This window comes from Lissotriton vulgaris, chromosome 5 (assembly GCF_964263255.1).
Source record: "Lissotriton vulgaris chromosome 5, aLisVul1.2, whole genome shotgun sequence".
Classification (NCBI taxonomy): domain Eukaryota; kingdom Metazoa; phylum Chordata; class Amphibia; order Caudata; family Salamandridae; genus Lissotriton; species Lissotriton vulgaris.
Genome location: NC_141693.1, coordinates 1,797,249,374 through 1,797,393,552, shown reverse-complemented (window position 1 = coordinate 1,797,393,552; position 144,179 = coordinate 1,797,249,374). Strand labels below are relative to the sequence as shown.

The 144,179-nt window shown below is 46.1% G+C and overlaps 1 protein-coding gene across 1 annotated transcript; it reads left to right on the top strand.

Moving 5' to 3' along the window:
* Positions 1-30,676: 30,676 nt before the first annotated feature.
* Positions 30,677-140,360, top strand: ODAD4 (outer dynein arm docking complex subunit 4). Its single transcript, XM_086920493.1, has 12 exons — positions 30,677-30,889; positions 35,238-35,369; positions 41,084-41,237; positions 43,751-43,812; positions 66,758-66,935; positions 67,952-68,176; positions 79,043-79,250; positions 100,426-100,512; positions 101,785-101,981; positions 103,070-103,170; positions 123,584-123,677; positions 140,061-140,360. The coding sequence occupies exons 1-12, from the start codon at positions 30,767-30,769 to the stop codon at positions 140,192-140,194; spliced, it is 1,695 nt and encodes a 564-aa protein (XP_086776619.1). The 5' UTR covers positions 30,677-30,766; the 3' UTR covers positions 140,195-140,360.
* The last annotated feature ends 3,819 nt before the right edge of the window (positions 140,361-144,179 follow it).

The following is a 144,179-nucleotide window of genomic DNA, read 5'->3' as shown; positions in this document are numbered from 1 at the left end:
ACAGTCCGCCTTACTTCCCCACGCCATCCACCCAGCTGAGCCGACACAGTGCCTTCTGGGAGTTAAAGTCCCACATCAAAACGGACACCGACAGGATGGGCTGACCGCATGAGGGGGAGGAGCGCCATGTGCTGGAGCGATTTAAAGCAGGAAGGAACATTAGTGGACAAGGACATGCTGCAATGACTGGGCGCTGAGGAAGGCGAGAGTTGCCGAAATGCATTCGCCGCCATTGCTGTAGCAAGAATAAAGCGTGCCTACCTGACCTGTATTCCCCTTGGCTTTCCGCGTTCTTCTTTCTGGAGGGATGTTTGTGCGATGTTTCCTGTGCCTGCCAGCGACACAGTACGGAAAGCCCCACTGCACCAAGAGCTTCGGAGAAAAAACTGGCAAACAGCTGCTTGCAGCTTTAAACTGTATCGAGGGATCGATATTCTCCTGGAGCCGCCAGAGGACCTGGATGTTGTTTTGTTGGGACAAACGAAGTATTTCACTTCGAGGGACGCTACAGTCCGGATTGACTGCCCGGACCCAACTAATTGTCTTTGGTACACTGGTAGCGGAGGTTGTAAGGGGACACAGGACAGCGGCCGAGGACATTCCTGCTTCCCGAGGCATGTTACCATTCACTGCCTGCCTGTGACCAGCAAGACCCACAGTCCGCCTTACTTCCCCACGCCATCCACCCAGCTGAGCCGACACAGTGCCTTCTGGGAGTTAAAGTCCCACATCAAAACGGACACCGACAGGATGGGCTGACCGCATGAGGGGGAGGAGCGCCATGTGCTGGAGCGATTTAAAGCAGGAAGGAACATTAGTGGACAAGGACATGCTGCAATGACTGGGCGCTGAGGAAGGCGAGAGTTGCCGAAATGCATTCGCCGCCATTGCTGTAGCAAGAATAAAGCGTGCCTACCTGACCTGTATTCCCCTTGGCTTTCCGCGTTCTTCTTTCTGGAGGGATGTTTGTGCGATGTTTCCTGTACCTGCCAGCGACACAGTACGGAAAGCCCCACTGCACCAAGAGCTTCGGAGAAAAAACTGGCAAACAGCTGCTTGCAGCTTTAAACTGTATCGAGGGATCGATATTCTCCTGGAGCCGCCAGAGGACCTGGATGTTGTTTTGTTGGGACAAACGAAGTATTTCACTTCGAGGGACGCTACAGTCCGGATTGACTGCCCGGACCCAACTAATTGTCTTTGGTACACTGGTAGCGGAGGTTGTAAGGGGACACAGGACAGCGGCCGTGGACATTCCTGCTTCCCGAGGCATGTTACCATTCACTGCCTGCCTGTGACCAGCAAGACCCACAGTCCGCCTTACTTCCCCACGCCATCCACCCAGCTGAGCCGACACAGTGCCTTCTGGGAGTTAAAGTCCCACATCAAAACGGACACCAACAGGATGGGCTGACCGCATGAGGGGGAGGAGCGCCATGTGCTGGAGCGATTTAAAGCAGGAAGGAACATTAGTGGACAAGGACATGCTGCAATGACTGGGCGCTGAGGAAGGCGAGAGTTGCCGAAATGCATTCGCCGCCATTGCTGTAGCAAGAATAAAGCGTGCCTACCTGACCTGTATTCCCCTTGGCTTTCCGCGTTCTTCTTTCTGGAGGGATGTTTGTGCGATGTTTCCTGTGCCTGCCAGCGACACAGTACGGAAAGCCCCACTGCACCAAGAGCTTCGGAGAAAAAACTGGCAAACAGCTGCTTGCAGCTTTAAACTGTATCGAGGGATCGATATTCTCCTGGAGCCGCCAGAGGACCTGGATGTTGTTTTGTTGGGACAAACGAAGTATTTCACTTCGAGGGACGCTACAGTCCGGATTGACTGCCCGGACCCAACTAATTGTCTTTGGTACACTGGTAGCGGAGGTTGTAAGGGGACACAGGACAGCGGCCGTGGACATTCCTGCTTCCCGAGGCATGTTACCATTCACTGCCTGCCTGTGACCAGCAAGACCCACAGTCCGCCTTACTTCCCCACGCCATCCACCCAGCTGAGCCGACACAGTGCCTTCTGGGAGTTAAAGTCCCACATCAAAACGGACACCGACAGGATGGGCTGACCGCATGAGGGGGAGGAGCGCCATGTGCTGGAGCGATTTAAAGCAGGAAGGAACATTAGTGGACAAGGACATGCTGCAATGACTGGGCGCTGAGGAAGGCGAGAGTTGCCGAAATGCATTCGCCGCCATTGCTGTAGCAAGAATAAAGCGTGCCTACCTGACCTGTATTCCCCTTGGCTTTCCGCGTTCTTCTTTCTGGAGGGATGTTTGTGCGATGTTTCCTGTGCCTGCCAGCGACACAGTACGGAAAGCCCCACTGCACCAAGAGCTTCGGAGAAAAAACTGGCAAACAGCTGCTTGCAGCTTTAAACTGTATCGAGGGATCGATATTCTCCTGGAGCCGCCAGAGGACCTGGATGTTGTTTTGTTGGGACAAACGAAGTATTTCACTTCGAGGGACGCTACAGTCCGGATTGACTGCCCGGACCCAACTAATTGTCTTTGGTACACTGGTAGCGGAGGTTGTAAGGGGACACAGGACAGCGGCCGTGGACATTCCTGCTTCCCGAGGCATGTTACCATTCACTGCCTGCCTGTGACCAGCAAGACCCACAGTCCGCCTTACTTCCCCACGCCATCCACCCAGCTGAGCCGACACAGTGCCTTCTGGGAGTTAAAGTCCCACATCAAAACGGACACCGACAGGATGGGCTGACCGCATGAGGGGGAGGAGCGCCATGTGCTGGAGCGATTTAAAGCAGGAAGGAACATTAGTGGACAAGGACATGCTGCAATGACTGGGCGCTGAGGAAGGCGAGAGTTGCCGAAATGCATTCGCCGCCATTGCTGTAGCAAGAATAAAGCGTGCCTACCTGACCTGTATTCCCCTTGGCTTTCCGCGTTCTTCTTTCTGGAGGGATGTTTGTGCGATATATATATATATATATATTTATTTTGTACATATATATATCTATATATATATATATATGCACACACAAAAATAAAGTAGAATACTAATATTTTAAGTAGCGGTTGCGTCTTCAACACCAAAAAAGCTACATATTTCTAATGGCCCATAGAAAGTTACACAAGTGGTCAGATAGCTAAACTGCTGACTTTTAAAGCGCCCGTTCTAATCCCGGCTCTGGAACTTGAATGTAAATCGTGTGATTCTTAGAAAAACATTCAAGATCCCTCTGCCTGACATTGGAGATATATGTGAATGTGATGAAATGGTAAATATGTGAAATGTAAAACACAATTAATATAAGGGGCTCCAACTGTCTATACATTGTTATTCCATACTCCTCCTAGGATGGCTTGATTTCGTTTTTATTTAGGCTTCTCCATAAGGTGTAACATACATTTTCCTTGATGTATCTTTTAACCAACCATTGATTTTCTTGACATGTCAGACCAAGAAACGTGACACGCACACATCACCAGCCTCCTCTCAATGCTTAAACACCATAACCATACACCCACAGCTCAACTTAAGCAGGAATGTGACCAGAACACAAGATCCAAAACAAGCTTTTCAGGCCATGCAGAAAGCCTTACACACCCAGCAAAGTGCAGATAACTCCCTGTAGGTCAGCTATTATGGCTCCCCAACAGAGCTCGCCTGCTCCACCCAACAATACTCAGTGTACAGCATTCTTCAGAAACACAATTACAATGTACCTTTCTCAGACAGAACTTGATAGACAGGCCACTTGACCTCCTTGTGGTCAAAACATGACACCCAAGTCATAGAGGTGGCAAAGCACTGCTTACTCCAGCACACACCCACCACACTGACGTACACCTTATAACAACTCAAAGTAAACATCAGTGTACCACACTCTCAAGTGCAAAACATTGCATCATAATTATGCACCTGGATTGTCAGCACAGACAGAGACCACTCCTAAGAAGAAAAAAATCACAAATGTCCTTTTGCCTCATGGACCTATGCCCATAAGACGGAGACCACCCAAAAAGGAATGTAACATATGTTTTGGCTGCTCTCCACAATCACTTCCCAACTAAACATTAAATAAACTGTCTACAAACCTCATACAACCAAATACCATCAAAGAGCAGACATAATCGATTAATGACCTTCTCACCTCTGAACGACAAAGCACCCAGATAGAGAAAATGATACAATAGCGTGATAATGGTAGTGCTAGTACTACATAAAATAAGGAATTTATGTGGCATTTATCAACAGGTACACTTTCTACGTTATGTGAAGGCTCTGCTGAGTTGCACTTCAAACTTTGTTTAATGTTACTTTTGAACTGAACAGCCCTATCCACTTCATCTTCATTTCGTATAATTGCTCTTTATCTTGGCCATTTTTCCTTGTAATTGTGTATAATATGTATGCCTAAAGGTCAAATTACTATCAAAATTTGGAAAAGTAAAAAAAAATGTAAATGAACAATCTGAAGAGCCAACCTGGAGCATTGCTTTGGTTGAATCTTGCTGTATTTTTTCAGTTCCAGCTAGGAGTTTAAAAACTTTTTTTGAAGGCTGAAGTTAATTGAAAGCCTCATTTTTGAATTAACAAATGATTTAAATACATCGACTCTATAAAATGTGAGGTGAAAATTGTTTGCTATGGGTTCATCTGAATGTTTTTTAATTGTGCAGTTTTTAAAATAACGGTGCACATTTGAGGTACATGATAATGAAGGTGCACCACGTAGCATTTTATTAACTTGGTTAAGAAAATATTTTTGATAATTACTTGCATGACTGGGGCGAAGTCATTTGTAATTTTAGAGTCACTGGGATGGCTGTGTAAGCTAATTTTATGAGACACTTTAATACTCTGCTCAATAAACATGAGTGAAGTTGACACTAAATATATATATATATATATATATATATATATATATATATATATATATATATATAACCTACTGGCGGTCGCCAGTAGGTAGTTATAGGAAGAATTTTTTTCAATGCAAAATCTCAAAATTCTATTTGGAATAACTTTGGCGCCGGTTAACAAATCTGCCTGAAAATGTCCTCAAATTTGCCTCGCGGAGCTCCGGTCCTTCCTTGAATGTTTGGGGGGGATTGGTCAAGCGGGGGCTGAGATAAAAGGGTGGTCCCAAAACGTGTTTTCCCCATGTTAATTTCCATAGGGCGGTCGACCTCACTTTTAGCCCGAACGGCTGAATGGATTTCCACCAAACTTGGCAAAATTGTAGGGACTGGTAGCCCGATGTGCCTTTGCTATGTCTCAAGATATGTGCTCAAGTGGTTTTTGAGTAATTTAGGTTACAAAAAATATATATATCTATGGCAGCGCCCCGGTACGCGCACCGGGGAGCGCACCGGGCGCGCCACGCGACTTGCGCACGGAAAGCTGATTGGCTCTCGGGTGTCTGTAAACATTCCAAACAGTCCGGAGCGGCCGCCATCTTGTGTCTCGGTAAAATCGAGACACAAGAGGTGGCAAAAACAAAAGGGGGAAATTACCATAAGGGGGCAGAGTAGACCCCCCCTGACTCCCTAGGTTTGATGTGGGGGCTATGAAAGGGCCCCGCTGGGCAAAACAATTTTTTTTTTTCGATTTTCGCGGGGGAGCGCCCGGTACGCGCACCAGGGAGCGTACCAAGGGAAAAAAGAATGACATACTTTAAAAAAAATGAAGCCTTTTTTTATAAATTGGAGGTAGTTATAAAAAGAACTGTTTTTTTTATTCTTTTTGTTGTTTTATATTTTTTTATTGTTTTTTTGAACATTTTTTATTTTTTTGGCTTTTATGAACAGTTTTATATATTTTTGTATTTTTTTATAGGGAAAAACAAACAACAGGGATTTGGAAACGACTCAACTGGACCAAAAAAAAAAACAGGAAAAAATTAAGGTTTCTTTGTGCATTTGTGGTTATCACCAGCAAGCATGTTGAGTGTAATGCTCTGCTCACCATAAGTGATTACTTTCCCACAATGTACACAAACAATTTTGTATCCCCCAAACTTTGGTTGGATACTTGAAATCAACTGACTTGCTTCTGGACCCGATGGAGTGGGTTCTTTGGTTGTTGAGGTTGTACCAGATGTTTGGGGTAGGTTTTTGCAGAGTTCTCTCATCTCTGCTGCTGAAAAGTTAATAGGGTGCAAACGCTGCATAAGCCAAATCATTGTATGATTGCCAAAGGAATATTTTTTTGTAGGGTTCCCCCTGGATAGCACAGCACCACAGATGAGACAGGTCACCTTTGCAGCGTTTACCAGTTGGGATTTTAAAAAACTCCCATATGAAGTGCTCCTTAGGTAGTATGGTGGAGTGTTTTCTTGCAGGAACTGCCTTGCCCCTTCCTCCTCTTCCTCCTCCTCCTCCTCTCCCTCTTGACCACCAATGAGATGTTCTGGTGGTGCTTGTGGTGGTGGTGGTGGTGGGGCAGATGATCCAGCTGCTGCTGCTACTGTAGCCATTTCTGAGTAGAAATAGGTAGTAATAGCTCTTGAAACAGGTCTTCCTCACTCAAAGTACAAAGTGGGAATGAGGAAAAAAGGTGGGGGCTTCCATCATTTGGAGAAAAAAAACTGTTCTGAACCAATGAAAAGTGTTATTTTCAGGTTACAAGACCAGGGGTTTCATCATTATGAAACCAAAACTGTTATGAACCAGTGAAAAGTGTTATTTTCAGGTCACATGACCCGACGCGCTTACGTAGCGCGTTCGTATGCGCGCGGGTGCTTCCGGGCACGCTTACGCCGTGCGTATCACGCGGACGCAGCTACGCGATACGTCATGATGATGTTTTCGTTCGCGCCAATAGCGCTAACGGGACGCTCACCGGTACGCGCCCCGGGCGCGCGGCAAAATTGCGCTGACCGGGGCGCTCCCCGGTACGCGCCCCGGGAGCGCACCAGGGCAAAAAAAATAAACAAAAATAATAAAATAGTATTATATAAATATACAATAAAGGATTCATTATAAAACATATTACATTTCATAGGTTTGAGGTCCTATATATAGTTAGGAATTAGCATTTAAAAAACCTATGAAATTCACTGAAAAAACCATAGGTTTCACACCAGTTATAGTTAGGAATTAGCATTTAAAAAAACCTATGAAATTCACTAAAAAAACCATAGGTTTCACACCAGTTATAGTTAGCTGGAAATTTTACTGACATAAAACCATTGAAATTCCCACGTTATAGTTAGTTGGACTCACTATAACTTGCGCGCCTGCAATGCACTGCTGATGACGTCACATATTACATCACTTATGACATGGTCAGTGACATATATATATATAAAATCTCTCTCGCACCAACTAACCTAGGGCATACTACCGCTAAACTTAAATGCCACCGTGGAGTTAATCGAGAAAATGCTATGAGCTGCTTGAAAAGATAAGTTGCCAGCCAACAGAGAGCAAAGTCAAGTCATTTATTTCTGCACAACACTTGCATCCATGTTAACAGAATCAAGGCGTTTATTGTCATTAAATAGGAAAAGGCTGAGATTGCTCTTCTAGCGTTCATCTTGATTATTATTTCTGGGTACTGTGTAAAGAGGTATCCTTGTTTTTCTGATGCACAGCGCACTGGCACCTCCTGGTTGAGTTTTGCTTTATAAAAATTAGAAATTAAAAGTAATCATTTACCTATGCTGTAGGCATAGAGACGGGTGGCTCTGTGTTCTTCAACATTGTGATGCTTTGTTGCATCCTTGTGCATTGTTATTTGCATATTTAGGCAGCATTTTATTGCCATGGTGTTAAAAAAGTGAGGCCATCTATGGAAACCCATTTTCCTCCATCGGTACAGACAGATTTTCGTTTGTAGGCATGGTAAGACCTCTAGTGGTCAATCCTGAATTTACACCGTGTAACAGTTAATCAGAAATTTCATGAGACATGATAGGCCCCATTCTAAGGAAGTGCTTGATTGTCCATTGTATGACTCAAATGATTGCAAAGTTCAGTTTACATACCACTTTACTGTTACCTTAGTAACTGTGTACACAGTAAGAGGTTACCATGAATGAGAATGTGCGGCGTACCGTGCACGTTAATGATTGGATTACTTACTGGCATCTTCCTCATCCCACTCCTTATTATCCGAGTTAAGTGCTCCTCCATGGCAGGCATTTCTTGGTCTAGTTTCAAATTTTCGAGAGTTACAGTTTAGTGACCTAATTATAACTTGTGCCCCTGTTATGCAGTGCACGACCTCACGTATTCCATGGACGTCATTTGGAGGTAGTCAGGGGTCGCAGGTCGCAAAGGAAGTGCCAGGAGTAGCAGGGAGCAAACTAGAGGTCACAGATGCGACCCCTGACTACCTTGAAACGACGTTGCTGCATATTACATCACTTATGTTAAATATCATTGGTGACATTACTGATGACTTATCAAATTATCGATGACACCACTTATGATGTCCCTGATAACACCCTAGTCACATCCACAGAGAGCGATTTTCACTTCATTTTGTTGTTTTTTTAAACATTTGATCTTATCTCATTTTAACATCTGACTATAACGTCACTTTAGCATTTGACTTTTCAGTGTATGTCTGCCATGCACTGCTTATGACCATTAATCTTTATTTTTTCCAGTAAATATAAATATATATATATATTACCTACTGGCGGTTGCCAGTAGGTAGTTATAGTTAGGACCTAGTTTCCATAGGAAATCTACACCATTCTATTTGGAATAACTTTGGCGTAGGTGGACGAATCTTCGCAAATTTCTCCAAGAAATTAGCCTGCTCAGTTCCGCTCCTTCCCTGAAAGTTTGGGGGTGATTCATCAAGCGGGGACCGAGAAAAAAAGGGGGTCCCAAAACAAGTTTTCCCCATGCAATTTTCCATAGGGACCTTTAGCCAGGGCAACAGCCCAAACGGCTGAACGGAATTACACGAAATTTGGCAGAGAGGTAGAGTTTTGTTCCCAGATTGTTCCCAGATTGTGCTTTTTGTTTAATGGTGTAAATCCGTTCAGTAGTTTTTGAGAAAATTGCAAGTAAAATCATAGCAATATCTAGAGTCGGAGTTCAGTACGCCTACCGAAATCTGTTCAATTACGAGCGCGAGCTGCATAACTTGTACGCGGCGGAAAAGGTGAAAAAAAAGTAGAAGTCCGTTTTATTCATTAGGTCCCGGGGGGCGGGGGGTAAATTACGGGGGCAATTTGTCTGCATAATGGGGGCTTGTAAGGTGCCCCGAGCACTGGGGAACGGCCCTCCTCTGGTTTTATTTTGAAGTATGCGGGGGGGTTAGAGTCCTACTTCCCGCAGTCTCGGGGAGCGGCACCCCTTGGGTCTTTAAAAAAAAAAAAATGTGAGCTCTCTCTCTCTGTACCCGTACATGTCGCGGGGAACGCCACAATTCTGGGGCAGTGATATGTAAAATGACCTTCTAGCTCCGGGTATCTGCATTGTCTGGAGTTTTTTATTAATGTTGGGAGGGTGGGCTTGATAATACGTCCTTGTTAAGTCCCATAGAAGCCTATGTTCTGGTGCTGTCATGGGGTTCTATGGGAAATAACAAGGCCGTATTATAAAGCTCATTATCGCTGTTTTATCAGCAGTTTCTTGCCAATAAAACAGCAATAATTTTAACACCGGTCCTTGATAATATGCACCTAAGTTTACTGGTCAAAAAAAAAAAAGCAATGGTCCATGTTATCAACAAAAGGCAATGCATTATCATTGCATTTATTGGCACGAAACTGCTGATAAAGCGGAGATAATGGGCTTGATAATATGTACTTGTGAATACCCATAGCAGCCTAGGTTAGGATCAGAAACTGGGCTGCTATGGGAAGTTACAAGGGCCTATTATCAAGCACATTATCGCCACTTTATCAGCAGTTTCCTGTCGATAAAAGCGGCGATAATGTATCGCCTTTTGTATGTAAAGCTTTCCTTTTCTTTGGTGTAGCAGTTGTACAACTTTATGGATAGCACTGGCGCAAACTATGCGAGAGTGACTCCCAGGGCACTGGTCTGTAACTGCTGAAATCTTCAGCTCAATTTCTCAATAAAGTTTGTCAATAAAGTTTTCTTTAACAACAGTTTCAATTATAGACAAAACATTTTTCCTTTGGTTTTTCCTTCAAGGTATTTTATTCATACTTTGAAATTTCATCACTGTTTTTGTGAATTACTGTAGAAGTAATTTTTCAATGTCATATGTTCTCTTCATTTTTCAATCATGAAATAACGTTAACATTCCGTGAGTATTCCAATGCATTTCGCCCATCGGGCTTCATCAGGGAAATCTACAACATGAAAATATATCTATCACCAATAGGTAATCAATAGCATATTCAGTAACATAACTCAAGGGTATTTAAAATATAATACAATGAATTCTGTTAAATAGTAAGTGCATTGTGATATTTTATACTATGATTCAAACTAAGTATCAACCCTTTGTATCTGAAGGTTAAATATCAAACCGTTCTTATATCTGACATATATTCTTAATGAAAAACACTTACAAGCAATTTTAGTGCTAACGGTTATCTAACCACACGTGGCGTGCTTTCATGCATGTCGTAATCATACTTCAGATAAATGTATACGGCGTCAAGGGTGCCATCTCGATTAGCGGTATAGCCCAATGTTCATGCACATCTTGTGTTAAACTTTTGTGCACTCGGTAATACCATTAGATAATCCCATTTTCCTATGTAAATCGTTATGGGCTCCAATAGGGCTGCCAAGTAACTGCTCTATGCTCTAATTTAGTATAACGAGGCAAGCCGCTTACGCGCATATTATCGACAAAGAATATTACAAACGACTGAAGTACGGGGGTCGCGGTTCTTACCCGGAGTGTTCATAAATTCGCGCATATTCTCCCTTGTGTCTCTATGGCGTGCTCCGTGTTTTCTAAAGCTGGCGGCGTGTGATGCACTAACCGGAAGTTTGTGTGTTAGCGAACTTTCACATATTTAAAGGGACCTGTACGTTGTTCTATAGTCTGAAACATAGTAGCACTTGGTAGAAATACATCGGGTTCTGATGTGAATTATGTGAATACATAAACACGTCTACATCTAATGTCTGTAACAATAATGAAACACAAAACATTTCAAAAGTTACATTACAAACATAGAGAATGTTAATAATGGTGGCATGACTCAGCACAAGTCCTTCAATTAAAAGTAGCAGCTGTATTCAACCCTTTCATTGATTCCATGTGGGGTTAAACTCTGTAGGAAAAAAATCCAGTGGTTTTCACGCATAAGTAAAGTTTTTTTATTGTCTTTGTCCTCTTTTTTCTCGACAATTTAAAGAATGTAAGCTTTTATTTGATTTATCAGCCCAAGACCGGCGGGAATGGCGGCAAGCGTGGGGTTTGTTGGGGCTTCAATCGAGGCAACTGTAACAGACCCCAAGGAACATGTAGGTTCAATCATGCGTGTGCGGGCTGTGGGAACTCCTCACACCCGGAGAGTACCTGTAGATCTAAAAACAGCGGGACGGGAGGTAAAGGGGGGTCTAAGCAGGAGTGAGGTAGGACTTTGAAACCGATTGCCTACACCTGTTGATATCATGGCTCTGACTCCTTGGTTGAACAAATACCCTGATCATGTATCCGCTTGGGTGTTGAGGAAGGGATTCTTACATGGCTTCCACATCCCGGCGGGGGATTTTCTGGGGGACTCCTTTTGTAAAAACTAGTTATCTGTCCAGCACAACCCAAGCATTGCAGCAAAGAAAATTGAAAAAGAAGTCAGCTTGGGGCGGGTGGCAGGGCCTTTTCATCGCCCGCCGGTGGCGGAGTTCATCTGTTCCCCATTAAGGGTTGTCCCGAAGAAAGACCCTGGGGAGTTTAGACTTATTCATAACCTGTCTGCTCCAAGGGGTTCCTCGGTGAACGAAGCCATTGACCCAGAAGTTTGTTCAGTGCGGTACGCATCGTTCGATGATGCCGTGGCCATGTTAAATCGCCTGGACTCCGGGGCGCTGATGGCGAAATCAGATATCGAATCGGCGTTCCGGTTGCTCCCGGTACACCCACAGGATCATCGCTTGCTAGGTTTTGCATTTCAAGGGAGTTATTATATGGATAAATGCATGCCGATGGGTTGCTCTATTTCTTGTGCTTATTTCGAAATGTTCAGCTGTTTTCTACAGTGGGTATTCACTGAGGCCACAGGCCATAAGCATGTGATGCACTATTTAGATGACTTCCTGTTTTTGGGGGCAGCCGGCGATACGAGTTGTGCGCAGGCGCTACGGGACTTCTGCATTCTCATGCGGGAGTTCGGAGTCCCACTGGCACCAGGTAAGACGGTCGGACCATCCACTTCACTCGAGTTTCTCGGAATTGAGCTCGATTCCGTGGAAGGATGTTTCCGTTTACCGACGGAAAAGGTAGCCAAATTCAGGGCTTCCCTGATACAATGCCTGGGCAAGGAGAAAGTGACCCTGCACCAGTTACAGCAAACAGTGGGTCAGCTTAACTTTGCCTTGAGGGTAATGCCAATGGCCCGCCCCTTCTCACGCTCTATTGCACAAGCTATGGTGGGTCTCAAGGAGAGACACCACCGTACTGTCGGCGGAGGTTCGCCAGGATATGCGCATTTGGTTGGCATTTCTGGCGGGCTTCAAGGGTCGAGTTGTGTGGAACAAGCCACCAGCGTCTTCAGACGAACTTGGTCTGTGGACTGACTCAGCTGGGATCGTGGGATTTGGCGCCATCTTTGGTAACCGATGGTCGGAGCAAGTATGGCCGACGTGGTGGCACTCCAGCGGTCTCACAGGTAACATTGGGTTCTTGGAGTTATTCCCCATTTGGGCTGCTCTGATGGCATGGCCAGACGACTTCAGGGACCGCTCGGTGGTGTTTTGGTCTGATAATATGACTGTTGTCGAGTGCATTAACCAACAGGCAGCACGCTGCAAATGGATCTTGAGATTGTTGAAAGAAATTGTACTGCTTTGCATGAGATTGAATGTACAGTTCAGGACGAAACATGTGCCAGGCGTACTGAATCATGCAGCTGATGCACTCTCTCGTTCACATATGAAGGCGTTCAGGGGCTATCTACCTACAGCGGACCTAGTGGCGGCACCGTTCCCCGAAGCGCTATGGCTAATCGGTGCCCCGGATTACAAGACCTTGTGGCAGCAAGCTTAGCCCCCAGGACTAGGAAGGCTTACGAAGGAGCGTTTCATTCCTACTGCACATTTTTGGGTCCGACAGGGAGACAGAGCTGGGGTCAGGAGGAATCCTTCCTGGGGTTCCTGGTAGTGCTGCACAGAGAAGGCCGATCAGCGGCAACGGCTAGTAGGCATAGGGCGGCCATTTCATTCATGGCGCAGGTGCATGGCATAAAAGACCCGACGGGTTCCTTTTTGGTTAAGAAGGCCCTTCGTGGCTGGCAGCGCCTCGAGGGTCGCAAGCAAGATGAGAGGCGCCCGATTGGCTTAGACAGGTTATCTCTACTCGTAGCAAAGCTGGACGAGACGTGCTCCTCCCATTTCGAAGCAGTTCTATTCCGGGCAGCTTTCGCATTGGCATTCCATGGGGCTATGCGAGTGAGCGAACTTGTCGCAAGGAACAAGAAAGATGTTGCGGGAGGCTTGTGCAGGGATCACGCCCAAATTAGGGGTGATTCAATGGTGATCTCGATAGCCAGGTCCAAAACTGACCAGGGAGCTATGGGAAATAGTGTTGTTGTGCAGCGCGCGCGAGGGTCCCCCACGTGCCCGATAAAGTGTATAGAGGAATTCTTGGCACTAAGGGCGGCTACATGGGGGGGGAGTTTGCTGAGGCACAAGGATGGCACCCCACTGACGAGATTTCATTTCCAGAGGGTGCTAGCACTGACAATCGCTGCTGCGGGCATGGACCCGTGCGATTTTGGGACCCACTCCTTTAGGATAGGGGCTGCTACTGAGACTACAGCCAGGGGTCAGAGTGCGGAGGAAATAAAACAGTTGGGACGTTGGTCCTCGAATTGCTTCAAAAGGTATGTGCGATTGCACATGTTGTAAAGATCAATTGACATGCACTCACGCTTCTTGTCTTTTGTTTGAATTACAGTTTCGCGAGCCTGTCACGCGGGGCGGAATTTGCAGTCGACCCAGCACCAGGAGACCAGCGGTCAAGGATCACCGACTGGAGAGGGAGTGGTATGGGTCGTGGGCCACTCATATGTGAGGCGCGCCGGGGACGTATTCAAGGCAGGTGACGCGACTCACGCAGCTGGGGAATACGGGTACAGAGTGGCCTTCCATGGGAAGGGCGGGCTCTGTTTTGACCAATTCGAATCATTTTTTGAGGGTCTCTTAGGGCGGCAAAGGTCACCGCCATCTGTAGTCATAGTACACCTGGGGGGCAATGACTTGGTGACACTGGGTAGACGAGTGTTATTGGAACCCATTTTGTCGGCTGTTAGCTGGTTGGCTAAAAGAGTCCCGGGGTGCACGATTGCCTGGTCCCACATGATCCCCAGGAAGGTATGGCGGGGGGGGGCCTTTCGGTGTCAGCACTGAACCATTCGGTGAAAAGGGTTAACAATAAAATTGGTAAATTGTTTCGCTCTTCGCAGTTGCATAGCATTCCTCACGGGTGTATTCGGGGTGATCACATGTATCTGAATGATGGGGTTCATCTGTCCAGGGAGGGGAATGACTTACTCATAGGAGACTTCATAGCTTGGCTAAGGGGTTTGAGGAAACATGACCTTTAGGAGGAGTAGGGGGGGGCCGGATAGTCGGTCAACTATCCGGCCTGTGGCGGTAAGGTCATGATCGGTGAGCAGTAATTTCAAGGTCCCTAGAGTGGGGCGCCACCCAGAATGGATGGGAGCGCCCGGGGGGAGGCGGCCATTGGCCCCTTCCACGGGGAGGCGGCACCCACTAAGGATGGGTCGCCTAGGGGGAGACGGCCATAGGCCCCTCCCAGGGGGGAGGCGGCTAGATGCCCCTCCTACTACCGCGACGGCGGATAGAGAGTGTGGGGATGGGGGGGAGTCCACGCTGTCCTTCCTACAGATACCTCACACGGGAACTCGGACGACCTTTAAGATGGCGTCGAGTGGAAAGGGGGCCCCCACCACGACAAGGGAAGTTACAGTTGGCAATGAGGGTAGAGTCCTCTGCGCATGCGCCACTCACACCGTGAGGGCGAGTTTTGGTAGTAGGGATCTGACACCGGTTAAGACCTTGCCGTTGGCCCTTAATGCTAGGATGTACAATTTTAATTTAGAATGTATGCATTTTCAGGATGTTAGACTCGGCTAGGAAACCTTTGTATTAGAGATCTGTTAAGGTTAGCCAAAGAACATGTCTTCATCGAAATGTAATAAATGTAAAATTGTACATAATGATGAAACTTTTATTTAATGTTTTAAATTTTGTTTCATATTTTAATAAATACGGCCGGGAGGGTAACTCCCTCCCGCCTTCCAAAAGTTCAAACCTGTGTCCGACTCTCCCATCCTTGGGGATTGGTGTTAGGAGGGGGTGGCGGGCATCCCGGCCATATGGTATTACCGAGTGCACAAAAGTTTAACACAAGATGTGCATGAACATTGGGCTATACCGCTAATCGAGATGGCATCCTTGACGCCGTATACATTTATCTGAAGTATGATTACGACATACATGAAAGTACGCCACGTGTAGTTAGATAACCGTTAGCACTAAAATTGCTTGTAAGTGTTTTTCATTAAGAATATATGTCAGATATAAGAACGGTTTGATATTTAACCTTCAGATACAAAGGGTTGATACTTAGTTTGAATCATAGTATAAAATATCACAATGCACTTACTATTTAACAGAATTCATTGTATTATATTTTAAATACCCTTGAGTTATGTTACTGAATATGCTATTGATTACTGATTGGTGATAGATATATTTTCATGTTGTAGATTTCCCTGATGAAGCCCGATGGGCGAAATGCATTGGAATACTCACGGAATGTTAACGTTATTTCATGATTGAAAAATGAAGAGAACATATGACATTGAAAAATTACTTCTACAGTAATTCACAAAAACAGTGATGAAATTTCAAAGTATGAATAAAATACCTTGAAGGAAAAACCAAAGGAAAAATGTTTTGTCTATAATTGAAACTGTTGTTAAAGAAAACTTTATTGAGAAATTGAGCTGAAGATTTCAGCAGTTACAGATCAGTGCCCTGGGCGTCACTCTCGCATAGTTTGTGCCAGTGCTATCCATAAAGTCTATATGGAAGTGCCTACTGCGTTACTGACGCCCTCTATGGCGACTTATTTCTAATGCATTGCTATGCAGGCTTTGTAGATCTAGGCTGCTGTGCTTACCTGGTATAAAGAGTGCGGTCACCGGAGTTCACCCCTCCACTTGAACTCTGCTTCTATACGTCAAAGTATATTCAATAAATTGCAGAGAATTCCATTGCTGTTGCTCGATAGGCCGTAGTTGCTTCTGAACGATGTTTGGTGAAGGAAACAAAAGGAGATTTTGATTAGTCATTGAAACTGAGTTGCGTAACTACTATCAAAAGTGAATTTTAATGTGAATGGTAGGAGGGCAGTTTAGCGCTGTGACAACCTTGATCCATTCTTGAACGTCTGGATTGTTTTGGTTGGGGAGATAAGAAGAAATTCTGTTTTCTTTGCGTTCAGTTTGAGCTGGTTAGAGGTGAGCCAGTGCACAGTCGGCTTCAAGGCCTCATTCAGGGAGCAAATGTCCTCAGGAGAAGAGATTTTAATATAGATCTATGTGGCGTCGGCATACATGTGGTAGGCAATGTTGGCGGTGCATAGCACCTCTGAGAGTGGTTCAAGGTCAAGATTGAAGAGGGTGGGGACAGGGTTGATCCTTGGGGGACTACAACCATGATCGGAGAGGGAGCTGATAAGTTCCCTTTGTTTAGGATTCTCTATGAGTGATTCTGGAGGAAGGACCTAAACCATTCAAGAACGATGCCATCCAGTCCCATCATGCATTTGAGACGTTCAAGCAGAGTTTTGTGGTTGACCGTATCGAAGGCCGAGGATAGGTCTAGGAAGATTAGGAGACCGGTTTTGCCTTGGTCAAGGGCTTGGAGTGCATCATCCACGGTGTGGAGGAGGGTGCTTTCCGTGCTGTGTCCAGGTCTGAACCCTGATTGGTAGTAATTGAATAGGTGGTAGTTAGTGATGTGTTGGCTCAACAGCTTTACACACATTTCTCCATAACTTTCGCTAGAAGTGGGATGTTAGATATCGGTCTATACTTGTCGGGGGAAGCGGGGTCCAGCGTAGGCTTTTTAAGATGAGGACAACTTGGCCAGCTTTAAGAGAGTCTGGTATCGATCCCTGTAATAGGGATGCGTTGATTATTGCAGTCCAAGAGGGGATGATCGCCTGAGAGATGGCGGCGAGGCAGTTAGAGGGGAGAGGATCGTTGTAGTGATTATTTGGGTTTAAGGAGGATCGAATTTTCGAGACAGAGGGTTCATCATAGACTATAAAGTTGGACCAGTGCGCTAGGTTTTTGAGTGAAGACTGGGAGGGCAGAGTGGAGAGAAGAGGTAGGACCGGCGTAGTTTGGGAGTGCGTTACGGAATTAAGTTTGTTTCCTAGAGCAGGGATTTTGTCACAGAAGGAGGAAAATTCCTCACATGATATTAGAGATTTAGGGGTTTCTTTGGAAGTTTTAGCCAGTTTGTTAGATTGGTGTTCTGAAAGGACAGCTCCGGGGACAGGAGATGCAAAAAATCCCGGACCCCACAGCTGTGCCCCACTAGCCCTTGCAGGCCCTGTGGCTCCCTGAACTGATTCTGACGAGTGATCTTATTCACCTATTCCCTCAGGCACACAAAGCATGTCTTTATTAGCTTACACCTCCCCTTTCTGATCGTTGCCTCCCCATTACCTACACTCATGGGCATTTATGGAGGAGGGCTTTGAGGAAAAGTCAGCCGAGGAATAAAATAACACCAGCACCTTTCTACATTGGGAAGAGTGCCCGGCCCTCTCACCAGTGCCAATGTCTGATAGTCAGTCAGGAGCCGGGGGCAGTACTGCCACTGCTAGGCTGGAACCCTGTATCACCGCTAATCCCCCAAGGTTATTTGAAGATTGTGCCAGGTATGAGCTTGTGCCCATAGTATCACCAATGTCATTGCCTGGGGTAATTCGAGTTATTTGACAGTTGCTACCATTGCCTCTTTGTCCTTTGTCAGACTGTTCCATACTTTGCAATGCATGCACATTGAGTTCTAAGAGGGGCTCGTAATCCTATTTGCCACTGTAGTTAGCACTGTTGTTGCCAGTATAACTTCCTGGTCAGCAGGTCCACTAAGGTTAATATCACTGCTCTTATCAAACCAGGCAACAGCATACCAAACCCCTTATTCACGCCAGACTCCCTTCCAGTCTCAGCCTCTGTCTACAGTAGTTTGTGAGGAACACAGCTTGTGCGCCAGCAGAGGTTCCAACTCATCATTAGCCCCAGCCACAGTCTCCTCTGGTGCACTCTGGGTGCTGCTATCGTGTAGTTTCCACCCCGTGATAGAAACTGTGCATTTGTGGATGGCACAACGTTTGGACGGTGCAGACTGATTCTATGCACCTCCTCAGGATATGTTGTCCTACAGACCAGTTATCTCACAGTGCCACCATGAGTACCCCTAAACCCAGGCGGGTAACAAATTGTTCTGGCAAACATTGAACATGAACGTGAAAACAGATCTAGAACCCTTTTGCTCAGTCACTCGTGCTCTCAGAGAAATATACAAGGAATACACAGTGGGACGTTTTTAATGTTTATTGAACCAGCATGATTCTTGTATAGAATATATGTGCTGCAATGATCAATAGACAGCAGCATATGAAAGTTATTTGAGGACCAGGACAGTGAACAGAATAGAAAGTATAATGAAAAGCACCCTTGTGAGTCCTCGGCAAGCCAGCACTGTTATGGTCTGTAGATAGCCTTGTCACCTTGTGGATGAAGAATAGAATGACAATTGCACAACGCATGTCGTGGCCTTGCACATGGTGTTCATAGATGTCGTCATAATGGTCTAGCGGAGTTGAATCTGTCAAGGAAGCAGTTTCAGAGAAAGCAATCCAGCATTGTCACGCAAGCAAATGTGTGTAAAAGGTTATTGTGCGAAAGGGAAAGGCAATGTAAAAAACGTGAACATGGTGAAAAATGACATTGTTTCTAAGTGGGCCTAACTAAGACATGACACTGCTGAAGCGGAGATGCACTGCTGCAGCTTTTGGACTGAACCACTCAGTTATGAAGGCCATATCAAAGATGCCAACAGAAGTGGTGCTCTTGGAGCCTGAAGGGAATGACTCCTCTGCGTCCAATTGCTGCAGAGGATCCTCAGCTTTCAGTGCGGCTCTTAACTCAAGCCTCCAAAACTTCACATCTAGGGCCTGACCGGCTGCTGCCACTCCGTTTGCCTCCACCACCCTGAATTTTTGCAGCTGCTATGGCTCAGCTAAATGGGAGTCCGCAACAAGCAGCATCCATTTGTCCTTTTTCATTTGCTCTGGCTCCAGCCACTCCTTCCATCATCCTGTTTGGTTTTGCTTTGTTCGCCCTAAGTTGGCAGGGTATCACCAGACGTGGGTCCCTTGCTCAATTTGCCACTGGATTCAAGCTAGCCTAGCTGATGACGGCTGATTGGCCAGAAACCGGTCCCAGGATGCTTGTTTCCGGTCCAGGGAAGACATGGCTTGGCAATTCGGGCTAGACTGATCCCGTGAGGCGCAGGGTCAGACTGATTTGCATACGGCCATGTCTGAACTGGGGTGGCGGAGTGAGCTAAAGAATGATGATGGATTAAACCCAGATCAGTTGACTGGGTATGAGTACTTGCAATGTTCAACACTCTGTCCATCATCCCCTTTGGTTTTGCTTTGTTCGCCCTAAGTTGGCAGGGTATGCCCAGAAGTGGGTCCCTTGCTCATTTTGCCACTGGATTCAAGCTAGCCTGACTGATGACAGCTGATTAGCCAGAAACCGGCCCCAGGATGCTTGTTTCCGGTCCAGGGAAGACATGGCTTGGCAGTACAGGCTGGACTGTTCCCATGAGGTGCAGGGTCAGACTAATTTGCATATGGCCATGTCTGAACTGGGGTGGCAGAGTGAGCTAAAGAATGATGATCAGTTGACTGGGGGTGAGTGCTTGCAATGTTCAACACTCCGTCCATCATCCCCTTTGGTTTTGCTGGCTCCAGCCAGAGCAAGACTGGTAAGCTGCTTCATGATCCTGCTTCTGCTCTTCGCACCAATGCAGTAGGATGCCAAACTCTCCACATATGCAGAAGGAACGGATTTCTTCTCCCCAGTTATTTGCAATCCGCACAAGAGAAACTCTAGACCCCGACACCCACTCATAATGTAAATCATGGCCAGCTCATCAGCATTAAGGGGTGGGGGGCCGGTAGACTTAAAGACTTTATACCTGGGGCAGCTGTCACAGGCAGTATACAGCCTGCTCTAGCAGGCTTGCATCTTTCGCTCATTTTAAACTTGGTCCACTGTCTGTTGCAGTCCATGTCAATTACTGTGTGACCTCTTGCTTGGTCTTCGCTTGGTCTTCTGATCAGGTAAGAGAAAAACTGTTGTTGTTGCACTCAGGTTTTTTGGAATCTTACTCATCAGTATTGCTGTCAGTCTCGGTCCACCTTGCACTAAGTAAAACAGTCTCTAACAGCAGGCCCAAAATGTGGTTTCCTGTAGAACTGTTGTTAAGAGCAATCAGCTTGTGTCAGTCCAAAGGGCGTTCCCTAAGCTACTGAAAGACCGCATGTCATATACCATTGCATTCCTTACTTTGATCAAACCTTGTTCTTGTCCGTTTCCCATCTCTCTCCTTGTCCCTGTGTTCAGCCATCTCTTATCCTCATTAGTTCTCTGACCACAGTTATACTTTGCTAAGCGTTACCTCAGAAATCACCCATCCCTGTCTTCGCTCCCTGACAAAACGAAAAATGTCCCCAAGAGCTGGGTCACCATTCCAATTTACATTTTTAGCAAACAAGTCCAAAGCAGATTGACAGGCCATCCGTTATGCAGATTTCTCACCATTCTCTGACTCAGACCTTAGGGAAGACAGACCAACAATGTATTTTATGCATAGTCAAATCAAGAATACAGCAACATTTCAGAAATCTGCAATTTTAAAAATCACAGAAAAATTCAAGTACTACTTTGAAGAGGTGTTTATGATCTAAAAGAGCTGAAGTAAATTTAAATGCCCCTTTGTTCCTCACCTGTTGTCAGCATATACCATTGTACAGTGGTGGTATTGCATCACAATATTGAGTTTTTGATGTCCTCCTACCGTAATATGTTAGCCACTACAGCATTATGAAGCTAAATACATACATAAAGGTATACATCCATCACTTTAAACTCCACATCATTGCACCTATGGATCTTCATGGTATATAGATGTGGCGTTGAGAAAAACAAACCTACACCCACTCATACATAATTAGTTTCAATGATACAGTGGCTTGACACTCTGGACACAATATTATGACAGGGCAAAATATTGTTAGTCTATATAGTTACATACAATCCATATCAAGCCTCTAAATATTCAGTCACAGTCTTCGTTTGCATTGAGGGCCTGATTTAGAGTTTGGTGGATGGGATGCTCCATCACAAACGTGATAATTATCCCATTCGCCGAACTACATGTACCATGGGATATAATGCACTTGGAATTTGTTGCTTGTGATGGAGTTTATCTTCTGTAAAACTCCAAATTAGGCCCTGAGTGTCAAAAGTGCAACATCATTCACCACATCTTCTGATATGGAGACTGAGGATCTAGGCCATTTCCATCTTTCTTCTACTCCCTCCTCTTTTGAACATCCATCTCATTGCTCAATGTTGATGACAGGTTCTCCACAGGCACATCTATAAAAGATTGATCCAAAACTGGGAGATTTGGCACGTTTTGAAACCTCAGTGAATGGAGAATGTGTCTTGTTTGGGGATGATTTCATAACAAAAATTGGGCGCTATATTCAAAGTTTTTCCTTTCTGGATATGATGCATTCTTCCCTAACAAGAGTATATGGATGGTTTCTCCAAGTGCCAGTGGAATTAGGGCTTTCTTTACTGGCCGCCAATCCCCCTTCAGACTCTACTACAACCGCCAGTTCAAGAACACAAAGCCGGTGTTCTACCCATAGAGGAGAATGGCGGTCTCTTTGGCTTTGGATATGCTGACAGTCAAATAAGGGATCCCAAAGAATCTGTCAGCAATATTTTTCTGATACGAAACAGGAACAAACACTGAGGGATGTGATATACCTGAGGGAGTTGAATTAGTTTGAACTCTACCGCCATTTGAAAATGGAATTAGTAACCTGTTTGAGATATTTAGATTGCAGGAGATTGGATGGTGCACTTGGATTTGAAGGGTGCTTACCTAACCGTTCCCATCTTTCACAGTCACATGAAGTATCTCCGATTCTTTTGGCAAGGTCAGTTCATTTAAAACACTTCCCTTTGGTATTTCACCAGCCTGCTGAAACCAGTGGCTGCATTTCTTAGATTCCATGGACTGAGGATGATAGTGTATCTTAACAACAAGATCTTCCTCAGTCATTAGATGGGTTGTTTGTTTAGGTTGTGGTGGAGCTCATTCAAAGATTGGGGTTCATAATAAATGTGGAAAATTCGGACTCATTCTGAAAAGGAATTTTTTTAGGGGGGGGAGGGGTAGTTTTTAGTAGACTCCGAAAAATCTATGCTAATGTTGCCGGAGGAAAAACTAAAGGTGGTCAGGAAGAGATTGCGAGGAGTGCTGAAAGAGACCCATATGTCTTTGAGACATTTTGGCAAGGGGTGCTATCACTATCACCCAAACACGGGATAACTTGATCCCAAACCTTCCTCTCATCTCAACCACTAACTTTCGCCAAGCGACGCATTACTCCACGTCACATTACTCTGCCGTTTGTATCCCTTGACCATTCTCAAAACAAAACCTCTTTCACTACACACCTCTCCAGTAGCCACTCATCTGTCATTTTGCAGCTCAGTCGCCACACCGCTCCTCAGAAGTGCCACTCACCTTCAGCTACATGCATCATTCATTCTCGGCTAGTCAGAAATGCCTGTCATTCACATTACCCACCAGCAACACCAGCCACAGTCACATGCTTCGCTAACAAAAGCAATGAGCTACATCCACTTACGCAATGTCTAACTTACTCACGTCGGTGTGTATCACTTACAACGCAACTTTTACGTCGTAATGCTGTTACAACGCAGCTATTACAACGCAGGATCCATTACATCGGATGCCATTACAACGCATGGCATTACATAGCAGATGGTATTACAACGCATACCATTACATCGTAAGTATTGGTAAGTATATAATTTTATTTTATTTTATTTAATATTATTTAATTGATTTAATTATTATTAATTATAAATAAAAATATTTATTTATGTTTTTAAATATTATAAATTAAATATATTAATTTAAGTAATTTTTTAAATAAGTATGAGTATAGGAGTATATGTTTTGGGGTACTGAGGTATATGTTTTGGGGTGTTTGGGTATTTTTAGGTTTTAGGGCAGGGTTTGCGTTTTGGGGTACAGGGGTGTTTTTAGGTTTTAGGACAGGGTTTTGGGTTTTGGGGTACAGGGGTGTTTTTAGGTTTTAGGGCAGGGTTTTGGGTTTCGGGGTACAGGGGTGTTTTTAGGTTTTAGGGCAGGGTTTTGGGTTTTGGGGTACAGGGGTATTTTTAGGTTTTAGGGCAGGGTTTGGGTTTTGGGGTACATGGGTGTTTTTAGGTTTTAGGGCAGGGTTTGGGTTTTGGGGTACAGGGGTGTTTTTAGGTTTTAGGGCAGGGTTTGGGTTTTGGGGTACAGGGGTGTTTTTAGGTTTTAGGGCAGTGTTTGGGTTTTGGGGTACAGGGGTGTTTTTAGGTTTTAGGGCAAGGTTTGGGTTTTGGGGTACAGGGGTGTTTTAGGTTTTAGGGCAGGGTTTGGGTTTTGGGGTACAGGGGTGTTTTTAGGTTTTAGGGCAGGGTTTGGGTTTTGGGGTACAGGGGTGTTTTTAGGTTTTAGGGCAGGGTTTGGGTTTTGGGGTACAGGGGTGTTTTTAGGTTTTAGGGCAGGGTTTGGGTTTTGGGGTACAGGGGTGTTTTTAGGTTTTAGGGCAGGGTTTGGGTTTTGGGGTACAGGGGTTTGTGTTTTGGGTTAATTAAATTATATTTACCATGTTTAAATTAATTAAAATATATTTAATAAATTAAATAAATTTTATTTCATTAATTACATTTTTAAATTAAATTAATTAAATTAAATAAATTATTTCAATTAATTTAATTTAATATCAATTATAAAAATATGTACATTAAGTTACTTTTATTATTTTAATTAAATTAAATTATTCCCATTTTTTTTAAATTCCATTTATTAAATAGATATTATTTCATTAAATTAAATTAATGGCTATTTTAAAATGTATTTTATTTAAATTAATTAAATTAAATTAATTAAATTAACTTAATAACATTTTTAAAAAAAGGTATACTTACCTATACTTACGATGTAATGCCATGCGTTTTAATACCATCTGCTATGTAATGCCATGCGTTGTAATGGCATCCGTTGTAATGGATCCTGCGTTGTAAAAATTCCGTTGTAACGGAATGCGACGTAAAATTCTGCGTTGTACTGACACCAATCCACTCACGTCATATAGCTGCATCTCTCCCACATCTCTGTGTAACGCTGTTTGCCTAACACAGCATTATCAAACCACTCACAACTTTTCTTTCACATCACAACCTGAAGTCACTCACAACTCAGCAACTTACAACACTCATGCACTTCTTCACATCAATTGCAGCCCACATCACTAATTAATTACCCAAGTCCTTCATTACACAACTCATAACTAACCCCCCAGCAATGTTATTCAGTCAGTTGCAATATCCCTGGCAACATTCCTGCCGCCATTCACAGTACTCAAAACCCTCTACACGCACGCTCACTGCACTATTAAACCACACTCCTAAAAACATCAAGTTGCACTAGTTACTTGCAGTCACTCACAGCACCCACTCATAACATCACTGACTGTCGAAAAATCGTTCACCTCCACCCATATATATCATATAATCATTCTAAGCCTGTTTCACACAACCAGGATCTCTTTAGGTATCAGAACTCCTTGGCACTACATACCAAAGTACTCAAAATGCCCCTGAACCGCACAAAGCAGATTCCATGGCCACTTGCATCATTTGATCAAACCAGGCACAGTCAACAACTTCTACAGCTCTTAACCACAAGACCAACTCCCACCTTCAATAAACTGCAGTGCCCCCTTGACCACTCACAAACCCACTTAGAGGCTTACTTAAAAACACTCAATCACAATATCTTCAACAGTCTCATGCATACACAGTGACTCACTCAACACCACTGCTGCACTAATGGGTGACAACCCCTACACTTTGACTATTGTACATATTCCATCAATAAAATTCTTGATTGAAGTGACAAAAATTGAAATAGAATAATTGAGGTGAGGGGAGGTGGGATTAAAAGCAGTGCCATAATATTATTGCTGCTCTGTGTAATAACTTAACACACCGGTAGTATTAAGTTGATCACAGAACACGTATATGGTAGTAATTGTGAAATTGCCCTGGAGTAACCCAACCATATCCTGAAGCCCTCACAGGTAAGGCTGGGTAAATTTTCTGCGGTAACCTGGATTGAATTGCAAGACAAGTTCGCTTTTCCTGTTTCTTGTTGTCTGTGCATACAACACAGTGAACAGCTAAATGTTTGCCATGGTGATCCTTGAACTGCTGAGAGAAAACCTGTCCATCCCTCCGATAAAAGTCTGTGACTGACAAGCAAGGAAGGTGCTGATGTGAATGTCTACTACAAGCCAATCAGGAGAGGATAACTACAGCCTTTTCTTAAATTATGAGCTGCTGCCTTCAGGCAATCAAAATAGTTATCTATAGCTAGACCCTTCTGATAAGATGGTAGGCACCCTTTAAGAGTAACAATGGGCAGCGCATGCCTCCATTGAATAGTTTGTGAGTGGCTTTCTTCTTTTCGGACTATGAATCCACTTTTCTTTTGGGGACAGTCCATGAAGCAGTGGTTTGTGGGGTTTTTAAGCAATGTTCTGCTCTGCAGACAACATGTAAAAAAAAAGTGGAATTCTTAACTTCCACAGTATGTCAACCAATGTTTAGAGTATTACATTCTTGTCTTGAAATCCTCATGGAGTAATACAGCCAGATACCATCTTGAGGTAGTACATCCCCACTATGAAGTCATTATCGACGAATACAGCCCTATTCTAAAATTATCCAGGGATCATCCTTAAGTAACACAGCCACATTTTGATGTAATCACAAAATCATACTGTAATAATACAGCTCCATCCCTAAATACTCCTAGGATCATCCTGGAGTAATCCATCGTAATCCTGGGATCATCCTGCAGTAGTAAATGATCATCACATGTTTTCCACTGAAGTAATCAGGAACCCATCCAACCTAATCCTAAATTCATCCCAGGATCATCCGGCAATAGTAAATCAGCACCACGTTTTCCACTGAAGTAATCAGGGAACCCATCCTGCAGTAATCCAGCCTAATCCTGAAATCATCCAAGAATCATCCTGCAGTAGTAAATGATCATCACATGTTTCCCACTGAAGTCATCAGAAACTAATCCTGGAGTAGTTTCCCTGATGACTCTAGAATCATCTCATTGAAATATTTTGCCCTATAGGTATACTTGACCCTGCTCCAGGCAGGTCACTCCCCACGCCCCACAGCTCCACCTGTCTGTGCCCGTGTCCCTGCTCCCTGACCTCGCTCCTGCCGCGAGTTCAAGGCCGCCTCCATCTGTTTTCCACTGTGGAATTGATTTTTTCTGGTATTCTGCTGCTGTATTACTTGTGCCCTCCGTTGTATTCCTTTTTGTATTCTTTGCTTTCTGCCTGTATTCCTTGTGTCGTATTACTTGTGCCCACTGTTGTATTCCTTTCTTGTATTCTGTGTTTTCCTCAGTTTTTTTTTTCTTGCGCTGTAGCTCTCCAGCAGTCCAGCCTTTTCGCTGCTGTGACCCCTGCGGCCCGCTCGCCCATTCGTTCCGCTCCCGCCTCCCAGCTGCTCCTCCCTCCCACCTCCCCTTCTTATGGCAGCCGCACAGCGGACACGTGCAGCGGGCGCGCCAAAGGCAAGCCCGTCTGTGCCCGTCCACACCTGGACCGCGCCCAGTGCCAGATCCCTGCGAACGCCACGCCGCCCGCCGCCACTATGACGCCAGCACCCTCCTGCACTCAACACCAGCCTGAGAGGAAGCCTAGTCTACAGACCCCACGGACCCCGGCCACAATTCAGCGACTCCATCGCCAACTTCATCAGCACACATGCTCAACTACATCCTCCTCAGAGACCTGAACTTCCACCTCGAGAACACCAACGACAGCAACTCCACCACCCTGATCGCCAACCTCGGACTCAAACAATTTGTCTCTGCTCCCACCCACTCTGCAGGACACACGATCAACCCCATCTTCTCCGCCAGCAACCGCATCATCTTCAGCCACACCACCGAACTCCACTGGACCGACCACCGCTGCATCCACTTCACCTTCAAGAAACCCACCACGCGCCACCAGAACAACGTGGACCCGTCCCAATCCGGATTCCACAGCAACCACAGCACCGAAAAAGCCCTCATCGCCGCCACCAATGGAGAAGCGTGGCTCAGTGGTTAGAGGCGGCAGACCCGGAAGCTGAGATCGACCGTGAACCAGGGTTCGATTCCCGCCTCGGCGGGTCTCGGGCTCAAAATTCCACGGACTCGACAATTCTCGCTCTGGTGCCTACTCAACTCACGGGGTCACACTCTGTAACTCTGGGCAATAGCTTGCTTAATCTCCACTACGACCCCTCGCGGCGGGATGCCTGGCTTTCACCTTGTGGACACCCTGCCGTGGTTTCTCACAGGGGAATACCAGGACGGGTTCCCTAAGCAAGCGCCGGGACGCTTACGGGCAGCTGTGGGCTTTACAAGTCCAGCACATTTACATTTACATTTACAATGACATCAGGACGCTGCTGGACAACGGAGAAACCGCAGCCCTCATCTTCCTGGATCTTTCGGCCGCATTCGACACCGTCTGCCACCACACCCTACGCACACACCTCCACAAAGCAGGGATCCCTGAGAAAGCCCTGGACTGGACCACCTCCTTCCTCACCAGCAGAACCCAGAGTGTCTGCCTCCCTCCATACTGATCTAAAGACACCCAGATCACCTGTGGCGTACCACACGGATTGTACCTCAGTCCGACACTCTTCAACGTCTACATGGCACTGCTCGCCAACATCGTCCAAGCGCACGACCTCAACATCATCTCATACGCCGTCGACACCCAGCTGATCCCCTCCCTCAACAAGGCCCCCACCACCCCCAAAACCAACCTCCATGAAGAAATGAAGGCCATCGCCGAATGAATGAAGAACAGCCGCCTGAAACTGAACTCGGACAAGACAGAAGTCCTCATCCTCGGCGCCACCCCCTCCGCCTGGGACGACTCCTGGTGGGCAGCCGCACTGGCAGCTGTACCAACACCCACCGACCACGCACTATATCTGGGGTTCATCCTTGACTCCTCGCTGTCAATGACCCAGCAAGTCAACACCGTCTCCTCCTCCTGCTTCAACACCCTCCGCATGATCTACAGATGGATCCCCACCGGAACTAGAACGACGGTCACCCAGGCCCCCGTCAACAGCAGACTTGACTACAGCAATGCCCTCTATGCGGGAACCTCGGCCAAACTCCAGAAATGACTACAACGCATACAGAACACCTCTGCACAACTCATTCTCGACATCCCCCGCAACAGCCACATCACACCCCACGTGAAAGACCTGCACTGGCTACCCATCAACAAGAGGATCACCTTCAAGCTCCTCACCCACGCTCACAAAGCACTCCACAACACTCCAGCATACCTCAAAGAATGACACACCCTCTACACCCCGAACCGCAAGCTTCGCTCCACTGACCTCACCTTAGCTACCGTCCCCTGCATCCATCGAGCAACTGCCGGCGACAGGTCTTTCGCCCACCTCGCCGCCAAGACAAGGAACGCCCTCCCCATCCACCTGCAGCATACCCAGGACCTGCTGACCTTCAGGCGACTTCTCAAGACCTGGCTGTTTGAGCAGTAGCAGCACCTCCCCCCTCTCTTCCTCCCCCCCCCCCCCCCCCCCATCGCCTTGAGACCCTCACGGGTGAGTAGCGCACTTTACAAATGATTGATTGATTGACTTCAGGATGGCTTGGGGTGACTTCCCCATATAATTGCAGGAATAGCCTGGCTGAAGTCATCGGATGACTTCAGAATGACTCCAGGATGATCTTTCTTTTTGCCTTTGTTTTTTATGTAGATATAAAGATCCAAAGCAAAGGGTGTTTTTCAATTTCTTTATTCCAAAAGTTCATATAAAAAACTTCTCAGCTCACAACGCCGACACGTGTTCGTCTCAATCTTGAGACTTTTTCAAGGTTGAAAACAAATACAGTAGTGAGTAATCCATCAAAAATCTAAGTGAAAACCCACCATCTTAGGTCACAATAAAAACAAACAGATTAGACAAATCATTATGACACAAACACAGTACAAATCATTGTGTACACTTTAAAAACACATTATTTACACATCTGTAGAAGTTCGTTCTTATCTGTATCCCACGTGGGCAGGGATTTTGCGGTATCTAAACATGAACAATATTATCAATTACAGGGAGAAAAAGGTAGCACTTATTAGTCCCCATTATACTAAAAGTGTATAGTCATCAGGGAACTTGATGTTTATTCAGGTATCTCAGTATTCATCTAAAGTCTCACATCTTTAGAATAAATCAATCGACAGGGGTTGCGGACCCAATGCCCTAGCGATAAGCAAACCCTGTTTTCAGGCTATTCCTCTACATAGTTGTCCAAAACCGTCTATGTTCAAAGTTAAACCCATCTAATACCATAGAACGTACTAGATATTGTAAAGGAATCCTTCCGTTCGTATTTCTGTGCCTAACTCCCCCACAACAGAAAGTGTCACTCATAGTCGTTGAAATGTCACTCATAATTTCACTCAAATTTTTAAAATGTCACACATGGCAATCTGAAACCTTGGCAACTATGCTAAAAATGTGTTGTGTCTGATTATTTCTCTGAAGTATTGCTGTGGGAGGGACGGGGAGACTGTTGCCGATATTGGCACTATATGTTCCTGTGTTGATGAGAGCTGTCATTCTATGACATCCGTTGTTGTAAAATTGCGGTCCTTCTTCTATTTTTGCAAAATTTCCCGGTTTTTGGTTCTCAAGATCGGGTCACCCGAGGTCGAAATCATTTATAGACACTCGTTAATATAACAATGCTAAGCTAACAAGCGCTCGTTTAATTAATAACCAAGCATACCAAAAATATCTTTGTTTCGTCCCTGTTGCGTTTCTAGTGTTCAATCGTGGAAGCACAGCATGTGCATCGGAAACAGATGGATCCTTCAGCTGTGCAAAAGTGCGGCGGCCATATTGGAATGGGCTCACCCTGACGAACTCCTTCGTCTTTCTCGGGTAGTTTCCCGTTCTCCTTCCATGCTTCGAAGTTACGCCGGAAGTGCTTCTGTTGTTACTCTGGTTGCTAGGTTACAGACCATGCTTGCAACAAACCAAGTTGAAGCTTGCGATTGTATAGCGATATAGAAACCCCCTTGTCTGCGGGGAGTAGAGGCAGCTATGGCCGACGACGAGGCAGTGATAGAGGCACCCCCTAATAGTTCATTCATCACCTATGTGGCCGAAGGGGAACAGCTATATCAGAAGGCGGAGTACTTGAAAGCGATAGAATGCTATAACACTGTGAGTAAATGTCTAGAGTACAGAAACTGACCTGCATCCCTGCGAGTATAGGAGCTAGGCACCGGGAGTGCAGCAATATGTGAACTTTGACGCTGTGAGTCAGTCAGCTAGCCGCTGCAAATAGACTGAATGCGAACTTAACTACAGCAGTGTGAGTCCGGTTATTAGGGTTCGAAAGCAATGTGAGTGCTGGAGTTAGAACACTGTCAGTACACATTGAGTATAGAAAGGGGGTTGGAGCACTGCAAGTGAAAGCCAGAATAATATGACAGCCGTTGCAACGCGAATACAGCCACTGAGGGCTTTAGTAGTGTTTATACAACCGTAGTAACATAGAAATGTGAGGACAAGACACTCTGAGTGCATGGGCTGGAGCTAGGACCCCGTGAATGCAATCATGTAGGTAGGGTATAGTAGTATAGAACATTAGGATCATAGCAATGTGAATACAAGATGTGAGTACAAGATCAGAGCAAGAGCTAGAATCAAGTGAGTACAGCCGTAGGGATAGTGAATACAGCTATAAGCAGGGCTTTAAGTGGGATGAAAAAACTGGGGGGAGGTGAGGTCTCTCAAAGGGGCGTGGCCAATGTAATTAAGGGCGTGGCTTAAAAACACAAAAACTAAAAATCTGTGCTTAGCATAGAGTACCGCCCGACTTGTATTTTGCTGTTTCTGTCATTGCATCCAGATATATGATACAACAAGCAACATCATACCTACAAGAAAGGACTATTGCCTTTGTCAACGGCTGTTAGGTTAGGGCGTCCAGGCGTCAGGCGGGCAACTAGATCCAAATTTCGGGGTGGGGGGTGGGGGGGGCTGAAAAATATTTCGGGGGGGGGGCTAATTCTAACAACCATAGACAGAGTGGCTGTAAGAAGGGGTGAAAACATAACAAAAGCCTAATTTACAAGTAAATGGTCTTTTAAAGACCTGTTAACTACTCGGGTACGGCTGCAATCAGACAGTCGCCAGCCCACAAAGCTGTGTCACCCAGGGCTGACACACACGGCAAGGGGGGGGCTGAAGCCCCGCGAGCCCAATGGGTGTTATGCGCCTGCCAGGCGTCCAGGATTTGCCCAAACGGTCCCGGTTTTACACCAGCTGTCCTGACAGATTTCAGGAAATTTAGCTCATGACCCGGTTTTTAAAGAGGGGCGACTGAAAACGGTGAGAGGTGCTTTTTAAGTTTTACAAAGCAGGGTTAGTTAGAAATTGTTTAAGAAAGCAATTTAATTAACAGGCAAGCTACTGGGTTTAAAAATTGCACTTTATGTATGTTCTGACTGTCTGTTCTGTAATTCTCTGCTGAGGAGCTGTCATTCTGTGCACTCTCTTGAAGTAAAAGTGTAGTCCTTCTTCTAATTTTGTGAAATGTTTTTGGCTTTAAAATGCTGGTCACCCTATGTTAGTTGCATAAGATAAATAAGCAGAAACTATGGCTTGTTGTATATACTATTGAAAAAGCTTTCACTTAACGCCCTGGTGACACCACAACGATGTTGCTGCTCCTGCGTTTCAAAAAGAGAACAGAGAAGCAGAGAGAGAATGACTCTCTTTAAGGTATTTCCCTTCTCCTATAACGCTCACCTGGCATGACGTCATGCCGTAATTCTCCACTAGTGAGAATGAGCACGCGCACATCGATGTGCACCTATACCAGGGCACAAAACAGAGCCCGATAGGGACCTGTTTTGAGGCCCCCTTAAATAAACTGCCGGTGTTCAGCACTGCAACCCCACGACCTCCTAGAGAGCCTCCACAACATCAGCCTCATCCAGCTTGTACAAAGCCTGACTGGACACACACTCGACCCAAAACTTACATCCAGAAATCAGATCACCTTCAGCCACATCTCCCTGCTTACATGGACAGACCACTCCATCGTGCACTTCTACATCAGCACACCCCTCACAACGAACCTAAAAAAATCTTCAAACTTGGCGGCAACTGGAGCAACATCACAGAATCAGACTGAACCCACGCCCTCACATCCAACCAACCCTCATAGGATACCTGTAGAAAGACCTACCCACCTTCGACAGCTGGATCTCAGACTGCGGCAACAACCTGGCCCGCCATGGAAAATATCAGACACACAAGAACTCATGCTCAGGCATGCTGGACTAAGGACCTCAGTGAGTTGAAGCGCTATTGCAAGTAGCTGGAAAGAAGATGAAGGATCAACCGAGACAACACCCCCAGAGACACCTACAAATCTGCTCTCAGAAGGTACCACACACAGATCAAAAAAGCCAGGAAAGCATCCCTCATAAGACTTGAATCCTGCTCCAGCAATCAAAAAGGAACTGTTCAGCATCGTCAAGGATTTCACCAACCCAACAGCCGCCACCAACACCATCATCCCCTAGTTAATCCTCTGTGACAACCTTTCAGACTTCTTTCACAAAATCCTCAAGATTTACTCCAGCTTCTCACCCAAACCCACCATAGAAGAACTTCATCGCGTAATCTCCCACTACCACCAGGAGCACCACCCTCCTGACAAACCGAGGACCTCTCACCACATATGACACAACCAGAATCATGCACACCATCCATGAGGGGTCTCCTTCAGACCCCTGCCCTCTCCACATTTACTAACTAGGAATCACACAAATCAGTGCCAACCTCACCACCATCATCAACTCCTCCATCCTCAGTGGATACTTCTGAACAGCTGGAAACACGCTGAGGTCACTCCTCTGCTAAAGAAACCCTTAGCTAATCATAAGACTATCAGCCACTACAGGCCCATCTTGTTCCTACCCTTCTCAGCCAAAGTCCTGGAGAAAGAGATCAGCCAGCAGCTCTCTGCCCATCTTGAGCAGCCCTCCTGGTAGCAACTGACGACATTTGCTAATTCATGGACAGAGGAGAGACAGCTACAATTTATCCTTCTCAGCCTCTTGGCTGAGTTGAACACCTTCTCCCCCGGCATTCTTATTGCCAGATTTCAGGAAACAGGAGTCAAAGGACTTGTCGTAAGTTGGATCGCCTCCTTCCTCTACAACAGGACACAACGGGTCAGTTTCTCCACTTTCACTTCCGCATTCAAGCAGCTAGTCTGTGGAGTTCTCCAGGGCTCCTTCTTCAGCCCACCTTTTTCAACATTTACATGGCACCTCTTACCCACATCAAAAGAACACACAACATCAACATTGTCGCCTACGCCAATGACGCTCTGCTCATCCTGTCCCTTACTGACACAAATAACACCACCAGGAACAACGTCACCACCTGCCTGTCTGACATAGCAAACTGGAATGCGAGAGAACTGACTCAAACTCAAAACAGATAAAATAGAGATCCTGTTCACCTCCTGGTGGCTACCTGACCTGAGTCCTATGTCCACCCCCACTGAACATGTCAGGAACTATTTGATAGCATCTTGCTGCCACATCCTCAGAATGCTTAGCAAAATCTTCAAATGGCTCCCCATGCACACTAGACTCACGGTAACCCAGGCCCTCATCACAAATAGACTCGAATACGGCAGTGCACTGTACGTCAGCATTTTCACCCAATTCATACAATGACTCCAAACTGTCCGAACACCACTGCCAGACTCATCCTCGACATCTCCAGTAGTGCACACATCATGCTCTACCTTGCACACTGCATAGACTTTCCACCCTGAATCACTGCAAATTCACACTTCCAATCTATGCCCTCAAAGCCCTCCACAATGCAGGACCAGCCTGCCTCAACAATCTTCCCCATTTCTGCCAACCCTCCAGACATCTACGATCCACTTCTCTCTCTCCCTCTCACAAACCCCATCATCCACAGAACCAAGGTGGGAGGGTGCACCTTCTCCTTCATCGCAATAGGATTACCACTCCACTCCTCGACTTCCGCAAGAAGCTGAAGAGCTGAATGTTCAACTAAGAGCACCTCCAGACCTGATCCAGTGTCTTGATTACCGCACGGGTGATAAACAGCACCATACAAATCTAAATAACATAACAGTAGAGGTTCAGTTGTACTTTACTACTTAGATTGCATGAAAAATGAAAGATTCAGATCTTGAACATCCCCCAAGAAGTAACCCTATCTGTAAGAAATGGATTAAATACATTCCAAGTGTTAATACGGTTTCAAGGCCAGGTGAGGTAAGCAGCTGTGGCTTTCATTGCATTCCTTTCTTTCCTAAAATTGTTTACATGTTTTGGCTGTGCATTGTCATGTGGTGTGCGAAAGATATGAATGATAAAGGAGCTGCAGGGAATAGTATTATCTAGCACCGATGCACCAACCAAGGGCCATCCTTGTCTCATTGTGCATCGAGCACCGAGGACTACACTGCAATGACTCACTGAACATTCTTTTTTTTGTATTTCAGGCCCTCGTCCTTCAGCCATCTGACAAGAACTGTCTGGTCGCACGAGCCAAGTGTTACCTAAAGCTTGGTGATGCTCCATCTGCCCTGAGTGATGCAGAAGCAGCTCTAAAGCAGGACAAAAGCTTCTTCAGGGTAACATCCATGTAACTATTCAATAAATAACTCTTAAATGTCGTATTGTATGTAAGGATGGCATGTTGAATTTGCAGGATTTGCAATATCTGTGCAAGCTTCGGAGCAACCATTAGTACTAAGCCTGGGAAGAAGAGTAGACAATGTTCCTTTATGTGGAAGAAAGAAGAAAGTAACCACATACCATATATGCGTAGGCCGAGTCCAAAGTTTCAAATTTAGCTTGCAGGGAGTTGACTGCATGTGTACCTGTTAATGAGTGCCTGAAATACATGTGTTCGTCCTGGAAAATTGCAGAGGAGAGACAGTTCAGTTGTCTGCGCAGAGTGGGACACTGCTATTAGGTTGTCCCTGGGGAAGGTCTATTGTGCTTCAGCCCTGCTGCACAGCATGGGGCTAAAGGGATTAATATCTCACTTTAAGTGACTCCTTATCCTGGCCAGGACCGCTCTTAGAGGGTAGATTGGACCCTAGTGGACCCTACAGCTTGATGTTCTGGCACAAGACCAGTCCAACCCTTTGGTGGGCAGGCTCACTGGGGCCATCATGGTCACCAGCCCTTCTTCACAAGGTGCTTGAGACGTAGAGGTTTCCGAGGAACCTGAATTGGACGATTCTTTGTTGAATGCTTCTTTACATGCTGCGGGCCACCACTGATAGCAGTACCAACTCGATGTTTGAGATTTAGTGGGTAGGACTTAGAACTCTAGGCTTCGAGAGAGGCTTCGTCGCAATTCAGTCAGCTAAATACATGCTAATTTCCCCCACATATCCTGGAACCATGTTGGTGCTTGAGGAATTCAGGAGGACTGACCTCTCAAACCTGATTCACCTTGCTAACTGTCTACTGACTCTTTAATCTTTCATCCTCTTGGTTACTGTTTGGGAGGATGTAGATGAAGAGCTTCCTACATACCTATTACTTTGTGAGGCGAATATGCCACTAGTGCAAGAATAAGTGTTAATGTATGCTATTTGTCTCCCGAATAAGTAAGCAGCCTTTATGCTGACCCAGCTGTTCTGATTTTGTTTCTTTTTTATCACTTGTGTGTGTGTGTGTGTGTTGGTCTCTTTCATGGGCCCTCCCTATGCAAGTTTCCATTGCCTACATGCCTTGTGCCAGGGATCCTTTCTGGACCTTTGCGTGAAGGATCACTTCATTCAAAGGCATTTTTTAGGTTAGGTTGCCATGATTTTCCAAAGGCCTTGGCGTCCGCTAGGTTTGATGTCTGTATTGTGGTCACAGACGATTTTGGCTATGCTGCTAGAAAGTGTCACTGCTCAGCGCAAACACCAAGGGATGAAGAGTGAACTTCTGCAGCGAAGCTTTGCAAACATCAGGCCACTGGTGAGCTCCTCCCTGCACCACAGGGGGAAGCAGCTATGGGTTCCATCCTTTCAGAAACGACTACAGCAACCTTCTTTATCTTCTACCATGCTCACAGAACCAAGAACCAGTGCCCATGTGGTACCCTAACCCTTTGCTTTCGATATCTGCCAACATCTCCTCTAGCTTCTACTTCACCTAGGATCTATCAACCATGTGTATTTGATCCAGGCACCTGAACCCCCACCCCACCTCCGTATCTGAACAAAGTGCATTTTACAGAAACAGATTCAAGCTGCCTTTTGGGACTAGCTCCTCAAATATTTTTTGTTTGTTTTAAATGAGACAAAGGATGTATTTTTCAAATTTGTCTTATTCCGTTTATTTTCACACAAATGTTGTTGGGCGAAATGTGCCTGTGTGGTTTTTAAAGCTGTATAAGCTCAGTCATCATTTCTTGCAGCAGCTTTAAAGAGTCCGACGTCTGCCACTTTTTCAACAGTTTCCTTACACTGACACGCAGGGATCATGCTTTACAGATGGCAGGAGAAGTAGTGCATCCACGTCGCTGTCTAAGGAACTGCTCTGGATTATGTATGTTCTTTGCTGCATAATATCACCCTCCACCATTCCAGTCTTTATCGTGCAGCATAGTAGGAGATGTTCCCTTGGACTCAGCTATCGCACCACTATTGGAGCCCCCCCCATCCCGAGACATCAAAACTTTCATCCTCTCTAAATATGCTGATGACACCCAAATAACCCGAAGCTGAAAACTCCTAGAAACATGCATCTTGCTGTTGGCCGCTGCCATCTTACAATTGAGAATTGTTAATTATCTGAAACTCTCTGCATCAGGAACATAACTCCTACGTTGTGGGAAATTACCTACCACCCATCTACGTGCCAGATGTAGGTAGCCAATTTGCGATCACAAATTAGCAGTGTGCAATGTAGCACACAAAAACCCCCTTGCAAAATAAGAAATCACAAAATGTGCGATTCCTTATTTTGCGATTGCATTTAAGGAATGGCAAATTGCGATTCCTTAAATGCAATGTAAGAAGCACAAAAGAAAGTGGGATTTGTCCTTAAGGAATCTCAAATTACCAACAACTTCAAGTTGGTGGTAATTTGCGAATTCCTTTAAAAAAAACACTTTTTTGCTTTTTTAAAAGTGCCACGTGGCACACATTCATGCCCTTACTATTGGGTACACACAAATTGCGTGCGCAAATTCCCATTCATTCATATGGGCCTCTAGGCCCATAGGAATGAATGGGAAGGTATTCCTTGATTGCAAATCTCAATTAAGGAATATTAAGGAATCACAAAAAATATTGCGATTCCTACCTACATGGCATTTTGTGAGTCCTTAATAGCGATTCCCTAAAAATCGCTATTAAGGACTCGCAAAACTGCATTTACCTACATCTGGCCCAAAGCGTCCTTTCGAACAAGGAGCATAGGGCTTCTCACATGGTTGCCAGCTAGGCAAAGAACCTCAGAATCATCATGGGCATGGAGCTTTTGGTAACACCTCAGGGAAATCAAATGATGAAACCTTCTTTTAACAAACACAGGACCTTGATGCACGTTTTACCTTTTTTTGGTTTTCCCCAAACAGTCCAGCACGCTATTTTACTTGTTCTATCCAGGCTAAACTACACCAGTGGTATTTGTCTAGGTGCTCCTGCCTTCCTCTAATGAGGCACCAGTACATCTAGAACATTGCTTCCAGACTCTTAATGCACCTACAAATATAGGACTACACAACTCTGGCCCTAGAACCCTTCCCAAGCTCTCCTTGGCCATACGCATCTTCTTCAGGCCCTCTATATCCATGATGTAGATATGATCTTCCTGAGATATTAGCATAAAAAAAAAGATGTGACTTAGCACCACTCTCCTCTGACTTTCGGCTAGGTTTGCTCTATAGAAATGCTACATACATACATAAACTAGAGGAATAACTTTTTTGTACAGAACTCTATTTTCTCAAACACCTCCCCCGAACTGAATAAAATAGATCGCAGCCCATATCCAAGTATGATCAGGAATGAATGCTGTTCTACACTCCTGTAAGAACCACATCCATCATGCTGTTGTTCATAAATAGGCACTTTTCTAATAAAATAGAAGGTTTGAAGAAGATTCTCAGCCTTGTAAAAGCCCCGACTTGGTCAGTATGAAGAGCATGCATGAGTAAGTTCTAATTCCTATGGAGTGATCTGATGGAGGTATCTATTAATGCACAATTCTGTCAATCACCCTTAAGCTCCTCTGCAATATATAATTATCTTTGTGCCGCACCAAGCAGGGCCGGACTGGCTACTGGGCGTTTTGGTGTGCTGCCAAGCTGAGGGCTGATTTAGTTTATGGGGACCTGCGTGTGCTTAAAACCATTAGTTTTGCTTTGTTTATTTCGAAGCACACTCAGGTTCCCATCAAAGAAATCAGCCCCCACCGCAGTGAAATCAGCCCCCAGCTTGGCAGCACACCAACATGCCTGGTAGCCAGTACGGCCCTGGCACCAAGTACAGAGCAACAAACGTTGAGCACCCTCAGGTCCTCAAACACATCACCAATGCTTCAGAAATATTTCAGACAATAACCGTACTCTTTATCAAACACGCATGCTGGCCCTGTATATAAACAAATCAGTAAAGAATTGCACAATGCATCAGGGTTATACAGGATTTAGCAACTCGACATACAAATGCTCAATAAACACTTTCACACTCTGGAAATATCCCTTTTATTGAAGCACTTTGTTAAAACAGAAATGTTCCTTGCATGGTATACAGGATGGTCCTTGTCCTGAAGCCAACTGTGTGTATATCTGGTTTCCTGACTTTTATTTTGCTGATTGGTGTCACACTAATCTAAGCATGTGCTCAGAGGCATGTCCATGATTATGTGAGTTCCTGAACCTATTCTGTTACATGGAGGGTGCCCTGAGGGTGCCCTCAGGTCTCACAGTTGGCTACTATATGTGTCTTTGTCACTCAGACGATGCTTGTTGAATCTCTGAGACTGCATCTGAATTTGGGTGGTCTGGTCTTCTCAGGCTTGGCCTGCCGGAGGTAAGGGCAATGCCTTCCAGTAGCCATGGTGACACTGACACAGAAAGTGCCTAGCAGTTACTGCATTCTGAATCAGCCCCAAGGAGGAAAAGCCAGCAATCCAAAAAACCTCCTATAGCCTGGTGAAGAAAGCTCCGGAGGGGTTGGCTTGACAAAGGTGAAGACCAGCAGGGGTCCTATCTTGGATAGGAGTAGATGCTAGACTCCCTAGCTTCTGGGAAGAGTCAGCAAGCTGATGGTAGAGGGGATGCTGATAAGTCAGGAGGAGGGCTAAAGAAGTACAGAAAAGGAGCTGGAAAATAAGTGGCACAAATACTGGAGAAAAACACGAAGAATAAGCCAGGAATGAGAAACCCAACACCCACTCCAAAGTATTGCAGCACAAAGAGTAGTAAAGTTTCTTTTATAGGTCTTTGACTGAAAGTTGATATTGACCATGTGGTTCCTCCATAAAGGCTTAGGAAAGGTCAGTAGAAACAAATGGTGGTGGTCATTTTTAATTGGGAACCTGCATAGCCTTCCCAGAATTTCTCACAGTAGGACTCTGGGAAGGAGCCACGAATGGGTCCATGGTTAAGTGTCACTTGCTTTAAGGAGGAGAGCACCGAAGAGGATCACCCCAACGCGTCAACCACTGTGGGGTAAGTCTAATTAGGGAATGTGGTTGAATTCATGTTAAATAATTTATATGGTACCATTGTAGAATGGAAAGAGGGTGTATACTGTAATGTGTTTGTCTTATCTGTTTTTGCTAACAATATTCTCACATTGTTTAAAAAAAAAATCCACACATATATTTAACTAGAAGTCAAGAAACCTTTATCGCGGGTTGGGAGATATCTTCATGTGAACAAATGAAGCCAGAATCTACAGTGTTACCCAAATAGTTCTCATCAGAGAAGAGTTTCCTAAAGACACTTCTGACCCCTTGAAAGGACCATCTTGTTGCCACCTTTGTGAAACGATAGCCTATGGCATCAGTTGACCTGTTTGTTTGCATGTTCAAGCCTAGATCCTATCTCAGGGACGTAGCTTATTCGCTGCACATGGCTCATTGTAACCTGAAGACCAGAGACCCAGAACAAACCAGGCCCACTCAAACTTTCAACCTTTTGGAGTTACTAAAATGAACACCAATGGGTTGGGTAACTAAACATCATGTTCTTTCATAGCAGCATTGGTTGTGAACCAGCACTTGATGAAACAGAATGTTATGTTATCTGTATAAGCAGGCTTGAAAACATATTCTGTGATTCCTTTGTTGTTGCCTTGTTCTCTAAGATTGAATGTTGTCTTTCCAGGGACTGTACCAAAAAGCAGAGGCGCTGTACTTAATGGGAGACTTTGAGTTTGCACTTGTGTACTACCATCGAGGAAACAAAATCCGCCCAGAGCTGCATCAGTTCAGACTGGGGATTCAAAAGGCTCGGGAGGCCATCATCAACTCTGTAGGAAGTGAGTAGTACAACACTTCATCAGTGACTGGACAGAAGAGGAAGCTTGCATAACGTCACTGTTTGTCTGCATCTGTAACCCTAACATTAGCAGCTATGCAGGGTCTGACTTTCCTTTAGTCAAGTCATTATTGCTTCTGGCAATAGGTATTTTGCGAACAGATTGCATTGGATGTTTGCAGCACAGCAGGTCTGACATTACTGGGGGACAGGGGAAGTCCTGGTACAATAAATTGCATAACTTTCCCAATTTACCCAACCATATTTAGGTAAGCATCTAGAGAAGAGGTTGATGGCCAGCTTAAATGCAGGACTGCTTGATCCATGACAGATTTTCAGGATAGCCACATAAGGTAAATTTAAATGCAATAAATTTAAATGTAGACCATCTATGTACTGCTTATCCTAATAATCCGCCATGGATCTGTCTTTCCTGTATGTACATTGAACTATCTCTGGAGCTCAAAGTTATTTTTCATTCACACTTGCCGCTAGGGGTCTGTAGATAGGAGAGCGAAACATGGGAGAAAAAAACAGTGGAAGAATGACAAGATTTGCGTAGACATGGCTACAATTTTCCAGTGGTTAACATATTTTTCCACAATAATTAACATCAAGAGGCACACGCAATAAGTATCAAACAGATTCAATACAGTGTTCAATGTAAGAAACAGAGAAGACTAATTTTCTTGACTTGTGGGTATTAATACGTGTGGCTTTTTCTTGTGTGACCCCCTTTGAACTTTAGCCAACACGTGTTTCATCATTTGGGGGAAGTATCCCTATGACTTCATCAAGGCTATCAGATTCAGAAATGCTTTGGAGTCAATCCTCAATTCCGGTGTAATCACCACTGTATTATTATAGATCACACAGGAGCGTCCTTCCATAAAGGAGTAACAGAGTCGCTGGTCCGTTCTATGTAATTATCTGAGCGAGTCAGCTTCTAGTTATCTCTTTCAAAAATGCAATAAAATACATGATTATCAACATGCTTTGGGCAGCCTGGTCTTGCTAAAGTGTACATTTTTTTACAGTGTGATGTTGTTTTATTGGAAATGGAGGAGAGGCACTCTGTAACATTTTTGCAGCCCCCTCCCCCTTTCACACCTACTCCCAGCCAGGACATGAGTGACAAAAGGTGTTACTGATTGCCCATTAGTGAGTGATTCACGGCCTCTCTTTTTTTCACACAAAAAACCACAATTATCTGTTTTCAGCATTATGCTCCTCTTGGCCAGCACCTGACCCTCCTGAAGTCAATTCATGCCCCCAAAGGTGCCCGCGCCCCAGTTTGAAGATGTCTGCTTTAGTCGCTCACATACAAGAGAAAGTAGTTTTGCTTGAAAGAAGCTCTTCATATCAGCAGCAACCATAGTATTGATTCCTTTTGTGGCACATTGCTGCTTATGCCACACATCTCTACAGATCAAAAAATAATTTATTTATCATTTCAAGACGACGGGAAGAGGAGATTTACATTCCAGTTATTTTTACTAGGAATATTGTTATTAATTTGATAGGAATTTCAACCGAACACACTGTAGCTCCTCCTAACAAGGAATCACCTTGAGGTAATATAGTGCACAGAGCTGTGCAATGTACAAGTCTCATTCACTCCTTCATTTCACAGTCTTCATATTGATCATTGTAATTGCATTTATATAGCGCTTACTACCCCTGACGAGGCGTCAAAGTGCTTTTTCGGCGAGTAGCACGGTATTCTGGAACCCAAAAGGATTAGTGGTGAATTAGTATAGTGAAATATGGAATTGATTTCAGTGGTGGATATGCTAGTCTGTTATTTTGCCCGTTTGGGAGCTGCAAACCAATGTGATCAAAACAAGCAGAGCACGGACAGCAAATGTGTAGACCCCCCCACACTGGCCTGTCTCTGTCCCCACTTGCTCTTGATAACTATAGTAGGCGGACATTTTAGATGTCAATAGTGTTGGTTGTCTGGCTGTGTTCAGAATATCTGACTATGGAGGAAGAGGACAAGGACATCAGTACTTTGCAACTATGCCTCTTGGAAGTCATAAGCTGGGGTCATGTGGCTGATACTTTGGGTTGTTTTGTACCCAGAACTCTAAGGTCAAAGGCAGAGACCAACCACAGGCCAAACGCTTATGCTGCCCAATCCCTTCACCATTTCGCCTTTCTTACATTCCTCAGGACTTCTGTATACTACTTGTTAGGCACCAGATAGATCTAAAAAATGTAGGCACAGATTGAACATCTGGTCAGAGACCTCACAAAATTAGATGCACTGGGATGGGAAGAAAACCAAAATAATAAAAACATGTTCAAGAGATGGCATAAAATGAAAGAAATAACCTTTAATATGGGCACTAAAAGAATTATATTCCAAATGAAGACACTATGAGTTGCTAAAATACCCCAACGATGTATTTTTTAAAGGTGAAGGAATCTCCTTTGTGCTGTTAGTGTCATAAATTCTTGATTTTACTTTCATATAATGAAAAACAACTGTTTGTTTGCTTCTGTCGACAGGCCCACAGTCTGTGACACTGCAGAGCACAGGCAATCTCCATTTCGTAAGCAAGCAAGAAGAGGTAAGACTTTTCTCCACATGCAGTGTTCCAAACTGTTCACTTTTTATTATATGTTAAATATATTTATCACACATTCTGACCTTTGTGTGTGGATAATCTTTCTGTTTAGTGGATTAATGAATGCACCCGCTACACATATCTGTATGTAACTTGGAGGTCACCAGCCCAAATGCTAATGATGTTGTATTGGTCTTTGCTACATCTAAGGTTGATAAAATAAGTGCCAATGAGTTGGGTGGTAGTAACACCTATTACTTACAGCACTGGTAAACTTCAAGACTGGTGACAAGCTAGTTCTTCACCGTAGTGCTATAAAACCTTACACGCATCCCTTCTTCCCACTTCCCTGCATGGTACACATGCCCTGTCCTTCACATCACACCAGCTGTAAACAGTCATTGGTAATGCCAGTAGGTGTAGTCCTGACAAACCTGCATATTCCTTGCAAAAGGTAGTGCCATAGGCATTAAAGGGGTAATAGTAACAAAAAGTAAAAAGGCTGTTGTCTAGAAGTGGGATACATATCTTTGCAAAAAAAGTAAAACATTTCATATGACAAAACTAATTCAAGAACGAGATGAAAACAGAAATAAAAGCAGTAATAGACCAATTTACCCTGGCAGTGAAGTGGACTGCTTTGTATGCAGATATGCGCCTTAACATTGCTGTCGCTCACACAGTGAAAAGAGGCGCTGGTTGAAGTGGGCTGTCCCATTGACTCATGTTGTAAGTTGTAAGTTGTGGTGGACAATTACAAAATGGGAATTACACTTGAACTGTCCAATGGATGACAAGAGCTGACCAAAAGCTGCAGCTTGAATTTTAATTATGAATGTTTTGGAAAACATGAGGCTGCTGGTAAAGTTAAATCTGTCACTTGGTCAGACTTAAAAAAACATTGGGAGAGGCTGTGGACCTAGCACTAAGCACAGAGCAACAGTGGCTGTCAAATTTACTCTTTTGAGCCTATAGCTCAAAAACAGAACATTAAGTGAATTTCAATTTTTAGTGAAATTATTAGTGATATTTCAGTTTTATGATGTTTTAAAATGTATGAGGCACCCAGAGCTCCACTTTTTTGATGCTCCGGTGCGCAATGTGCCGCAGCACATTTACAAGGCGACCTAGAGCCCCTCTACTTGGCGTTTCATGGTCGTGGAAAATATATTTCCCTTTCATGCAGAACACTGCGTGAAAGGTGCATTCAATGGGCCTTGACACACAACACTCATGGAATCTGAAGCATTCCCGGATTTGCGAGGCATCGTGAACCTGGGAGTGCGTCAGATTCTAACACTGCCCCAGGGGTGGCGTTAGGGAGGCGCTTCGAGGAGAAATATCCGTATTTCTCCTCGTTTTTTCCCTCTTTCTATGTGTGCTGCATTTTGCAGCCCACAAAGAAAGAGGGAATTACCTCAACTGATAGATTTTGTGCAGAAAGGTGCCCCTCCCTGCACAAAATCATTCAACTCCGCAATGCAGGCACCCTTGCACCATAGTGCAAGTGTGTCTGCGTTGGCACATGGAAGCCCTTTATGCACCAGCGCTGGGGAAAGGGACAGGAATATCCCAGGTCTCATGCATATGACGTGCGGCCCTGCCCTGCGCCAAAACTCCGTAAATGAGTTCCTAAATTTGTCTCCCAATTTTAGTAGTTCCCAATAGTCCTGAATGTCGCTTACTTATTCCAGCTTTTATTTTTCATTAACCTTTGATCAGTATTACTACTCATTTCAGGTTTTATGAGTTATGAGTAGAAGGCACACTTTATCTACTGATGCAGTGGCCAAGCGTATTGACCACACTCACCTTCTTTGTCAGCACACTTCTGGGAGAAGCTAAGGAATTAACATAGTTGTGTTGTGGTATTAAATTGTGTTAGGGGGTAAGAAATCATGACTGCACGCTCCGAAATAAAAAACTAACATTATGAGAACTTCTGAAAGAAGTAATTATTTATTTTCTAAAGTGCTGGATTGCTACTGAACCCACATTTATGGCCAGTGCAGCTAATGAGCTATACCTTATCTTCTTAAACTCTTTCACAAATGTTGAAGGAACTGTGCCTGGGGTGAACCAGGTGTCATGCCCAGACAGTGGGCACTAGGACCCAAGGGGTCAAGGATGTGGGGAGGGGACACTGGACACCACATCCGGTCAAGGGGCAGGGGAGGGAACATTCCAGGGGACGAGGACCAGAGGTAGGACGCAAGGCGAGCTGTCCCGCAAAGAGCAATAAACATACCTGAAACCAAAATCTAACCATTAGGTTAGATTTAATCAGGGAGCTCCGTACGAGGGCAGCCGATCTTCGTACGGAGCTCCCTGATTAAATCTATCTAACGAACTTTGGATCAATTCCCCACGATGCCTCAATGTATCCAGCACCGACTGAGTGCTTGACGCCGCTATCGGTGCAGCTCTACTACTGACGTTGCCCTAATTAATCATAGACCACACGGAGGACTCCTTACCCTGTGGCTCTCCTATGATCCTGTGGGACCGAACTTTAGTCTATGTTCTATTTTCAGGTTCCCTGCCCCTCCCCCTGGTCCTGATGAAGACCCCGCAGCAAGGATAACTTTTCCTGCACTATCAGAGGGTCGAAACGTTGACTGTTTTTCTAATTGCGGCAACCTCAAGCCAATATTTTGTATATACATTGTACCTTGTGTTGTATGCCTTTCTAAAATTATTGTCGCCATCTCTCATGGCAGCTGTTGCTATACCAATTATAGCATGAAAAGTTCATTTAAATGATTGATTTTACTGTCACACAATCCCACCACTTCCCTTACCTCTCCACCATCACTTCCCTCCTCTTTCCTGGGGCACTGTATGACCTTCAATACAGTTGATTGTTTGCTACGTGTATTCATTACACTGGATCCCACAGTGAATAAAACTTTGCGGATCAAAATAATTGTTTTTGATTAATTCATTGAATTGTACTATATGTTCCTTGTTCACACTGGGACCCCTTCCTCCTAGTACCTACTGAACCCAGGTCCCAGTGACTACATTTGGGTAACCCCCTCATTCATAACCGTTCTAAAATCTTAGACAGAAAAGGCAGCTGGGATATTGGCCTGTAGTTTTTCAATCTGGTTGGATCGGCCCCTGGTTTTTTTTATCAAGGGTTTGACGCGTGCCTCTTTAAAGCTAGCTGGTAATAGTCCTGTGGCTAGTGAGTTGTTTAGGAGGTCTAGAATCTGGTCCTCCAAAATGGGAAGTGCCAGCCGAAAGATTCCAGGGGGGCATGGGTCTGCAGGGGAGCCTGACTTAGTTGAAATGGCCAGCTGTCTGAGAGTTGTAGAATCTATACTAGGAAATCTAGAGATAGTGGAGGTCGGAGGAATTTGGGGGGCCAGTGGAATTGTAGGCATATTTGGGATATCTTTCTTAATATCTGACAGAATTGTTGCCACTTTTTCGAGGAAGTAGCCTTGGAAGGTGTTGCAATCTATCACTGTATCTACCTTTTCATCCTTCTTACTTAATTCTTTTAAAATTTTGAAGGTTTCTTTCTGGACATTTACTGCATTTTTTATGCGGGTTTCATACTAGTCCTTTTTAGTTGATACAATAAGTTTTTTGTACAACTGCAAAGATGTTCTATAAATTTCGTGATCTGTATCATCTTTAGACTTCCTCCAACATCTCTCAAGGTGGCGGAGCTTTCTTTTTTGATCCCTCAAGCTCTGGGTAAACCAAGGGGCCCCTTTTTCCGCGCCCTTTATTTTCTGTATCTTTTCCGGGGCTATCTGGTCAATAGACTGTCTGAGGCTTACCACTATGGTGTTATAATTTTGATCTAAGTCTGAGTTGTCATGTGGACTCGCTGGCTGTTGTACATATTTGGAAAGGGCGTCGGTTAGAGTTACCGAGTCGACTTTTTTCCACTGACGCACTTTTTTAGTTTTTAACGGGAGTTTGACCTGAGGACTGTCCTGTGGTACATCACACAAGAGTAGATGGTGGTCAGACCAGATACAAGGTACAATACTCGTAAGGGCCACCTCGGGAATAGAAGTCCAGATTAGATCGAGGGTGTGACCCTTTATGTGAGTTGGGGCTTCCACTAATTGTTCGAGACCTAATGCGGTCATGGAGGTCTGTAACTGACGTGTTGGCAGATCTTTATCTGTTCTATCCCAATGAACGTTAAAGTCACCTGTCACCAAGATTTTCTTATATCGTGTACATATATCCGATATAATGGGGGGAAAAAGGTCGTTGAATACTGAAGTACATTGTGGTGGACAGTAGACAGTAAGAACGATAAGGCAAGAGTTATTCATGGTGATTTTTACTCCAAGTAGATCTACAGAGTTTATTGTTTCAGCTAGGACTTTCGCCACTGTTAGCTGCTTTTTAAAAATAATTGCTACACCTCCACCTCGAGCACCGTCCGGGCGATTATGCCAGATCATGTCATATCCACTTGGGAGAGCGGCTATGATATCGGGGGAGGAGTTATCACCCAGCCATGTTTCGGTAAGGGTCAATATGTCAATGGTCTCATCCTGTAAGAGGGTGAATATTTCCAGGTGATGTTTCTGAAGTGACCTAGTATTTAAGATTGCAAACTTCAAAGGAGATGGTTGGCAAGTATCTCTACGACTAGGAGACCGAAAGATGTTAAATTCCTTTAGAATGGACAACGTGGTGGAATTTACAGTATGCCCAGCGGAATCCAGTGATAGGAGGTCATTTGCAGAGTAAGAAACACACCTACCAGAGTGCCTGGTCCCTGAGCCCGATCGAGCGTGGACGAGCGCAGACGGGCAGGACTCTGGCACGACTCCGGCGCAGGTCCGGCGCGTCCGCTGTACGCGTCCGCTGCGCGGAGTCATCACCGTCTGTTTATGTAGCGCTGCCAGAGCGCTTCACCAGCCCAACCCAACCCAAGATGGCCGCCGAAACCGGAGACCCTGCCCTCGGCGTCTACAATCAGCCGAGAGCCGGTCCGGGGGTGAAGGGAGGGGGGAGAAGGAACATAAAGTGCCAGGAGGCGCAGGGGAGTCTCTACACACCTCTTAAAATCAAGTGTGCACAAATCCCATCAAATATGCAGATTACGATTTTACACAATTAAAATGCAGCTAAATAAAAAGGAAAGGTAGGAGACCTCCCGGCTTCCGCCTCAGGAGGGGAGAATAGCTGTTATCAGGATCACTAGCTCAACCGATCTGAGCCCTTTTTGTAGCGCTGCCAGAGCGCGTCACCAGCCCAACCCAACCCAAGATGGCTGCCGAAACCAGAGACCCTGCCCTCGGCGTCTACACTCAGCCGAGAGCCGGTCCGGAGGTGAAGGGAGGGGGGAGAAGGAACATAAAGCGCCAGGAAGCGCAGGGGAGTCTCTACACACCTCTTAAAATCAAGTGTGCACAAATCCCATCAAATATGCAGATTACGATTTTACACAATTAAAATGCAGCTAAAAAAAAGGAAAGGTAGGAGACCTCCCGGCTTCCGCCTCAGGCGGGGAGAATAGCTGTTATCAGGATAAAGTGCTTGACAAACAAATTTGACCCGCAGAGAAACATTGATTTTGAGCGATACACTTTCACCATGGCGTTCCAACACACAGACGAGTCGCTAGATGACTTTGCGACGCGACTAAGGAAGCTAGTAACTCACTGCGAGTTCGATAAATATGACAACGACCAAGCAATTCGCCTGCGCATCATTGAAGGGTGTCGTGACACAGAGTTCCGCACAAGGATTCTGAAGCAATCGCCATCACTGGAGAACATCCTGTCACTAGCAAAGGCGGAAGCAAGAGCGGCAATACAAGCAAAGCAAATGGAGCGGGGAAAAGAACGGCGAGTCGAACAGGCACACCGCATGACAGAGAACAGCCGCACCAGCAACTGGAAGAAGGGACAAAATGAACAAGCGACAAGAAAACAACCGGAATCATCATGCTGCAGATGCGGACTTGATTTCCCACATAGAGGCGCATGCCCATTGTTTGGCCAAACCTGCAGGAAATGCAACAGGAGCAACCACTTTGCCAGTGTTTGCCAAGGGCTGCAGTTTAGAAGTGATAGAGGAAGACCGGGAAGACTGCGGATGACGACAAGCGGACATGTCAGGCATGTCGAGCCAGCAAACAGAAGCTCCTCGATAGAGTCGGTAGTCGAAGGAGAAGAAGAAAAAGTCCAGCAACTCTACCTCATGTCAGACACCGCTGTCATGTCGATGGATGAAGGCAAAACTGAAGAAAGCATCTGCCTCGTAGACAAAAGCACCATAAAGAAGACGGAGTCTGTGACCATAGACATAGGACAACACAGAGCACGGTTTGTGCTCGACAGTGGTGCAACATGCAACATCATGTGCGCGTGGGAATATGAAAGGATGGAAGTGAAACCAGCGCTGAAACCGTCGAAAGTTGAGGTGTTCACATGTGGGGGTCAAAAAAGCCCTTGACCAACCTGGGAAAATTCACAGAGAACCTAACATACAAAAGTCAAACGAAGAGATTCATGTGCTGAGAGGTGACATTCCAGCACCGTGCCTGTTGAGCAATGTCACAGCCCAAGTGATGGGCCTGCTCGAGATGACGTATAACATGTCAGAAAAAAAGAGCATCTTTCAGGAATATCTCAAACTACTGAAAGGGCTGGGGAAGCTAAAGGGGCGCCAAATAGCGAAGCAATAAAGCCGGTAGCTCAACACCACCAGCGAGTGCCAATACACCTGAAACCGCAAGTAGAAGAAGAGATTGAAGCGTTGCTCAAACAGGACATCATGGAACCAGCCGAAGGACCGATGCCATGGGTGTCGCCAATAGTGGCCGTACCAAAGAAAAACACGTCCAAGATTCGCATCTGTGTTGACATGAGAGTACCGAACATAGCAATTGAACGGGAAAGACACCCAGGACCTCAGCTCGACGACATGATCAGCTGCCTAACAGGCACAAGACGATTCTCCAAACTAGATTTGTGCAAAGGATATCACCAGCTAGAGATCGATCCTCAGTCAAGGTATATCACAACATTCTCTACGCACCTGAGTCTGTTCCGCTATAAGCGTCTGAGTTTTGGGATATCCTCAGCCGCTGAAATATTTCAAGAGACAATAAGACAAGTGATAAGGCCAGTAAAGAATAGCTTGAGCTACAGCGACGACATTCTGGTGTTCGGCAAGTCGGATGAGGAGCACGACAAGGCACTGTGAGAAGTATGCTCCCAACTAGAGCAGGCAGGGCTCACGCTAAACAAAGACAAGTGTGAACTGGGGCGAGATGAACTGGTATTCTTTGGACACATTTTTTCTAAAAAAGGAATGCGGCCAGATCGCAGCAAGGTGGACACACTGGAAAAAGCTAGGCAGCCAAGCGATGTTGCAGAAGTAAGGTCATTCCTTGGTCTTGCCAGTTACTGTGCAAGGTACATCAAAGACTTTGCCACAGTGAGCGCACCGTTGCGAGAACTGACAAAACAAGGACAGAGCTTTGCATGGACAAAGGAATGCAGCAAAGCTTTTGAAGAGATCAGAGAAGCTGTGACCGCAGTAGATCACTTGGCGTACTTTGATCCGCTACTATGCACTGAATTGACAGTAGTTGTGAGCCCAGTCGGGTTGGGGCAATACTGGCGCAACACAGACCAGGAAAGGACTCACCAAGATGTGTGGTGGCATAAGGAAGTAAGAGCCTATTAGACATTGAGCGAGCATACTCTCAACTGGAGAAAGAGAGTCTGGCAGTTGTGTGGGCCTGTGAACATTATCACATGTTCATATATGGGAAGCCATTCACGATAATAACAGACCACCAAGCACTAATAACAATCTATGGAAATCCCAACGCAAAGATACCACCCCGGATAGAGAGGTTGGGAATAAGACTAATGGATTACAATTTCAAAATAATACACAAACCTGGCAAAGAACACAACCCGGCTGACTACATGTCAAGACATCCTTTGCCACACGCAACTGAGGCAACGACAATGGCGGAGGAATATCTGAACTTCATACTTAAGCACAACACGCCGGCCTCAATAACAATGGCAGAGCTGGAACATGAGACGAAGCGAGACCCACCATGCGAGCGATACAGAAAGTGACAAGACAGCAAAGGTGAAGACACATCAACAACAACAACATCCTGGATGAAGGAGTAATAAAAGAGGAACTGTTGGCATTCAAGAAGATCCATGAAGAGCTCTCAGAGACCGAAAATGGTATCGTGATGAGAGGAACGAGAATAGTGATGCCCCGAACACTGAGGAAGCAGACGATAGAACTGGTGCACGAGTCACTTTGAGGAATGGTCGCAACCAAGAAAATGCTACGAGAGAAAGTGTGGTTCCCGGGGCTGGACAGCATGGTTGAGGCGACTGTCATGCGTTGCTATGTCTACCATGTGACGGGGCCACCGCCCAAGCCGAAGCCTCTACAGATGTCTGAACTACCGAAGTCGGTGTGGACCGAACTGGCGGCAGATTTATATGGACCGCTGGAGACAGGACATTACCTGCTGGTAATAATAGATGAGTTCTCACGTTTTCCAATTGTCAGGCAAGTAGCGTCAATGTCAGCAAACGCAACACTACACGTCATGGATGATGTGTTTGCAGCATGGGTCTAGCCCCAAACACTAAAGACTCACAAAGTCTCATAGAGTTCAGAAAGTTCATGGATTACCTAGGAATCCGACATCGGAAAATAACGCCTCTGTGGCTACAAGCAAATGGGATGGCGGAAAGGTTCATGGGGACCATAAAGAAGGCGGTACCGAGGGCGAAAATAACGCAAATATCGATAGGACAAGCACTATGCCAGATACTGAGGGACTTCAGGAACACCCCTCACAGCTCCACAGGCTAATGCCCGCCTGAACTTGTCCTGGGACGCTCGAGCAGGACCAGGATTTCCACAGATGGAAGCCACGACGAGTGTGGAGCGAAGCAACATAGCTGCCAAGGATGAAGAGGTAAAAGCAAAAATGAAGGCATACGCAGATCAAAGGAGGCACGCCAACAAAACTAAAAGAAGGGGGCACAGTGGTATTGCGGCAACGACAGCAGAGGAAATCAGACAGTGCGTTCTCAAAAGACCCGCTGACTGTGATGGAGGTGAAAGGACCGATGATAACAGCGGCAGCAGGCCGGTATCACATCACAACGAACAAGTCGCACTTCAAAGAGCTGAGAATGAAAGAAGAACTGCCGGCACCAATGCCGGAGGCAATGAAGGAGGAAGAAAATGTACAAGGGGACGACAGAGAAACATGACCGAGAAGAACGTGCAAGAAACCACAGAGACTGATTGAAGAGATGCAATGTGACGAGGGTCTTTGAGGATCTCAATCTCTCTCTCTCTCTCTCTCTCTCTCTCTCTCTCTCTCTCTCTCTCTCTCTCTCTCTCTCTCTCCATCAGCACTCACCAATAGTGACCACAGGCCGCGTCACGAAAAATGTTTGTTTGCAACAAAGGGGGAGATGTCATGCCCAGACAGTGGGCACTAGGGCCCATGGGGTCAAGGATGTGGGGAGGGGACACCGGACACCTCATCCGGTCAAGGGGCAGGGGAGGAAACATTCCAGGGGACGAGGGCCAGAGGTAGGACGCATGGTGAGCTGTCCCGCAAAGAGCAATAAACATACCTGAAACAAAGCAACAGTATCATGTGATCCTTGGGGGGCCATCACAATACTATACCAGGGATCGCCTGATAATTACTCAGGTCTGGGCTTCTTTAATTGTCTCTCTCTGTACTACCGAGACCAAGTCGTTTTTGGAGGTAGGGAAAGTAGTAGCAAAGGTTTTGAAGGGGATCCAGAGGCCTCTTTTAAGACGTATGTTGTTGTTTATTTTTCCTGACTGCTGCCATACTTGGAAGCCTCCTGAATTGTGGGCCCAACGAGTTCCAAGGTGGCGTGGTCCATGTGAGATGAAGTGATACAGATTTAAGTCTGTCTTTTCTTCTTTTTTTTTGTACAACGATATTTTATTGAAATATCTCGATTTATTACAATCAAGACAAGGTCCGCTACGCATATGAGCAAGTACAGGTAAAAACCTTAGGCAGACGGCCCATTATAACAGGACATTCCTTTTATTAATGAGGAAAAAGGAAACCTAACTTCAACCTCCACCCCATCGTCTGTCCAATCCCACACAAAAAGTCTATGCATTCCTCACAAACACTCCCCACACAGCAATATCAAGGTGTAAATGCACAATCCCACACCTCATCTCAAAGTCACTGTTCTATTATCGTCTTGCCTGCATTATGCTCAAACACTCCCTATTAAACCGAAAGCCAGATCAAGCGTAGCGACCTGGGTCTCCCTAGGCCTGGCCCATAGTCTCCAACATAGTCAACCATGGGCTGCCATTGGCTATCAAATGTATGCATCATGTTGCAAAGCCACCAAGTTCGTTTCTCCATCGCTATCAGTGCCCATTCATATATTGTAGGAATTGCGGGCGATTTCCATTTTTGAGCTAAGAGCTGTTTTGAGCAAGGATCATGTTAAAGATTAATCTCCAGTTGCCCTTTGTCAAATAAGTGTATCCCCACTGTGCGAAGGCCCAGGATGTTTGTTCCCGGGTCTGGACGTAAAGGATTGCCTATCACCCCTCTAATATGACTGAGGACCTCATTCCAGAAAAACATGCCCCCCCACACATGAATAAAATCCCCATCTTGGATTTTACACACCCTCTCCAACCCAACCCATCAGCCTGGCCGCACATATATTAAATGTTTAGATATGATGTGCCACAGCATCATTATTTTATATGGGGATTCTCCTTATGTTGTACACTTTTTACACAAACCCTCTCTTCATTCCTGGGATGAAGTCTTTATTGCCATACAGAGGTGTAAAGGGAGAGGGGAACACAGTCAGTTTGGGGGTTTTGGTGAGGCTATCCTAAATCTCAAAGGAGGGTTTCAATATCTCAGATACATAGCAGCCTGCCAGTCTTGCTTCTTTCAGGAGCCATGGTACAGACCATGGGGCCAGTCCCATCACCGCTGCCTCCATATGCATACAGTGGCACTCTGTTTCATAAAGGGACCACTCACAAAATACTCAAATCTGGGCTGCTTGATAGTATTTGCGAATATCCCCAAGTGCTAATCCTCCCTGATGTTTGGACCCTCACAGCACAGCCCGTGATATTCTTGTGCACTTCCCTCCTCATATAAAGAAGTCAATAGGCTTCTGCTGGTGTTTTAATTTGCTCTCCCGGACCTTGACTGGGAGTGCCTGAAAAAGGTGCAGCAATCGGTGAAGGACATTCTGTTTAATTACAGCCTGCCTTCCCAGCCAAGAGATATACAGCAATTTCCACAAGTCAGCTTTGATAGTGTTGAAAAGGCCTGGGTAATTGGCTGCATATAGCTGGAGCAAGCATGGGGTGATGTACACTCCCAGGTATTTGAGGTGCTACCCTGATGCCCAGCAAATGTGGAGTAGTGTAGTCAACTCATCACACATCTCTGGCATCAACCCCACACTCTGTATTTCCGACTTATCTAGGTTCACTTTGTACCCAGATATCGGAGCATATGCACTCAGAAACTCCATCGCTTTCGTGATCAATCATGTGGGGCTCGTCACAGTGAGGAAGATATCATCCGCAAATCTATGCATAGTATGTCGCTTCCTGCCAAAGCCCATCCCTTCTATGTCCACCTGTCATCATAGTTGCTGCCAAAGGTTCGACAGCAAGTACAAACAATAGCGGTGACAGCGGGAGCCCCAGCCTAGTTTCCTGATATAGGGAAATCCCCCTTGACCTAGCCCCATTATCCAGAACTCAAACACAAAAGAGCGGTAACTTGCTGCTATCCGGGTGAGCATGCAGAGTCCCAACCCTATTGCCTCCAGCACCCTGAAAAGAAAGGTCCAATTGACTCTGTTAAATGCTTTTTAGCATCTAGTGACAGAAAAGCAATTGGGATGGATCTAAAGGTGGACTTTTCCACTAGGTGTAGCACTCGCTAATATTGTCAGCCGCTTGGTGGTGCAAGAAAAACCCAAATTGGTCTGGGTCTATCAAGTGAAACATGTGAGATAGAGGTCTACCTTCGTAAAAAAAATTGCACCTGAATTTTGCAACGCGATCTGTCGATATGAGCTGCATTCTGTGGCCGGGTTGTGTTATATGTGGCTCTACCATTGATGGGGACACTGCTTGAGAGGAGAGACAGAAATTAAAGAGGGCAGTTAGGTGTGGGATCAGAGTTTCATTGAAAAGCTTATTGAACCAATTTGTGAGGTCATCTGGACTGGGGGATTTATCGGCTTGAAGAGCTAGGATTGCAGTTGAGACCTCTTCATCATTTATTCATTCCTTAAACTTGGCCCTATTGCTGCTGTTAAGGTGTGTACTCGGGCCTCCTCAATGATGGTCTGTGCTTTGGTAAGATCTATAGTCCACTCTTGATTCAGTTCTTCATAAAAAGCATCAAAGGCTTTGAGGTGGTTCTGGGGGCTGTCAGACATTATGTTCCCCTGATCCCGAAGGGCCGGGATGCATCTAGCAACAGTTTGGCTTCTGAGAAGCTGTGCTAGTAGTGCACCCATTTTGTTGGCCTGCTTATAGAAGATTTTCAGAGACATAGTAGCCCTTTTTTCAACTTCTCTTTAATTAGCAACTCAAGTTTCCCCCTAATAGCAATGACCTCCCTCTGGTGCTGTAGGGAGCATGTATCTCTATTGTGATCTGTGGCAATTTAGTAATCTGCATCTAGGGAGACTTTATGATCCCCATATATTATACACTGTCTAACACTCTTGTGATGCACTGTCCATGCAAGACCACTTTAACGTATCCCATGTGTGCGAAATCCCCCATGACATACTCCTTATTGTTATTGTTATTATGTCCTGTAGGGCTTGCCTGGCCAACCTATCCATTAGCAGGGATTTATCAAATTTCCATGTTGTTTTATTGCCTATCGATATTGACCCACCCCTCAGATTAAATTAGAGCATAGTTGGAGACCACTAATCCCTTGTGTTTGACAATCTGTGTATTTTCTAGGATGTCTGGTGTCCCCCACATAAGATCTATTTGGGAGTGTTCTCTATGGACGTGTGAAAAAATGGGAAACTCTTGTGCATCAGGATGGCATTTGTCTCCATAGATCTATCTTGCCAAACTCTTCAAGAGTTTGTAGAAGCGTTGGCAACATGGCACCCTGTAGAAACCTATCCCCCTGGATGTCTGTTCAACTGAGGGTTTGGTAACGTATTAAAGTAACCAACCCATAGCAGTGAGGTGGGTGCCTAGACATTCAGCTAATTATTAAGCTGGGTCTGGTAGTTAACCTTCCCTTGACTAGGTACATAGACATTGAATATGTTGCATGGTTTCCCCTTTTGGAGGCCGTCCAAGTAGATATAACGACCCTCAGTGCAGTCTTCATGGACTTGTACCACTTTGCATGGAAAGTCCTCGTGCATCACTACCATTTCTCTGCACTTTGTTGAGCGGCTGGCAGGAAAAATTTGGGTGGGTTAGAGTTTGTTTCGCATTAGGTGTGAGTCAGAGGCTTTGAGGTGTGTTTCCTTGAGCCACACAACTTCCAGCTCTGCCTCCTTAATTTGTCGCCAACCCTTGTGGCGTTTAATGGGGGCATTTAAGCTTTTTACATTCCAAGATACTAGACATACCATTTGTTGGGTTTGTCAGGACCTGATTCTGTGGCATGGGGTGTCGTCCACACCACTGCCCACAGTGCCAATGGGAGTGTGTGTTGCATGTGGGTGCAAACAATTATATAGATGTATAGGAAAGAGTACACCCTCCCCTCCCTCTGTATTTATCCCCAGCAGGTTTCCTAGCTGTAATGAGAGGAAACGGAGTATTCCCTTCGTACGAACAGTCGCACTGTGACCTCTGCTCCCTCCTGACCCTCCCCAACAACTCAACGCATGCTCTGATTATACAACTTATACAAACTTATACAAACGGAGGCATTGGTTTGTGTGAGACCCTTCATCAGGACATTACCTCCTCGTAAGTCTTCATCGTCACCAGAGTTACGAAGTGAGCTTCAGCTCCACACCAGAACCCTCCAAAGCAATTAACATTCTATGTCTCCCTGCCCTCCCAAACATGGCTGACCACCGTCACCCTTGACACGGTACAAGGGGAGGGACGACCCACCCTACTTCCAGTTTTTTTGGTTCTGCGCTGCAGATTCTCCAGGGCGTGTTTACAGGTAAGTGGGGCGATGCCGTGCATTAGCCGGTCCATATGCCCGGGGTGGAGGCCCTGCTGAAGCGGGCTCGCTGTATTTGCCCCGCTCTTGTTCTCATATGTTATACCATTTTATAAAGTGTACAGCTGCTCCAGCAAAGGGACGTCCCAGCGCTAATAGCAGAAATTAGGAGGCTACTAACCGAAGCAGGTCCTATAGTGGAGGGAAAAGGTGAGTTTTAATAGTTTTACGGAAAGCCAGGTAGTTGTTAAGGCAGCGGATATGTATAGGAAGAGAATTCCAGAGTTTGGCTGCCAGTTTGCGGAAGGAGTGCCCACCAAGCACGCACCCTCCCTACCCGGGGAACAACCGCCAGATGATAAACCATTGAGCGGAGTTGACGGGTGGGTGTATAAGATGAAAGCAGGTTGGCCAAAATACCGGGAGACGAAAAATTCTGTATTTTAAAAGCAATGCAGAGAGACTTAAACTCTACACGTCGGGCCACCGGCAACCAGTGTAGCTGACGAATAGCACTGGTAGAGGAGCAGGTTCCAGGGAGGCCAAGGAGAGTTCTAGCAACTGCGTTTTGGACCATCTGTAATCTCAGAATTTCAGTCTTGTTTGTCCCCAGATAAAGCGAGCTACCGTAATCCAGTCTTGACAGAACGGAGGCTGAACAATAACCTGCCTAATGGACGGATTGATAAAACCCAACAGCAGTTTGAGCCCCCGCAATATACCAAAACAAGAATAAGAGGCATCAGCGGAGCAAGCTCACACAGAATTGGAGGCCCTGCACAGCGGGCTAATTTTTTGTCAGGATCGGCTCTGCCCGTCCTCTCTCGGCGTCCCGGAGCTCTTACCTGTTTAGAGTTGATCTTGGGGCCATCTGGTGCGCCAGTGTGGCTTGCGGCCCAGTGTCTCTGCTGGCAGTGATCACAAGGCGCCTTCCAATCACAAGGCGTCTTTGTGCCGGCATTGCGGTAGGGTGATCTGAGGGTTTTATGACCCCCCTCTTCCTGCCTGCCCAGCCTTTCCCAAGGGAGGCGCATCACCCGGCCGACTTCCCATGTTTGGAATGGCGTTGCTTGGCAACTGGTTGCTTCTCTCGGTCGTGTTTGTTTCACAACTGCATTTTCCTACTTAATGGCATATCGCTAGGGTTTTCTTCTGTCTGTGGGATCTAGCCATGAATACTGGTGAGGCTCCCGAGGTGGAGGCTGGGCCCAGCACGCAGGCCCCTGCAGAAACTCCTTCGCTTCTGGCCATTCAATTGGTGATTCAGGCTGCTGTGGCTGCAGCCTTTAAGGAGCGGAATGGCCCTTCTTCCCCTAAGAAACAGCACATGGAGCCTTCCAACAGTGCTGATGTTGAGGGGGAGAAGGAGGATCTCTGGGGCAGATATGTGCTAGGACAAGAACTGAAGGAGGTCCTGCAGCACTTAAGGATAACCTGGCCTTTTCTGTTCCTCCAGTGGAGGAGGAGGAGGAGGTGGATGACTTTTTTATGAGACGGGAGCCTGAATCTCTGCCCTTGCATCCTTCTATAAAGAGGGTGATTGACAATGAGTGGCAGAAAATGGACAAATAGTCCTTCCCACGCTATCTCTCGAAGCGCTACACCATTCAGGATTTTGGGAAGGATTTACCCATCTGCTGTGAAGGTGGACTCCCTGATGGGGGTTATCTTCTCATGGGTCCATCATTTCGGAGGATGCCTCCTCCTGGGACCCTGTCGACAAACGAGTGGAGGCGGCAGTGAAAAGGTCTTATGCAGTGGCCAACTTTTCCATCAGAGCTTCTGCCTACCTCTCCTACACAGTTCAATCCCTTTTGAAGGATTTTTAATCCCTAGCCGAGCTGATGGAACAAGTAGCTGACTCACTGCCTACCCTGGCTGTCATGGAATAGCAGACAAGACTGTTGTCAGATATATCCTTTTATACCTTAGGGGCCATAGCCACTGCAGGGGGAGCTGCTATTCAAGCTTGGCACCAGGTCTGGTTGCGCGACTGGAAGGCTGAAGCAGCCCAGAAGTCCATTCTTATGAAAATCCCTTGTTCGAGGACCAGGTTGTTTGGCTCTTCTCTGGAGGAGATAGTAAAGAAATCGGCTGAGGATAGGAAGCTGTTGGCTCCTGTCTGTCCTGCTAGAGGGAGGTTCTTTGGTACCTAGAGAGCCTTTGGTCCATCCACTGCTCCTAGGGGGAACTTGCCCTCTCGGGGGAGGGGTTGCAGCCTGGGCACCCTGTTCTCCCACAAATCTCCGTTTCAGCAATTGGATGGTGACTCCACCCACTCATCCAAGTCCTGACTATCCTGGGGATCCTAAGGTCCAGTCGCCTGTGGGGGGTTGATTGTTGACTTTCGTAAAAACTTGGGAAGAATCGGTCTTGGATCAGTGGTCCCTGTAAAGTGTCCGGCAGGGCTACTCGATTGTCTTCGACTCCCCTCCTCCAGACTCTTTTATTCATACTCCCTTGCCTTCAGCCGCACCAAAGAGGGAGGCGCTTTCTGCAGGCATTCAGGATCTTCTCAGAAAAGGAGTCATTTGTTCGGTTCTGGCCTGTCAAAGAGGTTTTGGGGTCTACTCCATCCCTTTTCTGGTGAGAAAGGTTCCTGGGGACTTCCGTCCAGTTGTGGTTTTGAAGAGGGTGAACTCATTTATAAGTCATGTTAAATTTAAGGTGCTCTGCAGGAGATTCTTCCTTTTCTGGATCAGTGGGATGTAGCGGCTTCCTTGTATCTGCTTGATGCCTACCTCCACATTCCCATTCACCCATCCTCTCAACACTTCCAATTCCAGGTACTGCCCTTTGGTTTGTCTTCTGCCCCGAGGGTCTTCACAAAGATTTTAGCACCCTTGTTTGGGATCATCCACAGGGAGGGGATTTGGATATTTCAGTACCTTGAAGAATGGCTGATCTCTGCCTCTTCTTTTTCTAAGTGGACTATTCACGTCCAGAGGGTGTGCGATGTCCTGGAGAGGCGCGGGTTCCTGATCAACTACAAAAAGTCACAGCTGGATCCCTTGGTGTTCATCTGGGAACACCTGTACTTGGCCAAGGGGCTAGTGTCTTTAACGGCCGGGAGGAGGGTAAACTTGAGGAGGGGCCTGGGTTCTCTTCTGGCTTTGGATTATGCCCCGTGCATCAATGGTAGAGGGTGCAAGGTTTGATGTCAGCGGGGATAAATATTTTGCCTTGGGCTAGTCTACACCTTCAGGGTGTTCCGTTTGATCCCTTGGGGTCTGTGGATATTACATTTTTAACTATGAAGATGGTGTTTCTGGTGGCCATTGTGTCTGCTGGTCAGATTGGGGAGCTGGGATCTCTTTTGCGGTCTCCTCCTTTTTTGCGTGTCTGGCCAGACCATATTGTTTTGAGCCCCGATCCTAAGTTCCTGCCCAATGTCCAGTCAGTTGTTAACCATTCCCGGGAAGTCATTCTGCCTACTTTCCCTCCAATCATTGGGTCCGGGGTGGATGTTGGTCTCTCTCTGTTGGATGTCCAGTGGGTGGTGTTAGTGTATTTGGAACAGACTTTGCCCTTTTGCAAATGTGATAGTCTGTTTGACATTTTTGGCCCTGTTCGATCTAGCCATAAGCCTTCTCTCTCCACCCTGAGTAGGTGGATTAAGCAGACGATCCTGCTGGCCTATGATTCCCTGGGATCAGATGTTTCTGCCCGGATCCACGGTTGGTCTATCCGAACGTTTGTCTGTCTTCTGGCCCTCTCTCTACTGAGGATATCTGTAGGGCTGCAACATGGTCCTCCCGCACATGTTCATGAATCACTACCAGGTGGTGTTGGGTGGTCCTTCTGCTGTGATTTCGCTGAGGCTGTTCTCCAGGCTGGCTCTTCCGGCTCTTATTGTCACTCCTGCTGGGGGGTGTCTCCTTGTTTTTTTTCCATCTGTATTTGTTGTTTGGATTAAACGTGGTGTTTGCATTATCCTGTAGTCTGTGGTTTCTTGTGAGTGTTTATGAAGCCGCTGGGCTTGGGTATGTGTTCACTTTGTAACTCTGGTGGTGAGGAAGATTTACGAGGAGGTAATGCCCCAGTTACTTACCAGTAATCATCAGTACTCCGACTATTGACTTTCTCGCCACATGAGTTCCCATCCCTCCCTCCCTCCCTGTTTTACTGTCTGCTTTATGTGATTGCTTTTCGGGGCTTGGTAGTTCTACTGGAAGTGGGGTGGGTCAACCCTCCCCTTGTACCATGTCAATGGTGACAGTGGTCGGCCATGTTGGGGAGGAATGGGAGGCATAGAATGTTAATTGCTTTGGAGAATTCTGGTGTGGAGCTGAAGCTCACTTCGTAACACGTGTGGCGAGGAAGAGGATACTCAGAGAAATTAAGATTACGGGTAAGTAACTGGGGCATTAACCCAACCGCACACATGAAAGTACCCACAAGGTCATCTTACAAGCACACTGCAGTAGTGGCCTCTGTACATTGCCCCCCTGAAAGCCACCGAAGGTCTCCATTTTCCGTGGTAATTGTGGGTCATGGGGCAGATAACGTTACGTAATTGCCAGATGAGCGAGCCATGATAAATCGTTCTTTTGGCTGTTAACAGTCTATCAGTACCTCATTTACGTGCTGCTCTACACGTCACTTTGGGCTTCTCCGCTCAAATATCTCTTTAGGGATCCATCGCTGTTCTGTGTCACTACCAGGTTGTTGTCCTCTTCTGCGGCAGACCTAGAATATCCTGGGCTTCCTCCGGTGTGCAAATCTAGTTTAGCTATCATGTCCCTTGGTCTTGAGCCTGCATCTGACTAGGGGCTCTGACTCGATGTCCCCTGATGTTAGGTATATTCACCTTATGGTCGTCTTTCAAGATTGCTCGAAACAGTTCTGTGCAGAACTGTACAATGTCTTCTCCCTCCTTAGACTCCTCAACATGTCTAATATGGATGTTATCTTGTCTTGACCTGTTCTCCAAATCATGACATTTCTCCTACAGGTGTGACATTTCAGTTTCCATTTTTGCCTCAGAGTCTTGTAATTTTGTCGATGTCCTGAATCATGCTTCATGTACCATCCTCATTGGTGGATACTGTCTCACCCAATGAATGGATTTCCTTTGAGACATCTGCCAACCCAGATTTCAAAGCTTGCATTTGGGTTGTTATCATGTTGTTTGTTGTGGAGGTGACCGAGATGGGACTACAGGTCCTGTCTCGTTAAGGGGGCACCCCCATTACCCCTTATCACCACCATAGTGTCTTGGGCTCTTTCGTGTGGGAGGGGGAGGGGGCAGCAGATGGAAATGTAAGTTTTACATCAAGATCGTTTTTTTATAAGCTAGGACCCTGGTTTCGAGCCCTATAGGTGTTAAACTGCCACGTCATCCCAAATCGTACAGCTACCAATGTGCACTAATATGGAACAGCCAAGCTCAGTCCTTCCCTCTTGGGGTTCTTGGTTTCAAGCCCTTTCAGCATTGAACTGCAAAATCAGATGATCCTCTCTAATTGGAAACTGCCAGGCTCAAACCCTTCCTCGGTTGTACGCTTTCTGTGGTCTTGCTGGGGAGTACAATCCACAAAGTGCCAGTTTTGTGCAGACCCCCAAAGCTAGCCAAGGACGGTGAATGAGGCTGTGCCATGGAATTTCACCAGATTGCGGGGCATGAAATCTATCTCCTGCAGAAATATAGCCACTGCCTTCCTCTCAGGAGGGGCCCCAGGGTCATGCGCGCACTCTACCACGCTCACTCACACCACCAGGCTTATGCGTACACAGGGTATGAGCACTTCTTAACCAGCTGCAAGAGGCCGTAAGGTCTGTGGGTGTTCTCTCTACTCAAGCACAGCCTCGTTTCGGTGCTATTGGAGCCAGCCTAGGCCCAAGATGGCTGCTGTCACTCACTCAGCCCTCCAGGGCAGTGCCTCTTCCCCAAGCTCTAGGGAGCTCTAGGGAGCGGCCCATGTACCCAGTTGCTTTACACTGTATGCCGAGAGCGATTTAATCGCCACCGGCATGGAATGCCTCCATCGTCTTTGGACACACTGGAGAGTCCGGAAGAGAGGCCCAGTCTCGGGGCTCACTCGTCGAGTGCCATTTCATTTTGGCTGCAGGCTACGCCCCTCTTTGGCTGTCTTTTAGATTCTGTATTGCTTCTGCTGCGTCAGTGCAAGTTGGAATAGAGAAAGGTCCCCTGCTTTCGCCCCTGTCTCAAATTGACCATAGTAAGCTGTAGCTTTTTGACCCTTGCCTCAGTGCACATGATGATCATGCATGAATGCTGGAGATATTCTTGTGATACAGATTGAGTGCTCTGAGGTCTCAATGAAAAAATCAGGTGCATCCTCTTTCTACCATGACTAACGACCACTCTCTGGACGTTACAGCACTGACAGTGGAAGCCGCAATAGTGTTTAGAGACAAGGAAGGACTTTTCCCTGGTCCTGTTAGGGAAAGTTGTCTATCTCCCACCTTTTTAAAGTAGAGCCTGAGAGGGCGGGTTGGAGACAGGCCAGACAACAGATGTGAATTACATGGCTTCTCCATGACATTCCAGGAATCCTTTGTAGTAGGTTACCTGCCATTTTATGTCTTCTTATTCATTGCAAGAGCTGTCTCCCACAAGTTATCAGGTAAGTAGGTTAGACAACCTCGATTTCTTTTGTACCTTTGTTTTGGGACTCTTGTGATGCATGGCTGCAAGCACCTTGTGACAAAGACTTGGCTGGAACAATCTGAATGGAAGAAGTAAAAGAGCAGAACTGCCCAGAATGGGTCTGAAAGCCAGCTCCATTAATACACAACTACTCTCTGCAACTTTAGTATTAAGATAGGGCATGACCTTTCAGCCAGAGTGCCGATGTTTCACTACTGGAACTCAGAGTGCCAAACCAGTGGCCGAGGAACAGTTCTCTGCTCCATGGTTAGAGTTATCCACCACCAACTCCCCATGCCAGATTTGGGACCAGATTCTGGGGAAGTTTGACAGCCTGCCAGGAGATTCTGTTTTCAAGTGAGAAACTGCTTCTCACTTGCCTTGAGGTGAAGGAGCTCACCGACTGCTGAGGAGGGGCATTGCATGGGCCCTTGTAGGGTCATGTGAGTGCTCCTACAAGTGCCCAATATCTAGGGGCTTTCTTTAAAATCCACAACGTTTTTAGTGGGTGATTTCACTAATGAAAGCTAAAGCCTAGCAGCAAGAGCTCTCATTGCTTTGCCACCACTGTCAGTGGTTACACCATACTGTGGTGCACCAGGAAAGAAGCCAGTCCCTGTTCACAGCCATGGGTATAGGCTGTTGTGTGCCTCACCATTGCACCTGGAGTAGGCTCCTAACTTTAGAAACAAAGATGAGCGTGACACTGCTGGCCTCTCCACCGGATCGCCCCTCTGCATCCTGGTATTTGTAGTGCGAGTAGCACAAAGAACCGGAAAGTTCAAAGTATATCACCTTGGTTGGTGCAAGTCTGTTCTAGAAAATTCAATCATCCTAACTGGTTGTGGGGCATTGCCTGGGCTCGAGGACGACCTCATGGAGTAGAACTCCCCTGACTGTGAGCTAAGTAACCGCCGCAGAGCCACTCCACCCATAGTACTAGTGCTGCCTATGATCCCCTGACCAAATATACATTGGTGCATGTATGATGTGCCACAACTAGCATCAGCTACAGGTCCAACTCAGTGGGTCCTGCAAGGCTGTGAGCCGCAAAGCTGCCAGCCAACAACAAATTGCAGGCCCAGCCCAGCCTGTGTGAACCAACACCTGGGACAGAAAGGTAGTGTCTCAATGTGATCCCGAAGGTGGGGTGGGGGATAACAACCGCTTTTTTGGGGACTGAAAGTAATAATCCTCCACCCTGTCCCTCATAGAGAACTCCGCAGAAATTTCCCTTGAATGACCAAGGGCATGTTAACATTACCGGATAAGACCTATCCATACAAAATAATTTAGTCTGTCTCACAAATTACCCTAGTTACTAATTTACAATGGGTATATTGCTTATGTACAGTGAATGCATAATGTGGTGGTATTAAAGTAATGTTCTTTTAGAGACCACTGGCGATTGCTGATTTATTAATTGTTATCAGAATTTTGATGATTGCTGAGTCTCTAACTCAACTCGCCTCCATGAGAACACCTTGGACTGTACGTCAGGTGTTAAAAGGTTATACCCGAAGATCAGTTTTGGTCTCAATAGTAAGGTTAAGTTCCAGAACACCTGTGGTAAAAGGCTCTGATTATCACAATTTATGCCGAGTAGCACCCGATTGCTGGCAGACCCCTAAATAAGTATCCACAGTACAAACTATCCGTTGTCACGATATTACCTTATCCTTATTTCTCCCACCCCTGTCAACATTTTCCTGGCCTGAGTGACTTGCAGTCATACAAGCTGAGTTCATGAAAGGAGCAGTACATAAAAGGAACATCCATATTTGTCTCCCAGCAGTACTGTGAGAAATATTACTTTTACCATATGGTGGTCAAGTATATTTATTTACCTACTAAGGGCACAATCACCAGGTCCCCTGTTTAACCATACCCTACCTGTGACACCAGTGCTGCAGCCCACCTATCCGCTCAAACATTTTCAAACGTTTTGCAATTTTCCTCATCTCCACAATACCCCAAGAGTTGTAATTGAAGTGCCACACTACCACTTCCCAGTCAGAAACAAATATAGAAACGTTTAAGCATATTGCAGAAGTGTTAGCTTATGTGTTGTAGGAAACCATAACCTAACAATTGCAATTACATTTTTCTTTGTATTCATCAACCAGAGTAAGCAAGCACAAATGAAGATTCCAGTCAAACCCATAAAAAAAGACGTGAAGAAAGATTTCAGGCAGCTGCAACTGGAGAAGGAAGAGATGGAGAAAAAAGAAAAGAAGATTCGGCAGCTTCTTGGAGAGCTCTACATTGATAAGGCATACCTGGAGACGCTACTCAACGATGAAGGTTATAATTCTTCATCTAATTAACCCCAACTAGTTCTATTATTTCCCAGAACTATCCTTTGGTTCCAGACCCATCCTGTCTCCTTCTCACAAATGCTTGTTTGTTGGGCTTGGGAAGCACAAGATTAGATCCATTTTCTCAGAACATGTGGCTACCTGTAAAAGGGGATGTAGCGAAATTATAGTTTCAATTCCTTGGTTATTGCTAGGAACCCCTGGAGAACCACTGGTGATCTGCAATACAAATTTACCAGAACATAGCATCAGATCCATTTTAGGCAACAGTCTATCACTTTCCTTCAAAGTTGACTTTGTGATTGCTTCCTACATACTAGGACACAGGTAGGGAGAATTCTAAATCTGTAGTAGGGGCTAGGAATCTTCACTAGTTAGCATATTTAAATATCCATTGTACCAATAACAATGAAGTCCATGTTATTTGATGGCAGTTTTCGGTCAATGTAAACAAAGCTGATGTTTTCAGATCAATTTAAAGTCAGCAGAAATCATTTTTTGCCTTCTATACACATTGCATAAGTGTAAACAATGTCTTATGCTTTGGTAAACATGCGAAAAAGCAGTCCCTCTTTGACAAGGCTGTGGCACACTGCCAAATCAGTGTAGTGGCAAGCTTGTCCTGCAACTTGGGTTACAACTCTGACCTGAAGACACATGGATGAGTTTAATCTCCCATGTTTTCAGAATGAGGCTGTGTGCCTTCTGTGCCACCATTACTTGATGATTCAGTTGACACCACACTCGATTAATTTTCACATTAAATGAATGCAATTCCCAGGCTCAATTAAGGCTACCATCCATTGTTCCATCATATTTAAAAATAAAGGAAATGATAAAAAAATAACTGAATAGAGTCATCTAACTGATTTGCAATTTGTTGGAGGAATATACCAACACAATTAACTAAATATTATTTTGCTTAGTTAACTGAAACTCATTTTGTACTTGGCTGATCTAGAGCCATGCTTGTGAATCACTGTGTTTTAATCATTATTGTAGACCTGGTGAAAGGCAACGTAAGAGGCGGGGTTAGGCTTAAAGATCTGATCATGAGCGGCATCACTTACCTGGATACGCGGACCAACTTCTGGCGCCAGCAGAAGCCCATCTATGCCCGTGAACGAGACCGCAAGATCTTGGAGCATAAGTGGATCAAAGAAAAGAAGGTCAGACCAGCAGATCCAACCAGATACATCCTGAAAAGCTTGCAGGAGATTGATCGTAGTAAGTGAAAGGGAGTTCTGATATTTTACTGTGGTTATAGAGCATGCTCTGAACTAAATTGTCTGGAATCTGTATCTCTCAGTTATCCACTAACGTTATAAAAAAAAAGGAGAAACATGTAACTGTTGAAATACGTCTGCATGTTCTCTTGTTTAGCTCTTTCAATCTTGTATCCATAATTATTGTCAAAATTTGTGCCGAATTTGTCTTCGGGAGTGTTTACGCCCCACCTCCGCTGCAGGGTGCCCTTATAGAAAAATTGTTTAGTGTGTGGGCCGAGATACCAGATGTTATGGCGGTGGTAGGTGGGGACTGGAATGATGTGATGAATGCACGGATGGATCGACACAGACTGGGGGATGGGGTGCTGTCGGATGCACCTACTAAACTGAATGGCATGGTGAGAGGGATGGGGTGGGTAGATGCATGGCGACACCAACACACCCATCTTCGTGAATACACATATGTCTCAGCAGTACATAAGTCCTTCTCCAGAATAGATTACTTATTTGTCCCCCATGCCTGGGTTGGGAGTGTGGATGTCACGACCATACTACCGCGTGGCGTATCGGACCACTCGCCGGTAGCGATTGACCTACTTCTTTATAGGAGACGGCAGCCGTTCAGATGGCGCCTCTCCACGTGGCATCTACAACAAGAAGACTATCAGACCCACATGAGGGAGGCTATTGCTCACTACTGGAGTGATAATGACAATTTTGATACAGATGACATGACCCTCTGGGAGGCACTGAAGCCCACGCTCCGCGGGGTGGACATTACTTGGTGTGCGGCAGCCCGCAAGACACGCAGGGAAAATATAGTGAGGGCCGCGGATCGAGTCAGTGACCAAGAAAGAAAATGTCACGCTGACGGGTGTGAAGAGGATGTGAGACAATTACTGCTGGCGCAGCAGTCGTATGCCTCCTTGCTGTCAGGTGAGGCTCGACAGCTGTGGTTGGCGATTCAGAGTAGGATCTACCAGTGGGGCGACAAATCCAGCTCGATGCTATACAGACTCTGCCAAAGCACTTTTCACGCGCAGTCCTTGCCATGTCTTCGGGATGAGAGGGGAACGCCCATGACGGCCCGACGGACCTAGCGGCCGGCTTTGCACGGTATTATGAGGCCCAATACGCCCCCCGAGAGCTTCTCTCGGCAGAAGACATTGACAAATTCTTGGCTGATCTCCTGCCACGATCAATCTCGGATGAAGGGCGGGCTCGCCTTGAACTCCCTTTGTCGGCGGAGGAGCTGGCTACCGCCCTCGGGGAATTGAACGTGGGCAAGGCTCCCGGACCCAATGGGTTCCCTTGCGGATTTTTAAAGAAATTCCACCTCCAATTAGGTGCGTATTATGGCAGGGCGTTAGAGGCAGCTAGAGAGTGTGGCCGACTCCAGAGAGACTGGCAACATGCTGAAATAGTAGTCTTCTGCAAGCCGGGGAGACCTCCTGACCGACCCGAGTCCTATAGGCCAATCTCATTATTGAATACCGAAGCGAAAATATTGGCAAAGGTGCTGGCTAATCGCCTTCTCCCATACATCACTGACCTTGTCTACCCGGACCAGGCCGGATTTATGCCCCATAGGGCAACACAACATAATATTAGGTGCGCACATGTGGCAGTGGAGGCGGCCCGTGCAGCAGGGATTCCTGCGGCTCTTCTACTGGCCGACATAGATAGGGCCTTTGACTCGGTGAGTTGGGTCTATCTCCGTGCACTCCTGTCCCATCTGAATCTGGGACCCCACTTTTTATCATACCTACAGCTATTGTACACGGATCTAACAGCGTCAGTGAGAGTGGCTGGGGCAGTGTCCGATTCCTTCTCCATAGGGCGGGGCACCAGGCAAGGATGCCCCCTCTCGCCCTATCTATTTGCCCTGGCTATGGAACCATTGGCGGCATGGGTCCGAATCGACGCACAGATGAGGGGCATTGAGTGGAGAGCGGGACCCTCTGATAGAATTGCACTCTATGCTGACGACGTCCTATTTTTTCTTACAGACCTGAACAGATCTGGGCCACGGGTCCTCGATATCATGCAAATTTTTGGGGAGGTGTCCGGCCTCCACTTAAACCTGCGTAAGTCAGTGCTGTGGGTTCTGGGGGAGCGTCGTGGCCTAGGATCCTGGGCGGCGGCATTGCAAGAAGCGACGGGAGGCTTTAAATATTTGGGAGTGTTCCTGACAGACTTGCGTGGGGTCTCCTGGACGCGCAATGTTGTACCCATATGGGAGCGTGTCCGCTCGGACATGACTACGTGGTCCCGCATGCCCCTGAATGTTTACGGCCGATCAGCCATATTTAAAATGGTAGCCCTCCCACGTCTTTTATACCAATTACAAAACCATCCATACCCGATTCCACCGCAATGGTTCAGGCAAGTAAATTCGGCACTCAGTCACTTTCTCTGGGCTGGGGGAGCAGCGAGAGTGGCGCTCCACACATGTTTCCTTTCCACATATTGTGGCGGCCTAGCAACGTCAGACATCCTGTCCTATTATCAAGCTTCTCACCTATTAATACTAAATGAGTGGTGGTATGGGGATCGAGGTGATCCGGCCTATGCCCTAGAGAGGTACCGAATGGATCCTGACACGCTACATGTCCTACTCTATTAGGCAGTTAGGAGGAAGAAGCTTCCGGTGGTCACTCAAATAGTGTTTCATATATGGCGCGGAGCACTCCGCCGCATTGGTTGGTGGAACAGGCTAACGAGGGAAACCCCATTGTGGCAGAATGGGCAACTACCGGCATTGATGTCCCTACAGGGGTTCCGTGGCTGGGACGTGATTGGCGTCCCGGCCATAGGCCACGTCGTCAAGGGCACGACCCTTAAGTCGTTCCAGGAGATGCGGGACGAGTATGACATGCCCCGGACCCAGTTCTTTCGATATTTACAGTTCCGACATGCTATTACGCCCACCTTAAAAGGCCTTGACTCCTTGCCCGAGTTTAGCCCTCTGGAGGCCAAGGTATTTATGGGGGAATTGGAAAGTAAAAAGATATCATCTATTTACCAAACACTAGTTACACATTGTTCAACTTCCCTAGACACTCTGCGGGCCAAGTGGGAGAATGATTTGGGTGCATTTGAGGAGGAAGACTGGAGAGAGGCGCTTGAGGCTCCGAGAGGAGCGGCCATTGCAGTACGCCTGCGCTTCATTCAGTTCAAATATTTACATAGGGCCTACTATACCAGGGAACGACTGTGGAGGGCGGGCATGATAGCGTCCCCAGATTGTTTGAGATGTGGCAGAGAGAGGGGCACATTTCTACATAAAATATGGTCGTGTGGTGGCCTACAGAGGTTTTGGTCAGGAGTGTGGGACTGCCTGGATGAAGTGTTAGGTTGGGAACTCCCCCGCACGCCACAGCTGGGTCTCCTTCATGTACTGGAACAAGAAGGGGGCAATATATACAAAAGACACTTGCTGTTGTTGGGCCTCACTGTGGCCAAGAAGGATGTGGCCGAGCCTGGAAAGACCCCAGGGCCCCCCTGTTGGGAGCGTGGAAAAGGGGACTCAACTTTTATATGGGACTGGAGCGCCCGATCTTCGAAGCCAGGGGCTGCCCCCGGAAACATTATAATATTTGGAAGAGGTGGGCAGAATATAGAGGACTGTGGCTGGAACCGCCACCACGAGATGACCCTGAAGAACGAACTTTAGACACTGAACCCGGGTGATGGGGTGTACACACTACATGTTACTTGATGTGCCTTTTACTTACGGACTGCTTAGTCGCTGTGCAGGTGGGGGGAGGGGGGCTTCGGTGGGGTGAGAGGGGAGGGGGGATGTAGAGTAGCTATTTTCATTTAAATAGTTGTTTGAATTACCTACACTGTAATTATCACTTTAATGCTCACAGCTTCTCCGGTTCTCGGGCGCTGTGCTTGTCATGCAACTTTTCAACAACTCAATAAAATTTTGTTCTGAAAAAAAAGAATTTGTGCCGAATTTGATGAAAGTTTGCACACAAGTTGCAGCAATGTTGGCATTTGATTTAGTTCCTAATTTTTTACTTTCTGTTGCTCTTCGTTAGGGAAGACGAAGGTAAGTCAGTACAAACCGAGATGCAATTTGGTAACATCACAATATAAGAATAGATAATCTGTAATACATGGTTTGCAAAGCGTAGGTTCTGTGTATGAAGGTTTAATTTGGCAGATTTGTACTTGCAAGGTTTTGAGCACTGTTTGGTCCCTATTCTATTACATTTTGAGCGGAGAAATAATTGAGGTATTTTTAGTTTTGCGGCTTATGAAGTTTCAAGTGTAGAACATTGGTTTTTACTAATTTTCTCATAGATTAATAATTAAAGTAAGTTTTGTGTAGATCCAGCTTGCTTTATTAGCTATTCTGTAGTTGGCAGAATGTGTGTAGAATGGTATTTTTAGTTTCTGCCTCAGTACAAAATGGTTCAAACAGATTATATGGCCTTTTAAATAAGCTTAGCGCAATTAGCCCCAGAGTACAATACCACTACTAAGCTCTTGCGATATTACAGGTTTCTCTTCTCTCATCAGTCTATCCTCTTCTGACATCTGTCGGACTTGTGGTTTTCAATAAAATCTACATTAGGTCCTGATCTACCCAACTAGTGCCTCTTGATTCTAAGTATCTATCTAGTGAAGATGCTGTAATGATCTAAGGCATGCCAGAGTTTGTGAACCCTAATTCAGACAATCCAAGTGTGATTATCGCAGTTTCACAAATTTGCTTCCCTTCTCCTGTAAATTCCATGTCAACTGTTCCATGGCCCAGCACCTACCACAACGTCCCTGTCCACTCCTGAGTTTTGGGGGATACTTTTCCAGCAGACAGAAATCAATTGTTAGCAGCTAGATATATATTCACCCGTATTATCCAATCACTTTTTGATGACACGTACTAAGTATATTGGCTTCAAGCTCAGAATTATAATGTCTGGATCTGATGGTTCAAGGCACCTCAGGGTTCCTTTTATACAGATTTGCATCATCAGACGTGCAGTTCATCCCTATGCATGGCATCCTGCAGCCTCTCCAACATTTACCCATCACATTGCCTTACATGTGTTTCAATTTGTTCAGGGTCAAATACTAGTGAAACATAACTTTGTACATTGTTTCTCTGCTCTGAATGCTCTGGATCAACTTGGGGATATCTTCACACAACATCTGGGGAGCATAATGCTTTTATCTAAAAATAAATCCTATTTAGGTATACATACACACTCAACTGCTCCACTCACGTCCAACAGAAGGCAATATTTATTTGGTGTCAAACCCTTTGTCGACAAGAACATGGAGAAAAGTGTTTCCAATCAAGTTGCCATCCCTGAGGGCTCCCCCCTGTTCTCTTGGGATAGTAACAATTGCCTTAATTAAAAATAGTGTAATCTCTCTGATTCATCTAGTGAGAATTTATACTTACCCTCAATGTTCTATGGTCTCTGCCCCTCCGCTTGCCAAACCGATCTCCCTCCATCCCTGAAGTGAAGTCTGGGTTATAAAACAACAGGGTGTAGGGCGATGGGAAGGTAGTGAGACAGTATCCCTTTGTCGCTTCATCTCCAGCGTTCAGTCTCAGTCTTGCCACATCTAAAAACGTACATCATTTTAGGGCTAGACCTGGCTATAGATTTTCCACCAATGTGGCTCCAATATGAAATCAGTGCTAGTTGCTTTATCGAACTGACCATTTTAATACTATGCACAGCTGGGCTACATGATGATATTTAAGAAAATTTGGAAAGCCCAGTCCTTTGGAACTCGTGTGCCCTCAAAACTTTCCTAGATCCCCTTAGTTTCTTACCCTACCACATAAAGGTGTCAATTGATGCTTGTAAGGAAGAGATCTCATCCAGAGGAAGTTCTACTGGGAGTACCTAAATAAATAAAGTAAGCATTGTAACAGATTCATCTTTAGTGACTCCCACTCTCCTTAGTCATTATGTAAATAAGGGTAGATCAAACAGGGTTTTCGTAGACAGGAAATGATGGCGCTCAAACAGTATTTACGCCAACTATACGTGAAAAAAGAATTAAGCATGGTGCAGTCAGGTAGGGGAGACCCTAAAAATCCCTTAATCTGTGAAGGAGAACCAAGCACAATTACATATAGCAATAGTCCTGCACACTCATACAAGATAATACATCATGTAGACAAATGTTGAAAGCAAATGGAACCAATCCAATATTGAGATCTTTGTTTTTTTTAATCGGTTATCAAACACAAAAAACACACTGCCAGCCGACACGTGTTTCGTCAGAGATACCGTGTTCTACAACTCTTCAGGGCTCTGTGGCTGAATCCAAAACTGTAATATACCAAAGCCGGTGATAATTCCAACCCGGTAGGGTATGCTAATTCTTGGCAGAACGAATATTCAATCAAGAGTAAAAATGCAAGCTAATCAAAGTTACGGTCGGGTATGACGCCAATGTGGGTTTATAGGGGAAAATAAGATAGTCAAACTTCAATAGGGCCCCCAGGATTGTTTGGAAGACGCCAGGACGCAGGCACCAATCGGAGCCAAAATATCAGGCAGCACGTACCCGTGCTTTACCGGGACTGATCCGGAAGCTATATTCCCTCTTTGTTTCACATGATTATTAAAGTACATTAAACCCTGGTGCCTGAACCCTTCCTGCTCCCATGAAAACCCCTTCTCCCAACAAGCCAAATATCAATAATTCCGACTTTGTGCATTCCCAGAAGGCAGGGACTAGAAACAACCTAGCTGTGATGATGAATCGTCCTCTTTGGCCAATTATACCTTCATTATCTTTCCCAGCCTCAATACTGTTAACACTTTGTTACTTTAAAGACCCCAGCTGTAGGCCGAAGTCCCAGCAGGCAACAGGCAACAGGGCTACCCTGTCCTACCATATCCAGCCCTCCAGTGGATTCCTTCTCCTTGGTCCTCTGCTAAGGTTGTCCAAGGGCCATTGTTACTCTTAATGGTTTTCTTCCTAAAACCCCTGGGTCTTTTCCAGCGACCACTAGGTTTCTGCATTGAGGCTGAATTTTTTTGCCTTATGGCTGAGCATTCCTCTTCTCTCATCTTCAGCTCCTGTTGTCCTTCTTCCAGGAATGTCTTTGAGTTTACTTGAAACCACAGAGAAAACGGAAAAGGCCACTTGTATTGTATTTTGGAAGCTTTTCCATATAATGGTGATCCGTATCAGGGTTCTTCTTTTATTAAAAATACCCGGAGTTCTTGGTACAACACAGAGCCATTGTCCCTAAACGGTATCACATCTATTTTCTTGCCTCCTTGAGAATCTTGTCTTACAGAGGGAAGGAGCCAGGATTCACCAAGATGTCTCTAGGTTCCAAGCGTACAGATGTTTGTCTTCTTCTTCCTGTTTCAGATATTCTTTTCTCTTGCTGGTACTCCGTCTCCTATTAGCTGCAGTACTTGGCAAGGTCGGCGATTGCTGCAATTATTTCTTATTTCATAACTTGTAAGTAGGTTATAAATGTTTGTCAATTTCTGTGGGGGTCCAGTAAAGTGCAAACACAAGGAGATGATGTATGGAGCACTGAAACTTTTCAGACACTCACCCCCAGTCACAGATCTAGGTTGAATCCATCATCGTTTTTTAGTTCACTTTGCCACCCCAGTTCAGACCCAGCCATATGCAAATCAGTCTTGATCCTGTGCCTCATGGGAACTGTCTAACCCGAACTGCCAGGCCAGCCCGAACTGCCAGGCCAGGTCCTCCCTGGACTGGAAACTAGCATCATGGGATCGGTTTCAGGTTAACACCCCTCATCAGCTAGGCTAGCTTGAATACAGTGGCAAAGTAAGCAAGGGTCTGGGTATACCCTGCCAACTTAGGGCAAAGAAAGCAAACACAAGGAGATGATGGACGGAGCGCTGAAACTTTTCAGACCCTCACCCGAGTCACTAGTCTGAGTTGAATGCATCATTGTTCTTTAGCTCACTTCGCCACCCCAGTTCAGACCCAGCCATTTGCAAATCAGTCTTGACCCTGTGCCTCATGGGAACAGTCCAGCCTATACTGCCAGGCCAGGTCCTCCAGTAAAGAGAACAGAAGATCCGCTTCGCTTAGTGATTACAGGGTGTTTATTCTGTCTGGCAGCCATATCCTCTTTCAGAAAACTCCCCAGGTGCACACCTGAGTCACCAGCCAAATTCCTGCTTGTTCCTTCCCAGCAGGAATGTAAATCCCTCTATACTTTCAGTGTCTCTACCCTTTTCATCCGGGGCCTTACCGCATATGGGTGGGTCTCTGGTACCCTAAACGGGTCTCAGCTTTAGAAGACAATATCAAGCGGTCAAGAGATATTGGTGAGAGCACCCTATCTTTATGCTTCTTATTACAATCCTGCTGCTTGGTGCCTCCCTCCATTACAATGTTTCCACATCAGATTAAAATTAACAGCCCCCAGGTTAAATATACAGCATATAACACTCAGAGTTTCACTTGCTCTTTTCCAGCATTTCGTGCTACAGAGTGATCTCAGATCTGGGTGCTCTCCACTCCAAGTCAGACATGCTTCCACGTGCACCACCTGGTATGCTCCCCCTCTGACACCCAGATCCCCTTCTGGGGTCATGGTGGTGCTTCAGGCATGTGCCAGCTTTATGGGTGGCGTTATTGAGTAGGCTAGCCCAGCCTTCTTTGGCTTCTCTTTTTATGTCCAATATGGGCTCCTCTGCACTGCCTTTTACCTCCGTGGTTTCTCTTTCAATCACCTTCATTTTATCTCTTCCTCCTTCTCATCTGTTTCATAAGATACTACAAGGTTTGCACCAGGCAATCCCGCCAGGACATCAGGTTTATAGCATCAGTGGAGCTTCATATATGGCCAGAACAGGAGGCCTTGAAATACAATTTTCCTCAAGGAGACTCAGCTAAGAGGAGCGGTTTAACGGCAACATTCTTTGTACACCTCTTAAGGGGTCTCCATCCTTCCCCTCTCAGTCAATGGCCCCAGTTCAATTCTCGACCCCGATCGAACTGTGCTCACCGTGCATCACAAAAATCTTCATCCTCAGTTGGTGCCTGGGGGTTCCCACTTGGCCACTTCATCTTCCACCGCAAGTGCCACCGGATTTGTCAGGACCCAGAAGGTGACTATTGTGTCAAAGGAAATATTAGATCACCAACGTCGATTGCCTATTGAAGGCTCGGTGTTCTGAGGATCAGGCGCCTCAGACTAGATATTCATCTGATACTCTTCTAGTCCTTCCCTTTACTTTGGAGGACTCTGAAGTGGCTGTGGAGCAGTAGGGGTGTTTTACAAATACTTCACAGATTATATATGTTGATATAGATAGATATGGACGATGTGGACAACTGCCTAAGACATATGGCTCCCCCTATGCCCACTAATCCGTGGAAATAACTTGAGGGACAGTCAGAGTGCATCTGATCTACTTGAGTGAGTGGATTCTTGTTTATTGTGTATGGTACAGCAAGCACGATGAATAGCATTTCAGTGTTAGCCGCACTAGTGCTATAGAGTAAAGTTGCTCCCTGGCGACACCCTGATTTTGGCTCCTGCCCGTGAAAATTAAAGGGCATCTCAAGAATGACAAAAGTATTGGACTTTGATCAGAACGACGCGAGACGTAAAGATACGAACAGAGACAGGTTTGGATATGGAACTAACAGGTGACAGCAATAACAATAAAGAAGGTACATACCAGGCACTTTTGTGCGTAGAGCAAACGGGTATGTAGCAGGCAACAGCAAACAAATAAGGCCCCAAACGAGGAAATCATTAAAGAAAACAATCAAAGCAATCTCCTCTTCTCTAAGGGATTTAAATTACAGAGGCCTGAAGTTTTGGGAATTGGGCTGCTCTTACATTTTTTTTAGAAGGCTTCCATCACAAATCAGCATTATAAGTACAACAGGTATCTAAGTAGGGAATTCAGGAATAGTGACAAGAACAGTTTAGGTTCATGGTAGCACACAGTGACGGCTGTGCTGGCGAACACTAAAGCCTGAACTTTCATCAAAGAACAGTCATCGATGCTCAATCACAGGAGAACTAATGGGCCAAAATGATGAAGGAAACAGTAACTGTGCATCACAGATCCTACGTTTCTAGATTAAGTAACTTTCATATTATGTAGTGGAGCAAGGTGTTACCAGTTTGACATGTGGTAATTTCGTTCTGTCCAACGTTAATGCTGGCAAATGTTTTTTGGGGAAAGAAATGTATTTCAACACTATTGTTTGTTTGAGTACAGGCAGTATTTTCCCATTACTATCAGTTAAACCCCACTGTGTCAGGTAGGCTTCCAGCCTAGTGTAAGATCCAGGAATATTCACTAATGCCCCCCTCCCCCCCCCCAACCCCCCCCCCCCCACAATTGTATAAGATTAGAAGGTGTATGACGTTCTTGCATTTCAATCCCACCACATTTTAGGAAAGATCTGTTTAGACTTTGGTGAGGTGGTGGAAACCAAAAATCTTGTCTTGGGTTTAGCTCTTACTTTGTGCATCCGGTGCATCACATAGATGTTTTTTTCAGATTGCTCTGATGGATTTTCCAATATACAATAGGAAAACATGCAAGCAACACATGCAAATGTATGTAATCCATTACTATGTCTGTATTCTTTTTGTTATAGACATATACACGTTACTCATCAGATCTTGAATGTTTTCAGTTGTATCATATCTAAGTACTGTACTATGGCTAATGTGTGTCTCATGAAGATAATGAACACAGATGATATTAGAGAAAGCAGGAAAAGAGAAAATAGAAAAAGAAGATATAGTAAGAAAAGTATGAAGGCAAGGAGATAGGAAAAGAACTAAAGGGGACGAAGAGCAAAATCTACATCACATAGTTTTTCACCTCAACATCTTTGTCTCTACTTCTAGTGCTGACCAGTGGCAATCCCAAGGCAAGCCGCAAGAAGGCTCTGCAAGTCCTAAAAACCGTAGAAGGCTGGACTGAAGACGATGTGCCCAACAAGCAAGAAATCATTGGGAACCTCTACAGCTGCATTGGCAATGCCCAGATTGAGATGGGCGACATGGAGGCCGCCCTGGAAAGCCAGAAGAAAGACCTCATGATTTCAACTGAATAGTGAGTATTTCTCCATTTGATTCTCTTGGATAAAAAACAACCATTAGAATTTGGTTGGATTAGATAGTGGAAATCAATGGATTTGGACAGCGGAAGATCTGCTCTTCGGCTCCTCTTGTTTATGATGGTGTCATCAAGAGGTCATATTGCATACATTTGATCACTATAGATACTTACCTAAGCTGTGAGGGCAGGAGTTCTTCAATACTTAGAGATGCTAAGCCTAAAAAAGCTAATTGCACTTCCTCGTCCCTCCATAACTTAAAATCAGTTTTATTAACACAATCTCCTAATGTGAAGTATCCCTCGTGTATAACATTTAAATTTTTTTTATCACACTGTAAGCTGGATATTTTATACTAAATGCCAATTTCTAGGTATGGCTAAGAAAGAGCTGTTGGGCTATCACACCTAGAGAACCTTTTGTAATTAGTATATGGGAAGTGCTGTCACCGAGTTAGTTTCAGTAAAAATGGACTTTTCTGTTGTTCCGATATATCACACATTGTTACAACGTCTGTATCTCCACCAGAAAAAGCGCATAGTTAAGAATGCAAATTCTATAAAGAAAGTCAAATATTTTGGTGCAGGCCCATGTGGAAGCTGCAGTGTACCTTTGGAGTGTTTTTCTTCCTTTCTTGGTTGTTTGTGTAACATTCACCAAAAGCATATCAACTCCTTTAAGAAAGCAGTTTGTTGTCTCCAGATACACTGCACTAAGTTGGCACTTGTTCCAGTAAGACGCACTCGGCTATTTCAATATGCCCATATCTGTGGCCAGTACTTTTGTGTTTTTGTTTTCTTTATAACCAAATTTAATTTTTATAACATCCGCACAAGCAGTTATATTAGATTGATTATATAGCATATGTATACCTACAGCGTTTCCATTACATCACTAGTGTGGACCATGACATTAGAACAATATCAGTAGGAGTTCCTGGTTCAGCTAGTTTAACTGGGATAATAAAAGCCATACAAACCGACTAGATCATGTGGTAATAGCACCTTGATCTGCAATAACAATAGTGTCTATAACATGGTGCATCCTTTCCATTTCACATTGAAGGGTCCCCAAGGAGTCCAGTAAGATATTCTTAGCATCCAAGCATGACTTTATAAGGCAGCATAATACCTGCAGATCATAAACTGGGAGTTCCTAACACAGGCACAGTGAATATATAAACAGCAGTGACAGTACAACAGGGCATCTGGTGTGGAGGCGCAGGAGCCCAGAGCAGGTGAAAGTGCCAGAAGGGAACTGCAAAGGTTCCAGGTCTGTCAGGAGCGCTCATCGGTGAGCGGAACAATGGTAACACTCGTCAGAGAGACCTTCACTATACGTTTGGAAATCAGCCAGTAGTGTTTCCCACTCAGCTGCAATTGGATATTTGCGCAATCCACAAGCCTCCTCTCGGCCGAGCGCCACCACCTCTTTAAGCATCACCCTACACCAGTGCATTAGTTCTGGCGGTGGCTGTGCCTCCCAGTGCATGGCAATGAGCCTGCGAGTGATCAGTAGTGCTAAATCATTGAATGATTTACAAAAAGGGGGTGGTGATGAACAGAGTGTCTGAGTTAAACAGACCACTCTTACCCAGTCCAAAGATCAGGGCTTGATCCATCACCGTTATTTATCTCACTGCCCCATCCCAGCTCAGAACCTGGCTATATGCAAATCAGTCTGTCCCTGGCCCAGTGCATCATGGGAACAGGGCAGACTAAACTACCAAGCCAATTCTTCACCAGAAAGGAGACAAGCTACCGGGGACCGGTTTCTGGCATTTCAGCCTTCTTCGGCCCGGCTTGCTTGAATCCTGATGGAGCAGTGAGAAAGGGACTCATGTCTGAGTATACCCTGCCACACCTATAGTGGCCAAAAACGATTTACAAAAAGGGGGTGGTGATGAACAGAGTGTCTGAGTTAAACAGACCACTCTTACCCAGTCCAAAGATCAGGGCTTGATCCATCACCGTTATTTATCTCACTGCCCCATCCCAGCTCAGAACCTGGCTATATGCAAATCAGTCTGTCCCTGGCCCAGTGCATCATGGGAACAGGGCAGACTAAACTACCAAGCCAATTCTTCACCAGAAAGGAGACAAGCTACCGGGGACCGGTTTCTGGCATTTCAGCCTTCTTCGGCCCGGCTTGCTTGAATCCTGATGGAGCAGTGAGAAAGGGACTCATGTCTGAGTATACCCTGCCACACCTATAGTGGCCAAAAACGATTTACAAAAAGGGGGTGGTGATGAACAGAGTGTCTGAGTTAAACAGACCACTCTTACCCAGTCCAAAGATCAGGGCTTGATCCATCACCGTTATTTATCTCACTGCCCCATCCCAGCTCAGAACCTGGCTATATGCAAATCAGTCTGTCCCTGGCCCAGTGCATCATGGGAACAGGGCAGACTAAACTACCAAGCCAATTCTTCACCAGAAAGGAGACAAGCTACCGGGGACCGGTTTCTGGCATTTCAGCCTTCTTCGGCCCGGCTTGCTTGAATCCTGATGGAGCAGTGAGAAAGGGACTCATGTCTGAGTATACCCTGCCACACCTATAGTGGCCAAAAACGATTTACAAAAAGGGGGTGGTGATGAACAGAGTGTCTGAGTTAAACAGACCACTCTTACCCAGTCCAAAGATCAGGGCTTGATCCATCACCGTTATTTATCTCACTGCCCCATCCCAGCTCAGAACCTGGCTATATGCAAATCAGTCTGTCCCTGGCCCAGTGCATCATGGGAACAGGGCAGACTAAACTACCAAGCCAATTCTTCACCAGAAAGGAGACAAGCTACCGGGGACCGGTTTCTGGCATTTCAGCCTTCTTCGGCCCGGCTTGCTTGAATCCTGATGGAGCAGTGAGAAAGGGACTCATGTCGGAGTATACCCTGCCACACCTATAGTGGCCAAAAACGATTTACAAAAAGGGGGTGGTGATGAACAGAGTGTCTGAGTTAAACAGACCACTCTTACCCAGTCCAAAGATCAGGGCTTGATCCATCACCGTTATTTATCTCACTGCCCCATCCCAGCTCAGAACCTGGCTATATGCAAATCAGTCTGTCCCTGGCCCAGTGCATCATGGGAACAGGGCAGACTAAACTACCAAGCCAATTCTTCACCAGAAAGGAGACAAGCTACCAGGGACCGGTTTCTGGCATTTCAGCCTTCTTCGGCCCGGCTTGCTTGAATCCTGATGGAGCAGTGAGAAAGGGACTCATGTCTGAGTATACCCTGCCACACCTATAGTGGCCAAAAACGATTTACAAAAAGGGGGTGGTGATGAACAGAGTGTCTGAGTTAAACCGGGCCGAAGACGGCTGTAATGCCAGAAACCGGTCCCCGGGAGCTTGTTTCCTTCCCAGTGTAAGAATTGGCTTTTGTAGTTTGGTTTGCCCTGTTCCCATCATGCACTGGGACAGGAACAGACTAATTTGCATACAGCCAGGTTCTGAAACTGGGATGGTGCAGTGAGCTAAAAAACGGTGTTGGATCTAGCCCTGATCTCTTGACTGGGTGAGAGCTTTCTGCTTAATTCAGAGACTCTGTCCCTCACCACCCCTTGTTGTAAATATTTTTGTCCACCCTAAGCGTGGAAGGGTATTCTCAGATGTGAGACCCTTGCTCATTGCACCATCAGGATTCAAGCAAACCGGGCCGAAGACGGCTGTAATGCCAGAAACCGGTCCCCGGGAGCTTGTTTCCTTCCCAGTGTAAGAATTGGCTTTTGTAGTTTGGTTTGCCCTGTTCCCATAATGCACTGGGACAGGAACAGACTAATTTGCATACAGCCAGGTTCTGAAACTGGGATGGTGCAGTGAGCTAAAAAACGGTGTTGGATCTAGCCCTGATCTCTTGACTGGGTGAGAGCTTTCTGCTTAATTCAGAGACTCTGTCCCTCACCACCCCTTGTTGTAAAAATCATTGAATCTAGCATTTGCCTTTGCACCCTTATGGCATTTAAACAGACCCAGTAGGGCACCTTCTAAAGTGCATACATCTGAGCGACCAGTGTAAATGTAATGTATGTATGTATAGGCATTTATATAGCGCACTACTTACCCGTAGGGTCCCAAGGCGCTTCGACCGCTGCGAAACCCTTCCTGGCTTCCCTGAGAGATGGTCCCTTAATGGGTATCTCCAGGGTGAGACCAAGCATCCCCGGCGGTCTGGTGGGGCCGTTAGTGAAGATGAGGCAAGCTAATGCCCAGAGTTGCCGAGTGTGATCGCTGATCAGAGTGGGCACCGAGGCGAGAGAATTATCGAGTCCGCTGACCCTGGTCCAGAAACCTGCCGCGCCGGGAATCGAACCCTGGTCCCGGGCCGTCCTCTGCCCTCGGGTCTGCCGCCTCTAACCAGTGAGCCACACTACTTCACCAGTCACTTCCTCCAGCACTTCAGACCCTCCCCACCCCTCACAGTGTTACCACCTTGGGCAGGTCCAGACCATGTGCAGTATATCCGCCCGCTCCCATTTGTGGACATCTGGGCAATTAGAGGAGGATCCAAATATGCGATGTACGCTTGCCAGGGTGAGATAGGCCCTATGGAAGTTATTAGGGTACGTAACTCTTTCTCTCACTCCTTCTGCCCATGTCTGCCTCCCAACAAACCTGGGGCGCGGCTAGTGGGTCCCTTGTTGAGTATGTGCGTGAACAAGCCATGTAATAAGTTTGTGACCATCACCCATTACGTATAGTGTATGTATTAGTGGGTTATTGGCAGGTTCAGTGTCTATGATACCCCAGTGTCTCCCCAGTAGTGGCAGCAGTCTGCCATAGCTAGGAATTGTCCCGCCAGGAGGTCATACTCTTCTCATAACTGTTCATAGGACTGTAGGACACCATCTTGGAATAGTGCCCCTAGGGTGCTCACTCCGCTGCCTCCCAGCCCTATACCCCTGCCCTACCCAGCATGCTCCCAAAGGGCTCAAGAGAACTCAGTGGAACTTCAGGGAAGTAACAGTGCATACACGGCATGAGTCCAACTGCGGTGTAGACAGGTATACAAAATCCGAAACAAACTATTTGCATGCGGCGGGACACAGTAGGAAAGTGGGAGGGACTGTTTATCGTGTCTGGGAGATGTCATGATTGCTCAGTTCCTCTGTAAGGTGACCTGCCAGCCAGCAGTCTGTGGCCTGTACTTAATCACCATCTCTACAGTTGCTGTTGTACTATAAATGCTGTGAATAATTTGAAACAAAATGTCATCACGAGCAAGCAGGGTGGCTCAGTAAATTAAGTAGTAGCCGCTGACATCTGAGGGATCTTCAGGTCATGAGTTTGAAACCTCACAAGGCCAAATCATCCCTACATCATAAAAGAGGGCTTTCAAATGTTTTCGTACAATTTGATTTTGGTGCTCATAGATTTTATTGGTAGATAACAATACTCGTTGCCATATTTCCTGGGTGACAGTCAGTCAGTATAAACTTTATTCGATTTTACCATAAAAATCATAAAATTGCACACATATAATGGCATCTTCATCAATTTCCTTTTAACAAATCAATATAAACAGCAAGGGAAATCAAATAAAAAATTATGATGCAGATGGGCCTATTCATTTCACAATCAATACACCTGATAAAAACCATGATAAAAAGTAGCACACTTTAGGTGTTGATTAATATTGTTAAAACGATAACAACGTTCACTTTCCAAATGAGGTCGCACACTGCTCGTCCCATCAGCGTGTGACCCCGGAGCATGATGGTCGATGTAGTCGGTATCAGCGTGTGCGCTTCTACCCGAGTGTTGAGTCTTCAAGGTGTTCACTTGTGTGCTTGCCATCCCTGGACACGTGTTTCGAGGTCATTACCTCTCATCAGCAGGGATTAGACGGGTGCAAGGGGTTGCTGCTTGGGCTGCCGTAAATATTCATAGGTCCAGATACCTCTTGTGGCACGCAGGTGCGGTGTCTCGAGGTCGTCACCTCCACCAGCTCAAGGGAGCCTGTATAAATAGGCTTTCCAAATGAGGTCGCACACTGCTCGTCCCATCAGCGTGTGACCCCGGAGCATGATGGTCGATGTAGTCGGTATCAGCGGGTGCGCTTCTACCCGAGTGTTGAATCTTCAAGGTGTTCACTGGTGTGCTTGCCATCCCTGGACACGTGTTTCGAGGTCATTACCTCTCATCAGCAGGGATTAGACGGGTGCAAGGGGTTGCTGCTTGGGCTGCCGTAAATATTCATAGGTCCAGATACCTCTTGTGGCACGCAGGTGCGGTGTCTCGAGGTCGTCACCTCCACCAGCTCAAGGGAGCCTGTATAAATAGTCTTTCCAAATGAGGTCGCACACTGCTCATCCCATCAGCATGTGACCCCGGAGCATGATGGTCGATGTAGTCGGTATCAGCGGGTGCGCTTCTACCCGAGTGTTGAGTCTTCAAGGTGTTCACTGGTGTGCTTGCCATCCCTGGACACGTGTTTCGAGGTCATTACCTCTCATCAGCAGGGATTAGACGGGTGCAAGGGGTTGCTGCTTGGGCTGCCGTAAATATTCATAGGTCCAGATACCTCTTGTGGCACGCAGGTGCGGTGTCTCGAGGTCGTCACCTCCACCAGCTCAAGGGAGCCTGTATAAATAGTCTTTCCAAATGAGGTCGGACACTGCTCGTCCCATCAGCGTGTGACCCCGGAGCATGATGGTCGATGTAGTCGGTATCAGCGGGTGCGCTTCTACCCGAGTGTTGAGTCTTCAAGGTGTTCACTGGTGTGCTTACCATCCCTGGACACGTGTTTCGAGATCATTACCTCTCATCAGCAGGGATTAGACGGGTGCAAGGGGTTGCTGCTTGGGCTGCCGTAAATATATATAGGTCCAGATACCTCTGTGGCACGCAGGTGTGGTGTCTCGAGGTCGTCACCTCCACCAGCTCAAGGGAGCCTGTATAAATAGTCTTTCCAAATGAGGTCGCACACTGCTCATCCCATCAGCGTGTGACCCCGGAGCATGATGGTCGATGTAGTCGGTATCAGCGGGTGCGCTTCTACCCGAGTGTTGAGTCTTCAAGGTGTTCACTGGTGTGCTTGCCATCCCTGGACACGTGTTTCGAGGTCATTACCTCTCATCAGCAGGGATTAGACGGGTGCAAGGGGTTGCTGCTTGGGCTGCCGTAAATATTCATAGGTCCAGATACCTCTTGTGGCACGCAGGTGCGGTGTCTCGAGGTCATCACCTCCACCAGCTCAAGGGAGCCTGTATAAATAGTCTTTCCAAATGAGGTCGCACACTGCTCGTCCCATCAGCGTGTGACCCCGGAGCATGATGGTCGATGTAGTCGGTATCAGCGGGTGCGCTTCTACCCAAGTGTTGAGTCTTCAAGGTGTTCACTGGTGTGCTTGCCATCCCTGGACACGTGTTTCGAGGTCATTACCTCTCATCAGCAGGGATTAGACGGGTGCAAGGGGTTGCTGCTTGGGCTCCCGTAAATATTCATAGGTCCAGATACCTCTTGTGGCACGCAGGTGCGGTGTCTCGAGGTCGTCACCTCCACCAGCTCAAGGGAGCCTGTATAAATAGTCTTTCCAAATGAGGTCGCACACTGCTCATCCCATCAGCATGTGACCCCGGAGCATGATGGTCGATGTAGTCGGTATCAGCGGGTGCGCTTCTACCCGAGTGTTGAGTCTTCAAGGTGTTCACTGGTGTGCTTGCCATCCCTGGACACTTGTTTCGAGGTCATTACCGCTCTTCAGCAGGGATTAGACGGGTGCAAGGGGTTGCTGCTTGGGCTGCCGTAAATATTCATAGGTCCAGATACCTCTTGTGGCACGCAGGTGCGGTGTCTCGAGTTCGTCACCTCCACCAGCTCAAGGGAGCCTGTATAAATAGTCTTTCCAAATGAGGTCGCACACTGCTTGTCCCATCAGCGTGTGACCCCGGAGCATGATGGTCGATGTAGTCGGTATCAGCGGGTGCGCTTCTACCCAAGTGTTGAGTCTTCAAGGTGTTCACTGGTGTGCTTGACATCCCTGGACACGTGTTTCGAGGTCATTACCTCTCATCAGCAGGGATTAGACGGGTGCAAGGGGTTGCTGCTTGGGCTGACGTAAATATTCATAGGTCCAGATACCTATGTGGCACGCAGGTGCGGTGTCTCGAGGTCGTCACCTCCACCAGCTCAAGGGAGCCTGTATAAATAGTCTTTCCAAATGAGGTCGCACACTGCTCGTCCCATCAGCGTGTGACCCCGGAGCATGATGGTCGATGTAGTCGGACCATCTTGCCTTCAACACGAGTGGTCGCTCCCCTCGCACCCTCCTCATCCAACTTTTGTGGTATCGTAGCGCTGATCTCTACTTTTGCAATCCCAACCGCTATCGCGCACCTCTGTGCATCATTGTGTATTTATTTTCACACTGTATTCAGCATTATCATAGCGCTTTGTTTATCTGGCTGTGCATTACCTTGTATTGGATTCAGCATTAACATTGCGCTTTGTGTACTCGGCTGCGCAGTACCTGTCATTGTATTACTTTCAGCATAGCGCTTTGTCTCCGCGCTTGAACCCGCTCCCACTGCTATAGTATCTGTAACTATATTTGGCCCTCATAGCGCCCCATTGATCCTTGTTTGTTGTTGTTGCGGCCATCTTGCTTGTTGACCCGAGCCCTCCCTCCACCTCGCTCCCGCCTCCCTGCTGACTCTCCCACGCTCCGCCCCCTCCACTCTCCATTTTAGTCAGATGGTCCCACGCGCAGCGTCCACGCGCTGCGGCCGCGCCGAAGGTGCGCCAAAGGTAAGCCCGTCTACGCCCGTCCACGCCTGGACCGCGCCTAGCGCCAGACCCCCTGGCCCTCGTACCACCCACCCCACCCGCATTACATATGACGCCACCACCCTCTTAGCCCTAAACCCCGGCCGTCTCCCCAACTGCGTCCAAGCCGCTCCTGGACACACCCATGGACCCCTCTCCTGCAACTCCTGCAAGTTCGACGGCACCAAGAACAACTCCTCATCCACGAACACACAACAGATATCTGACTCCAACCACCTAAAATGCATCCTGCTCAACACCCGCTCGGTCCACAGACACGCCATCGACCTCTGGAACCTACTAGACACCATCTCTCCCGACGTCGCCTTCCTAACAGAAACATGGATGAACGCCTCATCAGCCCCAGACATCACCATTGCCATCCCGGAAGGATACAAGATCATCCGTAAGGACCGCACCGACCAAACAGGAGGAGGCATCGCTATCGTTCATAAGAACTCCATCCGCATCTCAACCAGCTCAGACGTCAACCTTGCCAGCGCCGAACACCTTCACTTCCAGATCCACACCGATCCCAAGACCACACTCAGAGGCACCCTCCTCTACCGACCTCCAGGACCCCGTGCACAATTCAGCGACGACATCACTGACTTTATCACCCCACACGCCCTCCCCTCCGAGGAATACATTCTACTGGGAGACCTCAACTTTCACCTGGAAAAGAGCAATGACTGCAACGCCACCACCCTTCTGGACAATCTCGCCAACCTCGGACTCAAACAACTTGTCACTACCCCCACCCACATCGCAGGTCACACACTCGACCCTATGTTCACCTCCAGCAAACATATCTCCTTCAGTCACACCACAACTCTCCATTGGACGGACCACAGCTGCGTTCACTTTATCTACAATAGGACCACAACTCACAACTATCCTCAACCTACTCTGCGAAGAAACTGGAACAAAATCACCATCGACCAGATGGCCTCATCGCTTCTTCAAAACCCCCCTGCCCACTCCTCAAACCCCGACCAAGCAGCCATTAACCTCACCCAATGGCTATCTAACAGCGCCGACATCCTAGCACCGTTGAAAAAACGTCAAATCAAACTAGGCAACAAAAACGCCTCCTGGTTCAACGATGATCTTAAGAAATCGAAGAAACTCTGTCGCTCCCTCGAGAAGGCCTGGAAAAAAGACCCAAACACCAGCACCAGGGACGCCTTCAAAAACGCCACCCGCATACACCACCAACTAATCCGATCTGCCAAGAAAGCCGCATTCAAAGACCGACTAGAAAACAACGCCCACAACAGCAAGGAATTATTCAACATCGTCAAAGAATTTACCAACCCCTCAGCCAACTCCAACGACAACACCCCCTCTCAAGCCCTCTGCAACTCCCTAGCTTCGTTCTTCCACAACAAAATCGCAGACATCCACAACAGCTTCGACAACCGACCCTGAGACCAACCCACCCAATATTCTGCAGGACCTTCACCCCCCTTGAACATCCTTAATGACTGGAACCCAATCTCCACGGAGGACACCATCCACCTGATGAACTCCATCCACTCAGGATTCCCCACAGACCCATGCCCTCACCACATCTTCAACAAAGCAGACTCCATCATAGCTCCACACCTCCGAGACGTCATCAACTGCTCCCTCAACTCCGCCACCTTCCCGGAAAGCTGGAAACACGCCGAACTTAGCGCCCTTCTGAAAAAACCCACAGCTGACCCCACCGAACTCAAAAACTACCGCCCCATCTCGCTCCTTCCATTCCCAGCCAAAGTCATCGAGAAAGCTGTCAACAACCAGCTCGCCGCCTTCCTCGAAACCAACAAATCCCTCGACCCCTCACAGTCCGGCTTCCGAGCCAAACACAGCACGGAGACCGCCCTCATCGCAGCAACAGACGACATTCGAACTCTACTGGACAATGGAGACACAGTCGCCCTCATCCTCCTCGACCTCTCCGCAGCCTTCGACACAGTCTGCCATAGCACCCTTCTACAACGCCTCAGAAACATCGGAATCCAAGGAAAAGCACTGGAATGGATCACCTCGTTCCTCACCGGAAGAACCCAGAGAGTCCGCCTCCCACCATTCAAGTCAGAGGCCACTGAAGTCATCTGCGGCGTACCACAAGGATCCTCACTCAGCCCACCCTCTTCAACGTATACATGAGCCCCCTCGCGGCCATCGCACGCCAACACAACCTCAACATCATCTCCTACGCTGACGACACTCAACTGATCCTCTCACTCACCAAAGACCCTAACACTGCCAAAACCAACCTACATGAAGGAATGAAAGAAGTAGCCGAGTGGATGAAGCACAGCCGTCTGAAACTAAACTCAGACAAAACAGAAGTCCTTATCCTAGGTACCTCCCCCTCCGCTTGGGATGACTCTTGGTGGCCAGAGGCCCTTGGAAAGGCACCCATCCCGACGGACCACGCACGGAACCTGGGCGTCATCCTGGACTCCTCACTCTCTATGAACAGACAGGTCAGCGCCGTCTCATCATCTTGCTTCAACATTCTTCGCATGCTCAAATAAACATTTCGCTGGATCCCCACCGAAACCAGAAAAACGGTCACCCATGCACTGGTTACAAGCCGCCTGGACTACAGAAACACCCTATACGCCGGTACCACCGCAAAACTCCAGAAAAAACTCCAACGCATCCAGAACGCATCAGCCCGACTCATACTAGACATCCCGCGTAAAGACCACATCTCTAGTCACCTGAAAAACCTCCACTGGCTCCCCGTCAATAAGAGGATTACTTTCCGCCTTCTAACCCACGCACACAAAGCACTTTACGAACTTGGACCCGAATGCCTCAACTCACGACTTTCCTTCTACACCCCCCCCCCCCGCCAGCTACGATCCTCCAACCAAGCCCTTGCTACCTCGCATCAACAAAACCACCATGGGAGGTAGATCCTTCTCCTACCTGGCAGCTAATACCTGGAACACACTCCCCTCTCACCTTCGTCTCACTCAGAACCACCTAGCATTCAGAAAGCAACTTACAACTTGGATATTCGACAAGTAATTCCCCACCCTTCCTCAAGCGCCTTGAGACCCTCTGGGTATGTAGCGCGCTATATAAATCTATTGACTTGACTTGACTTGACTTATCAGCGGGTGCGCTTCTACCCGAGTGTTGAGTCTTCAAGGTGTTCACTGGTGTGCTTGACATCCCTGGACACGTGTTTCGAGGTCATTACCTCTCATCAGCAGGGATTAGACGGGTGCAAGGGGTTGCTGCTTGGGCTGCCGTAAATATTCATAGGTCCAGATACCTATGTGGCACGCAGGTGCGGTGTCTCGAGGTCGTCACCTCCACCAGCTCAAGGGAGCCTGTATAAATAGTCTTTCCAAATGAGGTCGCACACTGCTCGTCCCATCAGCGTGTGACCCCGGAGCATGATGGTCGATGTAGTCGGACCATCTTGCCTTCAACACGAGTGGTCGCTCCCCTCGCACCCTCCTTATCCAACTTTTGTGGTATCGTAGCGCTGATCTCTACTTTTGCAATCCCAACCGCTATCGCGCACCTCTGTGCATCATTGTGTATTTATTTTCACACTGTATTCAGCATTATCATAGCGCTTTGTTTATCTGGCTGTGCATTACCTTGTATTGGATTCAGCATTAACATTGCGCTTTGTGTACTCGGCTGCGCAGTACCTGTCATTGTATTACTTTCAGCATAGCGCTTTGTCTCCGCGCTTGAACCCGCTCCCACTGCTATAGTATCTGTAACTATATTTGGCCCTCATAGCGCCCCATTGATCCTTGTTTGTTGTTGTTGCGGCCATCTTGCTTGTTGACCCGAGCCCTCCCTCCACCTCGCTCCCGCCTCCCTGCTGACTCTCCCACGCTCCGCCCCCTCCACTCTCCATTTTAGTCAGATGGTCCCACGCGCAGCGTCCACGCGCTGCGGCCGCGCCGAAGGTGCGCCAAAGGTAAGCCCGTCTACGCCCGTCCACGCCTGGACCGCGCCTAGCGCCAGACCCCCTGGCCCTCGTACCACCCACCCCACCCGCATTACATATGACGCCACCACCCTCTTAGCCCTAAACCCCGGCCGTCTCCCCAACTGCGTCCAAGCCGCTCCTGGACACACCCATGGACCCCTCTCCTGCAACTCCTGCAAGTTCGACGGCACCAAGAACAACTCCTCATCCACGAACACACAACAGATATCTGACTCCAACCACCTAAAATGCATCCTGCTCAACACCCGCTCGGTCCACAGACACGCCATCGACCTCTGGAACCTACTAGACACCATCTCTCCCGACGTCGCCTTCCTAACAGAAACATGGATGAACGCCTCATCAGCCCCAGACATCACCATTGCCATCCCGGAAGGATACAAGATCATCCGTAAGGACCGCACCGACCAAACAGGAGGAGGCATCGCTATCGTTCATAAGAACTCCATCCGCATCTCAACCAGCTCAGACGTCAACCTTGCCAGCGCCGAACACCTTCACTTCCAGATCCACACCGATCCCAAGACCACACTCAGAGGCACCCTCCTCTACCGACCTCCAGGACCCCGTGCACAATTCAGCGACGACATCACTGACTTTATCACCCCACACGCCCTCCCCTCCGAGGAATACATTCTACTGGGAGACCTCAACTTTCACCTGGAAAAGAGCAATGACTGCAACGCCACCACCCTTCTGGACAATCTCGCCAACCTCGGACTCAAACAACTTGTCACTACCCCCACCCACATCGCAGGTCACACACTCGACCCTATGTTCACCTCCAGCAAACATATCTCCTTCAGTCACACCACAACTCTCCATTGGACGGACCACAGCTGCGTTCACTTTATCTACAATAGGACCACAACTCACAACTATCCTCAACCTACTCTGCGAAGAAACTGGAACAAAATCACCATCGACCAGATGGCCTCATCGCTTCTTCAAAACCCCCCTGCCCACTCCTCAAACCCCGACCAAGCAGCCATTAACCTCACCCAATGGCTATCTAACAGCGCCGACATCCTAGCACCGTTGAAAAAACGTCAAATCAAACTAGGCAGCAAAAACGCCTCCTGGTTCAACGATGATCTTAAGAAATCGAAGAAACTCTGTCGCTCCCTCGAGAAGGCCTGGAAAAAAGACCCAAACACCAGCACCAGGGACGCCTTCAAAAACGCCACCCGCATACACCACCAACTAATCCGATCTGCCAAGAAAGCCGCATTCAAAGACCGACTAGATAACAACGCCCACAACAGCAAGGAATTATTCAACATCGTCAAAGAATTTACCAACCCCTCAGCCAACTCCAACGACAACACCCCCTCTCAAGCCCTCTGCAACTCCCTAGCTTCGTTCTTCCACAACAAAATCGCAGACATCCACAACAGCTTCGACAACCGACCCGGAGACCAACCCACCCAATATTCTGCAGGACCTTCACCCCCCTTGAACATCCTTAATGACTGGAACCCAATCTCCACGGAGGACACCATCCACCTGATGAACTCCATCCACTCAGGATTCCCCACAGACCCATGCCCTCACCACATCTTCAACAAAGCAGACTCCATCATAGCTCCACACCTCCGAGACGTCATCAACTGCTCCCTCAACTCCGCCACCTTCCCGGAAAGCTGGAAACACGCCGAACTTAGCGCCCTTCTGAAAAAACCCACAGCTGACCCCACCGAACTCAAAAACTACCGCCCCATCTCGCTCCTTCCATTCCCAGCCAAAGTCATCGAGAAAGCTGTCAACAACCAGCTCGCCGCCTTCCTCGAAACCAACAAATCCCTCGACCCCTCACAGTCCGGCTTCCGAGCCAAACACAGCACGGAGACCGCCCTCATCGCAGCAACAGACGACATTCGAACTCTACTGGACAATGGAGACACAGTCGCCCTCATCCTCCTCGACCTCTCCGCAGCCTTCGACACAGTCTGCCATAGCACCCTTCTACAACGCCTCAGAAACATCGGAATCCAAGGAAAAGCACTGGAATGGATCACCTCGTTCCTCACCGGAAGAACCCAGAGAGTCCGCCTCCCACCATTCAAGTCAGAGGCCACTGAAGTCATCTGCGGCGTACCACAAGGATCCTCACTCAGCCCACCCTCTTCAACGTATACATGAGCCCCCTCGCGGCCATCGCACGCCAACACAACCTCAACATCATCTCCTACGCTGACGACACTCAACTGATCCTCTCACTCACCAAAGACCCTAACACTGCCAAAACCAACCTACATGAAGGAATGAAAGAAGTAGCCGAGTGGATGAAGCACAGCCGTCTGAAACTAAACTCAGACAAAACAGAAGTCCTTATCCTAGGTACCTCCCCCTCCGCTTGGGATGACTCTTGGTGGCCAGAGGCCCTTGGAAAGGCACCCATCCCGACGGACCACGCACGGAACCTGGGCGTCATCCTGGACTCCTCACTCTCTATGAACAGACAGGTCAGCGCCGTCTCATCATCTTGCTTCAACATTCTTCGCATGCTCAAATAAACATTTCGCTGGATCCCCACCGAAACCAGAAAAACGGTCACCCATGCACTGGTTACAAGCCGCCTGGACTACGGAAACACCCTATACGCCGGTACCACCGCAAAACTCCAGAAAAAACTCCAACGCATCCAGAACGCATCAGCCCGACTCATACTAGACATCCCGCGTAAAGACCACATCTCTAGTCACCTGAAAAACCTCCACTGGCTCCCCGTCAATAAGAGGATTACTTTCCGCCTTCTAACCCACGCACACAAAGCACTTTACGAACTTGGACCCGAATGCCTCAACTCACGACTTTCCTTCTACACCCCCCCCCCCGCCAGCTACGATCCTCCAACCAAGCCCTTGCTACCTCGCATCAACAAAACCACCATGGGAGGTAGATCCTTCTCCTACCTGGCAGCTAATACCTGGAACACACTCCCCTCTCACCTTCGTCTCACTCAGAACCACCTAGCATTCAGAAAGCAACTTACAACTTGGATATTCGACAAGTAATTCCCCACCCTTCCTCAAGCGCCTTGAGACCCTCTGGGTATGTAGCGCGCTATATAAATCTATTGACTTGACTTGACTTGACTTATCAGCGGGTGCGCTTCTACCCGAGTGTTGAGTCTTCAAGGTGTTCACTGGTGTGCTTGCCATCCTTGGACACGTGTTTCAAGGTCATTACCTCTCATCAGCAGGGATTAGACGGGTGCAAGGGGTTGCTGCTTGGGCTGCCGTAAATATTCATAGGTCCAGTTACCTCTTGTGGCACGCAGGTGCGGTGTCTCAAGGTCGTCACCTCCACCAGCTCAAGGGAGCCTGTATAAATAGTCTTTCCAAATGAGGTTGCACATTGCTCGTCCCATCAGCGTGTGATCCCGGAGCATGATGGTCGATGTAGTCGGTATCAGCGGGTGCGCTTCTACCCGAGTGTTGAGTCTTCAAGGTGTTCACTGGTGTGCATGCCATCCCTGGACATGTGTTTCGAGGTCATTACCTCTCATCAGCAGGGATTAGACGGGTGCAAGGGGTTGCTGCTTGGGCTGCCGTAAATATTCATAGGTCCAGATACCTCTTGTGGCACGCAGGTGCGGTGTCTTGAGGTCGTCACCTCCACCAGCTCAAGGGAGCCTGTATATATAGTCTTTCCAAATGAGGTCGCACACACTGCTCGTTCCCATCAGCGTGTGACCCCGGAGCATGATGGTCGATGTAGTCGGTATCAGTGGGTGCGCTTCTACCCAAGTGTTGAGTCTTCAAAGTGTTCACTGGCGTGCTTACATCCCTGGACACGTGTTTCGAGGTCATTACCTCTCATCAGCAGGGATTAGACGGGTGCAAGGGGTTGCTGCCTGGGCTGCCGTAAATATTCATAGGTCCAGATACCTCTTGTGGCACGCAGGTGCGGTGTCTCGAGGTCGTCACCTCCACCAGCTCAAGGGAGTCTGTATAAATAGTCTTTCCAAATGAGGTCGCACACTGCTCGTCCCATCAGCGTGTGACCCCGGAGCATGATGGTCGATGTAGTCGGTATCAGCGGGTGCGCTTCTACCCGAGTGCTGAGTCTTCAAGGTGTTCACTGGTGTGCTTGCCATCCCTGGACATGTGTTTCGAGGTCATTACCTCTCATCAGCAGGGATTAGACGGGTGCAAGGGGTTGCTGCTTGGGCTGCCGTGAATATTCATAGGTCCAGATACCTCTTGTGGCACGCAGGTGCGGTGTCTCGAGGTCGTCACCTCCACCAGCTCAAGGGAGCCTGTATAAATAGTCTTTCCAAATGAGGTCGCACACTGCTCGTTTCATCAGCGTGTGACCCTGGAGCATGATGGTCGATGTAGTCGGTATCAGCGGGTGCGCTTCTACCCGAGTGTTGAGTCTTCAAGGTGTTCACTGGTGTGCTTGCCATCCCTGGACACATGTTTCGAGGTCATTACCTTTCATCAGCAGGGATTAGACGGGTGCAAGGGGTTGCTGCTTGGGCTGCCGTAAATATTCATAGGTCAAGATACCTCTTGTGGCACGCAGGTGCGGTGTCTCGAGGTCGTCACCTCCACCAGCTCAAGGGAGCCTGTATAAATAGTCTTTCCAAATGAGGTCGCACACTGCTCGTCCCATCAGCGTGTGACCCTGGAGCATGATGGTCGATGTAGTCGGTATCAGCGGGTGCGCTTCTACCCGAATGTTGAGTCTTCAAGGTGTTCACTGGTGTGCTTACCATCCCTGCACACGTGTTTCTAGGTCATTACCTCTCATCAGCAGGGATTAGACGGGTGCAAGAGGTTGCTGCTTGGGCTGCCGTAAATATTCATAGGTCCAGATACCTCTTTTGGCACGTAGGTTGGGTGTCTCGAGGTCGTCACCTCCACCAGCTCAAGGGAGCCTGTATAAATAGTATTTCCAAATGAGGTCGCACACTGCCGAGCTCTTGGAGACGCACCTGTGCGCCGGAGAGGCGTCAGGGCCTGTGACGGTTACTTGGCGGCCTTCTCATCCACCCCAAACACTGCTCTGCTGACGAGGAAAACTGTCCCGAAACCCGGACCATGTCTCGGGTCCAGAGAACTTGGGGATAATGAGTAACTACTCGCACCAACTGTGGTGAACTACTTTTTACTCGTCCATCTACATGCACTACATGTACCAGAGTGCCAAGGGGCGACCCGGAGGAGAGGCTAGTGGTGTGCGATCCATCTTGGTTGTAGATAACACCGTTCACACCTGTCTAAAGTTCATGGTTAACAGGAGAGGTTGTATATATTTGTGGCATAAATTGCTAAACCTAGTACAAATCATAACAATGTGCAAGGTGTCAGGTATTGACGAATTGTCACAGACACATACTGGCAATCAGATTCTTTTGATAAGCCACAATTAAAGAACATCAAATGGTGGATCAAGTTTAACCTAAAACAGGTCAACAGCCTACGATGGTGACTAAACATAAGCAGGCTCAAGTATGGTTCGATCCCGTCACTGTTTTGACCAGAATAAATGGAGGTATTGAATGTATGGTCAATGCAAAAGCCTCTCGCTCCGCTGCCACCCTGGATGTAAAGGTCGGCTTAACCCAAGCAATGTCAGCTTTAACAATGCAGCCAGGATCATACAAAATGTCTGGTCTCCCTAGTTCTCTCAAGTTACCCAGGATGTACACAGCCATGAAATGTGTAGCATATTGCCCAGACCCATATAATCACGCACTATTAATTTATTAATGTTCAGCTCATCCTTTAACCAGACTGAGACCCATAAGAAAAGGGGAGTAAAAGACGTATGAAATCTGATACATATCCCATACCAAACTCTTCTAGTGCAATCTCAGAGGGTGTACTTTATGGGATATTTAACAGTCCTCTCAAAAATTTCTTTTCCACCACCTGTATGAACACAGTGGACGGGCATCCCCAAATTTCACAGCCAAAACTAGCTACGGGGATACATTTAGCTTTTAGAATATCTAACATTGCCTTTATTGGTTTGCGCCCCAACTGCCTCTGCCCTGCTCCGTCAGCAGGGCAGCCCCGCCCACCCTTCCGCCCTCAAGGAAACCGAACATGATAGTAACTGAAAGTTATCATTTTATGTTTCCTTTCTTCGCACTGCTTGAAAGTAGTGAGGCGACACTCCTCCTGGTCCACAGCGGAGGAGCCGCCACTGATTGCAGGACAAATGTGATTGGCCCAGTTGTGTTTTAGGTCTGGGTTTCACCAGCGCAGTTGTCAAACAAACTATTGTTAACAATATACAGAAGTGGGCTTTGGATCCGCCCAATTCAGCTATTGCTTTCTGCATTCAGCCTCTTTCGGCTTTTTGACTTAAGACATTGTCAGTCATGCGTTGGATCAGCTCAGTGGAGTATTTAGCTCACCCCCAAGGCTATTGGCTGTTTGGTTGAATTCTTCTACCTTCACTAGTTTGTTTGCATTGAACTGCAAGCGGGGCAGCTTTACAGCTATAGCCCTCACTGACCCCTCTTGCTGGGGCTCCCTCCTTTATGTCTCCCACTACTGTGTTCAGTGCTTAATTTTAGCATGTGGTTTCCAGTGCTTAACACTGGCGCTTAATCATCAACACCAGCTCTTATAGCACGCCCTCGACCAATTCTTTTTTGGTAGGCACAGGTGGATTAAGTGATTTGCCCAGAATCCCAGGATGTTGAGCCGGTGCCGAGACTCGAACCTGGTTCCCCAGTTCGAAGTCGGCAGTTCTGGCCATTATGCCACATCCGCCCTCCTCCCCACTTGTTGGGTTTCATGGTTAGTAGTTGGTTCTGTTTTAGGCAGGGCTAACAGGAGAAATGGGCGGGTGCAAGCTGCTTCCTGACGAGGGCTCAGCACTTATTTTCTTGCAAATTAACCACTGATTGTGTTTGTACTGCATGCATTAGCACGTTAAACCCATATCTGCTGTCTTTGACAGTACTTGTCTCTTTTACCCACTGACTGGTGCTTTTGGCTGTGCTGGTGTGCTGTGACCCGCTTGCCTTCTTATGATCTACAAGTGTTCAGAGCACAAGAGACAATGCTTTTTTACTAGCTCATTCTTTGAACGTGCTTGAAGAGTGGCTCCTAATAACCTCCTTTGAATGTTACATAGAAACATAGGGAATATTTTCTCAGTTCCACTACATGGGCGGGTATTTTAAAAAGATCCTCCTGGTTCTTCCTGCATTTGCCTTTTATTCGTTTTGGCTATCGTTGTCTTGGCTGTCTAGTTGTCGTGCAAGATGAGTGTACTTGATGTTGTCTGTGTCTTCCTTGTAACTCCTGGGTATATGTGGCCTAAAATGGTTCTCGCTAGATTATTTTAGGGTCAATGGCCACTAGTTTGTGAATGAAGAAGAACAGAGAAATGGACCTGCACTCACCCCTAGTGCATGTGCTTGCCAGTATTCACTGTGCTGGTGCAGAAACAGTGCAAGAGAATTCTATGCATCATTTGCTCAAAGAGGAACGTTTGCTACATAAAGACTACCAGGAATTGCACGACACAGTGTGTGTTCAGTCTGGAAAATTTCTTTTGAAATAATAACGAGAAGAATTATGGTAATAAAAAAGATATTCACTTTTACCCAATTAATTGGTAATCAAATGATCTGTCTAAATCTATCTTGTCAAGTTGACTGTCTGAACTACCATAACTGTACTATGTAGAATGCAAGAGCTTAATGTGGAGATTTCTTGTACTGTTTGAGGTCCTTTTGAGTGCACTGGCACTAGTGTCTCTAAAACAAATATTTGGGCTTAACAATGGTGTATAGATGTTCACTCGGTGCTGTAATATTACAGTATCTTAGAACGTAAATATGAAGCATGTAAAGTCTTAACTATGGAAAACTTTAGGTTTACATAGCGAACTTGGCAGCAAAAGTGTAAAGTGTCTGTGGGAGTATAATTTAGGCCATCCTTCTGGCTCAAAGTGGATCTTTCAATGATCAGATTTTATGATTTAAATGAAAAGCATTTTGTTGTCCAACGGAAGAGTACATGGTGGTCTACTGCACTTATGTGAAATTATTAACAAGGAAGACTTTAATGCAGTATCAGACTGCTGTAGTCTTCAGGGCCCCAGGAGGATGAGGCATCAGTGGGCATGGAGCATGTGGCGTCACTCTGATAACAATCTGTGGTGAGTGGGGTCTGTCATTTGGGGAACCTCTTGTGCTTCCCCTGTTTGACAACAAAGTATTTATACTTGGTATCTCAAGCTGTGGTGTCTCTTGTAAAAACTATTGGACAGATCTGCCAGCTCTATCTTTCCCCGGTGCAGGACACACCAAGGGTAAGCACAGGCAATCAGGCATTGTCTCAGTTTTCCCACAATGCACAGTTTTCATTTAACAAAATGTTTTCACACCTATTCAACATTTCTGTCTTAGCTTCCGAAACCTAAGCAGGTTTTTTTCCTTCCAGCAATCTACCTGAAGCAAAATCGAGAGCACTTGACAACATTGGACGGGTGTATGCTAGAATTGGAGAATTCCAGAACGCTATTGACGTGTGAGTACGTTCAGCTGCAATATGATCTGTCAAAATGTTTATAACCGAATATACCAGTAAGATATCCTTGTATTATTGATTTGACTTGATTGGTATATTTGTAAAGCGCACGAATGCCCGGGGGCATCTTGGCGCTGTTATTATTGTTGCACCATTAAAGATAATGTGATCGAGGATACTTCTTTATTGTTCATTCATAGTTTTTCAATTCTTCTTTAATATTTGGTAAATCAGATCCAACCACCCAATTCCATCGATTCAAAACCAACTTTACTCATATATTTCAAGTTCTGCTGTACAGACTGCTGTGGAAAGGCATAGAACAGTGGCGGAACAAAGCAGACTACTTAGTGAAATCCGTTACGCTGCAGAGTTGTCACCTCAATTCTAACAAAATGGGTTATTTTCACCTCAGCTTCTTCATGTTATCACGATACATGTTAAGTGTTTTGGTATAATAGTGTACAAAAGTTTACAGTTCTGATAAGAATGTTGGTCATGTCAGGCTTACCCAACACAGACCCATGAGTGTTCTGCTAGCAGCATGCCATCTAATTTAATGTTCGGTCATAATTCAGGTTCCTACTATGTCAAATACCCAAGTTGGATTTTACCAGGATTCCCCCCATTAAACTTATGGCTCAATCAGAGGTGACCAAGAATACTACTTTGTCCGTAAAACAATTTCCAGTTTTTCCAAATGCCCTTCCATTCCGAAAGACCTATTGTGTCTTGTTCCTCACCCACATCACATTGTTTAAAGTAGGCAAAAGATGTTTGTCTGATTCACAAAGTCATTCTTGATCAAGCAGCCATTTAGCTCCTGAGAAAGCAGATGCACAAGATGTTCAGGATAGCCTCATAAGATACATGCGCACACAATCTAAATGGAATAAATGTACACAGTTGTTGGCTATTCAGCCCCAGCCAATGTTGGACAGCACTGCTCTAGTCACCAGCTTCACATACGTGGCCAATATACAAAAGTGACTGTGATTGCTGTAGCCTCTTAAGAACCATGCATTTCTAGAGCAAATCTGCTGTCCACAAAGCAATCTAACCACTACACCTTGGACAGCGGGCCACATTGTTGACACGTCCATAATTGCGCCCAGAGTTCTTTGATTGGTTGACTACAGGCAAAACACAGAAAAGTAGTGAAGGGCAGCAAAACAACAGCAAATTTGAAATGCTTTTTGATGATTGTGCTGCCTTGTGAGATTTGGTTCCAAAGTCAGTAAAATATTGTTATTTTAATATGTTAAATTACAGATGGGAAGAGAAGATTCCAATGGCAAAGTCGAGCCTAGAAAAGACCTGGCTGTTTCATGAGATCGGCCGCTGCTACCTAGAGCTGGCCAATTCTGAGGTAGCTCGCGACTATGGGGAGAAGTCGATGGCTGCTGCGGAGGAGGCAGAGGATGTCGAGTGGCAGCTCAATGCCAGCGTATTGGTTGCACAAGCAGAAGGTACAGCAGTATTTCTTCGTAGATCGATATAAACTTAATTCAACTCCTTTGTAGGATAATTTATAAAATTCCATGTTTAAAACTTAGGAAGTCATTATACTTTTTTGCACACTTAAGTATTTCAATGCATAAAACTTTTTCAGTAAATGAGTTCCATAATTAAACAATTGAATTTTGCGATTTCCGCTTTTCCATTCTGAGAACAAATAGGCAGATTAGTGAATTTGCTTTTTGGTACTCTCAGACTGTCAATGGAGGAACTTGAGCGGCAATAGATTAAAAAAGCTGCATGCATGTTAGGTTAAGATTTGGCGATGCAGTGCGCACGCCGAAATTCGTTTTATTTATTTATATGTTTACTTACCTGTATTTGGCTGTATTCCGTGGTTTACTACCCCCCACCCTGCCCCGGCCCACGTCACCGCCCGGCAGCACTCCCACCACCGACCGCTACTGATAATGTCCACTACCATCTTGGCAGACAGTTTTCCGTCTGTCAAACTTGAAATCCAGCCCTTAGTATTATAGCGTTTAGAGTAGGAGAATGTGGGCTGGGTACACAAGTCTCAACAGTTTCATTGCTATCATTTGTGAATAAATGAGGATGAGAGTATTAAGTAATTCACTGTTAAATATTATGCTTTTGACTTTTCTATATCTAACTGGATATTTGTATGTATTTATTTTTGTATTGGATCTTTCAACCTTTTAATGCCACTTTGTTCGAGGATTTGTTTTTAAACAATTCAATCTGTAAAAAATGTTGGAGTTTAGGAAGTAGGGAAATGGTAGTACTTAGTTTGATGTGCTTAAAACATACAAGAAATGTTTAATGCTGTGTTCGGGAGGCAATTTATACACACTTCTTATTTCGCCATGATCGAAAAACAGATCTGGCAAAGGCTAATATAATTTCCCCTCCTTATTCTAATTTTAGGTCGCTGGTCTAAGATGTGATGCCTTATGAATTTCTTGAATCCATCTTTGACAATTGGGCAGAAACATTCTGCGCAACCTAGCCTCTCGCCCTTAATGCATGCTTGTTTTTCTTTTGCACTGTTAAGTTATAACGTGTTATTATTTTTTAGTGCAACTTAAAGACTTTAAGTCGGCGGTGACGAACTTTGAGAAGTCCCTCGAAAGAGCTAAACTTCTACACAATGAGGCAGCAGAGCACGCCATTAAGACTGTAAGTTTTTTGTCGTCAAAAAAGAGGGAGTGTGATCAATGGATCAAACGGGCACCAATTACCACCTCAGAAGGGAGGTGGAAGGTCCAGTTACAGCGTGTGCCCGTGTGTAGAGTACTCAAAACAACAAGCGGGGTTGCTGAACTGTTCCTGGTAGGAAAGAAGAAAAGAAGATTGGCTGTACCGAAGGGGTATATTAACACCCTTGGGCATCCATTAGGTTGGACATGTTTGCCTCACACACCCCGAGGGATGTCATGCTTCATCATCGGCGGTTGCTCCTCGTCGGGGAGGCGGTGCAATCCCCGACGGGCTCACCTCAAAGAGGGGCTCTTTGGCGGAGATCTTTTTGTCCAGCTGCCTGTTGATGAAGTGTGGGTATGTGGGCCAGGGCAATAGTATCCTAGAAATGAAAAGGTAAGGTTTAAAATATAGTAGAGGGTCCCGGAAACAACTTTATTCTGGAGGTCCTCCTACTATTATTAAAAAGGTGTAGTTTAGTTTGTAAGGTCACGGAGAGTTACGTGCCGTGTTTCAAACTAGACTAATGTGATGGTCGGTCAACATGTTTCTCGCTTGGGTTCTTCCCGCGATTCTTCAGGACCTGGTGAAAGTGTGGGTGGGGGTTAAAAACAGGGACATGCTAGTGTCATGAACCTTGTGTGTTTTACCTCAGGGGAGTCCTATGCCTAAAGGTCTTGGAATACTAGCCACCTGAGTTATCGGCGGGTCGGTACAACAGAAGTTGCCTATAGTTCAGGCTCAAGTTATCCGTGTCCGTGCTGAGTCACCTACCCATCACCGCCGAGCTCGTGCGGTGATGGGTAGGTGACTCAGCACGGACACGGATAACTTGAGCCTGAACTATAGGCAACTTCTGTTGTACCGACCCGCCGATAACTCAGGTGGCTAGTATTCCAAGACCTTTAGGCATAGGACTCCCCTGAGGTAAAACACACAAGGTTCATGACACTAGCATGTCCCTGTTTTTAACCCCCACCCACACTTTCACCAGGTCCTGAAGAATCGCGGGAAGAACCCAAGCGAGAAACATGTTGACCGACCATCACATTAGTCTAGTTTGAAACACGGCACGTAACTCTCCGTGACCTTACAAACTAAACTACACCTTTTTAATAATAGTAGGAGGACCTCCAGAATAAAGTTGTTTCCGGGACCCTCTACTATATTTTAAACCTAACCTTTTCATTTCTAGGATACTATTGCCCTGGCCCACATACCCACACTTCATCAACAGGCAGCTGGACAAAAAGATCTCCGCCAAAGAGCCCCTCTTTGAGGTGAGCCCGTCGGGGATTGCACCGCCTCCCCGACGAGGAGCAACCGCCGATGATGAAGCATGACATCCCTCGGGGTGTGTGAGGCAAACATGTCCAACCTAATGGATGCCCAAGGGTGTTAATATACCCCTTCGGTACAGCCAATCTTCTTTTCTTCTTTCCTACCAGGAACAGTTCAGCAACCCCGCTTGTTGTTGTAAGTTTTTTGTCACAGAATATGGTGCTGAGAGATCTGGTCAGCGATTGAGGGAAGTATGAGTGAATATTTCTGAACGCTGATGATCCAAGTGCAATTAAATAATGGCTCCCTACTTAGTTTTGAGCTGAGTGCCTTATGTGGTGACCACCTCACTCCAGCTCATTATGGACACTGTTTTCATTATGGGGCTTTTGTGTGATATCCTAATGTATTCTGGGTGATGGGTTTTGTTTCCATTTAAATAATTAGACTCACACAACTGAAGACTCTGATTTGTAAGTGAGAAGTTCAGGACTGGCGACAGTATCCTTATTGGCCTGGACTAAGGTGATCACTCTAGTGCCTTTGAAGTATGAATTGCAAAATGTAATTTCTAAATCTTGACATAGCGAAATCTGGTACCCAGTGCACCCAATATGACAAAAGCAGCAGAGCTGGGAAATGGAAAATGGAAACTGTTAGCTATGTGTGTGTGTTATTTTTACTTTTTTTCCCATCGGTTTATATAGCGCAAACTTGACCCGAAGGTATCCGGTCACTTTACATGAGCACCAGTTGCGTTACATAAGGACACATTCATTTTTGGTAGGCACGGGGAGATTAAGGGCCATATGTATCAAGTAAAATTGCATTCGCAAACGCCGAAATTCTGCGAATTTCGGCGTTTGCGAATGCAATTTTGCCAAATGGTATGTATTAAGGCAAAATAAGGAATCGCAAAATTTGCGATTCCTTATTTTGCGATTGCATTTAAGGAATCGCAAATAACTTCCTATTCCTTCCTATGGGCCTCCTGGCCCACAGAAATGAACGGGAAAGTATTCCTTAATTGTGATTCGCAATTTGCTAATCGCAATTAAGGAATATTAAGAGATCGCTAAAAAAATGCGATTTTTAAAATACATCCCTATTCGCAATTCTCAAATAGCGATTTCTTAAAAATCGCTATTTGAAAATCGCAAATCAGGATGTTGATACTTGTGACTTGCCCAGAAACGCAAGATGTTGAGCGCCATTGCAGAGACTCGAAACCGGTCCCCAGATTTGAGATTGACTGCCCTAGCCGTTAGGCTACATCCTCTCCCCAAATGTATGTATGTGTGTATGTATATATAGACTTTTTTGTGTGTGTGTGTATAATGCAGCTAAAACTATGATTTTTCAAAGTAGTAATTCCACCAAAACTTTAAAGAAGCAAACATAAATCAGATTTTTGTTCATAGAAATAGTCATAAAAAGCAGACAGGCAAATCTTTCTCAGTTTGATTCGACCCAAGAATGTGTCCTGTTATTTATTCAATTGCAACATACTTTTCACCAATAACTAAAAGGTGATTACTAATTCCTAGTTTTACAGCATGATATTTTCATTACATTCATAAGCATAAAAAACGTACTTACTCCTACTTCCCCAGTAGGACATTTTCATTACATCCGTGAGCATAACAAATCTCTGCTATTAAGCTAGAAATATTTTATGATTATGAGTTTAATGGCATTATAATGATGGAGACGTTATTTAAAAAATAGATGTTCGACAACAACTAACTAATTCTAATATAGAAGTCATTAAAATAGTTCCTCTAGAAAAATGAACAATGATTGGTTGTCTTTTTAAAAGACATTGCATTTCTATTTCTGCTTTTAATCAATACAAAAATTACGCCTATTTCAATCGTGGTTGTACGAAAACACAACTCTTATATTTCCTTCTCCTCTTCTAGCCTCAATTACCTTTTCATATGTAGGGAAGGGGAAAATGCCTGGCACTCACTAGAAGCTCTCTCTAAAGCCTTCATGGCATGTACCCAATAAATATTGCTATTTCTGTACAGAAACGTTGGTAGGAGCAGTCTAAAATGATATTGTTTTCAGTTTGTGAAGGTGGTCTCAGGTGTTTGTGCTCAGGACTTACCTTGGAATAGTCTGATCCGGGATCGTGAAGCAAAGCTGTACATCAACACACATAAGAAGTTGTTCCCATCACAAGTGTGGACTCTTTGGGTCAATCCTGCAAGAAGGTATCCTTGTTTTTGAAGTCCACTGAATGGTCTAAATCGAAGTCCAACTGAAAACTTATAAAGCGAAATGGGACTCGACCCCGTCGTGACACTCTACAACCACGAAGAGGATTAATGGGTTTTTCCCAATGTTGGTCAGTGCCACTCAGGATCCCTGATTGCCGAGCGGATTCTCCCAACGGATACCACTGCTCTCTAAGGTTTTCAGGCCATCTGTGACGCCTTTCAAAGAGGCCATGCTGCAGATTTCTTGCGTGCTTCTGGATCCGTCTGGCACACCTTTAGACCTCAAGGATCTCAGGGTCCTCAAGTCAGGTTACTGCTGGTGGGTTCTTTCCCAGCACATTCTCATCTCTTAGACTGATTTCTGCAGTTTGTACCGTACATGTTTATTCCAGCTCTAGGACCTGTGCAGGGTCGTTATTACGAAATTACTAAAGTGCTTATGGTTGTTATGTTGCTTGGTACTGCACCAATATCTCTACCAGGGCTGAGGCTTCTTTTTCATTTTGGCTCTGACTCTGAACGAGGGAGCCAAGGGAGGGAGATGATGATGATGGAGTGGGGAATGGCGTTCCCCCCTTATTTTAATTCTGACAATTTTTACATAGACTTACAAACGACTAGTGAGCTTCATTCATACCACTAAAATAGGGCTGGACTCACCACTTGGGCCACCACTGGAAAAAGGTGCATCATTTGCAGTAGTGGTCCGAGAGACAGCTGAGGTCTTAAAATTGCAGCTGCCTTTAAGCCAAGACCAAAACTAACATTGTTATGGAAATTTTGTAGCATGTTCCTGTCACCACCATACTTAATATAACGATTGTTCAAATGGTTTTTATCATTCTTCCTGTTGTGTTTTCTACAAGTACCAAATTTCAAAGTATCCAGAATGTTATTGGTTCACTTTATATTACATTACTCTTATTTCACATGTTTTTGAAAATTCTCACATGGAATGTCAGAGGCTTAAACTCCCCCATCAAGAGACAGAGAGTTTTATCCCATCTTTCCAAGCTAGACTCCAATATTGGGTTATTACAAGAATCACATCTCAGAGAGAGCGAATCACTAAAACTTTTTTAAAAACTGGGTTGGCGAAGTCTTTTTCTCGCCAGAGATTGCAAAAGAAAGGGGGTTATAACTCAATGCCATAAAGCACTGAACACCAAACTTGTTTCTCAAGAATCCGACACAGAGGGCAGATGGGTTTTCACTTGTTTGGGGAAGACCCCTATATCTTTGCTCAACATATATGCCCATACCAGCAGTGATGCCCTGTTTCGGTCCCATATCTCTCAACTACTGCTAAAATATCAGTCGAAAAATGTCCTTCTTGCAGGAGATTGCAACCAAGTGAGGGATCTGTTTATTGATAGGAATTCTAAGTCTCCCTTTATTCCAAACACGTCACACAAAGCTTTTTTACGAACCATTAAACAAAGGAATTTATTGCACTCCTGGCGACTTTGTAATCCGCCTACACGAGAATACTCCTTTTTCTCCCCCCCACATCAAACACAATCTAGAATAGACCATATTTTTATTTCATGTAATGTTTCCCAATCCTTGCTCTCAGCAGACATAGGCCCTAATCTTACTTTGGATCACGTGCCTGTTTCGATTCAATTGGATATTTTGCATCAACCCACACTACCTAAAAGATGGCGGAGAAGTGTGGCTCAATGGTTAGAGCGGGAAAGACCCTGATGCAGAGGTCTGTCCCGGACCAGGGTTCAATTCCCGCCTCGGCGGGTCTTGGGCTCAATTTCCCCGGACCTGATAATTCTCGCCTCAGTGCCTATTCTAATCATGGGTCCCACTCTGCAACTCTGGGCAATAGCTTGCTTAATCTCCACAACGGCCCCAACAGCGCTAGGATGCCTGGCTTCACCTTGGGGGTGCCCAGGAGTGGGCACTTCACAGGGAAAGGCCAGGAAGGGTTTGTATAAATCAAACGGATGATGTTCTCTTTCACACAGTATGAGATGCCTATAAGGCCACCGCTCGTGATTTCATTATTAGATTTGTGTCAAATAAACGCAAAACATCTCGCCCATTAAATAATGCACTTCTCGCTAAGATTAAAAAACTTGAGCATTCCTTCTACACCTCCATATCATAAGATTCTCTCAAAGATCTTATTAACGCAAAGATTGCTTTTAATAAAACCTCTACTGAACAGGCTTCCCTATTTTTATTAAAGTCCTCTGCGAAATACTATGGTGGCCAGAACCAATCCGCCAAATTATTAGCTAATTATCTAAAGATAAAGCAAAATCAACTTCATATTGACTCCATTATAGATGATAACCAAATAACAAAATTCAAAGACCCTGACATACTCCAAGAATTTGTACACTTCTATAAATCTCTTTATACACCAGAAAACATACCTTTCAGATGCAGACCTTTCCCAATATTTTTCCACAGTTCAGAAACAAACTAAATCCCAAACGAATTTAGATCTTTTAGAAACTGATATTACACAGACAGAAATGCTAAATCCTCTAAAAACCCTTAAAAAGATAAGCCCCTGGCCCTGATGGCTTTACAGTGTAATTTTATTTACACTTTGCCCACTTACTGCTCCCACATTTACATACCCTTATTTCTTCTTTCATTACTTCCTACACTTCCACAGGCTCCATTTCTGAAGCTCTGATATGTTTAATACCGAAAGATGACAAAGACGTACGATTTTGTAAGATTTATAGACCTATTTCCTCAGTTAATGAGGATTACAAAGTTTTCTCGAAAGCTCTAGTCCTAAGATTAGAACCGCATTTTCCCATGCTGCTTGGCAAAGAACAATCAGGTTTTGTCAAAGGTCGTAATATCACAGATAACACATGTTTATTCTTTGACATTCTTTCCAAATCGTCACATTATCCGGTCTCATTGGCAGCAATTGCTTTATTTATTATTTTTATTTAAAACATTTATAAAGCGCAACTGTCACCTTGCAGGTATCCTGGCGCTGAAGACAACTCTCTAAGATGAATGCAGTAGGAAATGAGCAGTAAAGTGATTGGCGTTTAGCATTTTGGATAGAGCCAGGTTTTAATCCGTTTCCTGAAAGGGGGAAGTTCTGTTATTTGGCGGGCATCCAGAGGCAAGCTGTTCCAGAGTTTTGATGCAGTAACCCTGAAAGATCTTCTTCCTGTCCTGGCTTTTTTAAATCTTGGAACTTTAACCAGACAGGCTGTTGTGGATCTGAGAGCTCTGGTTGGGATATACCATTCGAACAGAGATTGCAGAGGAACAGGGCCAACTCCGTGCAGAGCTTTAAAAACAAGGCAGAGCGATTTAAAAGCAACTCGTTGTTTCATGGGGAGCCAGTGGAGTTCAGCCATTGCCGCAGTAGCCGAGGATCTCCTAGGCCATCCCAGGGCTAATTTAGCAGCCGCTGCTTGAACTCTTTGGAGTCTGTCCAACAGTGCAGACGGAGCCTCAAGCAGCTGCGCATTACAATAGTCAAGACGACTAAGAATGGTGCATCTGGCAATTGAGGCCCGGGCCTGCAAGGGTAGGAGTGGGAAGATCTTGCGGAGTGAGCGAATCAAAGCAGTGCAGGTAAGCACTGTTTTCGCGACCTGGGCTTCCATGGTGAGCTTGTTATCCATCATAACTCCCAGATTGCGAACGGTGGTGACCGGCTGTGGTTTTTCCAGAGTTTCCGGGGGCCAGAACTCAGCTGGAAACGGGCGGGAGATCCGACTTCCGGCACAGAACAGAACCTCGGTTTTGGTGGTATTGAACTGTAAGGAGTTCTTGTGAAGCCAGCAAGCTGTGTCTCACAGACAGTCATGAAACGACTCCAGAGGAATCGATTCCTCACCCTCCCAAGAGAGAATGAGCTGAGTGTCATCGGCATAGTTGATTGCTCCTAGCTTGTGGGCTTTGATTAACGTAATTAAAGGTTTTAAATACACGTTAAATAAAATCGGGCTTATGGACGAGCCCTGAGGCACACCGTGGGTCACCGGGGAGAAGGCTGATTGATACGGGGGGAGGGACACAGCCTGCTTCCTATCCCGCAGGAAGGAATGAAACCAACGCAGGACAGTACCGCCCACCCCGGCCTCTTTTAGTCTCTCCAGCAGAATCATATTGTTGACCGTATCGAATGCGGCAGACAGGTCCAACAGGATCAAGGCAACCGCCTGACCCCTGTCTGCACGCATACGAAGGTCCTCCATGGCAGTAAGTAGAGCTGTTTCCATGCCATGGGCTGGACGGAAGCCAAATTGTAATTCGTCCAGAAAATGATTCTGCTCCAGGTGTTTGGAGAGGCATGAGCTCACCCAGCGCTCGGCAATTTTTGCCGGGAAAGGTAACAGGGAGATTGGCCGATAGTTCTGCAGACACTCACGGTTCAGGGAAGGTTTCTTCAACAGTGGCCTAATAAGAGCCTGCTTCCACCGGGCAGGAACTAGGCCACTGCTCCAGGATTGATTACAAATCCTACAGAGAGTGGGGAAAAGTTCCTCTCCAGATGACTTCCAGTATTTAGGGGGGATGGGGTCAAGAGGAGAGCCCGAGGAAATCCCATGAGCTAGTCTGTTAAATTCTACCTCAGTAATGGGGGGAAATTCCCACAGGGGATCCATGGGCTGGTGCTCTTGGTTCGCGGCTCCAGGGCCAATGAGGTCAGTGTCAAGGCCGATGGAGGCGACCAGCGTGGGGGGGATGCTTAAGTTTCGAATGATGGTCTCAATTTTATCTTTGAAGAACAGCGCCAAATTGTCGCACAGAAGTTGAGTGGGAGGGGTAACTTTTTTTGCGCAATCAGGATGGATAAGGCTGTTTAAGATCTGGAAGACACTTTTGGAGCTGTTGGCGGCTGTACAAATTGTGGAACAATAGTAAGCGGCTTTGGATTTCATAATCGCATTTTTATAATCCAAGAGTTGAGTTTTCCAGATTAGCTTGTTAGCATCAAGGTAGCCCTGTCTCCATTTTCTTTCAGCCTGCTTACACGCCGATTTAAGAAGCTTTAGAGAGTCGTCAAACCAAGGGGCTGATGCTCTCCCCTTGTGCTTACATGTTTTTAATGGAGCTAGGGAGTCAATGGTTGTCGACATCTTGAGGCGAAAATCCTCATAGTTATCCTCGGCCGGACGGTGTGGGGAGATGCTGTCCTCCACTTGGAACATAGCGTCGGTAGATCTACGCCTTTCCAAAGCCTTCCAATCTCTGTAGGTAACTTCAGAGGGAATATTGTGTGCTAGTATTTTAGTTCCCTTACAATTAATGAAAAATTTAAGGAGAGAGTGGTCTGTCCAGGCCATGGGCAGAATGTCATTCAAGAGTACTAGCTGAGGGGTGGAGAAAATAAAATCAAGTATATGTCCTGCCCTGTGAGTGGGTTCTCGGACTAGCTGTTTCAGCCCCACGCTCTCACAAGAGAGCAGAAGGTTATGTAGTCCAGTATCTAAAGAACCGTTAGGCCATAGATTGAAATCCCATAGAATGGTTAACTTATTGTGGGCAATCGCCATGTTGGACAGGGAAGTGAGTAGCGATTGGTGGTGCTGGGCACTGAAAGCCCCCGGTGGGCGGTAGCAGATGATTGCCGTGAAGGTGACTCCTGTTTGACTGTTGATTGAAAGTCCGAGGAGCTCAGTCCCAACATCCGGGTCCATATCTAAGATGTTAACGTGCCAGGAGGCTCTATAGATGATTCCCACTCCAACCCCCCGACCTTTGGGTCTGGGTAGATGCAGGATTTTGTAGTCCTGCGGGCAAGCCCAGTCGAGCTCAATTTCACAGTTAGGGTGGGTCCAAGTCTTGGTCGAAAAAGAACATCTAACTGATGAGTTTCTACCAGGAGTTGAATTTCAGCGGCATGTTTTGGCAATGATCTTACATTGAGAAGTCCGCCGGATATCAGACCCCTGGTCACAAAGTCACTCAAAGGGAGGGCGGTGGCGGCAAAAGAAAATTGTCCTTCGCACGCATGCTCCCTCAAATGGAGCAAAGTCTCCTGAGAGTACAGTGGAGGAGAGGCCCCATGGTTAACGATGAGTCGGGCAGGGTGGCTCGCGCTTGCGCGGCCTGGTCACGGATGGGCGCAGACGGGCACGCCTTTGGCGCGCTGCCGGCGCGCCTGCTGCGCTCGTCCGCTGCGCTTCCGAGAAGTGAACATTTTTAATGGCGGGGCTGGGGGAGGGGATGGGGCGTGGCTTGTGTGGGGGGCGTGGCCTATCGTCTCGAGGGCGATGGCGGCGCTGAGGAGACCCTCCCTGCAACAGCGCTGGAACCGCTGTGCAAGTACCCCCAGTCAAGCAGCAATCAGAATAAACACAGGTAACCACACAGTTTAAAATCAGAATGAGTGCAAATAGCAATTTTTAAAATATTACTGAAGACTCCCGGCTTTCCGCCTCAGGAGAGCTGTCTAAGACGCCTGCTCGCAGTCAGCGCTGCGTTTTGTAGCGGCGAAAAGGGGGCGTGGCTTGTGTGGGGGCGTGGCCTATCGTCTCGAGGGCGATGGCGGCGCTGAGGAGACCCTCCCTGCAACAGCGCTGGAACCGCTGTGCAAGTACCCCCAGTCAAGCAGCTTTGGATGCGGAAAAGGCCTTTGATAGGCTGTATTGGCCATTTATTTTCCACACCCTCAAATAGTTTGGATTCAGACCGAAAATTACCTCTTTAATTGCGTTCCTTTATCCTGAGCCCAAAGCTGCCATATCTACTAATGGTCTCACTTCCGCTTACTTCAGTCTTTAAGAGGAGTACGTCAAGCCTGGCCTCTATCCCCCTTTCTTTTTAATTTGGCTTTGGAACCTTTTTTGTCTAGAATTCGCCAAAACCACTCTATAACAGGCTTTACTTCTGGTTCTCAGCAGATTAAATTAGCAGCATACGCTGATGACATTTTAATATTTCTCTCTCAACCACAGTCTTCACTCACAGCATTTATGGAAGAGGTGGAAGCTTACGGATTGGTGTCTTGATATAAACTGAACAGTGGAAAATGTGAGATACTGCCCTTGACCAAGTACACTTTTTTTTTTTTTAAATTTGTTTTTATTGTTGCATCAAGGTAACATCATCAGCAGCGCAAGTATTAAGATATGCGGCGTCAACATTCCGCCACATTCTATCAGAATCGCAACGTTTTCTTTTATAACTCAACAAACAACATTCAGGTTTATAGATTGGTCTTTCAGAAGCATGTTAAATACACATCATCTTTCTAGTTGTGTCAGTACAGCGGGCCAGATCCCACCACCCACAGGTAATCTTACCGTCATCTACGCCAGAAGGGCATGGGAGAACCTAAATCAGCCCTTTTACACGTACCCCTGCCCCTCCCGCACTTCCCGCTTTTACTCCATATCATCATCCTCCTCTGAACTATCTACATCCTCTTCTTCCGGTAGAGGTTCACAAGGCTCCCCCCTGTATTCATTCCATGGCAACCATATTTTATTCCATTTACGTGGATTAGCCCTCTGCTGATATACCGCCCGCTCCATCATCATGAGCATGTCCATGTTTCTGCACCATTGTGCCAAAGTCGGTGTCTCTGACGCCCCCCACTTTTGCGCTATATCTCGCTTTGCTAGCATCATCCCAATAACCACCCACTGCCGCCCGTGTGGTGTCAAGTTGGTCGGGCCCCATACATTTAACAGACAAATTCTAGGGTCAGGAGTGACCGGGAGCTGCAGCGTCTGGGCGACCGTGCGTGTCACTCGCTTCCAGTAATCTATTATATTTGGACAGGACCACAGTGTATGGAACAGCGTTCCCTCCTCCGCACAGTTTCTTAAACAATACGGGTGATCTGCCCTTTGGAATTTGTGTAGGGTGGTGCGTGTGTAGTACACTCGGTGTAGTATCTTGAATTGTATCAGTCGGAATTTTGCTGAAATTCCCGCTTCTCTAGGCGACGCCATTGCGGCATTCCAGCTTGCTTCATCCAGGTCACCAACATCATCCTCCCATTTCTCTTTCAATTTCTGTAATGGGTCAGGCAGGTTGTTTACTAATTTGCGATATGTGAGGGACGTAGCGCTAGCCTCCATATAGTCAGTGAGTAGTCGGTCCTCTAAAGGAGCCGATTCCGGGACCTTAGTACCCGGTGTCAGTACGGCCAGCAATGCATGTCTAATCTGTATGTATCGGTATGTCTCAGTAGTGCTCAACTCATACTGCTCTCTCAGAGTGTCGAACGGAACCACCCCATCCCTGGTCCACATATCACCCACCGTGGAGATCCCTATATTGTCCCAGTGGTCAAATCCTTTACTACGTCTCAAGTTTCCCAGTGACTTAGAATCCCACAAGGGTGTGAGCTGTGTGATCACCCCCCCCCCCCACTTCAGACGAGATTGAGCTTTATGCCACAGTGTTACAGTGTGCTTAGTCGGGCCGATCAATTTTGCCGTCAGGCCTTTGTGGTAAAGCGGGGCCAAAAGTGTATTAGTGCCAAGCTGCCGCCTGTCCGCTAAGTACGCCGGGTCCTCCTGCTGTGCATGCACCCATTGGTTAATCACCTTGAGGTGCGCCGCCCAATAGTACAATTCCAGGTTTGGGAGTGCAATCCCCCCACTGTACCAGTCTCTAATCATTTTCACTTGCGCTACCCTCACCGGTCTATCTCCCCACAACAGGCCTGACAGTTGCCCTGCTATCTGTTTGAAAAAGGAAGGCGGGACCAGTGCCGGCGTATTTTCCAAAACATAGAGGAACCGAGGCAGTGCCATCATTTTGAAAAGCGCCGCTCTGCCCAACAACGTCAGCGGGAGTGTCTTCCAGTGGCGCACGTCCGCTTTCAATCTGTCGAGCAGTGGCCTTAGGTTCATATCCTGAAAGGTCACGTGGTCACGTGTGATCTGAATCCCTAAGTATCTAAAGGAAACGGCCTCTACCACCAAGGGGCAGTCCACCTCCAGACGTGGCGGGGTCCCATGCAGCATGTAAAGCACCGATTTCATCCAATTAATCTTGTATCCTGAGGCAATTCCCTGCCGCTCACACAATGCCAATAACACTGGAATCCCCTCTGCCGGGTCCGCTAGGTATATTAGCATATCGTCAGCATATAATGACACTCTGTCCTCCCAGCCATCACCCCAGGTTATGCCCCGCAGTAGCGGCGTGGTCCTAATGATAGTTGCCAAGGGCTCCAATACCAGGGCGAACAGTAGCGGTGAGAGCGGGCAGCCTTGTCTCGTGCCCCTTGCCAACGAAATGACTCTCGAGATGTGTCCGTTTGCTGTCACTCGCGCCATAGGATTCTTATACAGTAGCCGAATCCACGCTATGAATTTTGGGCCGAAGCCCATATGCTGTAGGACTGCGAAGAGGTACCGCCACTCCACCAAGTCAAACGCCATTTTGGCGTCCAATAAGAGGATTGCTGCGTCGGTTGTCAATAACGGAGCCCTTGCCATAACACCATGCAGGCGCCTGAGATTCAGAGCCGAACTTCTGTGCGGCATAAATCCCGATTGGTCTGGATGAATGAGGTGACTAAGGTGAGGCAACAGTCTGTTGGCTAATAATTTCGCCAAGATTCTGCTTTCGGCATTGAGGAGGGAAATCGGCCGATAGGAGCCGCATTCCTCAGGGGGCTTGCCAGGTTTCGGGATCGCCACAATGGTAGCCATGCACTGATCAGGTGGCAGGTGTCCCCGGTCTAAGCTGTCTACGTACATGTTGAGTAGCGGTGTCGTAAGCGTTTCCGACATGGTTTTGTACCATTCAATCGGAATTCCGTTGGGGCCCAAGGCTTTTCCTGGATGTAGTGCTGCGATAGCAGATTGTAACTCCTCAGCCGTCAGGTCTGATTCTAGGTCTTCAACATTGTCCTGCAACAGGGTGCGGGTGGGCACTCCCACAAGCGCCATCTCCGCCATTTCCCGTGTAACCTCTATTTCAGAGGTATATACCGCCTGGAAGTGATCAGCCAGGAGTTCGACTATCTGGGCGGGGCGGGTGTGCATTGCCCCCGTAGAGTCTTTCAATTGTAAGATAGTCCTCTGCCCCTCCCATTTTTTCTCTAACCAGGCTAGGAGCTTGCGCGCCTTGTCCCCCACATCGTATATCCTATTCGTTGTGGCCGCTATGTTTTCAACCACTCTATGGCGCAGAAGATCAGTATGACGTTGCTGACACAGCCGTAGTGCGTGTAGCGTGTCTCCGGTCGGGTCAGTCATATGAACCTCATTCGCCCTGGCGAGTCTGTCCTCTAGGTCTAGCAGTTCCATTTCTGGGTGCGCTTATATCTCGTTATAGTGGAAATGGCTTGACCTCGGAGAACCGTTTTGTAGGCTTCCCATAGGATCGATGGGGATGAGACCGAGCCTCTGTTCTCCGTAAGGTAACATTTTGTCGCTGTTTTAAGAGCTTTGGTCACCTGTGGGACCCTAAGGTAACCCGGGACTATCGGGTATATGCGCTTATGGGACCGTTCCGGGTTGGAAAGAGTCAGCGTCAGTGGGGAATGGTCTGAGACACCCCTCGGTTTAATCTGTACGTCATCGACAGTGAGCAGCCCGTGCCACGGTGTAAGGAAATAGTCGAGCCGCGACAGACTGTCATGGACCGCTGAGTGGTAAGTGTAGTGTTGGTCAGTTGGGTGTAGGCGCCTCCAAAAGTCTATCAGGCCTTGCACTTCCAGGAAGTCATTCAGCCGGGAGGACCCTGGAGCCTGTGTTCGTGTGGGAAACCTATCTAGTGTGTTGTGCGCCACTGCATTAAAATCCCCCCCTACTATGAGGTCTCCTTCTGGGAGTTCCAACAGAACTTTCCCCAGTTCCGGGAGAACTATCGTGTGCAGTGCCGGTGGAATGTACACCGAAACTACATTCAGCTGTCTCCCTTCCCATTGTCCAAGTGCCGCTGCGAAGCGTCCTTGCGTGTCTACTTTCGTGGATTGGAGTATGAACCTGGAGGATCGGTGCATTAGTATTCCTGTCCCACGGGACCCTCTCGTGAATTCCGAATGGGCGATCATACGGTAACCTTTCCTATCTAGAGCTTGTGTGGCTGTGCCTGTGAGGAGTGTCTCCTGTAATAGGAACAGGGCCGGGTTGAACCTTTTAATACTGTGTAGCACCAAACCTCGTTTAACCTTGTCCCCCAGACCTCTCACGTTCCAGGACATAAGTTGCAGAGGTGCCATTGGCCCTGTCCCAGGTTCCCCCCTCCCCATGTCATTCCGTGTACTGTGTGCCATTGCTTCTGTGGTTGAGAGAATCTATGTACCATAGGAAATGCGATCCAATACCTCGACATGAGCTCGCCATACTCTGTGTGTGTGCCTCGCGGTTCCAATCTACACCTGTAAAACAATTCGAAAAAACCAAACCCCCCCGCTCCCAACTTCCCCCCTCCCTGCCCCCCTGCTAGACGGACCCAGAACTGCCCGCCCCCCCAACTTAGCAGAGTGCCTGACCCAAACCCCAAACACAGTACTTGCTCGTTGGGGTGAGGGACTCTCTGGAGTCGGCGGCCTCCCTCTATGTCCACGGAGGACCTCCGCCCGGTGTCCTTGACGGCCCGCCCGGCCAACGTTGCACTTATTCTAGTCTAGTAAGCCCGGGAAGTCACTGTTCGGCGTCGTTCTCAGTTTCGTGGGCCTCGCTCAGCGGGGAGTGTGGATCCACGTCTCCTCCGGATGCTTGGGAGCCTGAACGGGATCCATTAGTGCGATACTTGTTTGGTCGTGTGGAACGGCGAGGCAGACCCGTCTGTCTCCATCCTTCTAGCCAGTCTTGTGCAGCCTCCGGAGTGTCGAAGAACCAGGTTTTGTTGTCCGCCACTACTCTCAACTTGGCTGGGAAGAGCATAGCATAGGGAAGTTCTCTCGCCCTCAGTTCCTTCTTGACTTCAAAGAATGTCCTCCTCCTACGTGCGACCTCTGCCGTGTAGTCTGGAAAGAACGCCAAGGTAGAATTCTGAATTCTAACTGGGGGTGAGTTTCTCGCCGCTTGCAAGATCGCATCCCTGTCTCTAAAATTGAAGAGTCGTGCAATGATCGGTCGCGGTGCTACGCCTTGCTTCGGACGTCCTCCCAGGACTCGATGTGCTCTTTCCACTGAGAAAAAGGCGGATAGACCCTTGGGTTTGAGTTCTTGTTCGATCAGTTTTTCCACATAGAGGTCCATCGCTCTCGTGTCCTCCGACTCCGGAACCCCTATAATGTGGATGTTATTCCGCCTCGAGCGCCCTTCTTGCTCGTCCAGCTTTGCACGCAGGTCTTTATTTTCTTTCGAGATTCGGTCAACACTAATCTGGAGCTCCGAGACATCCTCAACTAAAGATTTAGTCACCACCTCCATCGAGGAAACTTTTTCCGACATCTTGTGGAAGTCGGCTCTTATCAGTGTTATTTCTGCCGAGATCGATCCCACCGTGGCCTGTACTTGCGTCAGGGCTCGCATCACGTCCTCCAGGGTTGCTTTTTTACCTCCCGCCGGATCAGTCGTCTTGCTTGCCTGCGCTTTAGCGTCTGGTGGGGAAGAGGTTGTTTTGTCATATGAGTACCTCTCGAGTCGTGACTGTGCGTTGCCTCTCTTCGGTCCTTTGCCCGCCATGGCAGCTGATATTGCACTACAGTGGTCGCTGTGAACAGAGTTCTCAGGGAGCTAAGTCCCTCCAGAAGAAGCCCCGGTGGAGGCCCGCCGTCGCGTCAGTAGTCCCTGGGCGTGGTTGGGCCTATCTAATGGCCGAGGGAGTTATTGTCTTCGTCCCCGTCTCTTGGTGCGCCGGTGGGACTAGCAGGTGAGGCTGTGTCGTCGCGTGGTCCGCCGGGCCCGTAGACCCGCGTCACTTAAGGAGTGGAGATACCCCGTTGCCAGGGTGGTGCGTGTGACCGATGCCTTTGGTGAGCCCCTGAACCGATCCACTGGTGGCCTCCGGATGTTTGGTGTAGCCCCCGATATTTCCAGGTCCCAGCCGGGTATGTTCCAGCCGCACACAGGGGAGCGCCAAGTGTAGAACCTCGTACACCGAGGACGGGGTACGGGTGCCCAGGGTGATCGGAGCTGGAACACAGGCAGTAGTTGTGCGGCTGCCTCTGCGGTGTGATCGCGCTTCGGCGCGTCAATGGCCGCCCCCGCGTCCCTTCTCAAGAAGTAGGCGCCCCTCGCGCCAGGCCCCCCGCGGCCCGAGCGATGTCAGTTCCTGATCCCGGTATGTTAGACAGGGTGCCGCGATGTCCTCCTCGGCACCCTCGCAGATGTGTGCCCCGGTCCCTACGGTGATCGGGAGTCAGGATGGCGATTTCAGGCCCAGAGGATACGGGTCCGGCCGCCTCCGTGCAGATCGTTCCCCGCACTCACCGGGCAGCAGTCCGCGTCAGCCAGTCTCTCGCTCACAGGCCACAGAGGCGCCGGCGGTCGCGCTGGGCTGCGAGCCCCCCTCGTTCCTAGTACTTCTTTGTAAGCGACCGATTCCGGCTCTCCTCGCCCAGTCCGCTGCACTTCCTGTTGGCCCTTTCACGCCAGGCAGGTCCCCGGCTCCAGTTTCGTTTTATGGCCTGAGCGGGCTATGCGGCTAACTGCACTTCCCGCAGTCGGCTTTTCAATCTGGTTGCTGTCGGGCGTGCCGCCCGGCCCCGGGCCTCAGTCCCTGCCCGCAGGGTGAAATTCTGTAACGGATTGCTGGTCGGATCTGTCCAGAGGCCGCTTCAACCGCGGAGCTCGCCCTCTAAGCTGCCACCATCTTAGGCTGCTAGCCACGCCCCCCCAAGTACACTTTTAAGGAAGACTTTAACATCTCTAAATTTAATTGGAATTCTAAATACAAAATATCTTGGTCTCTGGTTTTCTCCTTCTATAAAGACATCTATCTCTCTAAATATAGACAAATGCACCGATAAACTTAAAACACTGACTGTAAAATGGCACTCCCTTCATCTCTCTTGGTGGGGTCGTTTAGACACAATTAAAATGATGCTCACGCCTATAATTCTGTACATTTCCCCATTTCCACAATTATCACAGAGCCTTTCAATTAAGACAATTATCGAATTTGGTTACCGATCAACCATTTGATGAACCTCTTTGGGTTGATCTTGAGACCTCATTTATCACTCCTTTTTCCTTCCATGAATATCTTTCATTCACTCGCAAGCCACAAAAGCTTTCTACCCCAGTAATTAAGCAATCATATAAGTTATTAACCGCCCCACCCCATTTAGCTGCACATGACTTGGATACCTTCCTCAAATCCACAGTTTGGCATAATAAACTAATCCTTCTCAACAAAAAACCTCTAAACTGGAAAGTATGGAGAAATAAAAGTTTACTTTGGTTTCATCAGATATTTGTTCAAGGCTCACCTATTCAATTCACAAAATTACAGACCCTATATCACTTACCTTCTTCCTTTCAACCTAAATTTTTAGCTTTACGTAACGCAATTATCGATGCATATGCTAAATTTACAAATACGCCTTCTTAACCTTCCCAATCCTATTTCCTATGGCATAATTACTTGCACATTATTCCCGCTTAATGATCCCCCATGAGAATCGGGATAAAACCAAATTGGAACTTTCCTGGGACACGGATTTGGAAATACATTGGCCTGTTTCCTTGTGGAATAGAATTTGGATGAAAATCAGGAAATCATCTAAAGCGGCTAGCACAACACAAACACTCATTCATAACAGATTGTTTCTTCCCCCTGCACACCTACACAAGATACATAATACAAGCCCCAATACTTTCTGGACATGCTCTCAGGAGGATGCCGATCTGAAACATATGTTATTTACATGCCCACAAGTTTTTAAATTTTGGGAACAGGTTTGACATCAAATCAACACTATTTTTAACACTACAGTCCCCCTTTCCTTTACAAATCTTTTCTTAGGAAGTTTGGCCCCGGACTGGGAGTGGGGACAATCCCAGCTGCTACTTATTGATTTGTTACTAGCAGTAGCTTTTCAGCAGATAACAAAAAACTGGAAGGATGTCTCTAAACTGTCTTATTTAGCTTGGTGGTATGCTATTTGCCATAATCATCACCTAGATACAGCACTTGTACAGCCTATATCTCTTGCTAAAAAACGATTACACCTTGGGTGTCCCATCACACAATTCTTAGATGATAGCGTGAAGAAAACCTCTTTACTTACTCCCTTACTACTAGACGTTACTAAGCCTCCCTGACTTTCTATTGTTTGAATATGACTCTGCTTAGCTTAATATATAATTTTAATAATATCCTTTCGATTATGCATTTCTTACAAGTACTTCTATTTAAGATTTTTGTGAACCGAGTTTCTGTATTCTGACTGTATTTGTATTACTTATTACGTTTCTCCTATTATCTCAACTGTTATTGCATACCATTATTACTTGTTACTTCTTTTTCTTGTACGTATGCAGTACTAAATGATTACTTGTACGAAGTATTTTTCTTATGACCCTATTAACCTTCTCAAATAAGTCTATTCTTGAACTTAAGTTGAAAATCATTGTGGTGCTGTGTTCGGTTATGCTATTGCAAATGGTGGCTAGCTAAGGGGTGATGATAGCACTTTTAGTTACAAATGTATGCATTTATTTGACTATTTGCTTATGGGGTAATACTTTTCAGACCTGACTTTGGGAGAAGTTATTACTGTGAACCTTGAGCTGTCAGAAGAAATGGGATAGGTGGACATAAGTGTTCTCATTTCTCTTTCCATCTAGAAAATGATAGATAAATGGACAAAATGTAGACTCCACTATCCCTTTCCAAGTAGAGGTGTAGATTAGGAAAAAAGGTGGAAATATTTGAAGACCTTGTCTGTAGGAGGGTCAATTTCTCACAATTCTTTTACTGGTCCTTTTGGTCCACTTCTGGAGCTTACCACTTCAGATAATGTTTTAGGCAAGCCCAAAGTATTTCTATTTTAGACAATGGAGCTCTTCAAACAATTTTATGGTCTGACTTGACAGTGCAGCAGTCGCCAGATAATTATGTGAGCATTCGTAGAGAGGGGCTTCACTCCGCCCACATTTTGGGAGTCAGGAGTACATATTTTGATTGGGCAGATGTTGTGTGCTCCCACAAGAAAGTGCTTGCCCCCTACGCAGCTCTCATAATTGTTTTTGTTTCTTTAACAAGATGCCTGAGCCTGACATTTCAGGGGCTCACACACAACACTGTAATGCTGTTATAGCATCTTAGACAACTAGATAATTTATATTGTTTTTTCTGGCAGCAGCATAGATTGGAAGAGGGCAGTCATTGTCCTACATAGATTTTTAGGTCTGGCTTAAAGGTGCAACTGTCACCTGACCTTTTAACCTACACCAATATTATTATACCATTCTTTGCTTCCATACAAATACATATTCATTCCAATATTATTTCCTTCTAATGCATCACACGTTCTTTTAAAGACAGGCCTATTGGTCTTGCCAAGTCTTGTTTCGTATACCAGGAAGAAGGAAGGTGGGCTCCCCTAGCCTGTGAAATCACAACAAAACCAATTCCCATCTCTTCCCCAAACCCTCTTACCTACTTCCATCTTTCCCAGGCTTGGAAATGCACAACTTCAGGTAAGGGTGTGCTAGTGTTTGGGAGCCTTGTATGGGCAGATTCATGATTGGGGCAGGCAGCAGGCATTGGAGAGGAAGCTGGGTTTGTGATAAGTAAATCAGGAGGGTGCTGATTCAGCTGCTGTGTGCAGGACAGTATGTAGATGGTCAGTTGCCTGAGGGATTAGGAAGCCACACTAAGCAAGGTGAAAGATGATTTCGGCTTGTATAGGTTTGGCTAATTAATGAGCTCATGGTTAAAAGGGTTTCCACTGACATTTCTTGAAATATCCTATCATATATTGTTTACAAGAATTCTACACCGCCCACACTTTTTGTATTTTTGCAGCTTCCTTCATGTAACTATATCTCCCACTGACTGTGTTTCAGGCCCTGAAGGAAGCTAACAAAGGTATTGTTCAACAACTGAAAGCATCGCAGCAACCTGAGGCAAAGGAAGATGAGAAGCCCGATCTCTCAGAAGGTGAATAGTTAAACAACTTGTGTTGAACCTTCTGTGAAGTTATGTAGTTTAAAGGTCGGTGGTAGACATTTGACTAAGTACCACTCTGCCTGTTCGTTGTTTTAGTAACCTTTGGAAGTACTTTAGCGTAAGAGTTCAAAATAGGGAAGTCGGAAGGGTTGGAAAACACAGGTAGTGTTCTGAGTAAGGGGTGCAGGTGACGTGAGCAATTGGCAGGATTCACACAGTAAAACAAACTAGGAACAGCAAAGGGCACAACAAGCTATGAGAAGAAAATGTGGAACTTTGGCTACTACTGTGTGAGAGACTTCCCGATCAGAGTAATATTGCACTGCTACATATACTAAAACCTGAGGTAGTGAAAGAGACCAACTTTTTACATTACAAAATGTGTATTTTTGTAAAGCGCACTTTTACCCAAGGCTATCTTGGCGCTGAATAACAGATGTTTATTGTTACCAAACGGTACTCGTTTTATCGAACCCAGAAGGATGAAAGGCTGTGACCATAAGTTCAAATACACTACAGACCTCTACACCTCTACGAAGAATGCTATACGCCTCAGTTTGCCACACCACCTGCATTCCTTTCCAATAGCAAAACAAGTTTTACAATCAGAAGTGTTGTACAAACACAGCGGAGCATGTCTGGTTTGTTAACCCAATTACACCACCAGTAGCGCTCTTGTTGACCCACAACCCCCCAGGCCCCACCCCCGCTCCACTTTTTGTTTGGCGTCTTTTCTTATTTTACAGATGATATTCATTTTACTGTCTGAAACAGCAGCAAATGCCACTTTACATCATCCAACAGTCTCTTGCACAAGCTGGACTCCTCAACAACATGTATAGTTTCTATGGCTTCTTGCAGAGTGGAATTCGTGGCAGCCCATCGCCTCTCCTGTGTCTTTTGGTGTAGCCCTGCACAATCAGTGGATCTCTGATCACCTCCTCTGCCATTGTGCCAATAGTGGCGCTTGATTGCTAATCCCTGTAGTCTGGATACAAATTCATTGCATTGACAATCTCCTTGGGTCCCTGGGGTTCAGTATAAAATGAGTGTCCAGGCACAGCCAAGTTGATAGATTAAGCAACTCTGTTTCCTCACCTTTGTTTGCTTCCATATAGACATCCGTAATGTCATGTCCTTTCTGATATTTGGCGACTGATAGAGACTTCAAAATATATTGTCCTTCTTTCTCAAGGGCACCAACATTTAAAGAGCTTTATTTCGATAAGCTTCTAAATCGTGTCTTTCCAGAGCAACCAAATCATTTTTGAAGAGACCAATCCTTTCTATCCACACTGTGGGTGGCAGTCTTGTTTACACAAGAAAGAAAGGTGGCTGAATTGTGTACACTGGAAAGCCATGGTGGAATAGAATTGCCACACTACACGTCTTTGCTATATGCTTTGTTATATTGCCCACTGCAGCCAAAAAGAAACACTTGGCACTAAAATGTAAAAAAAATCCAATAAAAAAATATTTAGTCACAGTGGTGGTGTGAGGAATCGCCTTTAGTGGTCAAATATTGTATAACATTAATAGAAGTTAGGACAACTTCATGCCTGCCAAGTTTTCACATTACTTATGTGTGACATTTTTGTTGGTTTCAGTTATGAGTGACATTCTATTGCTAAATGTGTGACTCTTTGAGTGACTCTTTCTCGCTGGTAAAACCAAGCAATGGTGCTTGCGACAGGATGCCATGCCACCACTGACCACCTACACTACTCACTAACTACCCAAGCTAGGGGCATAACAAATGCCCCACGTTGCTGGTAGTCCCCAGGCTTTCCTATACTGGAGGTGGCCCCTCAGCCCCTACTGATATGAGTGTGAGGGGCTCCTTCAGCATATTTTGTAGAGGGCCCCCCTCATGTTTGATACGCCACTGACCCTAGCTGTGCCCCTAAGCTGATCATGACCTTCGACTCATCAGTTACATTTTAACTTTCCCTGTGTTGACCTGACCCACCGGTGCCAAGAGTCAAGTGCTGACCAGCAACTGTCCGGCTGACCCATGGCATCTTCAGGCCGGTCCAGAGTACCACTGGTTGGTGCTGATTATAGGCTGAGGTGGAGAGGCAGGGCCTGATCTGCCCTGCCTGGCTTAGGACAGGACTCTAATGGTAGTTGCAGCTGACCGCTCCTATGCTAGTGCTCTAGCTTACTGAAAACGATAAACAGTGTGACTTTCTCTCCTCCATCACCTATAACGCTTTAACTGCTCGAGAGGGAAACACTTCCCACTTAGAATCAAAACAAAGATAGCAGCTTTCCAACCACACACCCTAATCAGACCCCGCAGCTATTCGAGATTCAAATCGCATATTTGCTGGAAAACTGATCAAGGTGCGCGATGCTCGCAAATTCATGCATGGGCGCCGTGAAGAAAAAACAAGCATTTGCAATGCAATAGATCTCGCATTTGCAGGAGTTTGAGCTATTGGCATTGTAATGACAATGCTTTTTATTTGTGTTTTGAAAACCTGAAAGTGGTGCGTAAACACCCACTTTGCACTTATGGTACTTGCTTATGAGAAGCAAGGCTGCCATTAAAAAAGGCGCTGTTATCTTAGCCTTGCTTCTCTTAAGCAAGGACTAAAAGTACAAAGTGCTTGTTTATGCACAACTTGCAGGTTTTCAAAACATAAATTAAAGGCCATCATCATTTATACTGCCAATAGCTCAAACTCTCGCAAATGCGAGACCTATTGCATTGCAAATGCTCGTTCATATAAAGTAGCACCTATGTTCTCTGGTACCTTAACCCCTTGCATGCTGGTGACGAACCCCAGCCGTCACGCTCCGTGTTGCTCGTGTGCTGGTGACGGCTGGGGTTCGTCACGGCCCCGCCCTGTTCCTTTGTTTACCGCACAGCGGCGGAAATGGGCCAGCAGCGAAGGGGTTAAAGCTGGAGGCACTGTTTTGTATTGTGGCATTAAGCCTACTAGGAGGGCCCCTGTATAGTCAACTTGCTTAGTTGCTCATTGAGGCATCAGGCCATATAAGCCTATATATGGGCTTGATTATTGTTTTAAATGGAGCAAACATTTTGTCTAGTAAATAAATAGTTTTTTTGTACAGCATAAATAGTGAACTTGCATATTTGAAGGTGCACTCTTATTTGGTAATAAAGAAAAAGGTGGCTCCATCAGACAAAAAATGTACATAGAATCACACAGTTTGAGACTAGTTCACTGGTCCAGTGCATTACAGTTAGATCGAGTAGCTTATTAGTTACTAGACCTGCAGGTCTGGTAAAAGGTGTATGATTTTTGAAACACTGCTGATATGTTTTGAAATACCTGTATTACTCATTTACAAGCTGGTTAAATGATGTGTGGTAGAAAAATACGGACATCTTACAGCCTTTTGTTTCACAATTGTCTGACAACTCACTTGTCAAGGACCTCCAGGATAAGATAAGAAACAATCAGTAAAAAGAAAAACGGACATTTGACCTCTGGCCCTGAACAGACAGTAAATGTGTTGAGATAAAAATAAGATGTAAAGGCGTCTTTATTGCTCATTTGCTTTCAGAATGAACAGATCACCTGTTACTTTCAGCTTAAGTTCCCTCGCCAGAACAGACAAGTGGGTGTTAAAAATAGTGTTATCTGATAAAATCTGACTATCTGACAAGCCATAGCCAGTGGGCGAATAGATTTAGAGGCCTGAGTGATCTAAAAGCTGCTGGCAATAGGGGTAAATGGGGTAATTTCTGATATTTATATCACTGCAGAAACTTAACTACTTTAATCTACTCACTAATAAAGTGTCACTCAAAGTGTCATACTTAACAAGTTTAAGTGTTGCATATATGCACCCTGAAAACATCAAAATGTCACACATATGCAAAATGTAAACTTTGCATCCATGGGTCATCTGTGTTTCACATGTGCATGGTAATAGACATATCCCCTCGGACTTTACACTGATCCCCAGACTTCATGTATCCCAAGGGTTTGGTGTTATTCTTGAAAGTTAAAACAATTAGGCTGAGAAAATAAATAAGACTATAGGACCACATAAAACACTAAAAAACAGAAAATTATGTTTTTGTTTTTGTAAATGGCCCTTGGAAATGGCAAGGACTACTTTGGACAAAGGATGCCCGTTGGGATTCCTTCTAAATCCAAGTCTGTGCTGGTAATAATGCCTGAGACTTTCATGTTTAAGAACTGCAATACTGGGCACTATTTAATTTAGTTAGTTGTGTTTTAAAGAGGAGTTTTCAAGTGCTGAGATGAAAAATGTGATTCTTGCTGCAAAGTGCCCGAAAACCTAGACGTTCTAGTAGAGTGACCAGATTTTGAAAACCAAAAACCGGGACATTTCGCAAAGCGCCAATGGGGACTACGCTATTACCTCAGCCATGGGGCCCCAAAATGAGTTCAAAGACAGTGCGCACCAGCATAGGAACACAGACAAGGCACTAAAAAACACCTTTCAATCCCTGCCTCATTAGTGTTAATAAAATTGTGTTCTGATAAGAGCTGCTAACTCTGAGTTTGCGCACATAAAAAGCAACCTTCCTCTGTGTTCTGTCAATCCTCTCTAAAAACACGGACATGAGCTAAATGTTAACGGTTGGAGGAAAACATAGAGTGTCCCAGAAACTAGGGGACGCTTAGTCACCTCAAGTCCTGGCAATAATGCACAGCCGAGATGCAATGCAATGGATTTAGGTCCAGAAAAAGCATTGTTGGGGTGCGTCCTAGACAGGGGTGGATTGGCGACACAACCTGGGGGCAAATGCAACAATGGGGCAGAAATTCGCAAAACGCAGTACTTTCTGTGACGGGGGATAGTGGGCACCTTGAACATGTGCAGACTAAAGTGGGAGCTCTGGGGCAGAAAACCGGGTGCTGCGCTCAATTCTAGCGAGAATGCATTGCTGTGTCAGGAGGGGTGTGCAGTGTTCGGCGAGGGAGGTGTGCTCAGGACAGGCGAGTTTGTAGTGTTGGGCGAGGGAGTTGGAAGGGCACAGAACAAACTGAAAGGATCAAATTGTAATCGCTATTGAATCCAGCGCTGGGGTACAGTGCGGTGCTGAAACACACAGCAATGTTGCAAGGGGTATAAAGTTCCGTGCTGAAGCAGCGGGAAAAGGATAGCGACTTGCTCAGTCCTTCGCTCTCCACTCCCTCCGTTCTTACACTGCTCTGTTGCAGAACCCCTTGATCACAGCAAGTGCCACTTGGTATTTCTGCAGAGACATCACTTCTCCACTGCAAACCGGTTCGGAGCGAAGTTGGTTTAAGTAGGCTGCGCACACACAATAGAAGAGACGGTTAATAAGCAGTTTATTATGGACATGTAGGAGGGACAAGAAGCCTACGTAATAGACAAAGAAAACAGACTGACATGATACATTTGTGGCATATAGACCCGACAACTGTCACCCATGGACAACGTCCAATAGAAATAGTTGTTTATCAACTTCAACTAAGTTGTGGACAGGCCTCTGAAATGAAGCGAGACCAACAGCCATTCAAACGAGCAACAAGAGGCCCTCGATTACTGAAAGTGAAAGCGACACATATGACACCTAATTAACAAAGCCCTGGCGAGTCCGCCGAGACGCCGTGTGCGTGCACATCTCCTGTCCATGCAGGCACGGCAAGCAGAAGACAGGGAGGGAACAAAAATACCTCCCTTGCAATCAAAAGCAAGTGTTTTTGACGTGCGCCAATAAAAAACATAGGTGGAGCTTCCACCCCGCTTCCGAAGCAAAACCGACGACAATAGAGCTTGCAAGCGTGCAGCGCATGCGCTAAGTCGCTAGGCGAGACTTAAAAAGGGTTGCTTCCCTGATTTATTTATAGTTTTATGGGCTCCTGGGCCTGAAAACAGCAATCTAAACTTGGCTTTTATTTGTTGCGTGAGCCAGCTGCACTGAAAGTTTCACTTTCAGAAGGAACAGGCAGGCAACCCCCACCTGAGGTGTGTCCCCAGAGGAGTTGTGCAGGTCGAAGCCTGGCAAACAGCGAATTACTTGCTGAAATACATATTAGCATCTGCCTGCCTAGGACACGTACCCATGTGACGCTCAGCTTGCTTACAGCCATCCTGCCCCGGATGAAATAATATTTTCCGTGCTGGGTGCCCTACTGGCAATGTCGAAAGGACGACTGTCAGGTGAGTGAAGAGTCGCCTACTTTTTGAAAAACAAAACTGTCAGCAACAATTGCGCACACGCTTTAGAAAAATGCAGTGACATCACATGTAAAGTCATCAACAGTGCTGATTTATTCAAAAGGAGTACTGTTATAGAGCATTTACTTTGCATAAGTGTTACGGGAATGAAAAGTAAATGCTCTGTAATGGTACTGCTCTATAAACCAAATAAAAGTGTTTGTTTATTAACAAACCATTTACCTTTCTTTCCTTTTCTACAAACGTGAAGTCATTGCTCTGTAGCTGTACTATTTATAGATGGGGGACCAGCAAAATAATAGATTGAGGCCAGTCAAGGTTTTAGTTTGACCCAATGATACATGATGAGAAATTCTTTAAAAATGTTTTTCTTTCATATTTTGATGTTTTTCACTTTAGTGCACTCACTGCTTTGAGTAACATTTATCAAAAGTAGTAATTTCAGAAACATGTATGTACCCTCCGCCCACTAACAACGATACCATCAGTTATCCAAGAGTCTAGTCGATTGTCATGTGCTTACTACATGGGATCTATATTGTTATTTTAGATAGGACTACATTTTAATCAATTAATCCATATACAAAAGAGGATTTTGGTATAGTGCACATCCTGAACTCACACGTTTGAAGGTGCTCTCATCTGTAAGAATAGAAAGGAGGTTCAGTGAAAAAAATGTATTTGCTTAAGATCACTCAATTTAGTCGATCAGGAAGATGGAGCAGTGTGATAAGATTATTACAGCAAACACAAGAGAGATTTTTGTGCACAGTGCACGTCCTGAACACACATATTTGGAGATGCTCTCATATCATATATGCCTAAAATCACACAGTTTAGTGAAACAGGAAACTAAGATTGATCCCTGATTTTCTTCAGTTTCACACTGTACAATTCAGCCAGTAGGTGGGTATCTCTTTCTGACATCCAAGGTTAATACTATGTTATTAAATCTTGCAGGATGAGATTAGTGCATAGGTGACACACAGCATATTGTGTGATTAGGATATACACCATGTTTTTTTCATGCATATTCCCATTTTCTTAGGACATGACTATGAAATGTCACTAAAATAAGGAGCCGCAAAAATGCAGCAAAAAACGCAATAGTTCATGCTGCAATATCCTAGGCGGTCTGTAATGGTGCAGCATGCTGCCTCAGGTATCAAGTGCTTCAGCGCCCCACATAGGGGTAGTAAGTACCATATGAATGTTGCAATAAAGTACAACAAAAATAGTTACTGTAAATGTTATTCTTTTTATCCAGTTTATGATCACGCGCCCACACTTACTGCCCGACCCAGGGAACTTAGGTTCACAGTTCCCATACACCAAAGAGAAGGACTAATTGCATTTCCAAATCTCTGCAACATAGGCTGCTACAGAAACGTTTAACTAAAGCTCACATAAAATGACACCACGTTAATTAGCTTTTTCAGTACAATCAATGACCAGATAAATAGAGAGTTTTATCATGGTAAACTATATCATCACGGGCAGATTTGTGAAAATATCGAATACTTTTTGAATAGTGCGAAGAACACCCCAAGACGAATCTAACTATGCCTGGTATTCAGTACTCGCTGATTGAAAATTGTCTTTAGGTGCACATTGTAGGCAGCTGGCTCTGTAGGTACTATACCAAACTAAGGTATAGTGTGCACAGAGTCCAGTGGATCTCTAGAGGCTTACAGAGGCTCAAGTAGAGAATACTAAGTGCTCTCTTTTGTGGTAGTGTGGTCGAGCAGTTTGGCTTATCAGAGGGCAGAGATAAGCATTTGTTGTACACACCAAGACAAGAAATGATTACACACACTCAGTGACAAAATCTGAGACCAATGGTTTGTAAACATATTACTTTTTGTATGGTTATGACTTAGAACCAAAGATACTTTGTTGCAGTAAAATACGTTTCCTAAAATCACAGTTTTTAAGTATAAAAAGTGGGCACAGTGCATTTCTCAAACAGTTCAATGTTAACCGATGGAGGAAAAACAATATTGTAATTTCACAGGTAAGTACACGACTTACAATTCCAGTCTTCGGGTTTTAGGACCAAGGATCATGTAAATGTAGAGACTACACCACAGACCGCACTGGAGCGGCCGGGTGCAGAGGCCAAATTCGGTTACTGGGGCCCAATGTTAGTCAGTAGAGACTGGGAAGTCGCAAAGTGGTGCCGGTTGCAGGTAGGTAAAATTGGAGGGTTAGTACCACAACAGGGTTCGGCACGAGGCAGCACCAAACATATACCCTCAGTGGCGAAGAGGTGGCCGGGGTGCAGAATGCCAACACAGCTTTTTCTGCCCAGTGCAAAGCAATGGAGATTGAAAATGTTGAACAAAGGCTGCAGGCTCAGACCAGGAGGCTGGACGAAGAGAGCCAGTGGCTGTGGTGGTAAGTTGGGATGTTGAGGGACACCTGAGCACAGTCGGTCATGCTCTTCAAGGCATGGTGGCTGCAGGTGCAGGGGTGTCCTTTGAGGTTGGAAGATCCTTACTAGAGCTGTCGCGGAAAAGGTACCCTTTGTGTTGAGGCTGCAGGCGTCGTCGAGGAGTCCAGGAGAGGTCACTCCAGGGCGGACTCAAGGTCAGGACTGTTGGGGAACTTTTTTAGGACAAGTGGCCCACTTGGACTCAGGCCGTAGGTATCGGGCACAGAGGTAGGTCTGGTTGTGCAGTTCAGTAGGTCACTGGAGCTCTTGTTGGGTTCTTTGTGGACAGGGCAGCTGTCCTCTGGAGTTCTCGGTCTTTAGGGAACGTGGGCAGTCCTCCCAGGGTTGTGTAGGTTGCTGGGCCTGCAGGCTGAGTCGCTTTTTGGCACAGGTTTTTTTGAGGGCTGCAGACAACCCGGTAGGGCTGGTTCCAAGTCATTTGTTGTCTGGAATCTTCACTACTGGTACAGCTCAACAGTACTTCTCCTTTAGGTAGCCAGGAATCTGAGGATCAAGGATGCCCCTAAATACTCTATTTAGCGGTGTCACAGTATTGGCGGGTAGAAGCCAATGCGCTACTTACCTTTAGGGTGACTACACCCTTTGTATGTCCACTCCCTTTAGGGAGGGGGCATACCCCACATCCTATTAGCTGAAATCCTCACAAACAAAATGTAGGATTTTCAAAGGAGGGGGTCAGTTCAGCTCAGGATACCTCAAGGGTGGTCCTGCCTGAGAGGAGACACACCTATCATGCTTACTAATTTTACCACTGACCTTGCTGCCAAAAGTTGGGCGTGATCAAGGGGCGGGCATCTCGACTAGCTGGGGAGGCCCTGGCTAGCATAACATAAGGCAGGCAGCCTTTGAGGCTCACCGCCCTTGAATGCTGTTCCTGCTTTAGGGTAGGTGTGAAGCCCCTCCACCCAGAGCAGGCTTTGTTTCTGACCCACGAGAGCAAAAGGCTCCCATCTCAGGGGGTCAGAAACGTGTATGGAAGCGGCAGGCTCGGTGCAGGTCAGTCAGCCACACAGTAGCGGTTTGGTAGGTTTTCAGGGGCACCTCTCTGGTGCCCTCGGAGTGCATTTAATAATTAATCCAACACTGGCATCAGTGTGGGCTCATTAATCTGTCATGTTTGGTAGCAAACATATTGGGATTCTGTGAAGCCATCATTAGAGCTGTGGAACTCATATTGACAAGCCCCCAACCATGTACTCAGTATGGCTTTACTATGTACTTATGCCTAGGACTGGACTTAGACAATATAGGGTCATATCTGATCATCACAGGAGGTACAGTGCACCCTGCCTTATGGCTGTAAGGCCTGCTGTATGGGTGACTTACCTTTGCCTCTTGGAGTGCTGGAAGGCCTAGCACACAGGGATGTGTGCCAGATCGACTCTTCACTTTTTGCTGCACCAAAACATGCAACCTGCAGTGGCAGTGTGCTTGTGTTTGGTGAAGGTTATCTTAGCGTGGCATAATACATGCTGTAACCCGTAAAGTCCCTCTCTGGTCAGAATCCCATTGGTACCCTGGTACCTTTTACAAGGGAACCAGAGGTGTGCCATTTGTGGAAACAAAGGTAGAGTTTTGGGAAAAGAATGCAGGTATTGGGAGATGGTTAGAAGGGACCCAGTACCCGCTCAGTCAATGTTGCATCAGATACTAGGCAAAATGTGAGGGGGGTACTGCAACAGAACCCCATTTTCCTACACACATAGTTTGCATGTTGTTCAAACTTTATTCAGAAATGCACACCTGTTAGCACTTTCCTAGTGAGAGAAGCATAAACTGACCAATTACACTTAGTTATATTCACTGTAGAAGTGGCGGACATTACCTCACTGTTTTTTGGCAATGTTGTCCTTGAAGTTGAGGTTGGTGTTCAAGGTGAATCCAAGTGACTTGGCGATCAGTGAAAGTTTCAGTTTAAAACTTTCCAAGATTAATCAAAAAGGATGCCTATAACCTATGTCATGCATGTGTCAGTGATAGGATAAAGGCGTTCTATTTTTTATAGTCACAGCTCATAAGTCTTGAAAGAATAAGAGAGAATGTCAGTCAAATGTGAAATGTTCCTGTCTTTGTACTTTTTTCTTATGGGTGGTAATTGTGAAGCTTAGAAAGTATATCCAGAGGTTTGTTTTTCTTAAGGCTTGAATGGGCCCTATGCGTTCTGTCAAATGTTATGGTTTCAGCTTTATCTGTTACAAATAATAAATGTATTCATTTTACAAAGCTTTCAATGCTTCCACATTCTACTTTCTGGGCACCTCTGCATTTCCACATTATTCTATCTGGACAGATTTTCCAAATCATTGAACTTTTCAGGTAGAATCAAATTTTTATCTTAGAGAGCGATTTCCTCACTGCAAAGAATTTCTAGCTTCTCTGTTGTGCCATCTCCAGATTATTCAAGGGAGAACATGCTCTTCCCTAGTGCATTTACGACCTTCTTAACTACCCAGAGTTCGTGTTGCAGGTGCCTTGCAATGATGAGTAATCATCTCTCAGACCTTGGAATTATTCTTAAAAAAATTGCTCTGTAGTCAACTTTTGGCTCACTCCTGCCCACTTGTGGGTTTTATATCTCAGGTGAGTCATCTTGGCTACTTACCAATGCGCTGCAATATCCACTATGGACCCTAATCAACATTTAACTGTAATGAACTTCTCTTTCTTCTTGTTTAAACCCTTGACGAGTTTTTGTCTCATTTAGTTGAAGAGTGATATGTGTAGTTTCGAGTCCCTTTGTGGGAAGTGGTGCTTGGCAATTGGACTGCACTGCATAGTGCAAGTCAGTTCACCCTTACTTTGGTGATCAGTTTCTCCTGTTGATTTGAATTTACATATTTTCTTCAGTTTTTCCCCCAAATATTCCTTTTGGGTCTGAGCAAGGAACTTTGCAATTTGCCTCCTGTTCCCGCAAGGCTCCAACTAGTCCGGGGGATCAGTGTAGTCCTTTTATTATGTACTAATGCTGTGTGGAGTTTCTAATGGAAGAGATCCCCATCTCTGCGTATGCCAACAGTATGAATTCCTATCTCACTGGTTTAAAATCTAAACTCTATTCTGATATTCTAATCTGGCTCTATTGCCTGGCAGGCATCCCTCACCAGCCCCTTGTGATCCTCTGCAAGGTGGATTGCCTGGTATCCATCTCTCTTTTGACCTCACCTCTATTTAAGCTGTGTGTGGTTGCGTCCTCTTCTGTTGTGTGTTGCTGTTAAGTGGCCAAAGCCCCTTGCTATCATATCCTGGGCCATGCAGTCAGATCCTCTTAACGTCATCTCTGTTGAGAAAAGGCCGTCCCTCTCTATTAAATCTCAGTGCCGACCTAAATCTCAATGCCGCCCTGGGCTACCGCTGCTTGCCTTGTGTGATCTCCGCTGGTCACCTCAACCACACATCAGGAGCACCAGTATCTTCAGATGTTGCTTGCCTGATGCCATCTTGTGCGTTTGCTATCTTTGTCTGATACGCTGGTATCCCTTACCCTCACCTGGGGCTGCCGCAGTAATTTCTGCCCCGGTACCTAAGCTGCTTTTTCTTTCTGGGAGAGCTGCTTGATGGCCTCAGTCGTCTATAAACTTAGTTGTCTGGGTCATACCATCTGGTCCCCTCAGCTGAGGGCTGTAATCACATGCCTGGGATTCTCGTTTTTCACCCCTCTCAGGACAGGTGCAGGCGATGGCAGACCTTTCTCTTTCCATTGTGGTCATCAGGTTTAGTTTCTGACAACGTCCTCGCTCGTCTCTTCTCCAGAGCTCCAGTATGCGACTACTGTATGTTGTGGCTTTCACCTTTCGTTTTATTCATTTATGTGAGCTGAGCAGTCTGCGTTTCCGTCTTTAGTGTCTAGGGCTATCCTCCCCATAATCTGACAATTTTGTTTCCTTTGTTTATGATTATTGCTAATTTACTCAGGGCCAGAGTGCAGATGGTGGGACATTCAATTCAATTCAATTAAGCTTTATTCGATTTTAATTGCAAAATCATAAAAGCATACAATAAGACATTTCTTTACAATAAAAACGCATACTTTAAGATAAAAATGCAATATTTACAATTTAAAAAGAGAAACCAAACACGGAGGTGTCATTCCATAAAGTGCGTTATATATTATCTCAGGTCATTTGAAGAGGAAATAATATTGTGTAAATATACCTTCGAGTGTTAAGACATCATTGTACAATTAAAAACATTATTTAAGCAGCTTTCTATTTTAGAAGATGGAAGTAAAAACGTTTTCCTTTGCAACTTACAGTCGCTTAATTGAGACACTTAGCGACATCCAACGAAAATAAAATAAAACGTACAAATTTATAACATAGTGGAGCGGGCAACCACCTTTTATATTTAAAATTGCAATGACCCCTAGGTGGGCAAGTTCAATCTAGGTTCATTCGGTGTCGAACAATACACTTCAGGAAATTAACTATTGTAAGGACCAGCCGTTCGCCCTCCAGGAGCTGTAGGAAAAGAAATGCCGGGCGACAGGTTCTGTGGCCTGTTTGCTTTAACAGTGGAATAAGCCATTTTTCCTAAAATCATTGAGAAACTTGCAAAAGAGGATGGTATGCAGAGTGGACTGTGTAGAGGTGTCTTCACAAGGACAGGGCGGAAGTTTTTTAGCCCAGTTATTTCGAATTGGGAACGCAACCAGTCGGTTGAAAAGGTTCATCCTAAACCTAACCAGAAGAAAACGATCATAGCTAGTGATGTTATAAGTGAGGTAGGGCTGAATGGCGACTGTCGTTTGGATCATCAAGCTATGTATAACTGATGGTTTCGTGACCTCACTCATCAGTCATAGTTCTTCGAGGTGTGCAAGACATTTCGCCTGTAAAACCTTCCTTGGAACCTCACGGATTAAGGGGGGGTCATAATAAAATGTTCCCAGCCTAGATCGTGAAAGAACCTTTTCACATACGACAGCCAACTGGATTTATGGGCATTCTCCATGGCTATGCAATCGGAAATTATTGTCTGTGTAAAGGTTGCTTTTTCCGATGTCCAAATTCGACGCCCCAGTAAGAGAGGTTCGGCCTTTGCTATGTCTGTCACATGGGAAAGTCCCAACTCCATGTGACAGGAAAAAGTGCTTGTGCTCTTAGGGACCGAGAGAAGGTACCTCACCTAATCATAAACTTGCCAGGACCCCGTCTCCCTGGAGTGCATTTCCTAAGAATGTATTGAACGTTGTGATTTCAAGCAGCCACCCCATCCGCCATTAGAAATGGATACCTTCCCAAATAAGCAAATTCTCTTTGTGGCAATGTGTGGGCAACTACCGGGCCTCCGGCGTGTATACATGTTTATCAGGGATTTAGTAATCGAGGATTATGTAATTGGCAAAGCCAGTTTGTTACAGATACTGAGCATGATTGTTACGCAAAGATGTACGATTCATTTTGTTATGATATCGTTATGTATTAAATTGATTCAACCTAAAATATTATGTTTTGTTGAAATGTACTGCACATCAATACTGTTTGGTTAGTCTAGTGCAATGTATACGTATAAACTATATCCGAAGTACATGCAATGTATATGTATAAACTATATCCGAAGTACATGCAATGTATACGTATAAACTATATCTGAAGTAGATTGCAATGCATACGTATAAACTATATCTGAAGTAACATATTGTAGGCATCACACTATACACTCTTGTTTCTCTCTACCACACTCACTAATGATTTACTTCATCTCTTTCCTCTCTCTTTTCTCCAGTTCTATATCGTGTCCTTTTTTAAAATGATCCCAAAGCTGGTGTGTGTTATGATATGGTTCAGTGTGTTATGAAATGGCCCAGTATTTAATTGTTTGTCTGTAAAATACTCTGCATTATAATTTTTTTAATGTACCATGTGGTCTTGTGCGCGTTATAAATAATGTAACAAGTATTGTACTCCATAATCAGATCTGGACGCCACACATTTTTATTTATTTAAACTTGGCAGAGGTATGCCTACTATGGAGTTGTAACACAACTGCAGAAACATGTTTTTTAATTGTGTCCTTAAGCGAACACTCACATTAATAATTCTCTAACAGTAAGAACACATTCGTAATCTTAACATCAATTAGCATAGATACCTAGAGGTGGGAGAGGTGTGGCGCCGCGGCCAGGATGACTGACTCCGAAATCTGGGGATCACGGTTCGATCCCCAGGGCCGGCGGCAGATTAGCCCAGCACCATGTGACTCTGGGCAATAGCTTGCTTAATCTTCACGACGGCCCCCAGCGCCTAGAGACCCTTACGGGTGATTGTGCGCTTTACAAATGTGGATTATTATTATAGAGCAAGTAGGATTAGCTAGTTTAGGGTGTAGTGACCATTTTGATTCAGCTGTTCTCTGTGCTGGTTGCCGATCAAAGAGAGAACTCAATGTAAAACCCTCTGTATTGCCTATAAATTAATGCTCTGCCATGCTTCAAAACATCTCGCTAAAGTTTCTCCGCTCCAACCTGCAGGACATTTGCGGTCTGCATTGAATTGTTACTGCCCACCCATCTGCCCAATCTGAACGATTTGGTGGAAGAGCTCTCATGTAAAAAAGATCCCCCCTTTGAAGCGTTCAGCCCCTACATTTAAAGCCAGTAAATGTATTTTTAGGTTCAGATTAGTTCTGAAAGCACATCATTTGTGTTTGGAGTATGGCCTGGTTTTACCATTTCGGACTCTAATCCCCTTGACCTCCTACTTCTTTCCTACAGCCAGTCAAATGTATAGTTACTTATAACCTTTGGGTGCCTTACGTAGGCTTTTCCATCTATGAAGACATTTGAGGCACTCGAGGTCTTGCCACCATTTGAAACGCTCTAGATCACGACTGCCACCCTTTTACAATATCTTGTAATAATACTCCCTCAAACCTTGTTTACGACCCCATCCTCCCCTTTGTACTCCTCCCCTCTTACACTAGGAGTTGGCAGTTTTTTACAGTTTGTACTATTTTGCTAAAACCTATTAAAAAAAATACCAAGCACATTAACCAAATCAAAATTTAGTTCACAGCAACGATCTATGTCAGATTAGTTTCCTTTGAAGCACGCCCAAACTTGAGCATCCGTTCGTTAAGATGATTTAAATAATCCTGAAGAAACCTGAATCCGGTATTGAAATAAATGTTTAATCCGTTTGTCTCAGTGTCACACCATGTATTTATTGTTGTTGCACATTTCCTTATGGGTTTGCAAGCTTTATATTGTGCAGTAGATTTGTACTGTAAATATACAAGTGAGCTAGCACGCTTTCTGCTGCCCTCCCTTTTGGTAAACATGCCTGGTCAAAGCCATTGACATATAAAATATATTAAACATTAAGTATTGGAGGTTAGCGGCGGAAAAATACACCTAGGTATGTTTAAATCAAATATTTCAGCACATACAGATTACAGATTTAAGGCACACCTTTTTCTTAAATAAAACCTTTGTTTCCATATTTAGGAACTCTAGTTTTCCGAAAAATATTCCTGGATGCCTTTTAGATGGAATTGTAGTAAATGTATTTAAATCATTCTTACTGTAACTTAATGTTTAGTGTTGTTCCCTAGATTCATAATCCATGCTCAACATTAAAACTGTAATACCAGCATAAATTCTAATTTGAAAACGTCTAAGTTTGATTGATTTTAGTGCATGTATTGATAATTCGCGAGCGTAAATTGGAAATGCGTAAACCCCTGAGATGAAGTGTCCCATCACACCATGTAATTATATTGTAAAAAAGATAGTTATTCATGAAGTCTGATTTCCTTCTTCATAGCTGAGGCAACATCTGCAGAGAAAATCGTTCAGGAGACCGTCACAGAGCCTGAGGCACACGAGGAACTTAAGGAACCTGTGGAACCAAAGGAAGAAGAGCCTGTAGAGCAGCAGCCAGAGCAGCCTGTAGAGTAGCATGAATGTCGGTGAATCCATTCCCATGTGCTTTATAGCAGAAAACGTTCACAATGCAGTTCGTAAAATGCAGGCCAATCCGTTGCACTTCCCGAATAAAATGTTATTGCAGACTTCTCAAGATTACCATATATATTTAACCTGTAAATAAAAATTGCCTACATAATTGTTTTATCTTGTTTGATTTTGCTGAGAGGGGGAGAAAGTGGCAAGGAACTAAACAGTGAGTATTTAAGAAATATGATGTTGCAACTAGTCCCAGTAGAGTTTCAACAGATTAGTTTTCAGCTTTTTGTTGACTAAGAGAAGATCCTCTCATCGTCTTGGGTGAATCGAAAGTTGGGGACTGTTCTGGAAATTTATAAAGTTATGGTTTTGTGTGTTGCAAATACTTTTTTGTTTCAAGTCTTATGTAAGCTTCTCAGATTTTTTTTGCCTTCAGAGATATTCAGGGATGAGCAAAGGTGCTCAAACATATCAGTAGTGAAGAGCTTTAATGGTGAAGCAAACCAGTTCAATTTCATCTTGGCTGCTACTAGAGCCATTGAAGAGACTTTGAAATTGGAAAACTACAATGGAATTTCTCTGCCCCGGAAACAAATCTTGCACCTCAAGGAAGACCAGCTTTTCTTGGAGTGAAAAAACATTTAGGATTGTCCTTTAGGTGCCATTTTTATTGACAACTAATATAATACTGTGACCTGAAGCAGATGGCAAAAATCATTTGGTAGAAAATAGGGCATACCTTTGGCAAATTCATGAGCAATGACCAGTTGAGGTTTTTGCTGTGTAGTCAATTTTGTGTGTGCCCGGTGAATTAATTTATTTCACCTATTGTCCAGAGAGCGAGTCGGTACTGAATTAAGAGTAGTGTATTTGGTGTAGGAGAATGATTTAAGTTTAATCAAGATTGAGCCAAAGAAAGCTCAAGGACCTCCGTTGCAGGTCTGAAAGAGTGATAGTGTTAAGTAACCTTGAATGAGACTTATCATTTATATACTGATCAATAGTAACTTCTGTTTTCTCCATCAACATTGGTGCAAGAATTGACACCATAGGAACACTGCAGATATTGGGATAGTGTCCCAGAATATGTTACCTAGCAACTGTTTTTGATTGGTTAGCAAGGAGCTAAACTAGCTGACAAACTTTTCTTTAAAGCACATGTGAGTCTTGAGAACATTAATGAACGTATGTTAATCAATAGTGTCAAACACCTCTGAGATATCAAGAAGTACAAGAAAGCAGACATCACCATTGTCGAAAATATAGTGTATGTCCCCAGAAATTCAATAGCAGTTAAATTGCAGTGTCAGTACTGCAACCTTTGCAAAAGACAGATTCCTAAGGTGCAAGCAACTTTTCCTGATCAATGCTTGAGAAAAGTTGGTCGGTCACACTTTTCTGAATGACTTTGCCTAGGCTTGGTAGTCGTCAGAGCTTTTAGCTGGGAGGCTGGTTGGGGACATTGAAGTGAAGTGAAAAATTACTTTTATTTAATTTGATTTAAATCATAAAAGGGCGGCACATCCACCAATATGCATAAGATACACAAGCAATCTGTCAGCTCCTTGAGGTTAGTGACATACCGGTATTGTCTGAGGGCGAAAGAGAGGCACTTGACCCGGACTTGACAGACCTAGACAAGCGATAAGTAAGATACAGTTTGGCAAGGCGATGGGACCCAACGGGATCCCCATTGAATTTCTAAAAGTGGCAGCCACTCAAGTAATGCCCCATCTGCGGGCTATGTTTGAGGAAAGTCATGAGATCAGTCTCTTACCGGAGGACCAGCGATTGGCGTCCATTGTCGTAATTAGGAAACCGGGTAAACCCACCGACGCCTGTGGCTCCTATCGCCCCATTTCCCTAATAAACGCGGAAGCAAAGATCCTGGCAAAAGTCCTTGCCCTACAGTTGATAGCGGTCATTTCCTCACTGGTCCACCCAGACCAGTCGGGATTCATGCCTGGGAGGAACACAGCACTCAATATCAGAGGCCTCCATAACGTCATGGCGCGCCGGGAATTTATTGAAGAGGATGCGGTGGTCCTCTCTCTAGATGCCTTGATGGTGTTTGATTTCATCAAATGGTCTTATTTATTCGAAGTCTTGAAGTGCATGGGCTTTGGACCCAAATTCATGGGTTGGGTTAGGCTGTTATACACAGATATCAGGGGACAGGTCCGAGTAAATAACTATACATCTAGATCCTTCCCTCTGAAAAGGGGAACGAGACAGGGTTGCTCCCTCTCCCCACTGCTCTTCTCGCTGCAGCTGGAGCCGCTCGCGGCCTGGATCAGGCGGGATGTTATAGTGGGGGGTTTGAAATGGGCGGAGGGCCACGAGGACAGAATATTATTGTATGCAGATGATATCTTGCTCTATCTTGCTTCCCCTTACAGATCCCTTCATGGGGTGTTAAATATTTTCACAAATTTTAGGAAATACTCGGGCTATGCCATAAACTGGAGCAAATCTGTGTTGTTTCTTCTGAGGGGTCAGGCTCCTAGACTGCCTTTGGGTTGTGCAGTGGAGGTCACAGGGGAAGGCTTCCGCTATTTAGGGATTTTTGTTACTCCAGACCCCCAGCTTTTCTACAAACGCAACCTCGCGGCCCCGCTGGCCAGACTGCTGGCGGATGTTAAACACTGGCGCTCACTACCTCTATTAATAATCGGCCGAGCTGCACTTTTTAAGATGTTGGCCCTTTCCAGGTTTCTGTATATTCTTCAAAATTGCCCCCACAGGGTCCCAGATGCTTATTTCGCCGAGGCAGAGGGCAAAATCAGAACACTGCTATGTGATGGTGGTTCCCCTCGAATAGCTATGAAAAAAATGACTAAAGGGTGGTATGATGGGGGCATCGCCCTCCCTGATCTTCGTCTTTATTACTGGGACTCATAGCTGATGGTGGTGAACCACTGGATTTACAGATACCCGGTGGATCTGGCGTACATGCTGGACAGATATCCGGTGGGGCGGGCGGGGTACCTGGAGGCACTGTACTCTAAGATTCGTGGGGGTCGGTACGTTTGCCCCACAGCTCACACTGTGATGAAATGCCACATGGCAAACTCCCTCCTGGGTTGAGCGCAGACCCTCACCTTATGGTGTACTCAGAGATTGGGGCTACTTGGCCGCCATCCCGGGTTAGACAAATGGGACATAATATGAATCTCGACGATAGGGGACCTGGTTAAAAAGGGTGCCCTTCTCAAATTTGATGACTTACAGACGACGTATGATCCGGCCCGGGGGAGGCCCGGGGGGGAAGGGGGGTGTTAAGATATTTACAAATGAGACATGCCCTTACTACAGCTATTCCGGACATTACGGATATTCAAGACTCTTCCCCGCTTGAGGAGAGGCTTCTAGATGGACCGTTGCTTACCAAGGCCTTATCCCTCACGTATAGGAAACTATGCAATAACCTACCTGATACCTTTCACAAACTTCGGGAGCGTTGGCAGACGGAGGTAGGACCTATTGATGAAGAAGACTGGCAGGTGGCGTTGATGTCCCCCCGTGAGGCTGCCATAGCACTTTGGTACCGTCTCATTCAACTAAAAATCTTGCATAGATCGTACTTGACAGGCATCACTCTTGCGAGGATAGGCTCGAGGTCCAGCGCTCAATGCCTTAGAGGGTGCCAACAAGACGCATCTTTTTACCACATGATATGGGAATGCCCGGTAGTGCGACCCATATGGGAGGGAGCCATGTAACACACCCTTACATCTCGGTTAGGTCCCTTAAATATATGGGAGCCAACAGACCTTACAGAAATTGAGCAACAGTTTATGACTCTCTGCTATACATTGGTCAGGAGGAGATAGCGAGGAAGTGTGGAGTCGCAGATAGGCCTTCGCTCCGGATGTGGGTCAGGGAGTACGACAAGTGCATGATTGCAGAAAAAGAGGTTTTCAAAGCAAGGGGGTGCCTGAAGAAGTGGAATAAAAATTGGGGCAGGTGGAACGCCCAC

What these genes read in the sequence shown, in the direction of transcription:
- ODAD4 (XM_086920493.1), top strand. Translation starts at nt 30,767, where the DNA reads ATGGCCGACGACGAGGCAGTGATAGAGGCACCCCCTAATAGTTCATTC. An exon ending in CATCATCAACTCTGTAGGAA is followed by an intron (nt 41,238 to 43,750) that starts GTGAGTAGTACA and finishes TTCTGTCGACAG; the next exon opens with GCCCACAGTCTGTGACACTG. An exon ending in ATTGGTTGCACAAGCAGAAG is followed by an intron (nt 101,982 to 103,069) that starts GTACAGCAGTAT and finishes ATTATTTTTTAG; the next exon opens with TGCAACTTAAAGACTTTAAG.